The following is a 144,179-nucleotide window of genomic DNA, read 5'->3' as shown; positions in this document are numbered from 1 at the left end:
ACAGGAAAACCGAGGAAAAATAAGTCCTTCCATTTCTGGGTCACAAAATGGCGGCCAAGACGTCACTTCCGGCGCCATTCATGACATCACTTCCAGCCACTATGGATGACTTCATTTCTGGGTCCGTTTAGAATGATGTCACTTCCGGCTCCTGAATTTGACGTCATTTCCTGCCAACCACTTCCTGCTTTCATTACCATTCTGTATATAAACGCCATTTTGTTTCATGTACTTTGTCAATTGCTACCATTACAGTACATTTGATCATTTCAACCGTTTTTTTTTTTTGCTTTATTTTTGTCTGTTGGACAATAAGGGGTTTGGTCTTCAAAACTTTGTTTTTGTGGAGCTTCTTTTTTCTATTTATATATATATATATATATATATATATCTGTGTGTCTTATTCGTGGGTCTCTTATAAGCTACTGTGCGTACTCTGTGTGTTTTAGAAATGGACCTTTAGTCAGATATCCTGTCTCGCAACAGATCTTGGTAGTATTTGAAATAAAAATATATGCCTCAATGGCTTGACTTTTACTTCTGCTTCAGCTGGATTTCCATATTGATCCTGATAAAAATCTCTTAAAACTCCTTCATAACATACATCACTACTCAGGAGGATCTTCTTTTCCTCCCATTATCTCTCTCTGTCTTTCATGCGGAAATGAGCTTATTTCACAGCAAGTATGAGGTGGTGATTGGAAAATAGATATTAATCTATGTATATTTCAACATTTTACAAAAAAGAGTTTTTTTAAGTATTTCCTCAATTTAATCTCTTAAATTACCCAGAAATATAGTCATTTCCATAACTAGCTCAAGCCGTAGAATTCAACCTAAGCAATTTTTTTTCAACAAATACTTCAAAAATAGGTCAATTTGGTAGGAGCAATACTAACCTCACTACAGTCTCATTTCCTCCACTGCATATTGTTAAAGTAATACGGGCTAACAAAGGGGTGAGCTGCTGTTTAGCTTAACGGTATTCCCTCCCAGTTTGCTTAAATACTTCCTTTCACTTGCTACAGTATGTTTGTTAGCCATGTAAAGGATTCAAAAGGAAGGACGTTACAATCAAAGAGTGTTGAGGCTGCAGGTGGAGAGCCCTTTATATTTGGTGGAAAAAGGGCAAAAAACAAACAGGCATATGAGGGTGCAAAACATTTATAGTTTCCGTCTGGTTATCGAGAAAGCTCTGACTTTCTTCAGGGCTTGTTGAACAAAATGAACAAAGACTTCCGCTTTTTGGTGGTTTATATGGTATCAGGCTGGAAGGGATGGAGCTACTGGGAGAAATCAGAACTGGGTGACTGGTCCTCTCAGGAACAAACCTCAGAATTGTGGGTAAAAAAAGCAACAGTGCCCTCTCTTGGTCTGGGGTGGAAATGTTAGCGTCTTCATAGCCTTTAAAATGTCCCCTGTCTGTACGTACATGACAGCCATTACAAGTAAAGTGTATTTTCTCATATAATAATAAATTCAGTAGATTGGCAGTGCAGGTAATAGATAGATGCAAAGATAGATATGCAAGGCATTACATAATAATGACAGATAGATAGATCTGAAAGGTATTGTATGATAGATAGCCAGTCAGATTGGTTATTTGACCCCAAACCATATCCATAAGAAGACTACTGCTGCTGTAGAAGCAGGGCATGATGCTCTAGGAAGGAAGGAAAAGTAGCAGATGGTGACAGAGGGTCTTTTGCCAGGTCTAAATAGTTCAGACTTTGTCAAGTCTGGACCAGTTCTTCTCAAGTTCAAGTTCAAAAGTATTGCCATTTGTACATCCATCCATTATCCAACCTGCCACATCCTAACTACAGGGTCAGAGGGTCTGCTGGAGCCAATCCAAGCTAACACAGGGTGCAAGGCAGGAAACAAACCCCGGGCAGGGCGCCAGCCCACTGCAGCCATTTCTATTCTTATTTCTATGTCTCCTCAGAACATTGACAATAATACAATACAAGAAAGACAGACAGACATTCACAACAATTAGTCATAACTTAGCATGTAATACAAGCTCTTCAGTAATCCTGTTAGCCTTTTGAAGCTGGTGATTGCAGTGTTTGTCCTGAACAGAAGGCAGCCTAGTGCCCGTGATATTCTGTGATGCCTTCGCCACCCTGTGCTCTACTTTACAATCTTGAGCCGAGCACCAGGATGTTATACTGTGCATCTGTAGACGTCTGTGAGAATGAATAAGAAAATCCGAGCTTTCCTTGACAGTCCGAAGAGGAAGAGATGTTGGTAAGGCCAAAATATGTTGTGCAGCCCTTTAGTTCATTAGTAATGGTACTCTTGAAGAAAATGGCTCCGATTACTAAGAGTCAAAGTTTTTCTATAGGGAATGACATTCACATGTACTGATGGTAAATTTTAATGATTGCAAAAAGCTGAGTAAACATGTTCCTAAATAATTGTCACCAAACATAAGGGTATTTTGCATTAATTTAGGTATAATAAATTAAGCATATGTTTATGTGCATCTGAAGTATAAAAACTAATTAATTTTAAGTGCCTAATTACAACAACAATAAAAAACAGCTGCTAAATGTTATGCTCAATATATAGCAAATCAGCAAAACAGCACCATAATATTACAGATTAAGCCCTTCTTACAAAAAGCCTCCTTTCAACTAGACAGTCTTTCTACAATTAAAGCTGGATTACAGTACCTTTCACTTGAGGAAATCTTAAAGTAGTGATATAACTGGCCACAAAGACATGACTAGCAGGAACATGAAATACACCTCGATGGAAATGGTAATCACACATTGGGCAGCATGGATTGGTATAAATGGCTCGGCGATTCACCTGTAGAGGTCAAGGGCCACATGTACAGCATAGAAATCTTTCTAACTTTGTTCTATACAAAGCCTTTCATAGAGCAGCTTATTGCAAAGGAGATTATGAAGCGGACAATAAAATACAGCAAAAAAAAAGGAAAGGAAAAGACAAGAGGTGTAGCGGATTAAGTCTGATTATCAGCTGGTAGAAAACAACGCATTTGGCATTACGCACATTTATAGTCAGGGCCCTGTGATGGACTGGCACAAAGTCCAGCATTGTTTCCTCCCTTATGCTGGGATAGGCTCCGGTCCCCAAGAACTGGCTTTGGGTTAGGCAGATTAGGGACCAATGATGATGATGATGATGATGATGATGATGGTCTTTAAAGTCAGTCATGTTGCTAGAACGTAAGAAGTTTAGATAATTCATAGCTCAGTTGTTCCAGTATCTCATCAACGTGATTTTAAATGTCCAGCTCAACTGCATGACTGGTAGTTTGGTCCATATTCCCATGACCTTCTGTGTAAAGAAACACTTCCTGGATTCAGTCTTAATGGCACTTCACCTTAATTTCCACCATTGTCCTTGATTAGAAGGCTGCTTGTTTAACTGGAAGAATTCTGATGTCTCAGTTTTATTGATGCCTAGGAGGATTTTGAAGACCTGGAGTTGTTCTGCACACAGTCTTCTGTGTTTGTTACACACCAAACAGGATTCGAACCCTCAGCTGCTGACAGTAGGACATATACTGGAGTCAGGCAATGCGTTTAGCTGCAGTTCTCAGGAAGGATTTTTTTACTTACATTTAAATGGAAGTTTGGCGATTGGATCAAAAATTTACTATCAAGTCTGTCGAATTTAGCTGCCGATTGTGTGCTGCTCAAAGCATTAAGAGAGGCTGATTATACTTGGTGTCTGTCTCTGTGTGTCTCTGTGTGTGTCTGTGTGTGTGTGGAAATCAAGATTCGTTTTAAGGTAAAAAAAAATGTCAATTTTTGTCAGAAAATGATACAGTTGTATGTATTGTGAAGAGCTCCTAGATGAGTAAATTCTAGCAAAAATACAAAAATGTAGAAGAGTCAGTTTCTGGGATGAACCCCTGAACACTGAGACCGATATACAATGATTAATTAAAAAAAAATTGACAGATCTTCTTCAAATTAGTTGCACTGTGTTGATTTCCAAAAACTGCAACTTTCATCAGACAATTATGCAGGATTTTGAGTCGTGTAGAGCTTCTCAAAGACCATGAAAGATACAAACATTTAGAACAGGCAGTTTCGGAGATATCCCGCCATGACACTGAGACATTCGTACAATGATAACTTCGTAAGAAAATGGACGTTTCTTCTTCAGACAAGTTGCATTGTGTTTGTTTTGTCACATGCCCCAGGCCTGTGGAATTTGGTCCACGTTGGTCCAGTACGTATCCCCATATCCTGCAAGAACACTTTGAGCTTTGTCCAATAATAACTGCTTTAGAAATCATTTCATCTAACTTTTTGTTTTGCAGTCCACTCCACTTAGTCATTCAAAATGTGAAAAATGTACACACAGCCATGCACTCACAGAGTCTTAAAGACATTTATAAGTGAAGAGAGCTGACCGCTTGTTTGTCGTGCCAGACCACATCCCGGATGATATAGAGAAATGAATGAACACACAAACGCACAATAGATCTGTAAAGTTCGATGTGCTCATAGGCATTTAGTTATTTGCTGTGCCAATCTGCCTGCCTGAGCAGCTCATTTAGTTCATTTGACCCAATGTGTTTAGTTTCAAATTAAATATTTCTACAAATACACAGACTCCTGGTCCTGGAAGAAATGTGGTCCATGTACTTTTTGTGAAACACAGCACCCCAGGTCACTGTCCAGGGCTGCCACCTCTTTTGTGCCCAAATGGTGTGTATGATGCTTTTGCATTGAAAACAATGTGCTTCTCTGTCAGCAGTTGTCACGGTTCTTGTCCTGTCAGCCGTCACACACGGCCGCTCTGGTGTTGTTTTCCTGTCAGTCATGTTGCTTGCTGTGAGGTCCTGAAGCCCAGTTTTGCAGTGGAGAATAACCCAGATATCCAAGTCTTTTTTCTGTTTGGAGTTGTGTGACTTGTGTTTGGGTAGCCTGTGCAATGTGCTTACCTGTTGGCAGATGTCACCACAGTTCCTTATCTGTCAGCCATGCTGCTTGGCCACGCTGCTGCTCTCCCTTGAGTCATGTCATGTGGCCTTGCCACCAGATGCTGTACAAAAGACCCGGATCCCAATTACGCAGCAGAGGTAGTCCACAACACTAGCTCTTTGGTCAGGTATGGCTTTCTTTTCAACTTGGAGTGTGAGAGTTGTGTTTGTGGTGAAAGCGATCTGTCGCCATGTGCAGTTAGTTTCACTGTCAGCAGGTTGTTTTCCCGCCAGCAATGCTGCATGTTTTCGCTGGTGTCGTTTTCCTGTCAGCCATTTTATGTGGCCGGGCTGCTGCAGAGCCCAATTATGTGGGTGAGATAGCCTGCACCTCCTACTTGTGGGTCATGTTTTGAGCATCACGTCATAAGCTCTTGATTAAATTTCGAGATCAAGATTGCAGGGCCAGTGCTTTGTGAGGTTTTACTTGAGAGAAAGAGAGACAACGCTTACTATTTTATATATATATTGAAGTTCTGCATTTATTTGTGGGCATATAAATAAATGTACTTGATTATATATAATTGTCAGATTGATTAGATATTATTGTGCAGTTCTATCAGTTTGTTTTATAATGTAAAATCTTTCATTGAGTGACTGAGTGTAAGTGCTACAATCTCAGTCTCACAAGCGCATCAGCATATCACCCTTTGATTTTACAGTTTTTACAAAATACTCAGACATTGTTTGAAATGTGCCTGAACACTGCCTAGTCGATTTGAATGTGGTATCAAACAAAAAATCCACAACCCCTTTTTAGAAGTTGATTCCTGTAGGTCAGTGTCAGCCATCTTGTACGGTTTGCCTATATGTGGCAATTTGTGTTTGTCTCGGTTAAACTGTAATTTAATTACATTAAAACACCATTTAAATATTATTTATTTCCCAGAATTCTAAATAATAATGTAATGTGCTTACAATACACAAGCATCATATTTATAATACACAGGAACAGGTCTGTATTTCAGTTATTGTCACTATATAACTAGGTGTATAAAGCTTTGTATTAAATGTTGTCTGGCAGAGGTTACAGTTGCCTTGATGGTGCAGTGCTTGGTTCTGCTGAATTAAAATCTTAGCCCAGTGATTCTCTATGTGGAGTCGGCATGTCTTCCCTGTATCTCAGTGATTTTTTTCCTACCAACATGCAAGTTAGTTTGACTTTCCAATGAGTTGTGTCCTGTAATGGACAAGCTTCTTACTCAGGGTTGGCGCCTGCCCAGCAGATGTTGTTGCCGATTCAGCCTATGGCCAACTGTTTTGAAAGAAGTTCATCTCTCTATTCCTGATTGAACTAACTAGATTCAGAAAATGTGTGCAGGTCATCATTTCTATAAGAGTTATTACCTTAAAGATAATCTTCACTCACTATTACAATTGTATCGGGTGTATTTACTTTCCATGTAGAGGTCAAAGAACAACAATATATATTTTTTATCACTGTTTAAACAGTAACATTAATTAGTCTAATGTCCTCCAAGTCCTTGTCAGGTGAATGCCATTTTAAGCAGTACAATTTTATAGCTTTGAAATTAAAGCCACTTTTTCAGATTTATTTATGGCTATAAACAGCTATCGTTAAAAGCTTCAATAAGGCCATGTGGTCTATAAAAAGTCTCATATATCATTTATTTCCAAAGGCTTTGAATGAAAAGTTGAATGAGCTACAACCTAACAAAGTGTCGGGTAGTGATACTATATTACAGTGCTATATTTCTTTATTATTACTTTATTATTATAACAAATCAGCTAATTTGTGTTGTACGATGCTTACATAACAGAACATTATTAACACAAGTACAGATGCTTCCAACTGGTAGATTATAGTTACAGATATCGGCAGAAAGTACAAAACCTTGAAGGTAATTAGCTTGTGATGGAGGGAAGTATATAAGCAGGTATTGTCATGGGGGAAGTTTAAGATCTGGTCCTGGGGTCCTGGCCCCCACAGTAAATGCACTGATCTGGTCCTGGGGTCTTGGGCCCCACAGTAAATGAACTGATCTGGTCCTGGGGTCCTGGCCGCCACAGTAAATGCAGTGATCTGGTCCTGGGGTCCTGGCCCCCACAGTAAATGAACTGATCTGGTCCTGGGGTCTTGGCCCCCACAGTAAATGCACTGATCTGGTCCTGGGGTCCTGGCCCCCACCGTAAATGAACTGATCTGGTCCTGGGGTCCTGGCCCCCACAGTAAATGAACTGATCTGTCTCAAATGAAGTGTATTTTTTCCTCATTTTTTAATGCCACAGTTAATGTAGATATGTTAATAGTCAAATGATTGGGGACATGTTGACGCAGTTGTAGCTCTGCTGCCTTGTAATACGGGTTGTGCCCTGGGTACTCCTTGACATGTGGGTATCCCAGGGATTTTCTCTGATTTGCTTTTCACAGTCCAATGCCATGCAGGTCATATGAACTGCCAATGCTAAGTCATCCTGTGATGTGTGTGAGTTATCACCTTGCACCCTATCCAGTGTAAGAGTGTAATTTATTATGCCCACAGAGGGATGGATGCCAATAAATGTTGAAAATGGAAAGATGAATTTGAACTTGGTTAATTAATGAACAGTTTTGCCTTCTGCAATACCAGTAATTAATCCAACAGTTCAGCAAGGCTCCTACTTTCTTTATCTTACCTTTCTCTGTTGTTGAACGGGGGCTCCGGCTTTTAGACTTACATCAAGGTAACTGAGGTACACTCGCTTTAAGTAACAAACACAAGGACTACAGAAATATGATACCTGCATATACAGTATATGTTGACATGTAAGACAGGACACAGACAGACAGACAGACAGACAGACAAACATGACATAGACAAGCTGGCTGTTTACTTGGTATTTCGAATTCTAATTTATCTTGGCATAGATGAGAACTTTTACAATACCAAGTCTTTGAAGATGATCTCTGATGTTGTGACGAGTTTTTGCTTTATTGCTGCTCCGGGTTCAAGTGGGGGAGTTTCTTGACTTGGACGGCATTCTTTCTTTTGCTGCGTAATCCTTTGTTTGGGGTGAGCTTCCTCAGTTTGCTTTCTGCTGTGTTGTCTGCAACTTCATAAGGAAAAGCATTACTCTCTCTGGCCCAAGAGTTTAGATGCTGAAGTTCCCAAGTTCTTAAAGTCTGATCCTCACAGAGAAAGAGGCTGACAGTTCTCAGCTTCCAAAAGAGCGGGTGGCTCTTCAGCTTTCAGCAGCCTCTTGTTTGAACTTTGCTTGAGGCACCCTGCTTTGTGAAGATCTTTATAATTATTAAAGTGCAATAAAGAAGATCATCCAGTTTCTAAAGGAATATATCGATATAGCAGCACTTGTATGTAAAATCACATTATGTTCCAGTTATCTAAAAAAGTTGCAGCGTGTAGCATCAGTTGTGCTAGCCTGCTCTGTTCAAGAGGGAAGACTAGCTTGTAACGTCCCTGTTAAAATAACTGCTCTTCAGCATGGATTCATGTCTTATCATGCATTTGAAGTTAATTTTTATGGAGCTAGGGCACATGTTTTGAAGGAGAATAAATTATTGAAGGCAGATGTAGGACCATTATAAAGTGGATTTTACAAACATTGCTTACATTTCATTCATGATAGACATTTTTCAAATTTCTTTCTTTTCAGTACAGTCTCCCTGCTTCTTATTATTTTATACTTACGCCAGCCATTTACAAGCTTCTGAATTTCCTTCAGAAAAAGTGTGAAGCCAGTTAAATCGTGCATCATTCATCTCATCAGCACATTGCTGCATGTAATCCAGTAACAGAAATGTATTAACGAAGGGTCCGTTTAGTTTTCACTCAGCTATTAGCTCTAGATATGTTGAAACAGTGTGCCGTTTGGGGGCTTGTGTTGAGTTTGGAAGAAAAGGGATGTTATTTACGACAAAAGAGAGGAGACCATTCTGTCCATCAAGCCCATTTGATTAGCTAATAGCTAAGGTGTCCCGATATCTCATCCAGAATCTTCTGAAAGGTTGTCAAGTTTTCTGTTTCAACTGCATGTCTGAGTTGCCTGTTTGAGAGTCCCACAACTCTTTGTGTAAAGAAGTGCTTCCTGGCTTCACTTTTAAATGCACTTCCTCTTAATTTGTGTCTTCAAGTACGTGATTCACCCTTAAACTGAAAGAATGTTGCGGGATCAACTTTTTGGATTATGACCCCACAGAGTTTACTCTGCTCTAGACTACAGGCGACTAGGTTTCATTCTGTGAGTTTGTCTTTAAGTCCCATGATGCACCTGGTCGCTCTCCTCTGCACAGCTTCACGTGCTGTTATGTCGTTTCTGTACTGTGGTGGCCAGACCTGCACACAGTACTCGAGATGCAATCTTACCAGAGCATCCTATAGTTTGAGCATAACATCCCTCGATGTAAATTCAACAGTTTGTATGATATTTGTATGGTATGAAATGAAGTCACATTTTATTTGACTTTTTAATTGTTTCAGTTAATTGCTTAGTTGATGAAATATAACATTTACCCCAAATCGTTTTCAGAGGTTGTTTCCTGATAGAAAACACATTTTTATAAAACACAAGAAAGTGATTAAATTTGGCTGTCTTTGAGGTCAGTTTCATGAAGGTTCCTATATGGAAAAACAAATAATGGCTAGTGAAATATATTTAAAAAAAAGAAGAAAAAGAAGAAATAATGCAAAGGTAATGCACGGTTTGAAACACATTATACGAGTATAATAAATAAGTATCTAACATATGTATATACTTTTTTTGTGATTAATAAATAATATGACTAAGTTACTTTTAAAAGTAATACTCCCCAACGCTGCCTGCGCCCAAAGCTGCTGGGACTGAAAATGTATGGATGAGTGAAAGGCGCATGTCATGAAAGAAGACATTTCAGAATTGAAGAACTACAGACAGTGAAAGCAAGTGAGAAGGATCAACCATAATGAGAGACAGCCACAGAAGTGGCAGTTAAATGTGTCCAGAAACCATTATGGGCGTCAGTGTGACACCAAGACTTCCCAAAGAATTTGGATAAAAGTACGTGAAATGGGAATCTGTTCTCTTCTGGGGATTTACAGCAGTGAGTTGGTAGAATTTGAGTTAAATCTTGCATGATAATGTGCCTTTATTATTTAGTGATTTTGAACAAAAGAATTCTACTATAGAGCTTGAAAAGCTTGCGCTACTCATAATTTAATAATGGAAATGAAATCAGTATTTCCAGCACTTGTCTTATTAAATATGATTTCAACTTTACCAGTGTAATTACACAATGTGAGGAACAATTAAACATTTCCATCTTATGCACAAATTAGAGGAATAAGGTAAAAAAAAGGTTTTTTTTACTTGGTGTAGAGATGACAATATCATTCAAATAAATAAACATTTCATTTCAAATCAAATATTAACTAAAACTAATATGAGTGAGAACTAGGGCGGGCGTGTACTCTACAATATAGTGGCATTTTATTCAGAGTTGTTTCTTGTCTCGTGTCCGTTTCTTAACGGATAGACTCAGAATTTTAGCAAACCTGCACTGGAAATAAGCCAGTCCAGGAAATGAAAACTTTAAAACAAATAATTACTGCAAAATACGAGATTTGTTAGAAAATAAGCACAGAGATACGAAATCGATCTTTCCGTTTTGCCTTACAGAACTCACTTTAAAATGCACATTTCAAGTGTAAGCACAAGACTTGTATGAAATGTAATAGGAATTATCAAATGCCTGACAATATTAAAGTGAACAGTATTTTAACTATTAGTTCCATGTATCGTCCATCACCTTAATGGCCTTGGCCACTTGTCCATAGTTCATTGCAGGAAAACGTCTGACAAGTCGTTTCAACAATGTGCAGCGATTGAATTTCTTGTGAAGGACTACATGCCCAGCGCTGTCGTTCACACATGGGCTCCAGCAGTGAACAGGAAATTGAGTACAATATTAAAGTAGATTGGAAACATTACACTCAATATTTTACATGAGGACAAATCTTGTGTAGGTGTTTCTGATGAAAACACTTTGCTTGACATTGTGAAGTAGCAGAGATTAGTAAACAGAAACTGAGAGAGAGACAGAGAGAGAGGGAGGTTGGGAGCATCCGCCGATAGCGCGTCGCCATACCCACCACACGAAGAACTTCCTGGATCGGGACCCGAGTGCAGCACGTGACACTTCTGTGAACTGTGTGAGGTTTTTATGGTGGCCAGAGTGCCAATCCTGCCACCATACCCCAAGTTTTTTCTTCCGGTTGGAGGACCTCCTTGCAGGGGCTGGATGCAGATTAACGTCATACCCAGGACGAAGCAATTGCAGCTTAAGGAAAGGAATGGAAAAAACATGGAAATTAATGTTTCCATAAAGTTCACCGATGTAGCAGGAATGCTAATTCTATGACTTAATATAAATCAGCTTATAAATTTAAGGCAAAACAATAAACTCATTATCCTTAATATTACTAATATTGGGATCATTCTTTGATTTTTATGTGCGTATCTGAAGTGTTTATGACCAATTGTAAGTCAGTTCTAGGGCTTCCTGATCCAAAGACTTCAATAATGACGTTTATTTTTGTTTTAGGGGTTTTCTTAAAAGGTTTTGAACTTCAACTCCATTTTCCTTTCCACATGGGTGCCACCATTTTGTGGCATTAGCACTGGTGGTTGCCAGGGTGATGTTTCCCAGAATTCTCAGAGACAGCGTAGTGCATGACATCATCAAAGTAGCCACACAAGCAATTCCAACAGCACCCAAGACTGGATAAAAACGGAGTTTCCCAGTGATTGTTTCTGTAGTGTGTTTGCCGTTTTTCCAGCTGTTGGACTTGTGCTTTGGTTTGACAAAAGACAGGTTTGGATTCCCAGTTAAATAACTTTAGCACAGCTTTGTTTACGTCCCTTCTCGGGTTCCTTACACTAAAAATACTTTTCTACCTTATTGAGACAGTACAAATGCACAATTTAAAAGAATACAGGGATGTAGGTGCTTAATTAAACAGAAATACATTTCTTAACTCAAAAGTCCATCAATTCAAATTTAAAAAATCCAAAATTTCCAAAGCCAAAACCATAGAAATCCAAATCCTAAATAATCAGTAAAGATAAACTTACAAAAGTGTTGGCAGCGTAATAGGATCTGAAGAACGCCGCTGCTAAGAGCCAATGCCACGACAAAGAAGCTGTGACTGCGGCTGATTTAAGGAGACCCCGCATACTCACTGCTGTCCTCACAAGTGCAGGCCTCGAGTCAAGGAGCTTCATTTACAATTCCTCTGTCCAATTACCATTTAGCATAATGGATACAAGGCTGAATAACACTAAATAACTGACTAAAACAGAATTCTTTAGACATACAAATGAACAATAATTAACTGCAGTAAATGCAAGAGGTGAAAAGTGAAAACAACTAGAAACTATAAAAAGAAAACCAAGCAAGTAAAACTTAAAAAGTGATCTTCAGCTCAATACAAACTGGGTTCACCTAAATCTTGTTCGTGTTTAGTGCTTATTATCTATCCATTCATTTTTGAGCCTGCTTTAGCCAGTAAATGATAGACGGCGACAAGAACCTATCAAGGAGAAGTATCAGGTGCAAGACGGGAACCAACCCTGGGTGTCTGGTTATTTTAAATCCCAAATTAGTCAATTAGTCGAGAGGTCCTGAATTGTTTTACTGTTCAGAAGGAATAAGGGGGTGCCTCATTAAAAAGTGTATAACCATTGTTATTTTTTGTGTTTCCATTGCACTTGTCTTATTTTAACTGTACTATATTTATAAAATTGTATAACACATTGTAGTGAAAGTGGAAACGTATTTTATAAGAAGAAATTTCATTATATTAAACTATGCCCTGAGATGGACTGGTGCCACACGGCCCCATGATTTTGAAAATAAATGGATAGATAGATGAATCAAATTATTTGGAAAATGTTAAGTAGCACTCTGAATTCTTCCAGTTCCAGCGCGTCTTTCCCACCAATGCTCACTTCACTTATTGCTCATTGTTGCTGGCGGTCGACATGGGCAAGCAGTAGCAGTAATTTAGAATAAAATGTGACCCAGAGAACTCTTTTTTTTTTTCTTTTGCTTTGGTGCCCATGGCAGTTAATTAATCTGCTATACCCAGTACCAGCTCTCTTTTGTAAGCTCTGACATACAGTAATTAACGGTTAGGTTTGGTTTTGTTCTGACCTCCAGACATTCAAGGACTAGTTAGACGTCCTATGATGGTACTGAACAAAAGAAATAAATACAGTACAAGTACTTCTAATCCCCCTGATCAAAGACAACAGAAACATATAAGGCCCGCATATTTGTTAAGAGGAGGAAAAAAGCATTCAATTATTTGCTTCATTTTGCTTTTGTCAAGCAAATGTCCTGGAATCCTTGTGGCTGGTCATGGTCTGTCTCAGGCATAATCATTATCCTTCTACTTTAGATATGATCTGCTCAGCTCATATCTTTTTAGTCTCTGATCCTCCTTATCCCAGACAGCTTATCTGTCAACTAAATTGCCAAACTGATCTATTGTAATTACTTTAGTCTGTGCTAATTGAACTCAGTCCTCACATGAATCCGCTGTGTCTCACTTATCAAGGTGAAATCCCAGTTTAATCAAATATACCAATGGGAAACCCATAATAAATAAATAAATAAATAAAACAGATTTCCAGATGCCATTCAGTCAAACATACTGATTGGTCAAGTGAGACTGAATATATATATATATATATATACTGTATATGCCTGGAGACAGACAGACACGACACCAGATGTCCACAACACACACATTTTCTTTTCTTTTCCTGCACACACAGTGTACAAACCAGCACAATAAACTCAGTCCTTATCTTTTATGTCTTCCTTTTCTTCTGCCGCCTCCACTCCTCTCCTACAAGCTCCATCCTCTTCCACCCGACTCCGGCTCCCCGAGTAGAGTGAGGCGACCTCCATTATACTGCACCCAGAAGTGCTCCGGATGCTTCCTAATTACAGTAACTTCTGGTAGCACTTCTGGGTGTGGAGGAAGTGGCAGAGCTGCCCAGGTGCCCCCTGGCAGTGGCCACAGACCCCCACAGGGTTAAGCTTCCCAGCTCCGTATCCGTGGCCCTGCTGCTCTCCATGGGTGCTGCCCTCTTGCACCCCAGGGAAGATATTGCCCCTCTCCTGGTCCTTCCCTTCTCCAGGCATCCCTGTGGGGCAAGGTCCCTGGTCATCTGCCACAATATGTACTGTACATATATATATATATATATATATATATAGTAAAATATAATAGTATTAAAAGATATTATATTTTCATTATATTATATTTTAAAACATATTCTATAATAAACATTGTCACACACGTGCTTCTAGGAAGACATTGTATGGACCAAGCAAAGGTAATTCCATGCCAGGCCAGGGGGTGGCGGGGTGCACTAAACCTTCTACTGTTATCTCCACAGACCAGCCGTGGGTAAACCTGTCTGATTTAACACAGAAGACGATCACTTCCGGCACCTACTCTGACTAATGAAGAACATCACTTCCGGTTCCCCTACATCACTCCCTGCCCTATCCCTTAAAACCGCCATCGCCAGTTCTGTTTTGGACTCGGTATAGAGAACATCTCTGTATTCATCAAGAATCTTTTGCAGCGAGGAATAATATACAGGTGGCTGCCCCAAAGCTTTTTAAGTGTGTCGAGTCTATTCATTTTACAACATTTTGTTGCATAGATATGTTTTAAGGTATTTCTAAAATATACCTTCGACCATACCAGGCTAATGTATACTGTATTAATTAGCACATAACCAAATATAGGAATATCTTCATTTAAAAGGTCGTGGAAAAAATGACAAGTCATTATTAAATGTTTTATAAGTATTTCTGAAATATTAAGATAAAATTCATACAGAACACTATAAGTGAAAGAATGCTTGTGTATCTAAGGCATTAGACATAAACACACTTACTGTACTTTACCATTCAGGTACTTTTTGCATTTTTAAACAAGGCACACAAGGTACAAAAAAACAGAACTCTCCATATTTCCGCATTTTACAAATGAAGGGCGCACTCACACTAGGCATGTTTGTTCCGTACTGTGCCCGACGCGATTGTCGCCCCTCGCTACCCCCCACTGGCCTGTACTCACACTGTGCTTAACATTCTGGGCCCGGGCACACTTTCGTCATGACATTGTGACTTTGTGTAAAGCCAAAACAAGATCCAAACATGGAGTGATAGCATGCATTTCAAAATGAGTTTATTTATTTTGTGCTTTTTAGGAGTTGTGTAGGGCAGGATAACGCTCGACCCTCTTACAGATTTATTGAGTGTGCAGCGCATGCATTTTTATAGTGTCAAATAATGTTATGGGAGGAATTTGCAGCTTTTCTTGCCAACTACAATGCATGTTCATGTGTGAGATGAGAATAAAAACCTGTTTTAACTCAAATTGTACTGAAAGAAATGAGAATTGTCGCATCGTTGATGTCGTGTCTGTGTTCAGTGCCCAGGCACATTTAGAGATCACACTGTTCCTGAATTCTGTTGAATTGTGCCCAAGCCCAGACAGGGCACAGTACAGTTCACCCGACACGGAGCGATCACACTAGTCAAACAGGTTAGTCTTTGTGGGGTTACAAATGTGTTTGCACATGGAACAGATTGCTAGTGTGAGAACACCCTAAGCGAAAAAGGTTCCTAAAACAAATAAATCGAACTGTTTCGCACAAATGGTAGAAAGTTTCCCATCTTGCAAAGTGCCACAGTCACCAGGAATAAATAACCTAAAGTAGTGAAGTGGAGTGTAGGACTTTAGAGACATTCAAATTTTGACTTGATGTTATTTTTGGACAATCAAGGCGAATACACGTACTGTAGTATGAATGAACTAATTGCACTGAATAGTCTGTTCTCATCACAACTTTTTTAATGTGTAAGAAAAATATAACGACCGAAAAGAAATGCAAGCTCACTGTGAATGAGAAAACTCTTTATTTGTTCTAGTGTGTGTACTTTCGTATCATTTTTGTTTTAGCCTTCTGAGCAGCAGTCCTGTTTTGAGTGAGGCACAAATGAGCGTAGCACACAAACAAGTGAGCTGAAAGCTTGTCAGGATGTCCATGTGGAGCAATGCCAGTCCAGTACACCGTAAAAAGGGCCTTGATTCAAAGTTTAGGTCACAGCAGGACAAAGGCCACATTAAGTTTGTTTTGTATAGTGCCTCGAATGTCACCAGAAGCCATTGTTAGGCTGCAGGGTGGCATGCCAGCATTGCCAGACTCAATGGATTAAGTGGAAGTTATAACATCCGTTGAGTTCTTGACACAGTGTAAGGTTTTTGGTCTGAGAGAAAATAAGGCCAGTGTCACACCACACAACTTCAAGTCAGACATCATGTCACACTTAATGACAATACTTGCTGTACCTCATTGCCTTGAGGATGACCGACTAAATGATTAGGAATCACCGAGGATGTCAGATTATACAACCTCTTCATGGCTATCAAGCACAGATTCAAATATGTTATTGCTGCATCACAAGGCTGACACATTTTGTCAGACCACCAATCTTTTCTTCTTCTCCACACTGTTGTCGCATGACAGAAACAAGACGTTGAACAGACATTTGCGCTTGTCCCAAAGTTCCAAAATAGCCTCTCCTCTGTCTGAACAGTCCACAAGAACCATTTCCCTTCATTTCTTGACAATGTTCTTCGTCTTCTTGCAGATTTGATGAGGCTTTTGCACTGTATGCATTGTCCTTCTGGCTGAGATGGCTCCCAAACTCCCTCTCTCTCTTTCTCTGTCTTAAGAAACCCAGAGATGAACGACTGCATTGCAGTTGCAAAGGAAGACCCAGCTAAGTTCTAAGTCTTGAGAATTTTCCATTTTGGAGTTGCTTGACCAAACCTTTTGTATAGTACAGTTTCCTCTCTGCAGATATTTTATTGAAACATATTTAATGATGGCTACGCCACAGTCAGCTGGTGGAGTACCCCCTTATTATTTGAACTAACAGACAATTAAGAAAAGAGAAGAAATTAAAAATCCTGAATGCAGCTGGATAACAACCAATTAACGGTTACACATTTTAACAAAGGTCAGAACTGGAAGTAATGAGAAGTAATTATCTTTTAGTTAAGAAATAAAACCTACAGCGACTGTAGGAGCTGAGTTTGAAGATTCTCATAAAAACTTAAAATGGCCAAAATATCATGAAGATAAACTTTGCAATCATGTAAAACGTGCAATTCATTTTTCCCAAACAAAGGCATCCTTCCTATTGTTTACCTATTGAAAGGAAGGACAACATGCCCAAAAGCGGATCCAGCTGAATTATTTCAGTAAGGTAACTGAAAGACGGAAACTGAAGAAGAAGTGCATTTATAACTGACTGTGGGTGTCTTCTTTATCCAGCGCCCGAGCGAAAGGAAAACCAGTTTCAAGTAAACATATTTTTCATTGAAAGCTTAGACCCTTCAGTTTTCATTTGGCTAACTTTATTGAGTTTATATTGGACACATAGTCTGCATTTATTTTTCATTTTGTTTTATTGTCTGCTGTCTCTATTCAGTATTTCATGGAGATATTAGGGCCTAATAGCCATTTCACTGGACTGTAAAGCACAATGTCACTGATTCATTTGTTGTCTTTGACTTAAAAATATATAAGCAACTGTGAAATACCTTAGTGCTTATAAAGTGTCTTTAAATCTACAGAGAGTAAGGAAACTCAGGACAAAAAGTGGAACTACAATCTGTTGTTCATCCAAAATGGATAGCTAGGGGGTGCAAAAAATGTGGAATGAAGAGTGGGAATATTAATATGTTAATGTTAGTTACCCTGTCTACTTGCAGGCAGCACTTGCACAGTGCCGAGGAGGTAATACCTACAGTAAAGCGTCCAAGGAGTACTTTCTGCTCTGCTCACTTAGGGTCTAAGGTTAGGTGTCACTCAGAAGTACTTCCCAATTAGACTTGGGTACCACCAGAATTACTTCTAGCATAGATAGATGCACCAAAATAAGAAGAATAGTATGTGGGGCATGTGGTACATGTGTTGCTTAGCCATACCCAGGCATGATTCTACATATTTATCCAGTGTAGCTCCCTGTTCTCACTTTCTTTAATATTCTACAATGTGTATGTCAAGAATAGCCATTGATTTTTTAGTATAAAAATCAGTAGTGGTCTCCCCTAGACTTTCTCGTATACTCAGATATGGGGATGGATATTTAAGGAGTAAACCACAAGGCAATGATTATATTTTTATATTATGTACATTAAAGAGCCATCAACAACAAATCAAATCAAATCTCTCTATTATAATAAAAAAACATCTTGGGACGAGATGTGACTTTTTGAAGAGACTTTTTAGAATGAAGTCCCATGAGACGGTGACTTTTAACATGAGATTCTGTCAAGTCACGTCATACTTACAACCAACAAGACCACAGTCATCTAACCGCTCAGTCGAGTGAATCTTTTTGTCAGGTACACTTCCTGTGCCCTCAGCTCTTATAAATTTTATCAGGACAATAATTTTATATGTTTTAGGTGACACGTTAACGACTAAGTGAAGAAGAAAGAGCAGCGCGTCGAAAAAAGACCCTAAAGCGTTGGAGAGAAAAGAATGCAAAAAAGAACAATAATAATCATCTTAGTGCAAATTCTGAAAATAAGGAAAGTAATAATCAGCCCAGACCAAGTGAAACTGAAACGCTCATAGGTCCAATCGGGGTCAGAAATACAAGACAAAGTAGAACTTAATTTTAATAGGCGACAAGAAAGATAATGTAGTACATATTCCGTGAATGATGTTAGACACCAAAGGAGATCTTGCTATGCCATTCGTATTAAAACGGTAACCGTTTCCCGATAAAATAGCTTTTGTTATGACAATTACCAAATCACAGGGACAAACATTCGAAAAATTCGATTTATTTATAAGAGACAAAGAAATAATATTCACTCACGGCCAGTTATATGTTGCGTTGCCACGATGTAAGTCCAAACACGGAATCAAAATCCAATGGAATCTTGAAGAAAAGTTAATTCCAAATACTGTTTTTACTGAAGTTTTAAAGAAAACATGAAAATAATGAATTTGTACCAATTCCCATGAAAATAACAATCTCTTTAAATTGTATATCTGGTTAATTACACCTTGGGGTTGGCCAGCGAAACGAGCAGGAGGCAGATCCCTCTAGTCAATAACATATTGAAAAATTATTATAAAAGCAAAGATGAATAAAAGGTAAAGTACCACTTCTGGTTAATGGTAATAGCCCAACAGTCGATAGAAATCTGCATTTTGTATCTAATACTTACATGCAAAATTTGGTTGACCAAAAAGAAAGTGAACTCAAATTCTCATGTTTACATATATCACGCACACACACACGATTCTACAAATTGTATTTTCGCACTCAGGGAGGTTTAAAACATCGAGATTCATCAAAATCTCGAAACAGAATTTTTGGAGGATTCCAATACCTTCCCTATACTTCACATGTGAGAATGTCAGAGAGTTCTAAAACATTGAGATTCATCAAAACCCCAGCATCAAATTTTAGGACAAGTCCAATACTTTCCCTATACTTTGTACACAAGACAGTACTTAACACTGCCCTTGCGTAGTTGTTTGGGCTCAGGAAATTGCTCTTGAATATCCTTTGCAGATCACAGACATGGTCTCCTGTCACAATAAAGAAAAAGAAAAGCGAGTAAGCTTTCAAAAAGCACCACACAAAAGGTCTGGCTGGCCCTTAATTTCTGTTCTGAGTTTTGTAGCACCAACTTAAAAGGCAGACTTTCAGGCCTTCACGGACCCAAAATGGGGCTCAAGTTTTTAAAGAGTTTCAAAATGTCCATAAATCTCAAGAGCAGAGAAGGGAAACCCATAAAAGTCTCTGGTGTACACAGCAGCACTCACTCGGAGGGCCTGTTGAGAGTATCAGATCAAAACACCCTACATTTAAACACTAAAGAGTAGACATTTATTTTAAACATATTTCAACATGTTGGGCTTTGTGTGCACATGTTAGCCTTGCGGCTCTAGGAGACAACGTTTGATTCCCAGGCTCGGTCTCCTGTGTGGAGTTGCCACCAGTCTCGTTCAGCCTGTGTAGGTTTTATCTTGGTACGGCACACCATTTTTTTAAACCCTTTCAAAAGCATGTTAGACTGATGAAGTAAATTAAACGTCCTGGATGACAGCAGACTGCTGCCCCAATTCTGCTTTGTGCTCAGTGATGCCGCAAAAGGCTCCACAAGCCATGATATGCTAGAATATTATTTGAAATATGTTCTGAACTGAAAAATTCCACTTTTCTTCGTCTTTAATGTTAGTTGAGGTGGAAACAACCCAAAATCCAATATTTGCTACACATTTTTTTGCTCTTGGTAAGTATTTGTTCTCTTTCTTCATTTTCCGTCATTAATATGATGTTGTACCGCGTTCACCTTTATGAACGTAGTGAGAAGTCAAGTAAAATGACACCTTTTATAGGCAAACTGAAAAAGATTCCATCTCGCCTGAAGAAGAGGCCTGAGTTGCCTCGAAAGCTTGCATATTGTAATCATTTTAGTTAGCCAATAAAACGGGTCATTTTGCTTGGCTTTTCTCACTACATTCATTTTCCTTATATTTAGAATGTTAGAAAGATGGCCTTTAATTGTCCAGGAGAAAGAAACTGGTTGTTTAAATGGGCTTTACAGTATTATGCAAGGTTGGCTGATCCATTACTGGGAGGATAGAAACAATTTTCATGGGAATACAAAAGTGAGGAACTAGATGAGCAGCTTCTCTCTTGGTGCAACACATCTTTAAGAATTCTCATTTGGATTGCTTCTCCAAGAACAAGGGAGCAGTCTCTGACGGACATGGGAAGATGTTCCACCAGGACGTTGCTTCAATGGACAGACGTTATAGTGGAAAGTGGAGAGAGTCTGTCAGCAGACATCACTATGAAACAATTTCAGAGGATTAAGAGCAGAACAAAATGACCAAGTGGCTACTTTTTGTAAGTAATAGTTACATTTAAACAATTATATGTTTAAATAATTGAATTAAAAACATTAAGGTTTGGGTTTTTTTTTTTCAAAGATAGTATTTTTTTCATCTAGGAAAGGCAGATATTGTGGCATAGTGGTTAAGGCTTTGGATGCTATGCCACCCTGAGCAAGTCGCTTTACCTGCTTGTGTTCCAACTGGGAAGGGAAAAAAAGGAACAAGTCGCATCTCTCACAGGTTGTAAGTTGTCTTGGAAAAAGGCAGGAGCCAAACAATAATTTGCAAGAATAAACCTTTGTTGTTTGAAAACCTGGGTTCTGTGTCCAAATTTGGATTTGGCGCCATCAACTCAGCAAAGAACACCTCAAAGTTTTGATGTTTCTTTTGCAGATCAGTGTTATCAACTCAACTTTATCCTCTTGGCAGTTACTATGACCCGAGGCTTTCCCAGTAACACTTGGATGGGTTGCCAGTCCATCACAGGGCCCATTCACACACACACACTTTATTGAAGGGCAACTTGGAGCCCCCAATTCATTTAAAATGGAAGAGGAAAAAGACCACTTGAAAAAACACACACACGCACATGTAGGTCTACCTAATATGATTTAAGGCTGGCAAAACATTTTAGAAACCTTTTATGAAGCAAGTGCTTCATCTTTTGACAGGCAGGATTCCACACTTCACTTTCCATACTCCACCTGCTTCATCCATTCATGCCCCTAAATAACGAGGTGAAAGACTTGCAGTTGAATTGCCCTGAGTAGCAGTTTGTCATCTTTGAAGATATTGCTGTAGGAAGAGCTTGGGTTATTAAAATTTGTAACCTCAAGAAGAACAAATGGCATGCCATTTTGCTTTGCACAAATACTAGAATGGACAACATGGCAACTCTGAAGCCTTAAGCAACAGCAGAATGACGGGGACTAAGCAGACCTGGTCAATGCATCTCAGATTTGTGACAGTAAAAAAATAAATCTGCAAATATAATGCAAAAAGGCAAGGTTATTGAGGTTGATGGCTTAAAGTTAGAACTTGTCCACAAATGAAAACATGTCAAAATGCAGTGTGCTGTCAAAGAAACTCAGCACCCTAATGTGTGTGTCACTTCTCTATAAGCAATTAAAAGAAGGGACATGTGTCTGGATACTGAAGACATAGATGTGAGGAGACAGTGAGAACAAGCGGCTAAGGCGATGGCACAGAAAGTGCAGGCTGTAGACTCAATGGCCAGTGGTCACCTGGACTGAGCCACTTCTGTACTGCCTGCCTGTACTTTGCTGGGCCAGATGTGTTAAACACTTTAGGAAGGAAGTAAATCAAATAAAGATCAGTTACACTCCATAACCATCATAATGTGGGCAGCATTCTAGTGCACTAGTTGGCGCTGTGGCCTCACAGCTCCCGAATCGCCGTTTCAAGCCTGTGGGCTGAGTGCACTTTGCTGTATGGATTTATCTCCAGGTCTTTGAGTTTCCCTCCCACACTCACGGATATGCAAGTCAGCAACACCGACAGTATAAAACAGCAAACAGGGTGAGCAGACCTCAAAATAAACAAAAGCCAGACGAGTGTACAAATGTAAAAAGCGTTTCAGTGTTATTCCTAGGAATTACTTTAAATGTCTGACTAGGATAAGAATTTCACCTCCATCAGAGTAGGACTTGAGAAGTAGGTCTGGAGTGTCCAGCCATGAGCAGGCGTTCACGGTTGAGAATGAATGAATGACGTCACCATTTTACAGCACCACAAGCCACTTCACATCAACATCAAGAATAATAGCGTAATGAGCACTGAGACGGAAAGATTGAGACACACACACACTGAATGAGAGTAAAGCCCAGTAATGGCCATGTTTATTTAAGCAATGAATGAACCACAGCCGTACTTTTAGAAGAATCTTCTTATAGCTCTTATAGGAAACTCCTTGTAAACTAACAATTCCCAAAACTAGCCATGGCTGTCACTGATTCTGAAGCCATGTTCACTCTTCCAGCACTCCCGATCATATTCCAGATCTTTTGAGAAGCTCTGCTTACCTAATGCCCCAGGAGTCTGCATCTTCCTTCTTGAACCTTCCTGAGATTGTTCAGTGCAATGTGAATGTTCCAGGGGTTCGTGGACCGTAGACCACAGTGTATCTGTCTGATATTTTACTGTTATCACCCATCCAGCCCTGCCTATCTTCAGTGTGATATGCTGGCTGCTCCAATCAGTTTGCATCCCCGACCACCTGAATGTTGGTACTGCGATAGAGCTTGACGTTCACATACTTGGAGGGACAATCTTTACGTGAGTCTTGTCAATAACAGCAACTCCAGGAAAACTAGCAAACTGCATGAATGGAGCTTGCTTTAACATTACCTCATGTGGAGTCGTGGGGAGATGTATAAACCTGCATATCATCTCACATATTGTAACTGCATTCAGGGTTTGGTGCAAAATTTGAGAATAGTTGATTGTGATGTGTTTAAATCGTCACTATTGCAAAGCTGCAATGTAACGTAACCAAGACTTTCATTTTGACTGAGAGTGCATGACTTTTTCACTAAAGCGCGGAGCAAACACGTGATGCAGAGGATTTGTTACGAATTTGTGTCCTCTTCTGTCAAATCGATATCTTTTTAGGAGCTAATCATTGCCCAGTGTTTACAAAACATTCAGCCTTTTCATGGACATGTGTGTTAATTTCTGCCTGAGCACCATCTCCTGGCAGTTAGAACAGGCTCATGAGTTCTCCTAAATCCTGGTGAAATTTGGAGTAGTTTCCTAAATTAGGAAAATTGATAAACTGCTTTTACTGCTACTCCTAAGAGTAGAGCCAAATTTGCTTCACTCCAAGATTTTCTTCAGTCACATAAGAGCGTTGTCCTACTTTGAGACACTTTAAAATACGGGTACAGGACTTCACTAGGTTTGAGATTCAGAAACAGGTCGTGCCTCGCAGCCTAGGCCCAAACTCAAATGGCAGGCTTTCAGGCCTTCACAGAACACCAAAATGGAGCTCAGACTATTGGAGTTCAGTCATTTTAACATGCCTTCCAAACAAAATAGAACTCCATGTATTTCAATAATCAATTAAATAAACAGAAGGAAGGCCAAAACAGACAGAGCAAAGAAAAAGAAAGCAGAAAATACTTAAAAAGTGTTTGTTTAAATATGCGATTGAAATAACAAGTCCAGTCCATAATCCATAAGCAATATCACAAAGGCACAGAAAATAAATAACCTAAACAAAAAATTGCAGAAACAAGTTCACTAGTTCACAAAACTCAACAACTCTCTGATCGACTTCATCTCTAAACCAGAATAAATAGGCTTAGGGTGGTCCTTCAGCAGTGAGGTCATGGAAAACGTATATAATATGAGTATAAGGGATATAACTGAGAAAAATATGGTATAAACACAATCCATAAACACTAAACAACATTTAAACAAAACAGAAATAAATAAACAATACAAAAACACAGAATATTTCAAAACAACAGAAATTACCAGAAAAGGAAAATATAAGTATGAGGCCTGAGTGAAGCCCAGCAGGTAGACAGCCTGGTGACTGTGACCTGTGAGGGACCTGCCAGCGCTGGTTTCTGCCTTGCACCCGATGCCACTGGTATGTACACCCATGACCCTGGATTATATAAGACAGTTCAATGATGGATGGCTTCATAAATCGACCCATTTTATTCTGTTCAAGTCACAATGAGTCACAATGTATCAGTACCTTCCAGCTGCCACAGGCAAAATAAAACCTGTTAGATCCCCTGAAGCTTTCTACTGCTACGGTACATTGTGCATTGCGTTTCCTTCATCTTTCTTTCTATACAGAAATTTTGAAAAAAAAAATGAAAATGTATGGTTAAGAGATCACATCTACAGCTCAAAAACGAACACATTCACAATCCTGCGCCATTCTCTAGGCCTTTCCCCTACCTTCAACCCCCATTATGCTGATCCTTAAGTGTCAAATTAAAATGCCACTGTTGTATAACTTGCAATACCTGAGCTGAATTTAATGAGCGCTACAGCAGGCAGCAATCTTAAGAAAAGGAATTGTGCATGCTCCACAAGCTTTATCTGCTCGTTGGGCAGAAGAGATTATCTTCAGTGAGCAATGGGTGACCCTAATGAAGAAAGAAAGGTCCATGAAGGCTTTGTTTAACTTTGTCCCGGCCATCTATCCTGAGGGAGAGTGGTTGCTGTTAGGAAAAAAATGTATAAATCTCTAGGTAGCCGCATGGTCCTTTAATTTCTGCTAAAGGGAAGACTGATGCACGGTAGTAGATGTTATAGGCTGCCCAGCATGTGAATTGCCTGAACCCCTTTGTCATTCAGCAGTATGGGACTGAAGGGATTGACGGACAAAGATAGATAACTTAGGCTCTGGGCAATCTTAGATAAACCATAAAAGGCCAGGATTATCAAATTACTTTCTGCCATGTGAAACATGCATAGTTCTCTAAACAGAAGCGTTTTTACAGAGACTAAGGCATACTGTATGTCTAAATATGAAAACCACAGAGACTGAACTAAGAACAGGTACAGCTGATGCCACTTGTTAGAAATTAAGTCCTGGAAAGGATCTTATACAAGAGAAATAAGTCAGTCAGTCAGTCAGTCATTCTCCAACCCGCTATATCCTGAAACACAGGCTCACGGGGGTCTGCTGGAGCCAATCCCAGCCAGCACAGGGCGCAAGGCAGGAACAAATCCCAGGCAGGGCATCAGCCCGCCGCAAAAGAAATATGTATAATAAAAATGCAACAAAATGCTTAGAAGAGCAAATAGAGTCAGAAAGATTTGCCTACAGATGAAATCTGAGATTCAAAAAAAAAGTCCCAGCACAAAATCCACAAGTAAAATACCAGAACTGAAAACCCAGAACCAGAAAATGGCAAAAACAAAAGAATATTTACAGACGTCCAACAAACAAGTCTCAATGATGAAGTGGCTGGGATCGCTCAGTGTAGCTTCCAGATGAAGGTGGAGGGCGGAGCCAGCAGCAGTGATATCAGGGTGACCCCGCCTCCTTGGGGCTCCACCCATAAAGCACACAGAATGGAATCACATTTAAAAGACACAGTATATAAAGCAACATGACAGAAAGATAGAAAAATAATTATTTAAAATTAAGAAAAACATAAAATACACAAGAATTGAGACTGTTAACAATAAAGTATACAATAATAAGCACTGTCACTGATCCTGTCAGTGCCATATTGTTAGTCTAATTTTATATTTCTGCATCCACCAACATTCTTTGTCTCACTTACATTAATTGGCCTTTCCCAGCCTATCCCAGCTGTCCTGAGCACAAGGCTGGAAACAACCTGGGACAGGGTGCAGGCTCATCACAGGCATATGGACGCCCACTGCACCATCACAGTGTGCCAGTTTAGAGTCACCTAACCTTTGTCTCTTTAGAAAAGTGAAATCTTCATCCCATTTTCAGTAAATGTCTCTGTTTAATCAAATAGCTTCATAAAAAGGAAAGAATGGGAAATTCAAGGAAAAGCCCAACATAGGCAGATGATGTCTGCTTCCTCCACTGTGGCAATTGATAAAAACGGTTCCTCAGAAGTGACCTGCTAGTGAAATAGTAATTGCATTATTTTGACTATTTTCTGTCAGCTTTATGTGACTCAAGATTAACCATCTTGAGAAGCAGCAATTACATTATTGTCACTCTTTAATGTTATAACAGATTTATGTTACTTAATTTCTTCAGATTAAGCCTTATGAGAGAAGCAGTAGAATTGTTAACACCCTTTTTTTAGAGATGTCCTGTTAATGGATAATGGCGTGTGCCAAACTGGAAGAATTTTGCGATATTATAAATGACTGTCACTTCATCCATTCATCCATCATTGAAACCACTTAATCCAGTTCAGAGATGCAGAGACTGCAGGACAGGCACCAAACGTGGACGCTGTGCCAGTCTTTCACAGGGCACACCTACACGTGCACACTCTTGCAGGACTAGTTTAGAGTCGGCAGTTATCCTAATGTGCACTTCTTTGGCATATTCTGCACAAATTACACTCACCTGACTGAGGTACAGAAAGTATTCGTATTTCAGACGATTAAGGTTCTGTACAACAAATAAAAAAGGATGAGGCCTCAAATGCTTCTGTAAAGTATAACAAACTAAAACAGTTAATACCTTAAGGACTGCAAAACAGAGAGAGGACTTCTTATAACTAAACTATTCTCGCCATCTACAGATGCCAGTAGTGGAAGAATCTGTTGTAATTACAGCATTCTAGTCACTAAGGTATACACTGTGCGATTTCGGCAGAGCTTTAGACCAAGTTACAGTCACCACGTGAAGTGAGGGAGCCAACAGAAGACCAGCTAAGTCAGGGCCTCAAACTCCAACCAGCTGCTTAATGAGGTGCCAGTTCTTGTCGTTAACTAAACTCGTTCTTTAAATCCATGGCTTGTCGCTGCTCTCACTGTGCAATAGCAGACATTTCCGAAATTGTTGAATTTCTCTTTCTAACAGCACTGGACATAAACAGATTGGCATAACTGAGACCTTCATCTTTCTTTATTTTCTGATATTGTATGATGGACACCAGTTGTTTTGGCTGATTTTGTATCTCATTATTGTTTGGCTGTTATAATAAAGGAAAAAGAAACAAGTAAGGCATCTGAGTCTTCAAGAACAAGTCAATTAAAATGAGTTCAAAAGAAGTTAATTAGCAGCAAAAACAGGTCACTCATTAAGAAAAGGGTTAGAATGAAAATCTGCGACCATGGTGGTCCTCCAGGACCGGAGTTGGCGACCCCTGAACTAGAAATGCCAAATCAAGTAATATAAGTCAAGTCAAGTTGGGGAGCATGCACCAGTACAGTGTGTTGCCGCACCCACTACTGGATGAATCAACTCGGGATCCTGGTTGGCAACCCCCCAGGCAGACACGCGGTCCAGTCCCACCCTCCGGAAATGCTGTAGCAAGGTGTTATGTGGGTGACCCCTTGGCCTGGTTCAGCAACTCGGGTCCCCAACAATGAGGATCTTACAAGCTGATCACCCTCAGGTGATGGTGCCACATGGCCGTAGTGCCGTAACTGACGCTCCCTCACAATGCAGGTCACGTTCCTCATTCGGGACTCCATGAGCAACACAAATTCAAACCAATGGTACCCAAGGATTTTCCGGAGACACACAGTACCAAAGGAGTCCAGTCTTCATCTCAGGTCACTGGATAGCGTCCATGTCTCACAACCATCTAGCAAGACATGAAGCACCAGGACTCTAAAGACTTGAACCTTCGTCCTTTTGCATAGACATTGGGAGCACCACACAGCCCTTTAAGGTGACCTCATGACCGCCCATGCTCTGCCAGTCCATCTACTGACTTCATAGGAAGAGTCGTCACAGACATGAATGTCACTGCCAAGTTAAGTAAACCTCTCGATTATTAAAGATATCAATTAGCAGCCTGGTTTGCAATAGTTAATCACTTTTTTTACAAATAATCAACTTGGAGATTAATCACTTCATGAGCCTATATCTTCCAGTTCAGGCTCACGGAGCACCAGAGCTTATCCCAGTAGCTCTGAATACAAGACAGGAAGCAACACTTGGGTGACATTCTCAAATACACTTAAACTCACCAATAATCCAGCCTGTTCCCATCTTTGGGATGAAATTACGTTACCAGAGAAAAACCTGCACACACACCAAGAGAATGTGTAGACTCCACACAGATGGATCCCAGGCCCGGACTTGAAACGAAGACAGTTGAGTTTTGATGTAGCTTTTTCCTTCTGCTGTTAGTTACATTTTGGTCAAAAAGCCTGAAAACTATAGAGTTATACTGCTGAAACATTTGTAGTTGTTTCTTGGCAAATGAATGCTTATTTCTAATGCATGGTTTGTTTCCATTGTTTAAGTGACACATTCGGCCTCTTCATGTTTATTTTATTTCTGCCCTTTGCGGCGATTATCATGAAACCTTTGCTTAATTGATAGCTGGTGCGTTTTATGAAAATGGCGTTGAAGGAAACTGCATTGACTACAAAAAGCATTCACCTGCTTCCCTTACACCATTTCACCTTTTACTGGATTATACTAACAAATTGGCATTTGTTTACTTGCCTAATATATGAAGTTTTCACTGAAATATCTGCAATAGCTCAAGAAGGACTGCATTTAAGAAATCATTTTCAAGGCTTTTCTTACAGGAAATTACAAGGCAACAGCCAAGCTTACCTGGAATCAGACTCAGGACAACAAAGTAACCCGCAGACCTTCAGCAGGTTGAGAGTGAATGTGCTTGTTACGTGTGGGAATTAGTTTTATTCTTCAGTGAGTTATAAAATCTGCCTCAATGCTTTTCTTATGGGATAATGTGCATCTTTAATGCAAAGGTGGATTGTGATAATGTGCAACTTGAATGCATGCATACTGTAGATGTAAGGTGAACATTTATCACATGGTTTTAGTATATTTTGTTATATATATATATATATATATAGCACCTGCCAAATAATACAAAGAGTACATGACACGTGTTCCGCCCTAATGGGGCTCATCCATGATCTGCTTGGGCGTGGAGGATGTCTACTGACTGGCCGACCAACCACAAGTGTTACCAGTTAGGGGACCACCCAGACAATCAGACTGCAATCAGTCCTATGGAAATAACACTCCAATCTACACCCTGTCAGGTAAGCCAACCAGCTGCCATGGCACCACGTCGGAGGCTTTGCTTCTGTGCTGATGTCCAAGGTTCAATCCCATCAAGGGGAAGCAAAAGTGTGTACACCAGATGAGCCCCAATTAGGGTGAAACATCTTGTGCACCCTTTATATTATTTGGCAGGTACTACTGTAGATTCCTGAATATAAGCCGAGAATTTTGTCCTAGATTTTTGGCTTGGAGTTTGGGGGTCGGCTTATACAACGAGTATCGTTTCAGATTCAAGATTTCCAGCGCAATACCGGTTTTGCCGATGAATATGGAAGTAATTAATGATGAAACCACAGCGCCATCTTTCTGATGAAGAAGTAACTTTGCATGCCGGTACCTTAAATTAAATAAAGAATTTATTCAAAAAAGTGTTTTAGTTGTTTCATAAAATTTATAATAAATTATTGGGAAGGTTAAAATAAAAATTTTTTTGTTTTGATTTACGACCAGCATCTTGCGTTATGACCCGAATGCGGTCACGTGAATCCGCTTGCGCGATTGTAAACAAACAACCGAGAGCGTTAGTAAGCGTCAGTCAGTCGGAGCCCAGATACATGCGTTTGTGGATGTCATTTCGGTCATTGCAGTGATTTACCTATATATATAATTCACTAAGACCATGCAAGCATGACACATAATTGCTAAGGAAGGAAGAGAAGGTAAAGAAAGCGATCACAATCGAAACGAAGATGGAAATTGTGTGGAAATATGAGAGTGCTGTTCGTGTGATCGATCTCGCTAATATGTACACAGCATGTCGAAATCCACCATCTCGACAATTTTACAAAGAAAAGATTTGCATAAGGAGGCTCCTTCTAAACAATAACCACCTTCCGTTTCATTCTCCTCCTCCTCCTTTCCTGCAGCCCAAAGATATCAAATTAAACGGTGAATACAGTATGAAATTGTTGTTTCTAGAATAGAATAGAATGCCTTTTATTGTCACTATACACATGTACAATGAGATTAAAAGCAGCTCCTTCAGTGCAGACATATACAGTATGTAGAACACAACAAGTAAATAAACAAATAAACAAATGGTGCGAAAAGATGCAAAGAAGTTGCAAAAAAAAAGTTCTGTATAGGGCTTGTATGGTTGTTTTTTTAGCCTTAGCATAACGGCGGATCTGCTTTGTTTCCCTCCTCCATCTGCGTCATCTCCTAGACTCGACAACAATCCACAGAGAGCCCGCTGGTCTCGGTATGTTGTCTGGGATGTTGTGCGTGTGATGAAAAACACTCAAAACAGATGTCTGGCTCTGGACACCGATGTCTATAAGGTTCTGACGGGTGTAGCGGATGTTCACCGAACTGATCGTGCACAAACAAGGAAAAAAAAAAGTACAAAAACAACAAAAAAGTGCACTGAAAAGGAGAGCCCTGAGCCACTGCGACCATGCGTGCCGCCATGCTCCTGGCTTAATCTAGCCTACTTCTGCTAGGCTAGGCACTTTTTATAACTTTTTGGTTAGTACATTAGAAAAATTATTGGTATTTTGGTAAATAATGCACATTATACAACCCTTCTTTATTATGAAAAGGTTAAGTAAGTGTTGCAGTGGGAGGTTCGGAACGCATTATGGGTTAGCCTTCGCAAACAAATTAAGTTCTTAAGTCAAGGGTCCACTGTACTGCGTATTTAAGTTAATCAAATTTATAACGAGTCTCCGGAAATCCACCCTTCAGTGTACCGTATTTGCATATATAGTTTCAACACAAAGGTTTCATTTTATCAAACTTCTCCGTAATCACTTCCTGGTTTCCATCAAAAATGCCGGCAGTCTCAAATTCTTAGCGATAAACATGATAAATATACCTGAAGAGACACTTTTAAGGAAATTTAGAAAATTTTGCTTGGAGAAGGGGGTCGGCTTAAATACCGGTCATCGGCAAATACATGTAATTTAGTAGGTAGAGGAGGGGGTCGGCTAATATACCGAGTCGGCTTATATTCCGGCATCTACGGTATATATCATGTCTATGATCTGCTCCTTGCACCTGAGAGGGTGTGGTGGAAGTCTGCTGAATGGCCGACCAACCACAAGTGCTACCTGGTAGGTAACTACCCAAATATCAGATTGTGATCAGACCTATGCATATATATATATATATATATATATATATATATATAATGTCATAGTAGACAGGGGTTGGCTGGCATGGATAGTTCCTTACCTGGCAGGGCCACCTTGGTAATGAATGGACTGAAGGAGATGTCCTCCCAGAGCAAGGTGCTCCCCCAGAATGACAGGTGTCAGAAGCTGTCTGGTGGGTCTCCTACACACACTTCCAGGGCTACATGGGAATTGGAGCTCTACTGGGCAGGACTTGTGGGAGCCACGGGGGGAGAACTGTGGGAAGGAGGTTTCCTGATTTTAGGGAGGTTTTGTCTGACTCAGAAGGGCTGCAAGATACATTTTGGTAGCACCAGAAGTTCTCATTGGTCTGGTTTAAAGGATGCCACTCCTTCTCATTCAGTGATTCAGAGTCAGGTGGAAGAGGATGAAGCTCACCGAGGAGGGATGGAAGAGTGGGAAGAGACAGAGAGAAGGAAGAAGAATTATGCTTGTAATTGCGCTTGTGCAACCTTTGTAGAAGCCAGTGAGAGGTATTTGTGAATAATAAAATCTTTATTTGAACCCGGGACTTGTGTTTGTGAGGTTGTGTGTGGGGTTTGGGGTACTGCAATGTATATACTGTATACACCAAGACCCTTCATCTCCCACACCACTCAGAGTATGCATCACCGTTTCTAGTCCAGTTTTCCAGTTTCAGAGTTAGCAAATATTGATTGATCATTAGGAGGCAGCTGAGTAAGGAGAACATAATTGGTAGAGAAGCGAATGAGAAGTGTTTAACCTCAGGGGTCTTGACAGTGGGGATTTAGAGGAGAGATCTGGTAAATGTGAACCATATTGACAGCAATCCCTAATGTCATAGACTTGAGTGTCCACAGAGATGGCAAGGCAAGCATCCTTTAAGATGGGCGTCTTCCCCCACTGCTCTGCTTTCTCGTATGCCAAAGACCTGGAGGTTAATATGCACAGGGTACATAAGTAAGCTTGGCTGTGAATATTGTGAGTGAATATTGTAAAGGCCTGGCATCCCGTTTACTGTTTGGTTCTTGCTTGGGAAATGTCCATCTCCTTGTAAGTGGGTAATAGATTCAGAGTACCAGAGGGAAAACACACTGGCGTGACAAGTCAGCGTCAATGTCAACACAGTCCTGGTAATTGTTAAGTTAGCATATTTGTTTGTTGCAATTTATGAGTTCTCCTTGTGTTTGTGTGAGATGTATAAAAGTGCAGACTGTAACACTCTACTATTAACGTGGCCATTCAATATGAATTATAGACATAAACCCATCTTCTGAGACCGTCTTTCATTGAACTGACTGTAATGATAGAGGACGGATCAATAGACACTGGGACTGACAGCGATTAAATCTACAGGTCTTTTTCACCATTCATTTGTCAAAGGAATGGCTAGTGGCCACTGTGCCCAGGCCAAAGAGGCAAAGATGAGGAGGAGGAGGACATATCTACAGAAGTTAGGAAATTCAAAGCCAGTGAACGACAGTATGAAAAAAATGCCATGGTAATTAGTAGCACATTTCAGACAAACACTTCTTTTGAATTCTTTTTGAGCTTTCAAACTGTTGAACACATCAAGAATAAAAGGAATCAGGTCAAACCAACATTCGTGTGCAAATCAAATAAAATTAATACAACTGGCACTGGCAATGGGTTGTTTTCTCATCCAGGGTGAATTTCTGTCTACTGCCTATTGCTTCTCCTAGATATTATCAACTAAAATGTATTAAAAATAAAAGGCTTGCGTAGATAAATTTAAAAGGCACCTCAAATTCTATTTTTTGAAAAACATAAAGAATAAGCAGGATTTCTGTGGGGATCAGAAAGCTTTTCATAAGCTGCCAATGGTGAGATTTTCAATTGAGCCATTCATCGTGAATAACGGAGTTAAAGAGATCAATAAATGTACAAGTTAGTTACCTTTCAGAATGCCAAGGTTAACAAATTCAGTTTGACCGTAGGCCTCATTGTCATAATGACTAATGCCACTTATGGTATTTGGCCTTTATGTCTCCTGTAATCTATTTATTAATCCTGTTTTTGCATTTTTGGGTTTTATGGAGTCAGAGCCTACCCAGCAGCACTGGGAGCAAGACAGGAACCAACCTGAGACGGCATGAGGACCGCCAGCATTGAGTTGCTGCGTGTCTTTGGGTTGGTAGCAGGAGCGTGTCACAACAGAAAGTGACTGGGCTGGCATCAAACCCAGGTCCTGGAGCTGTGAGGGGGCAGCACTGTCTACTGTGCCACTGGGATGGTTTCCTGCAGCTTTTTATGTAGTTCTTCTCTCCTACTTTTAGTTGAAACTGCACCACTTAGCACATCTGTTACTGAAGTAGCGGTCCTTGAGAGACACAAACTGCAGTTGCCTCAAAGATACTCCATTATCCAGGGAAACAAAATATATTAAGAAGCCTTATATTTTATTGAAGCTTCTTTTAACTGGTGCACTTTGTTTGTGTTTTTTTATTCCACTACGCCATGAAATATAATTTAACAAGCATACTTACAATCACTGAAGTCATAGTTACTACTCCAGCTTGAAGCTTCGCTGTTTTCAGCAAATATTACCCTTCTATTATATATATATATATTTTTTTTTATATCATTTTTCATGCCATCCTGCTAAAAACCTGAAGGTAGAGCCAAATAATTAATCAGTTCTGAGCAGGTACAAGATAAGCAGGAACCTCCTGTGTTTCTCTAGCAGCACCGTAGAAAAAGATACGCATCATGAGGAAACACAGTAACACAATGTCGCATACACTCTTCATCAATTACTGCAAATATGGCAGTGGCCATCATTTAAAGCAAACTGAGGTCCAGTCGGCTAACAAAGCAGTCTCACTCGTAAAGAGATTTACCACAGAATAAAGAGCCACTGTTACAGGTCACTAACATCTTCAGTAAAAGGCTGTGCCGTGATGAAAACATAAGAATCAATAAAGAACATTGTTACCAAGAATGACTGATGAAGCCATTCATTCATTTTCATACATTAGAGGGGTTTTATTGCTTTTACTTACACCTGAATAGGAGGCCTTCGCACGCAAGGGAACGTCAGAACTGAGCACATGCAGGACAAAAGCAACCACTAGGCAGTGGACCCTGAAGCGCTGCCAGTGCTGCCATGCCAACCCCACAGATCTCCCAGGTGGTGGCATGTTTTTCCATTCACTGTCCCTTTGTGCAGTGATATGTAAGTTGTAGTAAATTCCAGCCATCTCTCCCTTAATATGCCAGAAAGAGCTTCGGGTATTTATAGATGACACCTCTGCTACTCAGGGTGAGCTGAGGTTTCAACTGACGCTACAGAGAGGAAGGGAAACGGCAAGAAAATTCTGTGCAGTACTCCCACCTGAGCCTCCGCGAGAAAAGAGCGTGATTTGAAGTGGAGCATATAACATCTGTCTGTCTGTCTGTCTGTCTGTCTGTCTGTCTGTCTATCTATCTATCTATCTATCTATCTATCTATCTATCTATCTATCTATCTATCTATCTATCTATCTATCTCAACCTTTTTTTCTTTGGTGGCACACTTTTTGTTACCAAGAACACCCCAAGGCATATCACTATCTTAGTAACCACAAACACATTATAACTCATACTCGTGTTCAACTGTCATCATAGTGGGGCAAATGATGAGGCAGGGCAAAATGCAAATGCTCATGGTGCCAACCAGGCAAATGCCATTTAATTACAACCAAACATAAAGAAGAAACCACGAAAAAGGATGCACTTGTACAGTATATGTTCTTTGTGATGGACAATTCCCTTTAGCTATCGTTTGACAGTATGCTCTAGTCTCGGCGGTCAGCTCCAAAATGAGACCCCACCTTCCAGGTGTGTCTTCCTTTTCTACTGGGTGGACCGGAAGAGGCAGGACCTCCTTTGCTGACAAGGGACAGTTTTTTGAGACTGTCAAGGAAAAAGGAGATAAGACCATTAGCAACAGCGCAGCCTCTCATCCTGGGGTGGTACTGCTTACTTTAGGTGAGCCTAGAAGGTAATCCTCTGGTGTGCACAGATGACACCATCTATTATTTAATGTCTTCTATCTATCCTTCCAGCTAGTAACACCCCACTAACGTTCAGAGAACACCAGCAACCCCTAAGATGTCATGGGTGTCTACCTCTTTATATAAAACAGTAGGCTGGACAAAGGAGATTTTATAAGGCATTTGGAATTACTCTTACCCTCTGGTGGCCTTAGATGTACATTCTGGGTGGGTATTAAATGCTACTTTAATATTAGAAAGCTATTGAATTTCAAGCTAGGAAGTAGAAAGGAAACATTTTTGAAATGAACAAGATGGGAGGGAGTGTGGTGATCTGAAAACAATACGCACCGAGGTCAGATCAGTATGGACCGATTGTGCAACCAAGCTTAATGATACAGACTTTGATACTTCACACCACCTCACAGCTAGGATTTGTTCACTGACTGATGTTTATTTTCCTCTTTATCGTTATTTTTAGTGTTTTGGATTTTGTTATTTTTATTAATATTGCTATGTTCATTCATTATTTACTATGTACATATTATGTATTCAAGCTGTTTCAACATATTCCTTACTTTCTGTGGATGGGGTTATTTCAGGCTGGGTTGTAAGTCCCACAGACATTCATTGATTATTGTGTTGTAAACCTCTTTTCTTATAAATACTATTTGGATTTCTTGCTTAGATTTTGCTTCTGTTTTTGTATTCTGATTTTTTGGTTCCAGACTGGACTTTTTAAGAAAACTCATTTGTTTGTCTTCTTATATCTTTTCTTTGTTTTTCATTCATTTTTTATTATTATTGGATAAATTATTTATTAAGATTCTTTGTTTGCCTGCATATATCAAGCCAGAGGTTTATGGTCATCCATCTCACTTGAAGAGCATTTTCGAGCATTTTGATTGTCCAAAGTATTTTTTAAATTTTGAAGTCTTTCTCCGATTTTGGGCCTGTGCAGGCCAAAGCCTGCCTGTAAGGGTAAGGTCCTAGGCTGTTGGGTCTGAAAGATCAAGTGTAGTTTATGGAGGCCTTTTTGGAGGGCTTTCATCCCTTTTTGCCATTTTGTGTTTGAGCATCCCTTCCTACTTGTTTATTAAGAAAAGCTTCATTTTGATAGCCGTAAGTGCTTTCTGCAGATTTTACATTTACTCATTTGGCTGACACCAATATCCATGGCGACTTACCATATTTGAGATACGATTGGTTATACAGTATATCTTTTGCTTTCCCAGTTGGAGGACAGGCAGGTGAAGTGACTTGGTCTTGGTCAAGTATGGTGTCATCAGCAGGACATTAGGGCTTGAAGTCCAAAGCCTAAACCACTATGGCACTTCCCCAAGAGGTACTTTGTTATAGTGTACAGTATATTATAAAGCATTACATCAAGCTCCCTTCCACTCCTAATTTTATTAGCTCCATTTTAGTGACAGTAAAACTATATTTATAGATATCAATAAAGTTTTCGTTTCATGCAGTTTTTCCTGTTCTTTCTTTGTTCCTTATATGACTTGTACAACATTTAGTTTCTATTTTCTTTATTTTTATTAGGATGCATTCTTAGAAAATATTTACACTGCGTTTAGACGACCTGGGCATGACGTTAATCTGCATCCAGCCCTGCAAGTAGGCCCTCCAACCTGCAGGGAAAAACCTGGGAGTTGGTGGCAGAATTGGCACTCCAGCCACCATAAACTACAACTAGTGTGGTGCTGAGGTGTCACCCACTCAATGGCTGCACTCGGGTCCTAATCTAATGTGGTGGGTGAGGCCATGTGATGTACCCGCGTGTGCTCCTAAACAAATGAAGTGTTTAGGGCTTGTGATGCTGCCATCTTGTGGGTCAAATTTGTAACTGTAAAATATATTAATCATATTTTTAGTTAGGTCCTTTAGTTTTATGTCAAATTTAGAAAAAAATAAAATAGAAAACCTGTTGATTAAATGTAGTAGATCAAGTACAAGCAAAAAATATGCCATCATATTCTTGTCTTATATATAAGCCTTATATAACAATATGCCATTGTTTTACTTACCAGTAATTTTAGTGAGATTCCTCATATTAAATACTGTTCAGCTGTTTTTAACTTACAAAACTAATATTAGGTAAAATAACATTTAATTTATCCATTTGTCAACTTTTGAACCTGATGGAACCTTTTCTCATTTTCTTCTATATTAAATAACAGCCGCCAGACAGAAACCTGCCCTGGTTAGCATGCTATGTTGTGTGAGGACAGCTTTCATCGCACACATCACATTTACTATCAATTCCAGATTAAGCTGTGGGGCCTCGGACTTGGGGTTCAATGGCTGTGTGAGATGACATGTGTGGCCCAAAAACATAAGGATGATCAAAAACCTCTGAATGACATCACCGAGTGACTCCTCATCAGCACTGCTGAGACTAAATACCAGAGAGATTATCAGAAAGTTGAGTGCTTTCTCTTAGCACTTTGTATGTGCTGCTCTTCTAATATGGCGCTCGGTGATACAGATTTGACTAGAGAGATGTGAGACGAATAAAATATTCATTCTCAGTCCAGGTACTGAAGGCAGAAGGAAAGCCAAGTCCAAAGAAGATTACATTTTTATTTGTTCAGGTCAAGGCTTGCGCTCCATCCAATTCAGAGTTCAAAGAGGAATTAGTGCCTTCTTGTTAACTTTGAACGGCTTCAGCACCGCATTGTTACCCGAGTGAATCGTCTCCATCTGTACAAAGCAGGGGGACGAGGGTCGTCTGCAGCACTAGGCTCCGTATTTATTATTGCATTTCTGACTTTCTTGTGCCATCTGCTGGTCCATTCCTTAATTGCCTAAAACAAGCTTGTATAAAAAGAGAACAAAACAAGGTTTACATCAAATTATGTATTCATTCTTTTGTGCATTCCTCCATTCACTTCTTTTTGGGCAGGATAATTCCAATACAGGGTGGTTGGCCAAATATAATAAAAAAAACTTTTCTATAACGGCAGTAAGTCGTGTTTTACTTCTGTTATATTAGTTAATGGACAAGCTGAACTATAACAATTGGTGATACATTATTATATTTAGTAATATGAGAATACAAAAAAATAAAATAAGAAGTAATATAAGAATACTATGAAATTAAACATCAGAGTCTGAGAAAAGGTCCAATAACCTCATTATAAATATAATGCAACTAGTATGATTATAACATCCTAGATGACATGATTGCCTTTACCAATATTATTAATTTTATTTGCTCTGCTCTCTGTCACCCAGCGCACACACACATGCAGAAGGAGTCAGCCGGGCCTGCCGACATGCGTTTTGTTAAGAGTGTCGAGTTCTGGGTCTGCTGTTCCTTACCACCGAGTCCCCAAATCCAGTTAGAAAGATTTGTGCTCACACCACACTGACTTTTGGCGTAGGACGTGTGCGCTGTGACTGCTTGATCGGTCCATAAAAAGGATCAAGGCAGATACGAGAACCAAGTTGTGGACAATTAAAAGATGAAGGAAGGGTCACAAGACTAAGAGTCGGAGGTTAGAAAACTGTTCATTGGAATGCAACAAATCTTGAAGTGGTTGAAGAACTCATGGGTCGTATACCAAAACTACTCTTTTGAATTTATTAGCCCAAGAACTTAATTTCTATTGCTAGGATTGTCCTTTATTATAAACAAGTTTGGAGTTCTAGCGTGCAGTTTAAATAAGGTGGCTGCCGTGATGTCACTGCCACATTATACACAGTCTACATGCCTAGCAGCACGCGGTGACATGGCTGTTCTGGTCAAGCCAGGGCTTCTCCTCAGGCTCATAGTTTAAGTGCTTCTGCTCTTTTCCCTTTTTGTTATTTCTATAATAGCGTTATGTATTTTTACTGTTTGGCTAGTCGTGTATTTTAAGGCATTTTTATTTTGTTTCTTTAGTTTCTCTGTGTGGAAATACCTTCTGTCATGCTCCTTATCTTTGTGGGCGGAGACACCCATCCATCATAGTTTAAGGACCACGCCCAGCTGTATAAAGGCTGCTGGGAATTGAAGTCCAGGGTGGTTCAGTTTGAATGCAGTCCTCTAATTGGTGGCGAGTGTGTCTTTGTGATTTCAATGTTTCTGCTCTAGAACTTTGATATTCTTACAGATTGTGTTTTTCATTTTGTTTGTCTTGGATTGCCTTTTAGGTAAGTTTGTTTTTGAACTTTCTGTTGCGTTTTACCTTTTCATTCAATAAGTCCTCCTTTATAAAGTTCTCTTGTGGCCTTGCTGTATACAAGCCAGTGATCTTCTCCTTTGTGGGGCATTTTGAGTGTGTTTTGGGTCAATACAGAATATGTTTCTGAGTAGTATAGGTCAAAGTCAGCCATTTACACCTTGAAGCCTGGCTGCCTTTGGATGCACCACCACTGGGCAGGCTGGTGGATTCTGGTTTGAAGGCCTCACACCACCTTGGCAACCTCTGAGGTTAAACAAGAATAATAGCAACCATGATGTCGCTAATTACATAATATGTTTAAAAAAGGCAGTATCCAGCCTGGAGATCTGAGGGCTACTTCTGATGATGTAAGATTTTGGTCTTGTTGTCCTCACTTAATTGTGATCGTGAATTGAAGCCATTCTCACATGGAGAATTGTCTCCTCCAAATAGGACATTTTTTGCAGGTGATGGAAGAGAGAGGTTTCCTAACAGCTGACGATGGGGAGTGGCAGCCAAAGTGGTAGATTTCAAGCTATTATGGGATATATTTCACAATGGAGGGTAGAACTGATTGTGACACTGGATATGTGCATTAGTGTGCCCTATAACTGACTGGCATCACAGCCAGAGTTTATTCTTGCCTGGCACCCAAGTAGTGTTAAGATCGTGTTGTGAACTTATAAACTCACAGCTAAAGTTTTTGAGAGAACGCAGGCCAGGAAATGGAATTTGTAAAATGAACAAATCACAGAGCAGTCTTTAAACAGGCAAGGGTGGGCAAAACTAAACAAACTTTGAGTTATTCAACTTAACTATCACTAGTAACGAGTGACTAAATGTACAGGGTGGTCCAGATCTAATTATGCAGATCCAGATCGTCTGGATGACTTTGATTTACGCGGAGACAATTCCAGTTCGGCGCCAAGACGATTCTTCACGTCTTCAGTTCGCACACTTCTCGATGGTCCGGGATTTTTCGGGTGATTTTCTATGTAATAAACTTAATAAGTTATAGCATAATGAAAATTGCATAATTAGATCTGGACCACCCTATACTTCACCTCAATGTTTGGGAAATTCAAACCCAACGAAATGCATTGAAGTCAATGGGGAAGAAGAAACCAAACTAGTTTTGAGTAGATTATAATGGTGCAGTGTTCTTTTAAGTGACCCTAAAGGCTAGTGAAGTGTCTTTCAACTATGCTGGGCCATTTATTATGGTCAAAGGCTGTGAGGCAGAAGTGTTAACCACTGTGCCACCATGCTTCCCTGAGGTACAATTAATAGAATTAAATAGCTGAACAGTAAAATTTCATGCAGACAGGAAGCCTGAATTCATTAAGGCTCGCCCAGAACAGATCCAATAGCAGGTACTCGGCTCTCTCAACCCAACAAGTACAGTTTTGTTCATCCACTACTACCAAATGCACAATATGCACATGAATTCTTGGCTCGTTCCTGTTTGCATCAGTTGAACAGCACTCTGGGTAATCCTGCTAAAGGGAGAGGCTCACAAGATGAAAACAGAACAATGACTCTTTCTTAATAAAAACAAAACAAAGAGAGTTACAAACAGGCCCCGTGTAAGCCCATACGCAACGACATGACCTTTATGACACATTTCCAGTTTTCCTTCCACATACGTGTTCTGTGTTTATTTGCAAGTTTTTACACTACTTTTTAGCCCGATCACTGTCCCATTAAATATTGGCTGCTACAGCTGTGTGATGTCGCACTGGCCTCATAAAGCATCATGGGGCACTGGAATAAAAAAGAGTTTGTCTAAGCCATATGGAGAATTTCCAGGAAAATGTTTGACGAACAAGGTCATCGGTGAACACGGCGTATTCACTGTGGAAAACACTTTAGCAAATTTCACCAATCAACACAAATATCCCTAAAAATGACTTTGTAGATTTCTATTTTTTTTATATAACTTATCCAACGTTTGGATGACAAGAACCATGCAATGCCTTCTTAAATCTGTTTTTCGATGATGGCGTCATGTGGAAGCAGCTTGAGCTCGAAAGACACGCATTGCCTGAACAAACTATCACAGGGCTAACTAACCCTGGGCACATTGGACGCTGCTGTCGAAAACAGAACGGTGGGAAAACAACGGCGTTCAGAAAAATCCCTCCCAGGAGTCGCCTATTGGAGCACTTTTAGCAACAGGCTTATTCCACCACAGTGTGCTAGGAAGCGCCTCTGGGACCTTTTCTGCCTGCTGCAGTTCAATGTATTTTTTTTTTAATCCATCGATTGATTGTATTGTGGGTGGCACGGTGGCGCAGTGGGTAGCGCTGCTGCCTCGCAGTTAGGAGACCTGGGTTTGCTTCCCTGTGTGGAGTCTGCATGTTCTCCCCGTGTCTGCGTGGGTTTCCTCCCACAGTCCAAAGACATGCAGGTCAGGTGGATTGGCGATCCTAACTTGTCCCTGGTGTGTGTGTGTGCCCTGCGGGGGGCTGGTGCCCTGTGTTGGCTGGTATTGGCTCCAGCAGACCCCCGTGACCCTGTAGTTAGGATATAGCGGGTTGGATAATGGATTGATGGAGGGATGATTGTCTTGTGAGTCTGTGCCTTTGTTTTTTGTGCTCCTGCTGCTGTATGCAGCCAAAGTTCTCCTTGGGATTACTAAAGTCTACCTAATTGTAGCTAATCTAATAAACCACATAACCGCCATCATCGTAGGAACCAATTCAACATATGTAGCACCATGGTGACATTACCATTAGAATACAAAAGCATATTAAAAATGTAGAAGTGTTAAAAACTAATTCTGGGCTTGAACAAACAACATTTCATAAACGACCCTACGTTAGACTAAGTGGGTTCAGATAATGAATGAATGTAGCACAAACAAAAGACCAGTGAGACATGACATACAGTACATTGAAATGTACTGGCTAAGAGCGGGCCATCTTTATGGAGTACGAAGAAAAGAGAAAGGTCTCACTCTGTGAAAAGCAGCGTTTTGAAGTAGATGGGTAGCCAAGGCATATGTGGCATCTCAGGAACCTAGCAGAAGCGTTTTGTATCACCTGCAGTCAGCTAATGGCACAAGAGAGAAGACGTGCATGCTGGTCACATTTCTGCACGCTCCGTCCGCTGCACATTGAGCCGTACACTAACATGGCACTCACAGTATACCTACATAGCTTAGTACCGTTACTAGCCTGAAATATACGGTTCACCGGATATAGTTTGGGGAGACGAAGTTCTAGAATATATAACTTGAATCTATAATAGTAAATGATGCAGTCACCCATGATGTGCTGGTTTCCTCTGGGCAGCATGAATACAACAAGGCCCACAAGAGGTCTCCATCTTCCATGAATTAAAAGAACAAAACAGAAATGCCTCGGTGTGGAAGGGCGGGCGCACTGGCACTCTAATCCTCTTAGAGCCTGGTGATTCCAAAACAAGTAGCTTATTGTTCGCCTTTCACTTGCTTGTCTGCTTACATTATTGGAAGGCCAGTCATATCATACTCTCTGCCAAGATATTTCAGGATTCTGAATTTGGCTGCTGCTGACATACTGAATATTAACAAAACAGAATTAATTGGATAGGTTTATAGGGTCACTATTGTCATGCGTACAGAGTAGAGTGAAGTGTTTTCTTGCAAATCAACACACAATACGCGTAGGTTGCCACTTACTAGCTCTGTGATTAATGACTGTCTTCCTTAACTGACAAATCTTAGACTACAATTGTCATTACCGATGCCAGTCTAACCCAAGAAGACATCCACACATCTATATAAAGTACAACTTAAAACACATATACTGTTTAGAACACAAATACTGTATTACGTTTATACCTAAATAAGACAAAACTCAGTCCAATTCAATTCATTTAGAAACCAGTAATGGAGCTGTTTTGGAGGAAGTTTAACACTTCTAAATTATAATTAAACAATGCCTGTAGTACATCTACACCTTATAATAATAAAAGAACATCCACCTTAATAAACGGGTAAGTGGCTCTGTGCCACCTGCTGTCATTCTAAAAGATGGCACATCACAAACATTAACACTGCTTTTACAAATCCCATACCAAATGGCATATAACACAGACATCTGCTACAAATGTTTGTGCTGCCCCATCTGTTGGAATGACAAATGCAATGCATTTTATTATTACAAAATATATTCCACTAGATAGCACACTGAACATGTTAATGCTGAAGTCTACGTTGATTACTTAGACTTCAACTTGTCTTAGATGAGTAGCAAAACTAGTATTTATAATCATCATCATCATCATCAAAATACTTTGTAATTTTAAAGAGACAGAATACTGTACATGTTGATGCTGTTATCTTTTATAAATCCAAACATGCTTCTGCCCTGTGTTTCCTCCTCTCCGTTGTTATCTGGCCACAGTTCAGTAACTTAATTAATGGACTGATATTCTCAGGCTCCATTTACATTACGTTAATCAGCTTTGAACGACTTTGTTTTCCTGTCTGTTTAAACAAATCGGTCTCTGCACATGTAGACATTACAAAATTATTACTTTGTTGAGCTTGTAACTGAATTTACTTGTGAACCGGCACTCAGTGAAAAAGCATATTCTGAACACGAATATACAGACAAACTGAATGTCACACACAATCACGTTCTCAGACTCACTTAATACAATTTGGCAGCACTCAAAGTAAGGCAGGGCGCCAGTCCACCACACAGCCCACCACACAGTCCACCACACAGCCCACCACACAGCCCACTCTGAGACATGGAAAGAAAACCAGTGTGAGCACCCGGAGAAAAAAACTACAGATACAGTAAACTCAAGGTAATAAAATGTTCAAATGAGTAAAATTCACTTAATGATGTTCTTTAGGTCTCTTTTTGTAAGAAATCCATCAATCATCTTAATAAACGTCTCACCCATTATTTTGACTTTGTACATTTTAACAGAATCAAATTCATACAAACACTTGAGCAAGCAGTTGTTGGAGTGGGCTTCTCCTCATAGTGCAAACAGCACAGTTTTAGTGCGGTCAATTTGCTAAAATAATTCTAAAATTGTTCATTTATATTCTGCAAAGCACTAACATCTCTCATTATCAAGACAAGCTCCAGCAGTTGTAAAGAAAAATATGAAAGTCAATGAAAAGGAGATTTTGTCAGGAAATGTACCATTACAAAGACTGCAAACTGTAACTCTACTGTTAGTTTTACAGCTTGAATTCCAATTCTTAGCCACACAGAGCCAGAAGCTATCCTGACAACGATCTGAAGTCAGGACTCCATTTTGTAATAAGCACACATCACAAAAAGAGTGCAGTGGATCAAATGAAGGGAATAAAAGGGAAATGAGAAAGCAATTGTGTGCCCTCCAGTAACGGGGTGTATTAGAAAAGGACCATAAGAATGTCACAGATAAAATATGCATTAAAAACTATATAACAATTTAAATCTAAATAAAGGCAACAGAAAATAATAATTATGACTGTCTGAAAAAAGAAACCCTTTTAATCCAAACAAGTGCACGTGAGTCCTTCATTATGCATTTAATGTTATGCAGCGCGGGCAATTCACAACTGTCTGCAGGTGTTTATTATTATTATTATTATTATTATTATTATTATTATTATTATTATTAATGTAAGAGTCAATCTTAGAAAGTTAATGCTTTAAGTTAAATTCATATAGTGTTTGCTTGATTCCTATAGTACTTTGTCGGGCAACCGGTGCGCCGCGGAATTTTCTAGGGGCGCCGCGAAATCTTTTGTAAAATATTTTAAATTGCTAGTGTTTTTGAACTTTTGGTTGATTAAAAAGATAATGTTTAAAAATATATATTTTATGTTGGAAAAAAAACAGATAACGGAACACTTACGGAAATGAAGTTTAAGAAACGCGAGATCGAGACGTCAAATGATCGACAAGGAAATGTCTTTCGAAAATTGATCTAATATGTGCTGAAAAACAATCTCAACGTTTACATTAATTAAATGTAAGATTTATCCTTTGATTCCTTTATTAATAAAATGTCTTTCAAACTAGTAAAATTAACTGTTTTTATTGGCGATTGTCCGTAGATTGTGTCGTCACGACTTTATTTATGGGCAGTCCCTCAGCTGCGCCGCGAAAGAATATTTTTGGACTTAGTGCGCCGCAACACGAAAAAAGTTGCCTTTCACTGCTCAAGTACATTAGTTTCTTATACAGTAGCTACCTAGAATATGGTGTAGCCTTTCACCCCCTGGTGGCAGTGTGGCAGGTTGCTGGTTTGAATCCCATAAATGCCAAAAGAGACTCTGCTCTAGGGCGGCACGGTGGCGCAGTGGTAGCGCTGCTGCCTCGCAGTTAGGAGCCCGGGTTCGCTTCCCGGGTCCTCCCTGCGTGGAGTTTGCATGTTCTCCCTGTGTCTGCGTGGGTTTCCTCCCACAGTCCAAAGATGGATTGGCGATTCTAAATTGGCCCTTGTGTGTGCTTGGTTTGTGTGCGTCCTGTGGTGGGTTGGCACCCTGCCCAGGATTGGTCCCTGCCTTGTGCCCCGTGTTGGCTGGGATTGGCTCCAGCAGACCCCGTGACCCTGTGTTCGGATTCAGCGGGTTGGAAAATGAATGGATGGATGGACTCTGCTCTGGTGGGCCCTTGGGTAAGGCTCTTAACCTGCAATTGCTGAGTGCTTTGAGTAGTGAGAAAAGGGTTATATAAATGCAAAGAATTATTATTAGTTACTTTGTATTAAGTTAACATGAGATTGAACTTTCTTAGCTGTATCTGTAATACAGCATGTTAATGAAGTCAGTTTGCGTGTTAATGAAGTCAGTTTGTTATTGGCTTATACTTAACATGGACTGAAAGACCCATTTACAGTTTGTAAAAGGGACAGGCATACAGTTTTCTGACCGTTTAGAAATGGCTCAATTGTATGAGCAAACTTAAATAATGAACGAAACAAGACAGATAAGCTTTAAACAGAACTCTTTGTTTCTTTGCTATATTAATGTTTTCTGTTTTACTTTGAATTTTTACTAAAGCTTTAGTCAGTGGAATCATTTCAACATGTCACACTATTGCCACAATCACATGAAGCAAACTAAAGTTGCAGAACTTTGGTAATTTTGGGTAAACGCAGCTACAAATAATAATACATTTTATTCATTTATATAGCACCTTTCCCATTTTATTCATTTATATAGCACCTTTCCCATTTTATTCATTTATATAGCACCTTTCCCCTGCTCAAGGCACTTAATTAAAACATACATATTTTTGGTGCCATCATTTATTTCCTCTTATAAAATGTGTAGACGTAAGAAAATAACGCTTATTAACATACAGTGCCTATAAAACGTATTCACTGATTGGAGGTTTTCACTTTTTATTGTTACACAACATTGAATCCCGTCAGATAGAATTTGGCCTTTCTGATCCTGATCAGCAGGAAGACTCTTTATGTCAAAGTGAAGAGAGATCTGCTCGCCGTCTTTAGTATGACACACCTACGTCATCGGTGGTGCAGCCAGTTTGTTTCTGAAGTTACATGAAGATCATGTGTCTGTAAGGTCAGGGGGGTTTCAGCTGATTGTAGTCCAGAAGCCCCTTATCTCGAAGGTCCAACTTGTGGTGAGTCAGCATAGTGGCCTGACCTACACAATGAAGACAAAAGAACACACCAAACAACTCAGGGAGACGTTGATTGAAAAGCATATGCCCGGGGATGGAGATAAAGAAATCTCCAAGTCACTGAATATCTCTTGGAGTCCAGTTCAATCATTAAGAAATGGAAAGAGTGTGGCACAGCTGTAAGTCTGGAGACCGCAGGCTGCCCTGACCAACTGATTAAGACTAGTGAGGAAGACCACCAGGAGACCCCTGATAACTCTGAAGGAGCTACAAACTACAGTGGATGAGGTTGGACAGACTGGGCAGAAAACAACTATTGCCCGAGTGCTTCACCAGTCACAGCTTTATGGGACAGTGGCAAAGAGAAAGTCACTTTTAAAAAATGCAGGGAGAGTTTTCCAGAAGGCACACGAGAGACTCAAGTCATTCGGAAGAAGGGTCTATGGTGCGATAAAACCAAAAGTGGGGTTAATGGGACTTTCTCAAAAACATGCCATCCTCATTGTGAAGCATGGTGGCGGCAGCATAATGCTGTGGGGAGGCTTCTTTGCAGCAGGTCCTGAAAAGACTTGTGAGGGTCGAATGAATACAGCAAAATAAATCCAGCAGGAAAACTTGACACGGTCTCAGACAAGTGCACCATGGCAGAAGACTTGTTTTCCAGCAAGACAACTCCAGACCTGCACAGGAGTGGCTTAAAAACAAGACTGATATTCAGTGGGGTGGACAAGTCAAGCGTCCAGATCTCAACCCAACTGAACATTTATGGCTGGAGTTGAAAAAGGCTAAAAGGCTGCTCTCTTCCAATCCCTACACAACCTGACAGAGCTTGAACCGTTTTGCAAAGAAGAATGGCAGAAAATGGCCGAGTCCAAAATGCAAAGCTGACAGAGGCCTGTGCACACAGAATCAAAGCTGTCATGGCTTCCAAAGGCGCATCTACTAAATACTGACATGAAGGCAGCAAATGTTCATGGGATCAGTTATTTTATGTTTTATACTCGCAATTAATGTGGACCACTTTACAGAAATCTATTTTCACTTTGACCTTTTCTGTTGACCCGTGTCACAAAAAATCAAATTAAAAACGGTAACGTACGTCAAGATATGCAAAGCTGACAGAGACTTCTGCACACAGACTGACGACTGTCATGGCTGCCAAAGGTGCATCTAATAAATTTGCCTTAAAGGGGGTGAATGTTTATGGGATCAGTTATTTTGTGTTTTACATCTTTGCACTTTGACATTAATTATGATGAAATTATTTCCACTGCGACTCAATGTTGCAGAACAATAAAATCTGAAAACTTCCAGTATTGGCCCTGTAACCTAATTTTACTACCTCACATCTCCAGCGTCATGGGTTCAAATCCATTCCCAACATCTCAGAAACATTGAAGTCCGTTTAACCGATACAAAATGAATCCATATGCCTGGATGTGGGCACAAACATGAGTCTGCCCAGTAATGGACTGGCACCCGGTTTTCATCCCTGCCCAGTACCCGATGCAGCTAATTAATGGCTCAGGTTTGATAATGGAGGGAGAGATGTGTTGTTACCATTCTGAAGTCTGATCTTCCGCACCGAGTTTCTGAAGTTGCGCGTATGTTTCAAGCAAGAGACATTAATTCAATTTAAACACTAATATTAACAATGACAAAAATAACTGCTGCCTTCAGACGGAGGACTGCATTATTATCATGTTCCTCACTGACACTCTGGCTGCATAAAGTAAAGCTTTATAATCCTAAAGGATTCTCGATGAGATTTGTTTCAATACATTTTAAATAAATTATTTTACACATGTGAAAGATGCATATACTGTATATATTTGCACATAGAAAGGAACAGTTTGTAGCAAGTACAGTCAGTGAATTACTGTGGACATTTTTATTTCAATATTTGAAACTCTGAGCCATTGCAATTATTGGTAGTTCATTATCCAATGGGTTCGCATATGGACGCGTTTTATACAGCTGTTACTGTTCTGGAGCTCAAAATGAAGTTTAAATCATTTCTTCTTATACTGTATACTGTAGGCTCAGAGTACAACTTTCATATATGAAGGCACTCGTACTTGATGAAGTGAACAGTGATACACAGATCTATGAACTTTCACTCAACTGATCTTTGGGGAAGAATTAAAAATCAAGTGATTACAAATCATGCTATTTACAGTGGGTACGCAAAGTATTCAGACCCCCTTCAGTTTGTCACTCTGTTATATTGCAGCCATTTGCTAAAATCATTTCAATTAATTTTTTTCCTCATTAATGTACACACAGCATCCCATATTGAGAGACAAAAGAAATAATTTTTGAAAGTGTTGCACATTTATTAAAAAAGAAAAACTGAAATCGGGCGGCACGGTGGCACAGTGGTAGCGCTGCTGCCTCGCAGTTAGGAGACCCGGGTTTGCTTCCCGGGTCCTCCCTGCGTGGAGTTTGCATGTTCTCCCCGTGTCTGCGTGGGTTTCCTCCCACAATCCAAAGACATGCAGGTTAGGCGGATTGGTGATTCTAAATTGGCCCTGGTGTGTGCTTGGCTTGTGTGCGTCCTGCGGTGGGTTGGCACCCTGCCCAGGATTGGTTCCTGCCTTGTGCCCTGTGTTGGCTGGGATTGGCTCCAGCAGACCCCCCATGACCCTGTATTCGGATTCAGCGGGTTAGAAAATGGATGGATGGATGGAAAAACTGAAATCTCACCTGGTCCTAAGTATTCAGACCCTTTGCTGTGACACTCTCGTGATATATTTAACTCGGTGCTTTCCAGTTCTTCTGATCGTCCTTGAGCTCACCTTCATTTGAGTCCAGCTGTGTTTGATTCTACTGACTGGACTGATTAGGAAAGCCACACACCTGTCTGTCTATATAAGACCTCACAGCTCACAATGCATGTCAGAGCAAATGAGAATCAGGAGGTCAAAGGAACTGCCTGAAGAGCTCCGAGACAGAATTGTGGCAAGGCACAGATCTGGCCAAGGTTACAAAAAACTTTCTGCTGCACTTAAGGTTCCCAAGAGCACAGTGGCCTTCATAATCCTTAAATGGAAGACATTTGGGACGACCAGAACCCTTCCTAGAGCTGGCCGTCCGGCCAAGCTGAGTTACTGGGGGACAAGAGCCTTGGTGAGAGAGGTAAAGAAGAACCCAAAGATCACTTTGGCTGAGCTCCAGAGATGCAGTCAGGAGAAAGTTGTAGAAAGTCAACCATCACTGCAGCCCTCCACCAGTCAGGGCTTTATGGTAGAGTGACCTGTCGGAAGCCTCTCCTCAGTGCAGGACACATGACAGCCCGCAAGGAGTTTGCTAAAAGACACCTGAAGGACTCTGAGATGGTGAGAAATAGGATTCTCTGGTCTGATTAGACCAAGATAGAACTTTTTGGCCTTAATTCTAAGCGGTACGTGTGGAGACAACCAGGCACTGCTCATCACTTGTCCAATACAGTCCCCACAGTGAAGCATGGCGGTGGCAGCATCATGCTGTGGGGGTGTTTATCAGCTGCAGGAACAGGACGACTGGTTGCTAGCGAGGGAAAGATGAATGCGGCCAAGTACAGGGATATCCTGGACAAAATCCTTCTCCAGAGTGCTAAGGACCTCAGACTGGGACCTTCCAACAAGACAATGACCCTAAGCACACAGCTAAAATAACAAAGGAGTGGCTTCACAACAACTCTGTGACTCTTCTTGAATGGCCCAGCCAGAGCCCTGACTTAAACCCAATTGAGCATCTCTGGAGAGACCTCAAAATGGCTGTCCACCAACGTTTACCATCAAACCTGACAGAACTGGAGAGGATCTGTAAGGAGGAATGGCAAAGGATCCCCAAATCCAGGTGTGAAAAACTTGTTGCATCTTTCCCAAGAAGACTCCTGGCTGTATGAGCTCAAAAGGGTGCTTCTACTAAATACTGAGGGTTCAAAGGGTCTGAATACTTAGGACCAGGTGATATTTCAGTTTTTCTTTTTTAATAAATCTGCAACAATTTCAAAAATTCTTTTTTTTGTCTGTCAATATGGGGTGCTGTGTGTACATTTATGAGGGAAAAAATTAATTTAAATGATTTTAGCAAATGGCTGCAATATGACAAAGAGTGAAAAATTGAAGGGGGTCTAAATACGTTCCGTACCCACTGTATATAACCATCCTTCCACTTTCCAACCAGATACTATATGACTAGCTGAGGTATTACACAGAGATGTCATTTAAGTGTGTACAAAAACAAGGAAAATGGCAGACGTCTGTTACTTACAGTGCATACCAAGATAACAGATCTTGCAGTTGAAAGCATTGTCTTTATGAACAATGGGGATGATTTCTGACTGCATGTATTTTTCATCCTACCGAGAGGAGCTCTTTTATTATATCCCAAAATACAGCATCCAAACTGACTGCCTAACTATTTACTGTATTGTTAGGTTGACTACAGTTGGCATTGAATTGTAAATCTGTACTGCTTCAAATGCCTCATGTTTCATTCAGCAAACAATTCCAGTCAAATCGACTCTCTCAGGCTATGGTGTCACTCGATTACAAGATCCAACCTTCCTCATATTTTGGGAAGTGTACCATGCAAAGGTTGAAAAATGTAATGAAGTTCAGTAACTGTATATAGAAACTACTTCATTTGATGGTATTGTTGAAATCACAGGAAAAATAGCTTTTGAATTGAATTTTTGAAAATGTTTTTCGACTACTGTGTACTAAACATAAACCTTTTAACACAGCATTACAGAGAGTATTATGGGTCACAAAGTCCATATGCATGACTTGTTGTGAGCCTCAATGTATACATATGAGCTTTTGTACTACTGTAGCTCCAAGTAATCGACAGACTCAGCTTTAATTTTTGCAGTGCGCCATGCAATGCACACATCACCACTATAAGCCGTTTGGTATGGGATTTGTAAAAGCAGTGTTAATGTTTATGATGTAGCATCTTTTGGATTGACAGAGACACACAGACAGACCCTTATCTTTATATTAGGGTGGATGGAGAATGTCATTTTCAATATGTATGCTAATCATGTGGTAGCGCTGCTGCCTCGCAGTTAGGAGACCCTTAAGGGTTTGCTTCCCGGGTCTGCCCTGCGTGGAGTTTGCATGTTCTCCCCGTCTCTGCATGGGTTTCCTCCCACAGTCCAAAGATGCTTTGGCGATTCTAAATTGTCCCTCGTGTGTGTGTGCCCTGCGGTGGGCTGGCACCCTGCCCGGGGTTTGTTTCCTGCCTTACACCCTGTGTTGGCTGGGATTGGCTCCAGCAGGCCCACCGTGCCCCTGTAGTTCGGATGAAGCGGGTTGGATAATGGATGCTTATCATAATTATTCATTCTCCACCCAAAAATCCTACAATTGTCCAAATTTAGATTCATTTGTAGAAAACAGTTCAAAACTAACGGAACTGTTCTGTACTTGCGATGTGTCAGAAAAGATTATTAACATCATGTCAGGCTTTGGGAGTTACAATGGTATTACTATCCTAGCAATTAATTATTATCGTGGTTTTATTTCCTTTCCACTGAAATGCATCTGGTGTTGTGGTGGGAGTGGAGTGCATGCATTACTGGGAATGTTAAACGGCTGTTTTCCGAAATGACTTAATGAAATTCAGGTTCAAGAATCAAACACGCATGCGCTCACAAGTCGGTTATACAGAACAATATTTTACCTAACGACACCCCAACTTTCTTTCATAAGGTATAAAAATTCTTCAGATGTCATGGTACAATCTTTGTAATAGTACAAAAAAAAAGTACAGGATTCAACACTAAAGTGAAATTAAACAATATTTTATAAATGTCTCAGTTTACGTACAGCCAATAAAGATGACAAACTGGAAATAATATACACTTAAATTGCTGTTCATCAAACAGACAGCCTGTGTGTGTGTGTGTGAGGTTATAAAATTACAGTGTTGCACAATTTAAAGAAACCTACAAAAATAGAAATCAAAGACAACAAGTTTAGAATACCCTGTACTTCCACACCATATTACCAACCACCGTCAGGACGCCCTCTTAGACTGTAGTGAAACGGTCTCAGTTTGCTAGGAAGATAACAACTTGTAGAGTAATAATGTTTAAAAACAGAGATGTTTTGTGTTTCATAGTAATGAATGTTTCACTGCCTGGATGGATTAAAGTCAAACCCCAGGAATTCAAAAGTATTAAAATAAAAAAGCTGGTGAAACAAACATATATTATTACAATTCTAATCACATTTCATCATCATTAAGAATTATAAACGTTCAAACAATATTGAGTTATGATCTAGCTTACTAAAAATAAACCTGCATTTAATAGACAGTGCAGTAAACCTCTAGGTTTAATAGAATAAAAGTAGTGAAGAGTGTTCCTCATAATAGTGGTCAAAGGCAGCGCTATGGCAATCGGAGTATCAACCTTACAATATATTTGTAATAAGGCTTTGTGGGAAAACAACATTTGTTTAAACTTTCTTTTATATAAATCCATCTATGCACATATTCAATGAAAATTCTACAGGATTATTCCTCTTATGCAATTATTTCTTCTGCTCATCATTATCAACGTCTAGAAGGGCAGAGCGAATTCCCAGTTTCTTTAGTTCTTCAACAAGGTCGCCATTCTGATGCATTTGAAGCAAGATATCACAGCCGCCAACAAACTCGCCATTGAAATATACCTGTGGAATGGTTGGCCAGTTTGAAAAGTTCTTGACACCTTTAACAAAATTGGAAGAAAAAGAAAATTAAGCAGCAATGAATACATTTCAATGGTTTCCTAGAAGTATAACTTATCACAGTGTAATATGGATATAACCTTTGTGATTTATTTAAACACTTTTTGTATCCCAAAAATGGGAAGGCCCCAAGATATTTAAACATTAATAATTTATTAAGAAGCATAATCTATTGAAAAAAAATAGTTCAAACAATCCAGCGTGTTTAATATGGAGCGAAAGGCAAACACAAATTTGCTGGGTCTTTAATACGGTGAGCAAGTAGAAAGCCGAGACAGACTTCAATGTTAGTAAGCTAATCTAACATGTACAACTGAAAGAATGATGAGGTTTGAATAAACAACTGCAAAATGTGACAGAATAGATCTTCTCATGTACAAAATTCAATCTTTATATTCTTGCTAATTTGTTTTTCTTTCCTTGTCCGGCACTTTGAGTTACAGTGCTTATATTAACGTGTCCTAAATTAACAAATGCTATTGGCTTTTACAGTACGAAGACACAGCCACAGCCTTCTTTTCTTTACTTTGTACAAAGTGCTCTTCTGTTGAAGTTTCAACAGGCAAAGACCCTCATTTACATAATGTCAGGGGGTCAAAGGCAGTTGTGTTTTATATTAGCCAGAATGCACAGAGGGGACTGGGTGGTCTCGTGGCCTTTGACCCCCTGCAGATTTTATAATTTTCTCTCCAGCCGTCTGGAGTTTTTTTTTGTTTTTTCTGTCCTCCCTGACCATCAGACCTTACTCTATGTTAATTAGTGTTGTCTTATTCTAATTCTTACTTTGTCTTTTATTTCAAGTTCTTCATCATGTAAAGCACTTTGAGCTCCATTATTTGCATGAAAATGTGCGACAGAAATAAATGTTGTTGTTGTTGTTGTGTAGTCTGACATCCCCAGTCTGTGACTCGCACCCAACAAAATCAAATAGGTGAGCTGCTCCTCTGTTTGTGAGGTCTGCAAACCCCGAGTGCCATCCTTGAACTCTATTTACTGTACTTCTTGATGGCCACTCATTGGTTGTCAGGTCTCGTGTACGCAGAGCCCACCCCTACGACTAAAAACAAAGTCAAACCGGAGTCGCGGTGTATTTCAGACTAGATGACTGACCATGACAGGAGTGCTCTGCCAACTGTCTTCAGCTCACTAAGATTAGGTCAATGAAATCTAGGACTGAAAATCGCTAGAAAGTCTCACGTGACAAACCTTTAGCATTTCAATTATATTTAGACCTGGCTTGAAATTTGTGACATTCTATCAAGAATATATTTGCACATTATGGATCATAGTCCTTGTACAACATTTATTTTCAGTTTGGCTGTGGTAGTTGACCTCATAATGAGCTCAGGGAATCCTGACACCTTGTAGAATTTCTGATTGTCTCATAGTCTACACTAATCTACGCGAACACTCTTTTTAATGCGCTTTGGCCTTCTAGCCTTACTAAAACATCATTTTCAACCACTGCAAGTGGCCTTTAAAGTGTATACATTTGTAAAATGCTGCCATGTAGCTGCATTGATTACAATAATGGAAGCTTTCAAAAAGCTGATATGCAAGTGTTGTGTGATTTAGGCATGAACTTCAGTTTTGAGGTGCTAACCACCTTTGTGATCCAAGGGTTACTGTTGGAATTGTCCTTACTTCTCGGCATCAGCTGACCTGTAGTACTTCATTTATTTTGGCAGGACTCATATTCTATATTTTCCATGGTGTTGGCTACCTTTTACTCATTTGTAACCTTTAAAAGCAGTTTGCTCGGACAAAGAAATACAGTTTGTTCTTTTCTTCAGGTGCTCCGTTTTCCTCATGGTTTCAGCAAATCAATCTCTCTCTGGAAAATAAAATGTTCTTGCCTGACAAACTGTGTAAACCCAATAGGAAGGACTTGTGTGTGTTTTTGCATTTCAGTGTGAATAACAAACATTTTTAGAAAACAGCAGTGTGTGACAGGAAGCTGCCCAGACCTTCACGCTTCAAACCTTATTGTTCTCATCACTTGGTGCTATAATTGATATGGACTTTTTACTGTATATTTATTGACAGTTTTGCTTTTTGCCAATTTGACAAGACAGTCTGCTTTTAGTGAATTCCTTATGATTCAATATCTTCTCCAATCCATTGTAACAATCCATTACATTACCAGCGATGTACTTGTTTTGTTACCCATCCTGGTCAAATGGGTTCTAACAATTTTAATCTGAAGGCATCTGAGAAAAAAATTATACACAAAGTCTCAGACTCTGTAGTTACTTTAGCTTTTATTTCACTTTTTGCTGTCACATTTATAAAGTCGCTGTAGTCCGTTTATTGGCACCTCTGCTCAGGATAAGCATGTTTGGAAAATGGACGGCTGGATGGTCCCTCCTGAATGTTCATTTTAGTGTGGACAGATCTAATCAATAAATTAATATTTTATGTAGCACACTTCAAAGAGAACCTAACATAGGAAGCCAGTTTCATTGCTTTCATTTTTTAAAAACATCTTCCTTTTAATTTTACAAGGAAACCAACAAATAAGCAGCATTCCAGTGATGCAAGACAATTCCAAATTAAAGTATATGATAGCAGATTACAGTGGAAAGACAGAGACATCGTGATCCTTTTTACGCTGTAGGACAGTCTGACATTATCCACTCTTTTTGCTATGGCTAGAATACAAGTCCTGCTAGACATGCTTAATGCCAGCTAAAAAGTCTCAGTTTGCCCGACGGTGCCCCTCTGCAGAATACAGACTCTGATAAGATAAGATGATTGATCACAGACCGATGAGCATATCAGGGTACCTGCGCACAAATGATCAACCTTAAAAAGCGGGGCTTATTAGCCAAGAAGCTAATAGCAAAATCTCTATTCCGTTATTTAAAAACCCTCGTAAGACCCTAACTCATTACTTCATCCATCAAGCTCGCTGCTTGACCTGGCCGTAACATCAGTTGTACATTAGAGACTCAAGTGCTTCTGGGTGGCCAAAACAAAGGTAGAGCAATCCCTTCTACTCAAAAAGGAAAACCAGTGCTGGACTGGTAAAAAAAAATAAAATGTAATATCGTCCATAACAAGAGTTGGACCAGGGGTGCCATTTGTCCAAAACCTTGCTCAGAGAGCAAGTTCTCGAGCAATGGAAGACTATATACAAAAGGGCAGATTCACCTTGCTAATAATGACAGAAGCTAACTGATCACCAGCTGACCCAGCAGATTTAACTGTGCTAGCAACCCAGGACACGGTGCATGTTGTGTGTGTGTGTGTGTGAAAACCTCAAAGAGAAACTTCAGCACCACCGACAACCAGAAAGTACGACCAAAGGTGAAGGAGAAGACACGTTCCTGAACATAGAAAGATAACAGAGCTGAAGATTCTTCTACATGTCTGGAGACGGTCAAACAGGAAAGGTACAAAGTGTTGCTTACCTCGGACCATACAAACAGCTACGCTGATCCCAAGAGCTATTCATTGTGATTTAGTAGAGAGGGCAAAGCCAACTAATTCACCATGGCATTGGCGTCACTGTAACTGAAAGGTAATACGCTTGTGAAGGTGAAGTTCTGGCTTTTAGGAGTTTCTCATCCTAAATCCAGTAAGAAACTGCAGGGTAGCATCTCTCACACGGACGCACAGAGGAATCCAATTCTGTTACCTCCGCCTGCGACTCCACTGCTCGATTTATAATTAGACTTCGTCTATTTACTGTCGAAAGCACACAAAATACAAGAAACAAAGCATTTCATCACTGCCAACCTGAAACACCAGGCTATTGTTTAGCACTCTTACCTATTAAACGTTTCACCTTAAAGGCTGTAGCAATGTTGTTGTGGCTTACAAACACTGACATTAACCTTAAAATAAGACTGAACTTACAAATTGAAAAAAGAAGCTATATTTTAATCAAAAGGTCTAGATGAAAAAAAAAGTTCAACCAAATCAGTATATGTGAAATTATAAATTTGAACACACGATATTAAAATGTACATTTAGTCTGAGTTGGTACATTCGACGCGGCCTGCAGTAACCCAGTAATTGCTACGGACTCCGACTCCACAGCCGTAGGTGCAAACACCGTTCAGTATTGTGAAGTTGAGCACATAATTAAATCCAATACAGACTTTAGTCTGATCACTTATGTACAAAAACAAGCATTTCTTGTTAAAACCTTACTTTTTTTGATTAGCTTGTTTAAAATGTCGCTAATATGCCAAAAGTGGAGTATAACCAAGATAAAAATGTATAAAAATTAATCAAGCACTAATATTTTCATTGTGGTTTCCACATTAAACTGGAGATTCTCTTCATTTTATGAAATGTGTAAAACACAGCAGCAAAAAGTGACAAACTAGAAGAAGTGCTAAACAAAAGTTTAAAAAATGAATGAACACTCCCATCAACTTCATGGCAACATATTGCTGAAAGAAGAGAATAAAAGGACTTTCAAAACTAACACATGCTCAGATGTAACGGTATCAGCTAACATGCCCGCAACTGTTATCTCTTGTGGCAGACGTCGTTCACATTCTTGGAACTGCTCTTCCCAGCTTGGCAAATGCTACATATAAAGAGAAGGAAACACAAATTCTACTCATTAGAAAGTGCTAAACTCTGCTTCAAGGGCACGTGAATGATTTAAACGCACTGCCCTACGTTTCTGGGCTGACCTGGTGGTGCAGCGGCACTTTCTACCTCACAGCTCCAAGGTCTCGATTTGGAGTCTCACACGGCCGACTCTCTGCGTGGCATTTGAATGTTCACCTCATGTATGTACGTGTGGGATTGTCGCTGGTCACTTTGCCAGCTATATCTTCCACATCCAAAAAGACATGCTTGTCAGGTTAACTGGGAATTCTAAACTGGCCTTTACTGACTAGGAATATGTGCAAGTGGGACCCCCAATGTTCTGTTCCTGTTTTGTGCCAAAAGCTGCTGGGATAACTGGATTAATCTGGTTCAAGGACATTATGCATTTTTAATAGCAGCATAAATCAAGTTTTATATTGTCATAAAGTTTAGTAGAGTAATTAGTGTTTGTTTTAATCTTGCACAGTAAAACGCTGCAGCCAAATGTATATTATTTTAATAAGAGAAAGTGAATGTCTGACTCTATTCAATTTACATTTTAGATGAAGCAACAACAGAATACATTTACTAAAATAATAACAACAGCCACCACTGACGTTTTTTTGGTACACAAGTTTCTTTCCCAGTCAAAAAAAGAACGTGTACACAAGTGTTTCCTGGGAGGAACTTGTGTCTGATCCACTGCTGGGAAGAGAAGAGAAGAGTGCAGCTCCCTAGAGGTTTGTAGTTGAAATACGAGAGTACAGTACAAAAATGTGACTAGGATAAATAATAATGATGACGGAAAGGTCATCTTAATTTTTGCTCAAATATCATGTGTATATATAAGATACGCACAGTGGAAAATGCAGGCTTTGACTTCGACAACATTTTTTAAAAATGCAAAAGCTACCATTTCATAAAAGAAACAGAGAGCTCCATAGATACTGCACTCTCCAAATGGCTTACCATCTCGACCAGAATATACCATTTGATGCTGGGTTTTATTCATTTAATATTTGCTTTAGTAAGACCACTGGGAAAGCAATGCATATGGATCAACTCAAAATTTTGAAACACTTAACACTTCCTTCCAAAAATCAGAGTAAGAATTGAGGATGTGCCATTAAGAGCGCGCAGTGGCTCAAGTTGAGAGCCTAACAAGTCTATTGACGTTTGAACAACAAACTCAACCCGTCAAGGCTTCTGCCGTTTAAAAAGAACGAACTCTGGAAAACGTCACATACTATGAAGATGTTAAATGTCAAAGTCACTACATTAAAATATGGAGCTATACGCATTTTGAATTCTGTTACTAGTAGGGATGCTACTAAATCCGGAACGGAGTATGCGAAAGGCGCTATATAAATAAAACTAAGTATTATTACTATTGTTATTATGTGATGTACTGTTAAATCCAATTATTTTTCTTTGTACTAACCTTAAATGTGTGTACGTATGATATCATTAATTGCCAGTTGTTTTGTCTTTACTTGTTTTCCTGTGGAACAACGGCTAATAATGTGTAGCTTCCTTCTACAAACAAATTCCAAAAATAATAAAAGCCTACTTAACTCAACTTAAATCTTACGTATTGATTACTGCTTTATGAACAGAACACTAACTTTCGGGATGCAAGCTAGTTTTCACTCGTTGCTTTATCACTTTTTAAGTTAATTAAGTAGTGTATTTTAGCTTCTGAATTAAACTATGAAATATTTACACTAAATTATTGATTTCATTCCAATTCTCCCAATAACCCTGGTTTAATTTAAAGTATGCATTTCTGTAACGTGTCTTATGTCTTAAACCATAACGATCACTATACCAGAACTGCGCGATGCAAAGCCCTACAAAAGAAGAAAATAACGGACAAACACTTTAAAAGCCCCGATGTTCACAGTCGGCACGACACTCACCTTGTCTTAAATCCTGGTCATCCAGAACATTAAACGATGTGTATTTATCAACGCCATGCATTCGGAGGATCTGCACTACGGCGTTACTAAAACCGCACATCGGCTGGGCTGGGGTCCCCTTCATAAACACCACCACCTTGTCCTTCTTGACCAGCTCTGCTAAGTCGGAGCTTTTCGGTGTCTCACTAAGAAATCGGGTCACAACTGAAGACGAGTGACCATCAAGCAAACACCGCTGCCTGCACAGAATGCTCCCCGGACGCATTACACGAGTTGATAATCGTATCAAGCTGTTCATTTTCAAAACTCTAAACAAGTACAATATACAGCAGAGACGTTAGCGTAAAGTTTCGCTTGTCAGAAACTCTAACTTAAATTTGAACTCTATAGGACAGTGTACAACCTATTCCACACAGATGAAGCACGCCATTGGTGCTCCGTGATTAAGTGACCGCCTTTCTTATGTTGATTTGCTGTTAGCGTGTCAATCAAATAACAAACCATCGAGTGCAAATCAAAAGGTTTAGATGACCAAAAAAGCTGTACTTTACAACTGAGCTGTAACTTTTAAAGCATCTTAGTTAAAGTGAATATGACAGTACAAAGTATAAGGTAAAATATTTAATGGATAATAACCAAATCACAGATAAATTATTCCGATTACGTTATTTCCGTTTCCGGTAAAATTTTAAACTAGCTGTTTAGGTTGCGGCGTGCTGTTGTTGCTGTAGGCAATCAGGCAATCAGTGAAGGCTGCAGCAGTGTTTGAAAGATAGGGTGTACTGACCGGCTTCGGCTTCGGCTTCGGCTTCATTTATGTTGGATGGAAGGCGGTTTGGCAGTTTGGAGAATTGATGGCAGAAAGTGTAATCGAATGGTATGAGCTGTCCAGAGAATGGTGAAAGGCAGGTTTCCGGAAAAACTATAAATACACCCGAATTGATTCGGGAGCCGGTGTGTCGTCCAGTCGTAAAGTAGGTGGCCTTTACCTTTAAAAAAAGGAACGAATAATACAATATTTTGCTCTATCTGAAGCAAATGCAGCTAAATTTTTAAGAGATCGGACACTTTTGGTGCATTTAAAAGCTAGACAGCAATGTGAGATGGCTTTTCGGTTAAAACCTACTGCATGACAGGCAAAACAGTACTACCGGAGAAATGTTGGTAATGCGGACTAATTACGAGAATGCCTCTAGATGTTATCCATTAACCAAGTTTAAAATAATTTTGTGAATCATATACAGTATTTGTGAACGATAAACGTTTAAAAGGATTTTGTGATGAAGTGAGAGAGAGCACGTACCTACCATCCATCCATCCATCCATCCCACTCGCGGGGCCGCAGGAGCCGATTGCACACACGTTTAGACTGGCGTAAAGAAGTTATCGGATAGGCTTCATTTGAATCACAGGAGCTCTGCGTGTATGTGCCATTTCCACTGTGATGTTTGATGGTCAGGCGTTTGGATATATAGCAGCTGTGTGGAAGGTTTAAAGATGCGAGCTGATGTGCTGGAGTTTATAAATACAAACGCGGCGAAGATGGCTTTAGGACAAAATGGGCTTTAATATACAGGATGCCCTGTAGAAAAGAAAGCTGTAAATGCACAACATGGTACAAATTTGGGCATTAGATGCACAGGCTGTTCAGGAAGTGCTAAAAGCTGTAGCGATGGGGCAGAGTAACATTGTTAATATCGAAAAGGTGGAGTAGGGGATTGTACATATCCAGAGCTGGTGCAGTATCTAAAAAATGTTAGGAGTTGTAAAGAAACCGTCTTGTTGATAGATGGACGCCCTTGTAACGGGCACAATATATCCTACATAGTGGTGGTCTATGATATAATTGTCATTACAATGTATGTAAGAGCTTGCTACATTTTTGAAACAGTTATTTAAAAGAAATGGTTTCAGTGTGAAGTACATTTCCTGCATCTTTGCTCCACAGTCAAGCTCAGTAGGTGTAGGATGTGCACCTTATGCCAGCTAACATTAAATAAGAGATCAAGAAGATGCTCTGCTTTTCAGTTCGATAAGGTAAGTGTAGTCTGTGCTTGATTGTATGTATACATTCTCCATTTGTCTTTAACTGTACGTTTTCACGATTGCCTGCAGGCCTGTGTCATCTGCCCCAGGTTGCAGTCATGCCTGGGGTGTATCAGGGCAGGCGCATAGAGATGAGAGGAAGCTAAGGCAAGGCTGCATCAGTCATTGCAGGCCATGTGCGATGTTCCTCTAACAGCATCTCTCCTGTTTCCACGGCGATGGCAGATTGGTCACTGTTCTGTCATCTATCAGCAAACAGGTAGAGCAAAATCCAGTGCAGCTAAGATATTCTTTGGAGGTCTGAAGTTCATTTCTCCAAACACTTAAAGCTGCTACACATACGCCCTTTTACTAATCACGGTTAAGTATGTAAAAGTTGCTCACATTCAATATTGAAGTAGTTGTGATGCTGTAAATGAATTCTGGGTAGATAGCAGCACAAATTACTAACTATATATTTGGTTGTTTTCTTTCAAATTTTCTCTTGCTTTAGAGTTCTAAATTAGTATGAAAAAACCTAAAAGGCTGCTGTTTCCTTGTGAGGGGTTATATCATGAACTTTGTCTTCTTTGTTTTCAGGGCAGCTGATGGGCTCTTGTAAGGAGATATTTTATTGAATACCACATCAACTTGTTATTCACCTGCCATTATCTTACAGAAACAAATTCTTGAGGCTATGGATTTGATTTACTTTGTCTACACCAGAGTCGGCATACAGAATGAATGAGTACAGTCACATTTTTGGAGAAGCACAATTGAATACGTGTTTTACATACTCTTAAAGACATTTTCATTTAAAGATTTATTCTTACTGTTTGTAAATTGTAAAATGTTGATAACCTGTGCATAAACTACTTTTCAAAACACTTTAAAATTTACTTTTCTTTAATTGTGCCATCCAAAAAAGCAGTTTTTATTTAGAACTTGTGAAATAGAGTTTCAAAATGTTAAATGAGAAACATATTATCCTAATTGCTGTGTACCTCTTGAAACATTAATTTGCATTGATTTGTGGAATTTCTTTCCTTTTTAGTTTTTTGAGCTGATTAGTTATGTTGTGACAAAGTAATGTTTATAAAGTCCTTTATAATCGAGTTACATTATTTTTGGCTGTAGCAATTCCTGACATAGAAAGAATAGCACACTTAGTAAAGAGAAATGGCAATCTATCATTGACTGACTTTCATTTCAAAATGAATCTGTAAAAGTGAATGAACTTTGCAAGTTTAAGTGCATTGATTAAAAAACATCAAGTTCTATAATGAAACTGGTTCCCCTGTGGATTGCTACAAGAGAGGCAGGTCAAGAGCTCCCTCTGCTACATACGATAAGTTTAGTAGAGTGTCCAGACTTAGACATCAACAATTTACTGCGCCTACGATTAAATCCCAAATAAATTACAGAGTCACAGAGTTTTAAGCAACAATTATATTTCAACCTGGTGGACTTCAGTCAATGCTATGCTTTGGTCTCATAATTCAGAATGGCCGAGTTTTGGTTGTGTAAGAGTTATTGGGCAAAAAGGAAGGTAATGGGGCGCTACAGCAGGTGACTTGGTCTTCTCCATTCACCTGTGCTAAACCCAGTGGAAATTTATATAAAAACTTTATATGGCACCCTGCGTGGGGTTTGTTTCGTGCCTTGCACCCAGTGTTGGCTGAGATTGGCTCCAGCAGACCCCTGTGACTCTGTAGTTGGGATATAGCGGGTTGGATGATGGATGGAAATTCACTGTTTAACATTGTTTAAATGGTTACTAGGCCTGGGTAACAAATATAGATTTTTCTGATAGTTATTTTTTCGTTTAAACAATTCAATATCAATTTTTAGTTTCAAGATCGATCTTGTGAATCTCGATCCTGCTTAAATACTGTATGTAGGTTTTCGCTTGTCTTCATTTTTGGCATCCAATCCAGTAGATGTTACTAACACACCTGTTAAGGTGTTTTGTGTCCCCTTTAACCGAAATCTGCATCTTTGACACTTAAATCAGAGGTGTGGACTTACTGGGAATTCAAATGGTGTGTCAGTTAAGAACAGCTGGATAAAAGCAAAGCCGTATGTAAGATGTGCAACTCGAGGCCTTCATTATTGTTGTAAAACAACAAATTTGAGAAATCATTTATCCCAAAGTCACCAATACACGTAATCTCAGTCAACATCCAAACAAGTTGAGCCTAAACGATCTACACTGGAGGCGGCTAGTAGCTCCAAACGTCATGCCCAAAAAAGAACAATGTGCAGCAGTTTTTATGTGTAAAGTTAAGAGACCCTACACCATTGTTAAAAACAAAGGCTTAAAACAAGTGATACAGGTTTTTGAACTTCGGTATGCTATACCAACCAGAATGGAATTTAGCTGAGTGATTTTACCTGGGCTATATGAAGGTCTTACACAAAGCATTGTGACATCTCTCCGGCTAGTGGAGACAGTAACCCTAACTTGCAACAGCTTAACATCCAGGACAGCAGATTCCTACGTGACAATCGCACATTAACAACGACTAGGCACCTATGCAGGGTGTGTTGCAGACTCTGCAGTGCTGTGAAAAAAGGTTTTATTTTTATTTTTTATTTATTTATTTAAAGCACAATGATATTATATTCCACATCTTCCAAGTAAGCAATTCTTCTTAAATGTCACTCCATGCTTATGCCTATTTTATGAAGTCACTATGTAGACACCCTTCAAATAAAGTGTTACTGAAATTTGTCACATACTTGTTAATGTTCTCTATGCATGCTTAAATAAATTCTAAAAAAAGCCCAGCACCTCAAAGATATCAGTGCACACTAATTTAATGAAGATAAAATCGATTTCAAATCGAATTGAGTCATTGTGAATCAGAATCAAATTGAATTGGGCCACCCAGCCCTAATGGTTACTGTTCTTTCCACATCCTTAATAGAAAGCATTATTTGAACAATGTGCAAGGCACCATGCTCTTGGGATTGATCGTATTCTCAAACCTGCTTAATCCAGTTCAGAGTTGCAGGATTCTGAAGCCCCTTTTAGTTGAATTGGCTTTAGACAGAGCCCCTATATATCGTCACACTTGTGCACACACCCACAAGGCTAATTTGGAGTTGGCAATAAATGTAACAGTCTTTGGGGATATATGGAGGAAAATTGGAGTTCCTGGGGAAATCTCTGTGTTGACCTGTGGAGAACATACTGTGAACACAGGACGCTGGATCTGTGGTGCAGCCGTGCTAATGACTCGGCCACTCTATAAATGGTGTGAAATCTGAGGTTGCCTTCTTCTGACTACCATACACCCTAATGTAACTGCTTCTTCTTTTGCATATGTATCGACTGTTTCTAGCGGAATAAACCATAAAAGAGAATTGGGGTGAATTTCTTTGGGTAATTATTGATAGTAGGACCGTATTTCATACTATGTCTACCTCTTTCAGTTATCTTCCATAGGGCAGGTCTTTCAGTCGCCAGTTTCTTTTGTTATTCTTTTAATTTCTTTTGCTCTACCATTTTTCAGATAATATGTATATCAGCTCTTGTCTTTGCCTTCCTCTTCATTTCTTTCCCTGCATTTTACTCTTCAAAACTGTTTCCAACAATCTTTTATCTCATTACATGTCACATCCATTTTTGTAGCCACCTTCTCACTGTTTTTTCCAACATGCTCCTTTTTTACCAGTCCCTTCCAGCACTTTTTCATTGCATAATTTATAGATCCAAATAATCTTTTCCACACATGAGTTCAAATACTTCCAATCTATTTAAATTCCTTTTCCTTATTGACCATATCTCTCTGTGCTCCATACAATGCGACACTCCCAATTACCGTTTTTATTACTCTTTTCTTTAGTGTTCTATCCATTGTTTTTTAACGCAGTCCATTTCACATTGAAGGCTGTTTTCCCATTGTTAAACATATTTTAATTTCGTTTTCAATTCTTCTGTCCCCTGAGAACATACTTCTCTAAATAACTAAAGTTGTCTGCTTCTTCGAATATATGTTCTCCAATTTGTATTACTACAGGTTTCATCGTTCTTTACATTGATCTTCATTCCATACTTCTTACATGTATAATCTCACAAGTTCATTAGTTTCTTGTTTGCTGTTATTCATTCATTGTCTGCATATCTTACTGACGTAATCCACCTTCCTCGTACTTGCACTCTCAATTTGTTTGTCGGAGCTTCTGTAACTGTACTCTTGTCATAGATATTACACAGGATTGATGAGCGGGAGCATCCTTGTCTATTACCTTTTCCTTTTTTTTATATGCCTCAGAAAGTCCATATATGGTTTTTACTTTTCTGACAGGTACATTTATAGATTCCAAATACGTCTTATGTCCTGCTAATCTACTCCTGTGTCACCCAGTATACCTAGCACTTTGCCCAGTTTACACACAGCTATACCTGTCGTTCCATCTGGAGGACAACAGGGTATCAGCTAGAGTTTCTGCATGTCTTGCTGATACCTCAGCTTCGATGAAGGACCACCATCTACAGCAAAAACTGAGCTGCTTGTGATCCTGACCAACCAGTCTCCTCATCTCTGTACAGCTTGGCTCACTGTTGCTAACACCTGCCACGTCAAGGTGGTATTTGACGAGCAGCTATTTTTTTCTGACCACATTTCTCATTCTTGCAGGTTCACGCTGTACAACATCTGCAAGATTAGACCTTATCTAACAGAATATGCAGCACAGCCTCTGGCTCAGGCTTTGGTCTTGTCACATCTGGACTACTGCAACTTGCTTCTGGCAGGAGCACCCACATTTGCCCTATCAAGCCCCTGTAGATGATCCAGATTCAGGTGGCCTGATTATATTTAACCAGCTGAGACGGGCACATGTCATTTCTCTCTCTTCAGGCTGCTGCTGCATTGGCTCGCTGTAATGGCACGTGTTAAGTTCAAATTTCTTACACTTGCCTACAGAGTAGTCAGTGGGTCAGCGCCTGTGTATATGGAGACACTGGTGAAGTACTATACTCCATTTCACCAACATCTGGTGATGCCATCTCCACATGGCAATGAAGTCTCAATCCAGATTCTTTTCCTATTTAGTTCCTAGTTGGTGGAATGGACTGCTGACTCCCTCAATGTATTTAAGAAGCGATTGAAGACCCATGTGATCTGTGAATATCTGTTGAATTGAGTGTCAATATAATAGAAACCATAGCACAGAGAGAAGTGTGCGCATTGCAACAGGTAAACACGTCGTAAGTGTAGGAAGGACGGTCCTTGGGTGTGTGTGAACTGTTAACATTTGAATCTGATGGTTGCATATAGCGCAGAACTGATCTCTCTGTACTATTCTGTCATCTGCATGTCCTGGAATACAAAAGAAACCATGCACCAAAATGTGGAGACTGGGCGAGATTGGAAAAATAAAATACAGTCACTGATTACAAGCGCAAGAGGGCGTGCAAATGAATATGAATAATGTTGCATCAGTGCCACAATGTTTTCTGAAATGTACTATACAGGTCATAAAATGAATTATTCCAAATATGTAAACCTTTGTCCCTGCTTTATTGTCAGTGCGGCTTTGACATCATGGACCATAAGGTTTACACTAATTCAGCATGAGCGGGAACACTCAATAAAACTGAATAGAAAAACATCAAGTGTCAATGAGATAGGAAGAAGGGAGATTCACCAGCGTTTGTGTGTTAGCTTTTATCCATCCAGATCAGAGAATTTCCAGTTCCATTGTCTCAAAACACCACTCACCTCTACAGTTATTCCCAGTTTCAGATAAAAACTAACAGCGTCAGATCCCGTTGGGGGGACGGTAGTGTGTATCGTGATCGTGACTGAGAGAATAAAAGTGAAAAACGCAAACTTTTACAAGTCCTATAAATGTACGCCGGCTGTTACAGACGCAAATCAAATGTATGTGTTTATTGCGTAATATTAACAATAAGATCAGCTCACTACTCAAAACGGTAAATATACGAGGCAGTCAGGATCAAACCTGTAGCGCCACAGAAGCCCTTTTGTGAAAGTGTTTATTTGATCTTTGGACTTCAGCCTTCACACATTATACACGTCATGTCTACATTTTGTCATTTGTTACTAAAACCTGAAAAACGTTTCTGTTTTAACAATGTGTTTACAGTAGAAACGGAACACATATGAAATGCATGTGTTCCAAATAACGATCTGTTATTCCCAATCTAAAACTCCAGCACTTCACTCCCAGATAATCAATCAAGGCATGAGCTGGGAAAACTCTGTGCACGTTCTGCGGCGGTGGGGTGGATGGAATAGCAGGCTGCTTGCTGCTTGTCTTTATCTGCACATTTACAGGACAAAAGACACTTACAGAGACGTGCGAACGGATTTAAGGTGAGCCGGGTTTATTCGTAGGCTTTGGTAATTCTAATGTTAAGGCAGAGCACCACCTGAGAAGACACTCGGCACCAGCTGATGTCTATGAATCACAGATTTCAAGCAGTCATTGCATGCATAGGATATGCAACAAAGAGCTAAATATGACTGCTTTAATGGACCTGCCATTGCTGTGTCTCATACTATATGGCACCTTGAAACGGGGGACCATGTAGAAAGTGTTGTCATTTCTATACGGTGTGACCGAAAGGTATACACAGACCATTAAAAGAGAGACATTTTAATACACATTGTTTGTATTTTTTAAAACTGTGGAGCAGCGTGGCAAATAAAAAAAACGAGTCTTTGTCCCAAACATTACGGAGGGCACTTTATAAATACAATCAAAACTGAGTCTTAAACTCTTATCAATCACATTTGAGGTCATTTTCTTAATGAACTGTCGTTATCGGTGCCGGCATCTTCTAATAAAAGAGAACAGCAGCTCGAATCAAGTCCAGAAAAGCAGGAAGAGTTGTTTTCTTTTCGCGCTCTCGTGGCGCAACGACGGGAAACTGCGGTTAGAGCCGCCGTGCGCGTGACCGACAGCCTGTCGCACATACAACTCCGTCGGCGCGCGCTCCCGTGTGTTCGTCTTCATCGGTTACTCCGAGTATCTCCTGCTCTAGTCTCGAGAATGAATGTAGACGGTATGATGTCAGGAATGTAGTAGGCTGTTTCCCGACGTAAGGGGCAGGCCCTCTAGTTCAGAATCTACTGCTGCTCGTGGGTAGACGCAGTTGTTATTGATTGTGGCGGAGGGCCTGGCACCAAGTGTCAGGCGGACATGTCGTTGTTGCGCGCCCAAGCGGTAAGTGCCACCGAACGTTCCGTTCTTCCCTGTTCACCGTACGTTGCCGGCATTTCTATTCGGTGTGCACTATTCTAATAACTTGCCATCAACTTTACGCGCAGTGCAGTGAATCGTGTAGTTTATGTTGTCTATAAATACGGATGGTTATCAAGGGCTAATCTTGAGCGAGTCTTTGGGAGTGTGTAAAGATACGGAGTTTGGATATTTGTGGGTTAACAAACAAAAAAGTGCAGAGCTGTCAGTTCTTAGTTGTGTGCGACTTCACGTGGATTTTGTTTTGCACCCGGCTGATCCATTCATTCTGTAGCTTTATTTGGCAGCAAACCTAAACGAAGCGATTTTGTATTTGACATCTGCTGTCAGACGCATTACTATTTATAGTAGCCTCTGAAATGAGATTAGATACAAAGTCAAAGTTGGGGGTAGGAAACATTTGAGGCTTTAAAGCGAAAATAAAACAATGATTGAAGTTTACACGTCAAAGCATGCACATGGCTAGGTACTGATAAAAGTATCGGTAGACGAGTTTCAAACTGAGATCTGAGTGCCCTGCCCGGACAATCCTTTACTTTGATATTGAGCCTGCCAGATGTTTTGTGTTTGCTTTATGTGACACTTACTCAAATTCATTTTGGGCGTGGCATGTCGTTTTTATTTAAAGTAACCTTTTCAGAATTTATACTTCCTAAAATATTTAACACAATAGAAACTATAATTCCAACCATATAAAAAAGTAAGCGCAAATGAACTGAAGATGATGCGGTCAGGTCACTTATACTTTAGTACATGCCACGCCCGGATACTTTGGGTTAGTCTTTGGGTACAGTATGAAATGAGGTATTAAAAATAAAATTAGTTGGTTCGGGAACGTTTGATTTAAATAAGCTTTGAAAATAATAGGTTTCTCTCCCAAGTTATTTATTTATTTATTCTTTATGTGAGAGTTGAAACAAATATGGGTGGGGCTGGCACTAATGGTTTAAAAGGGGACCTGACCGGCCGTTTAAAATTTGAAACATACGCCAGTTTTCAAAACTGTTATATCCTCAACTGCAACACATCCCAAAAGCTTTGTGTTAAAGGCAGGAAGCAACCATGGGCAGGATGCCAGTCCATCTTAGGGCACACTTGGAGACACACTCATACCGGGCCAGTACGACTCCAGTTGACCTAAAGATGCATATATTTGGGACGTGGGAGGGAAAAACATGCAGACTTATGAAAAATGTGCAAAATCATAGCTTGGAAGTTTGGACTTAATGAAGAATACTTCACAAAAATGAACTGAATTGAATCCATTATGAAAGACAGTGCCTGAATGCAAATGCAGTTCCACTCTCTTTGGTGCTGTAAGGTAGCAGTACTAACAAAAACCCGACAAGGACATCACAATTTTAAACAGTCTAGTGTTGTCTTAATTTAAACTATCCATCTATCTATTATCCAACCCGCTATATCCTAACTACAGGGTCACGGGGGTCTGCTGGAGGCAATACCAACCAACACAGGGCACAAGGCAGGAAAAAAACCCCAGGCAAGGCGCCAGTGCACCTAACCTGCATGTCTTTGGACTGTGGGAGGAAACCCACGCAGACACGGGGAGAACATGCAAACCCGGGTCTCCTAACTGCGAGGCGGCAGCACTACCCGCTGCGCCACCATGCCACCTAATTTGGGAGAACATGCAAACTCCACGCAGGGAGGACCTGGGAAGCAAACCCGGGTCTCCTAACTGCAAGGCGGCAGCACCACCCGCTGCACCACCATATTTAAACCAAATTTTATTAAAATTACCAGGAAGGGGTAGTCAATTTAAAACAATAAGGTATTCATAACAGATTTATTTGAGTTACTTTTTATTTATAAAATCACCTTCTATTGAAATCACTTTTAAAAAATATTTTATACATCGTATTATAAGGAATGAGTTATATCAAGCGTTCTTACCCACATTACTTTTAAGGTCACATTACAGTATGTAAAACACAATCCAGTCAAAAATGCAATGAATATAATAACATTTACAAGAAAGAGTTGAGATGCTTGGGGCCAGAGTCAGACCTGACGTCCTCATATAAACTGACATTAACAAGTAATTAATTTACATTCGACTGCAGTCTGATGGGAAACAAACGTGACACTGTCAATACAAAACTAGGAGAAGGGTATGCCCCTGGCAGGTACGTTTTAGACATTATACAGTATATTTCTTTATGTTAGGATAAATGTTTTATATTTTAAGGAAAATGCAACCAGGCTGTAAATCTTCCTTGCCAACTAACTATGCAAAAAGTATTATTGAGCACCTTGACATTTGTTTAAAAGTCTTGTTTAGTAATGTAAGATATTTTCATTTATTAAGGGGTTGGCCTCACCTGTCATGTTCTCTAGAGAATCTGTTCAAACTAGTCTGGGACTGAAACGAGGTGTGTTTTTTTGTTGTTTTTTTTTTTTGTTTTTCAAGTTTCCACATAATTTGAATGCCTTGGTGCCTGACAGTCCTTTGCCGTTTCATTTTCACTCATCTGGACGTTTTGGCACATGTTCAGATATGCACTTCCTTGAATTTAATTTGTAGATGTCGACAAACTTCCCCTAACCAAAAAAAACCTTGCTTACATTTTTACATTGCAGAATAAATATACAATTAAAAAATGTAAGTTTATCTAAAAAAAACAAAACACAGTAAATTGACATCTATCAGAAATACCAAGAGGCTTGGGACCATCACACTGTTTATTGTATTAAATTTGCAAGATATTTGCATCTGTGAAGCACAGAATATCTGTGACTTACAAAGTGTTGGGTATTGTAATCACACTGAAAAATGGCATCAGAAACCTACAGTGTAAACCTTTGTAATAAATTGCTTCCTAAGTTGAAGACCACGAGCAAATGAAATTCACATGACATGACATTATCTATGGTTACTTTTGAGTGCACACATGTTATAGTGTATGGGTATTTCTGTACATCTACCCCTGTGTTCACCTTTGGCAGTTATAACAGACTCTTTGGCATATGGATAGCATGTCTTTTGTGTCACTATACAGTATGTTACAAGTACACTGGATATATTGTGTATACAGTTCTTTACTTATAACTTTCATAGTATGCTCTTTGTTGCAGTACAAGCTAGCGAATCTCTATATATCTGACTGTAATCCTTGACCGCGTCGTACACATCTGTTTAGGAGTATCAGATTTAGAATCGAGCTGCAGAGCTCATCAGCAAATTAACTTTATGCGTGTCAAGTCATATTTTCAATGTTTCTAATAATATCTATGGCTTGTGGAACCATTTCATTATATACATTTGGTTGTGCTTTGTTATTTACAAAGTCAACGCTCGCAGTTCAGATAAAAGTTGCATACTCTACACACAGAGTTTAGAGTTCCACCTGATTGATCTACAGTACGTTACTTTTAAGCAGTAAGGGATGAACAGTTATGTAAAGAAGATCAGGTATCTTGTGGTCTTGTTCAGACCTCGGGTAGAAGTGATCATGAACGTGACTAACAAATCAGTGTGGTGGCAGCAGTTTTTTGGATGTGCCACCCATCCGTTGTAGTGAAGATGAAAGTAAGTCCTCAGACAAATGTTTTGATTTCTGTTGTACATCCCCATTCATTCTCACTTAAGGTCTTAGACTGTGGGTGGTGACCCAAAAATGAGATCATCTGTACAACGAGATACCTGGGAAGGGTTGCTAGATTTAGTCTCTGTGACGGGGTAAGGCACTCCGCAATATGATGTGCAGTCAGGATGCCCTCACTACTGTCCTGCAAGGATAAAAAGCTCGGCCCAGTGGGAGATGACTCAGGACATGCTGGAGAGATTATATTGGTTGCCCGGTCTGGGAGAATCAGAAGAGTATGCAGAGACCCATGATAAGCTTCCCTTAAAAGGCTCAGTCAAAACCCTTTATGAACTTACACATTTCTAGCATTAAAAACTCCATTTTTGCTGTTTAATAACTGATAGAATCTTGGCAATCCCGACAGAGTATCAACCACACAGTTTGAGAGATTTCTTCGCCATTAATGCTGTTTACTGATAATGTTCACTTCAAGGAGAATTGTAATTCCACTTAATATTCCACTTTATTGTAAGTTATACATTATTCTTTTTTATTTGTTATCTTACATGCACATGACCAATAGAATTGTATTATTATCTGCTTTATTCTTTACGAATCACATGCAAACTCTTAGAGTTTGCAATATCTGAGCAGAGCTCTTGGAACACATTATGCAAGAAAGTATATTTCTCTACAGAACAATGCTTGTAAGTACCGTTTAATCAAGGATTTAGTGGTAATAATTATGATGGCAGTTTACATATTTAGGAACTTACAGTGGTCCTAGAAAAATAAATTGGATAAATGTCTAAGTACTACAGTATTTTCAAATGAACATCTACTGTACATATAGTACAGTATTTCAGACTAGACCCATTTTTTACTATATCATTTACTAATGATGTTATTTCTATCATCATTTAAACAGAAAATATAGATCATTGCTTTCATCCCATTATTTGATCCTACATATAGACATGACTGAATAGGGTCAGTTCTTAGACACAGGCAAACATGCAAACCTCATATATTTTATATGCTATTTGAAAATGTCTTCCAGGGTAATGGTTCTGCTAAATGTGTATATGTGTATATATATATATATATATATATATATATATATATAACATATTGTTTTTTGTTAATGACGTTTTTATGAATTAATAAGGTCACGAAAATAATAAAAGACATCAGTGAGGTGCAGTGTGTTTTAAGTAAAGGAGCACTCACCCCAGGCAGCCCAGTTTTCCACCCCAGCAATCAGTGGAAAAAAACAAGTTTAGCTCTGAAGGAGGTTAGGAGGAGAGGAAGAAAAAAATCCAAGATCAAGTTACGTAGACAACTAATCACGACTCCTCCCAATAAGCCTACAGACATTGTTTGCTGAAGACAGTCAGTTTATAATACCGTTATAATATAACATTTAAAAAATTTAATTTCCAAAAAATCAAATATAATTTTGTGAAGGATTTCCTGCAAGACGTTAGGGACAGTGTAGCTGGAGTCGTACCCAAAGTACAGTAGCATATGTTTGAAAGATGAGAGAGAGGTAGGAAAAATTTGAAGGAAGAAAGAAATTTTATAGGAAAGTTTAGTAGAAATAAATTTTGAAACTATTCACTATAAAGAATATGTTCAACAGAGTACCTAGCACTAGCACCTCTGGAAAGATCAACTAAGCCAGAGGGAATCATCGGTAACACTCATAGCAAAATACCTGCAGGAGGTTAGATGCTAAACATATTAACAAAGAAAGCCACTCGAGTAATGAACTTGCGTCCAAATGCTGGCAACCGTCAAAACTCCCTATGCAAATTATGTTAATGAACTTTTACATTTTAATGATCAGTCATATAAATATTGTCTTCTTTATACAGTACAACTGATAATTTGAAATGGACGGATTTAAATCCTCTGTTAAGTCAGCCATTACTATGAGCAGCCTTGGTAGCAATTATGTCTGGGAGTAACTCTGGGTTTGTCCCATCTGTGCAGTGTTTTTATTGAAGTGGTTTAATTTTGCTTTATCTCGTTGGACATTCCTGCATTGCTTCTAAGGTTTTTGTCTCATCAGTGGACAACAGTCTTTCAGATGCATACACTTTTTTGTTTGATAAGGCTCTACAAAATGATTTACTTTGCTCAACCATCCATCCTTTTGAACCTGTTTTTATTAATTACAGGGTTGCAGGGAGAAGTAGTGACCTCAAGGCAAGAACCCATCATAGATCAGAAACCAGTCAACCATTCTGCACGTTCAGGCATACATCAATCATTCACTATCTGAACTTTTTTCTGTTGAAGAAATGCATTTTGAGAGGTTTTTAAATTCTACTTAGTATATATTCAAGAAGGAGTCTTTCCTTCCATTACTTGTTCTTCCCACAATCCTTCATTTTCTGATGAATGAGCAATCTGATTATAAGCAGCTAATCCATCAGGGCTGGCAGTGGAATAATACAATAAGATTAACGGTAGCACATGCAGTTTTCCCACCGGCTCCATACTAACACAGAACACACCACACACATGAAGTAAATAACAAGAAAAAAATTATAATCAGTATAATTACTGTAAATGTAAAGAGAAAAAAATAAATACATAGAATAACACAAACCCTCCTATTTTCACTGATACAACAACGAATTGACCTTATTGAGATAACTAATAAATGTATTCCAGTCCAAAATATGTACAGAATTATAGATTGTCAGCCCATAGAATAGAAAATCCTGATGGAGGATCACAGGAATCGTGGGGTAGAGGGGTCCTTTCATCAGATTGGCTGGCCCAGCGCTGTTTCAGCTGTGGAATGGCCAAACGGTGGAGGCAGCTTGATGGCTGAGCTCTCCAGGACTCTAAACAAATCCAAATCCTATTATGTGATATAATTTACTGTTAAATTCTGCTACGTACTTTTACATTTTTGTTTTTATACTATATTGAGAATTTGTTCTGCTCTGTGTATTGTATTGTATTGTATTGACCCCCTTCTTTTTGGCTCCCACTGCACGCCCAACCTACCTAGAAAGGGGTCTCTCTTTAAAGTGCCTTTCCTGAGTTTTTCTAGTCTTCTTAGAGAGTCAAGGCTGGGGGGCTGTCAAGAGGCAGGGCCTGTTAAAGCCCATTGCGGCATTTCTTGTGTGATTTTGGGCTATACAAAAATAAATTGTATTGTGTTGTATAAAATAGCAGAGGAATCAAAGAAGGTAAAAGTCAGTATTTTGCAGATCTGTTGTTGCACTTTACATTCACGATCAACCATTTCATAATTTAGAATGGTTAGCTTGTTATCTTTATTAGTAAAACTTGCAGCTAGACCCCTTCATAACATAGTTTGGTTTTGATCCCTTAAGTATACTTTGAGCTGTTTTTCTAAACACTTTTCTGGTACCCTAAAAGTTTTATTTTGCATCTGCTTCTGTGCCATTCACTCTTAAATCTGAGATCCCTGACTTGTTTAATGCATTCTATGATTGCAGTGGAGTTTGGTACAATTGCTCATTAAATGATCTATCTTGGGTATACTTGTTCTGAGGCAGGAGCCACCCTGTGCCTGTTACTCATCCACATCCTCACTTACTCATAACGAGCCAATAAAGGGTCACGAAATGAAATCGCCTACAGTACATGTCTTTGGGATGTGGCAGGGAAACTAGAATATCCAGTCCAAACTCCCAACTGCAGATAGATGTAAGAAGTACAAACCAGCATACATTTTAATCAAATGGCTATCTCTATCTCTAGTCTACAATGATGGCTAAATGAGCTGCTGGAAATGTTCATTCCAAAGTAAAATTGATTTGGTTAGCATTTCCACATTGCCCAGCCAATTTTCAATGATTGCTAATGGTGAATAAATTCAGCACACGCACATGGCCAGGTAAAAATGGTAGTTCACAATGCTCATATTATCCTTTACCACCCTACTCTAAAGCCCCTCCCATAAAGTCCCCCCAAACCAATGAACCCTCATTTCCATTTGTTGTTACATTGGCGCACACCTCCCTCGTCCCCAAACACACTACATAAGAAATGCAAGCCCTGATTCAAAGCACAATGCTTTATTGTAAGGTCTTGCTATTTTCATCCCATGAAGTAAGATTCCTAGAAAATGGCTCCTGCTTAAAAGACGTTAAAATAGAAAGTGCACGACTGTGGCGCGGTTGCCCTGACTTTACATCTCCCAAGTTAAAGTCCTTGGTCGGATTTCTAAAACAGCCCAGCTTGTAGTGACAGAACACGTTTGGATGTGTAATGAACAGGTCTGGCTAGATATTGTAGAATGCTATATCAGTAGTTTGAGATTGGATTACTTTGTAATTGTCACAAAAGTGTTTACTAAAGATTTACTTGTATATTTTGAGTTCTAAGCTACAGCATATTTTCATGCTTAAAATCTGTCTGATTTAAATACATTTATAACTTTTCATTTTAATTATATATCATCAAGTTCACCAACCAAATAGGAATATATTTTTCATGTCAGAATATTCTGGAGACACCGTATTTTAGCTCTAGTATGCTGTATCTGTGTAGTATTCTAAAGCATTGTGAAAAAAATAAAAATTGCCAACCACTAATTGAAACCATTTCAGAAACTGCTGTAGTGTGGAAGTTTCTGGCAGTAAGTGCGGAAAAAAGAGTAACTGGCAGCGATGAGTCACACACAGGAAAATGCAAGTGTGTCCCAAAAGTTTTGAACTTAAAAATACTTACGGATGCTGCCAGCTTATAACTGTTTAATAAGGAATGTTTCCTTGGCAAACACCATCAACTGCTTAATAAAAAATGTTTGCTTTGGAAACACTGTCTAATATGCCAGGGGTACTCTTGTTCATAAAAAAATATTGGAAAATATATTGATGCCCAAATGCATTGAAGTTATTTTCTGCTTACTCTAGTAATAATCAGTGACAGACTAAAAGTTTTTAGTTTAAATGTTTAGTACTTTTTTTTACATTTGTACTTGTAGAATTTCAATGAAGGATCCGGTTATTTGCATTACTGGTACACACAGTCACATTTTTAGGAAATCTGAATAGTAATAGTAGTGTCCTATAGTGAATGCTGCAGGTGCAATAAAAATGACTAAAATGGCTCAAAGAAACTCCATATTCTAATCCTAGCTATCACAAAAAAGCAGAGTGGTTAACAATAGATTAATAAAAAGTGATAATATAAACAGAAAAGGGAGGTAAAATACTGGCTGTACCACTAGGTCTGGCTATCACACCCGATTTCTCAATCTACAATCTGGGATGGCTACAGTCTCCCAAGAGTAATCCTTTCTCACCTCAGATTGTATTTGCTCATAATCTGATAACCCTTTCCTTAGCTTTCCCTCTGACTTAAAAAATAATGGCCAGGACCAGCTTGCTGAATGCCAGTTCAAAGATACAGCGTCTCTGACTCTCTTTAAAACTCCACAGTGCCCAATAGGAGTCCCTAGTGCTCTTGTATCCCTACGTCCACTTTTTAATTTAAAGTGGTAGCACTGCTGCCTTGCGTCCCGGATCCTCCCTGCGTGGAGTGCACTTTGAGTAGTGAGAAAAGTGCTCTATAAATGTAAAGAATTATTATTAAGATTATCCGCACCTTTAATAATCATAATAAGCCACAATCCGTGCGTAGTGGGAAACAGGTTAATGCAGTTTTCATGCGCGACTTCCCTTTTGCCACTAGTTGGTTTACAGGAGCAATGTTGGGTTCCTGCCAGTCTATTCTGACCTCTAATAATGACATCATTGGCAAATTCCATCGACTCCAATTGGTTGCTGTCTACCCATTGTATCAATCTACCCGTTTTGAACTATTTTGACCTGGACAGGGGTTCCCTGTTTTTTAGGGTGATTTCTTTTCTATATAGAGACCTACTTTGCCTTTATTCTCATCCTGGGTTATTCAGCTTGTTTATTTTTTCTGTTAATAGTAAATAATTCAGTGAATATTTGTGTTTGCTTTGCTTAATCAAATACGTTATCCTTTATATTTTACAGTTATAGTTTATTATATTCAGTCAAATTAATTTTCTCTATGAACGACCGGACTGCAGCAAATTTCATGCCACAAGTTGCCTGTATTTATTTTTCTAATTGAAATATTTTTCCTTTTTAAAAAGAATTTTTGTTTATCAAAGCTGTAATTTCATAATCCTGTTGAGAGGGTGGGAGGTGCTTGTAGGCCTTTAATTGAGAACATTCATAGTTCTGGTGCTGATTAAAAGGTCACGTGCCACATGCTACATTTTCAGAATAATAAGAGCACTTTTTTGTTTTTGTTCAGATCAGAGCACACGTTTGTTCGTTCACAAAATGCTGCTCAAGTAAAGGTTGCATAGGGTATTCAACATTTTTCTAGCCATTATTTTAGAAATGTTTCAGGTTGCTGCACGTACACCAAATGCAGCATTCTATAAATTCAAGGCTAGGGATCTGCACTTGTAATCGGAAGGTTGTCCGTTCGAATCCCGTAAATGCCAATCGGGACTCTGCTCTGTTGGGCCCTTGAGAAGGCCCTTAACCTGCAATTGCTGAGCACTTTGAGTAGTGAGAAAAGCGCTGTATAAATGCAATGAATTATTACAATGAATTAATGTAATGTAACCTTTGAAACTACTGGAATACATTGCATTACGAACACAGTAATTATATATGGAAATTATCTATGAAATGTAGGTGTATGCATTTTTTAAATATCTATTAAGCATTGCAGCCTTATTTACACTCCGTACTCGTTATAAAAAGGGATAGCAATATGAAATGTTAATTAACCTGACTGAACCTAATGTAAAAAAGGATAAAAAAAAAAAGTGTTGAAACTGTCTATATTAAATCATTTGAAAAGGATATTCACCATGAAAGTTATCAAGTATTTTAAGTAGTAGGCATGGTGTGGTGCTAGGGGTCATTTGTTTCTGACTTGTGAATTGAAATATGCAAAGTCTTAGTCATCACTTAAACCATTTATCCATACATTACCATATCTGCTCATCTCAATTCTGGATGACAGGGAATCCTCTTAACCCTTTTTCATAATAAATATCACCATTTTTTGGTAAACACTGAATGTGTTTTGTGACTGTAATATGGGAATAATGAAGTTAATGAGAGGCTGCCTCGCTAATGCTTTCTTTTTTAACTTTTAATATGCTGTGATTAAAAATCGGGCAGCAGACAGAAAAAGGTTTGGGGACGGCCACCCCGTATACTGAAAAATCAGCAAAGGAAAGGAAACGCATCTTATAAATATGGTGGGTTGGAGGAAGAGGTGGAGTCAGGACAGTCGGAGCAGGAACTGATGTGGCAGGAAGGGGAATCTGGGTAGCAGAAATGATGTCATCAGGGTTGGCCAGAAGTGATGTCAACATATGGTGGGATCAATGCTGATGTTGTTAAGAGTCAGGGTCTTTGGTCAGGGCTACAGAGAAGTAAGATGAGAGAGGATCAGGTAAGAGTGCCAACCCCCAGTCTGGCTGACAAATAACACTATTTGAGCCTGTAAACTGTCCCCCATGGGCACGTGTGTGACTATGCAAATGACCTTCTTTCCTTTGCGGTTATGAATGTTAAACATCCATCTACCTGTCCTGTTGGCTCTATTCAATAAGGGCGCGCACAAAAAAACGAGCTTCAGAAGGGCGACCTCAATTGGGCGCGGTGAATAAAGGCCCGCGTAAATAAAGGCGAGCTTCAAAAGGGCAACCTCAATTGGGCGCGGTGAATAAAGGCATTCGTAGATAATTTAGTTCAAATGGCTCTGGAATATGTGAATAGCAACAAAGGTGCAGGTCTACTCGTAGTCGAAGGCTACACATTCAGAAAGGAGAAAACTATCAACGGGAAACACATCTGGAAATGCACTGAATATAGGATTGGAAAATGTTCGTCTCGCTGTCATACCAAAAATGGATTATTCGTCAAGAGACCATCTACGTACAACCATGTTCCAGATGTGGCGAAGATCGAAACAAGGAAAGCAATAGTGGACATCAAACAACAAGCAACTTCTTCTACTGACGGACCGCAGGAACTCGTGGCTACAGCAACCCAAGGTCTGTCATCAGCGGTCGTTGGACACTTCGGAGCGAATTAAATCAGTTGTCCTTGATTATGCTAATAGACTGCATCTCGAATATCTACGTGGCATTGCACATAATCTACAGCTTCAAGTGTAACACAACAATGAGTAAGAGCAGAAAACAACGAAATATAGGGAGCTTTAGAAATACTTTGACTTTCGCGGTTTCGCTCTATCGCGGATTTTATATAAAAGCATAACTAAATATATAACGCAGATTTTTCTCTGCTTCACGGGTTCTGCGGACAATGTGTCTTTTTACTTCCTGTCCATGCTTCCTCAGTTGGTTTGCCCAGTTGATTTCATACAAGGGACGCTATTGGCGGATGACTGAGAAGCTAACCAATCAGAGCACGCAGTTAAGTTCCTGCTTGCTGAATGCAGTGTTAAGCAGGAAGTCTCGTCTCGCTCATTCAGCATCAACGTGTTTCGCTGTGTAAAGAGTTGTGCTCTTTTGTGTTTATCTTTGTGCATAGTCAAGCCCTTCATTATGGCTCCAAAACGATCTGCTACTGCTTCAGGGGCCGTGCCCAAGTGCCAAAGGAAGATGTTAACGATTGCCGAAAAGGTAAACGTTTTGGATTTGTTGAAGGCTACGATTCTTTTTATTTAAAAAGTAGGAAAGGAATATAAGATCTACGGCCGCAGTGTCCTTTTAACCAGGGTGCAAAACAAGTTGTAAGTGGATGTAATAAGGCAGTAGTCCAGATGGAATCTGCTTTAGGGATTTGGATTGAAGAAGAACAACGGTAGTGCTACACAATCGCCTGAAGTGGCTCCTTTAAGGGCTGTAACGCTCTCCTTTGTTGTGCAGTAAGATTAAACTCATCATTATCGGACAAGTCATCGTGTCATTGTTGGTGAGTAACCATAATTAATTTTCTACTTACAGTACTTAGTACATGTACGTACGTTTAGTGTCACTGTACACACATTTACTGTATACTATTTTTGTTGCATTGTACGTATTTATTGCTGGTGGCATGTCTATCGTAATGTCTGTAACATATGTGATATCGGAGACACTCAATATCTTTAAAATAATATTTAGGTTTTACTGTATATAAACAGTGTGTTTATATACATAATTTCAATGAATCTTACCTAATATCTAAGAGAATACAAAGGGATTATGCTGTATAACTGTGCGGGGAATATTTATAAACAGTGTGGGAGAGTTTATAAGGGCTTAAAATATATAAAAATAACCATAGAAACATATGGTTTCTACTTCGCGGATTTTCACCTATCGCGGGGGGGTCTGGAACGCAACCCCCGTGATCGAGGAGGGATTACTGTAGTTTGTTAGAAGTTCATGCATTAATTAATTGGATGTTTTAATATTCTTGCTTTCGCCTTTTTATACATTCAATCATTGCCTTTATCTAATACATTTTCTGTAATAATTTTGTTGCGTTTGCCTTTATTCGCTGCTCCCAATTGAGGCCGCCCTTTTGAAGCTTGCCTTTATTTACGTGCCCTTATTGAAAGATACCGTCCTGTTCATATTAGATCAGTTTAGATAGAGAAATTTTGTTAATCCTAACGGAGAATATATGCACAATGCATACAGAAGTACAACCATAAAATACAAGGATACAGACTCGCAGGACTTACAATCAATAAATCAATCAATAATGTATATTGTGCAGGAATTGTAAAATTAACTTAAAGAGTATCAGCATTTAGTTTGGGGCATGGGGAGAAAGCATTGAATTACTTGATAGCAGTGGGCCGAAAAGATCCCCAAAACGGCTTCACAGCACACTGTGGCGGAATGAGCCTGTGGATAAAGTCCTCCAAGACACTGTCTCCTTTATCAAGTTCAAGTTTTTATTTTTCATTCCACCCATATATAAAATACAGTGGGATAATTCTGAGTTACTCAAACCAGAAAATGTGCAAAAAGGGAATGAAAACTAAACCCAAAAAATAAAGTCCAACCAATACTTATGTAAAATAGTCAATTAAATTCTATGGCTAAAAATTAATAATTATGTGTATAAAACAGGCTTGTTATGTGCATGTTACAGAGAGTTTAGCAGTCGTATTGCTTGTGGAAATAAGCTACATGTATTGCACATTATATCAACTCTGCCATGAACCCATCCACCCTATCAACTCCACAATTATGAAATGATACATTTTATATTAATAATGCTTCCTTCTCTGTTTCAAATAAAATTCAAGTCCTGATAAATATTCAGCCAAAGAGGAAGAAGCAAAGGCCGTATTCCTTGCAAAACAGCAACCTTTGAAAATGACCACATGACATGCCAGTGCTCTCCTTCCCGGCTTGAAGTGAGTCTTCTGTTTACTTTTTGGGATAAATGGATTACTCCGACATCCATTAGACAGACAGGCGAGAGGCTGGGCCTCATCTGGCCAGAGCCGATTATGTTCTTTACAATGGAGTACTCCTCCCATTACTCACCACACCCAGAAGGTACGTTTTTACTTCAAAGCAAAGTCTCAACTGATCCTAATACAACATTTATGAGAGTATCACTCAGGTACTTTTGGCTGGTGTATTTACCTGACTAGAATATTTAACATTTGCTTTTTGGAGCTCATCAAACTGCATCAGATTTAAAAAGTTTTGCAAATAAGACTGGCAGCTACAAAGGCAATTCATTATAGTGAATAGTTATTTGAACTAATTACGTTTTATACAGAAACAGAGAATAATGCAGGATGTGCATGAGATTATCATTCTTATGTTGGTATCAGATTTCTTCAAACCGTCTGTCTCTTTTGTAAAGCTCACAAAGCCCTATTAATGGCTATATCTTGATTTCTTAATTTGATATAGTAGTTTCCGTAGTCAACAGCAGGTGTGTTCTGCCAATTAGCAACAAATCTTCTCAGAGCAGCTCAAATATTTTCTTCTGGACAGAACCTGCCTACTTCATCAATGTCAACAGAATATGTCCTACCAGAAATACCTTTATACTAGGCGGCATACACATACAAACAAGTCCAGTTTTAATTAGAATAATTGCAGTGTTGCAAAGAATTACATTTAGAAACTTCCAAAAGGAACATTATTATTATTATAGATAATATTATCTATTTTCTGATCCCTTTATTTGACAGTAGGGGCAATAAGCCTGATCCAGATCTTTCTCACCATACTGAGTAAGTGAAATGTTTGAAATCAGGACAAAATTCAAACACAACTATTACAGCCATAGTATTTCAGACTAAAATGTGCCATCTGCCTCCAAATTGAGCAATGCTTTAAATGTATGAAGTTATGTGAGTTGGGTAAGAGGTCACTTCTGCATGTTTATTGCTGCAAATGAGAACATTTTCTGCAAGTTTCAGCGTGTGGTATGGTAGCACAACTGTATAGGAGACAAAGCAATCTCAGGTAACACTGTATTTCATTCTCAAGCCCACTTAATTCTGTTCATACTCGCAGGGTGCCGGAATGAACCTGGGCACAAGTGACATGGTGTTAATTTAAAATTGACAATATAGATGCAGATGCAGGTAGAATATGAAAACTCCACACAAAATCAATCAATCAATCAATCAACATTTATTTATATAGCACATATTCATACAAAAAAATGTAGCTCAAAGTGCTTTACAAAATGACTGGGAAAAGAAGACACAATAAAAAATAAACATAAGTCAACATTAATTAACATAGAATAAGTAAGGTCCGATGGCCAGGGTGGACAGAAAAACAAAAAAAAAACTCCAAAAGCTGGAGAAAAAAAAATAAAATCTGTAGGGGTTCCAGACCACGAGACCACCTGACCAGTCCCCTCTGAGCAATCTACCTAACATAAGTCAAACAGTCCTCTTTGTATTTAGGGTTTTCATAGAAGGACTTGAAACAACCAGACGTGTGATTTAAACCAGCGACACTGTTTCTTTGAGGCATCAGATCTAACCAGTGTGCAGCCATACTGCCCTGTTGTTCAGATGGTTGTGACATGTGTTCAAAAGCATCTTAGGATCACAGTTTTCTTTAATTTAATTATCTGTCTGAAATAAGCTATGATAAATCCTATGCCATAGAGGATTTCATCAACCCTTGGCAATTTTTTGTTTCTCCCTATTAGTTTGACACTTGGTACCTCAACATGACTGCTCAGATCACTAGGTTCAAAAACTATTTCTACTTTTATGGGGTAAGTGTCATAAACTGCTGATGTACCCAGAATGACAGAGAACTTGGAATGCTGATTGCATTGCACATTGTCCATTGTTTTATGTATTTGTAATTTTTATCACTTTTCTTTAATGTATGTTTCATAGTAAATCATTTAATTGAAATTTACTATTGTGTATTTGGCAAATAAGCCTTGAATATTACAGTAAGCCCAATCTATTTGTAAAACTAATGGAGTAAACGAAGGAATTGAAGACCGCTTTTTCCAGAGTAGAGCATTTGGAGATACTATTGTAATGGTTCCTCCATTGTGGCCTGGGAAATCCTAACATACTAATAAGCAAAGTAGATTCAGCAAAATAAAAATGACTTATAAATATGTGAGAGATGTTTTTTTCTATTTGTGTTTTTTAGTTTATTCTGGAAGATATGGTAATGGTGGATATATTTCCCAGTCATTTCTATTGAGTCGAACACATTTTACAACTATTTATGTTTTTGCTGGATTAACGAGAAGGTGGTGAGGCCAAGCGATTCAGCAGATTAGATGCTCTAATGGCATCAATATGTATAATTTGTTAGAATGTGTCTTTAGTAAGCTTCACGGTGACCTTGACCAAGAAAGTTTCCTGTTTGGCAAAACAATAACCAAGCAAGATAAATGATGTCTTTTTCTGTTTTGTTACCCTTTTTACATGCAAGTGACAACAGAACATGAAGGAGCTCCACTGATAACACAGCTAACTGTACCTCCTCTGGGAGTTAATGAAAGAAATGTTGCTAGATTGCATTTGTTGGACCACTAGCCACAACTCTATGTCTTAAAAGTGCCAGTTGGTGTCTCTTAATAGATTATACATTACTGCCCGGAGGGAAAAGAAGCAGATAGATTGGTTAGACTTGCCCTTCTTGTAGCTTTAACGTCTTTCTTAACCACACCTTTATTTTGTATGTCTACGATATTTCATTCACTGGATAAAAGGTGATGACATATTTCATGCTTAATGTGTGTAAGGAAGGGGAAATCTGTCTTCTACTTCTTTTTGTCTTTTTTATTTTGTTTGCATGCAAATTGATTTCCTTTCTTTTTTTTTTTTTTTTATTGGTACTAGCACAAATTGCTACGTACTGCTAATCATTATAGCAAATACACGTTTACATGATTTTCTAAACAGGTGGTTGAAAATGCAACCATTGGTATTGAAGTGGTGATTTATTGTCACACAAACTTCATGTCACATTTGTAAACTTATGTAAACAGGGAAACTCAGCAGTCCTTGACCTGAGAGAGGATTTATAGACACCTTTCTATGTGAATAGCATGACTGTGCTTGGATATTCCCAATTGGCTTTGCATGTATTTTGTTTTTTTTTTTGGTTTTCTTTTTTATCTTTCCTGCTCCTATGAGCTCTTAGAACTGTGCCCTTCAAACTAACAGATTAGTTAAGTCTCTCCAGGCTGTTAGAGTTGTATTAAGAAATTTGATCCATTAAATAGTACATTTAGGGAAGACATAGAATGTTGAAGTTTTTTACCTTATGGTCATTTTATTTAAATCTGTCTTCAGATATCTGTTATTGTAATGCTTTATTCTTTTGGAATAATGCATAATAAATATGGTGTCTAACTTGCTAATGAATGGGCAAAATTGCACTTAACTGTGACAGAGAAAATTGAGTCTGTTCACAAGATGTGCTGATGCTGCATTCCTGTGTTGCTGAGTATGCAGTAAATACCGGTAAGAGTTTCCGAACTGGAAATTCTACACAAACACCGAATGAGTTCAGAACTACAAGTCAAACAATTGGGAGAAAGCAAAGCTACCTGAATTCTCAGAGTTATGATGTAACGCTGACCTTTCAGCTTAGTCAGTTGTATGAAATAAAAAATATAACCTAGTCAGTCAGAAATGCCATTTGTAGCAAAGCAATGCACATTTAAAATGTTTAGTTTACTCTTTGTGTTGTAAATAAAAGAGAAGAACACAGAAAAAGGTCTGTGGTATCCACCCCGTATACTTGAAGATTTTGCTGGAAAAAGAGAGCAAAAAATCATCAATTGGTCATTAGAGAGTTGAGTCTAAAACAGAAGTGAGTCATGGCTAACAAAATGGAGTTTGTAAAGGCGGTGGAACTGGAAACGACAAAATCAGGCCCAGAAGTGGAAGTGATGTGTATAGGCACAGGCGGAGTTTACCTCAGGTGGTCTGCAGGAGAAAGAGAGAAAGGGTTAGTGCACACTGCCACCTCCTGGTCCGATGTGGGATTACCATCATTTGAACCATTTAGCTGCCTTCCATGCACACGTGTGTGACAATGTCAAGGAAACATGCATGTTATCTTTAATTGCTGGTTTTTTGTTTTTTTTTTGCAGACCAAGTAAGAAATCTACATTGACTTAGCGTTTCTCAGGATAGTCTGACCTGAAACCCTCGTTTATGCACTGAACTGGAAATGAGAAATGTCACAACTGGGAGCTCCGAATGGTCTGATAGCATGTAAACACAGCACAACTACATGTTTTCCTTAAGGTATGTGGTAACACTGATAGAAATATCAGATCAAAAATGTCATTCTAATTCTAATTTCAAGAAAACAACTAAAAATGAGCAGGTTTGTCCCCAATTGTTCATGAAATTAATATAAGTTTTCACTCACCATAAGGTTCCAAAATTTGACATAATAAACACTAAATCAGATACATGGATACTCATTCTTATTGAAATGTATTATATTTTTTAACTTTAATAGAAATGGTACTTTAAGTAAAGTTAAAAGTACAGTATTTTTAATGCCTTTTTAACCAAAGATTTAAAACATATAACCACTTATTCCAATGAAAAGATGTGGCTCAATAAACAGTTTTAATAAAAATGTCATTCTTATTCCAACAAAAATTATGATTAAATAAAAATAATTATAACGTTTGTCAGTTTTATAATTAATTGGTGTGTGATTTAATATTGACGAAGTAATGCCTTGGTTCTTATTCTTTGTTGACCAAAATTGAACAAATAAAATCTATTTAGCAGAACATTATGCTTAACACAAGAAGTTAACATCCACATGGTAAAATAATGAAAATCTCTTAGAATCTACATCTATTCAGGAAATAATGACCAACATTATCATAACACAGTACACATAAAGCTTTATAGATATTAAAATTTTCTCATTGATAAGAAGTATACTCTTGCAACCAAAAATATTTGTATTCATTGAAATATTGCCTTGCATATATCTGAAAAGTAAATCAAAAGTATTGGTTTATAGAGTCATTATTGTAACATGTAGGAGGTACAGTGAAATTCTTAAAAGCATTTAATCCAGAACATGTAACACTGCAAGAAAACACATAGCACTTTATAAATGTAACTACCAATGTAAATCTTGCAAAAAATTGATCTCTTCAAAGTAACTTTTAAAAATTGTACCATTATACTGTATAAGTCAAAATAGTAATATATAAACAGTTTTGAAAATCATTTACAGAGCCATATTTTAAACTTTCATGAGCTCTTTGCAGTTCTTTTCATAGCTAGTTGGCATTCGTGTCATGAATCCCAGTTTATATCTTTCTAGAATGTTTGTATTTTTATCCCTTAAGTTTTGACATGTCATTACTTATGGTTTTAATTTTTTTTTTTTTACATTGAGATGCTGTCACCATTTTGGAATTACTGTTTTGTTTACAGGAGATACCATTTTGTGTAGTTGGTTGTGGTCACAGCTATCTTGTTTAGTGTTGTTTGGTGATAACTGGTGTGGCAGTAGGGGGCAGTAGTGCACCCTTGAACCCTCAGGTACGACTCCTGACACCAGGTAATAGTACAGGACCTTTTATTATTTTCTTCAGTGCACCAAGCACCTTCCACACTCTTCATAAACCACAAATAAACACACTCTAATCAACACACAATAACCTCTCCTCCTCGCCCAGACACTTTGCTCCTCTCCCACCCAGCACAGCTCAGTGTCTGGACTGAGGCAGCGTCCTTTTATAGCCCCTGACCCGGAGGTGTTCCTGTCCCAGGAGTCCACAGTTCCCTACTCCTTCCGGGTCAGGGCAATCAGTCCATTACTTCAACCCGGGAGCACGCCATACCTTCCTGTCACATGACCGTGACGTACACCCGGGTCATAAGGCACAACGGAGCCCATAAGTCCCCCACAGCGACTCCTGGTGGCGCCCAAGGTATCCAGCAGGGCTGTGTATAAACACCACAGAGTCCATAAGGCCCTGCTGGACCTCGGAGCACGATCCCGCTGTCTGGAGAGCTCCTCCTGTCGGCCTGGGGGTGCGGACCGGCCTCGGAAGCCGGCAGTCTTCCACAGTTCCCCCTTAGTGACGACTTCTGGGCGGAGCGTCCGCCCCGAAAGGGACGTCCTCCTCCAGGAGGACGCATCATCCGGGCCCTGAATGCGTTGTCCCTGTCCTCGAGCGAACCTTGGAGGGACGGTGTACTTCCTGTCCCCCCGGGGACAATAGCGCCTCTCGTGGCCCGGTTGCCGGCAATTATAGCACCGACGAAGCCCTCCTGGTTGCTTCCCTCTGCGGGACCAAAAACACCTCGGGAACTCCGTCAGCGTCAACTCCGCCCCTTCACCTGCCAGGGAGGGCATTACGGCCGCTTGGCTGCCCTCAAGCCTTCTCTTCATTATGTCGGGAGACCCACCTTTCCTTTTGGGGATCTCCCGCTTGATTTGGGGCTTGCGCTCAGCCTGAGGCTCTCTATGGAAAGGAGAGAGCCTCTTTGCTGTCTGCATTCCCGTGGTCCTACGCTTATTAGGTTCCGCGTCATTAGTACCGACTCGCCCCGATGTACAGCACCAACCAGCTGCACCGGCACGAGCGGCGCTTCCCCCGGCACTCCTATCACCGGCGTTAACCCGCACTTAAGACCGGTCGGGTCCTCGGGAGCCGTACTGCTCCGGAAAGCCACGCCACGCGCATGCCCCGGGCCGTTTGCTCCCGTCGCCGACCATTCGGTCATCATGCCCCAGTCCCTTGTCGGGCACACAGTGCTTTGACACGCGCTACTCATACTCAGCGGTGCCCGATCGCACTGTGTCCCCTTACACTCTACGACACGGGAGGGACTCACCTGTACTCCCGCATCGATCATCTCCGGAGGTTCCCGGCCCAGCCGCTGCACGTAGTCCTGTAGGCGCTTTAACGGGCTGCAGCCGCCGCTCCCAAGTCCTCCACACGTTCCTTCAGCTGTTGTAAGTCCTGTAAGAAACGGTGCAGGGGCTCGAGGTATTTCTCGAGACCCCGTAAGTCCAAACAGTTATTTACTACGGCCGGCTGCATTTTCGCTTCCGCGTTGAGCTTACCTTCCGGCCGGGAACCAATGAGCACGTCGCCTCCAGGCACGTGTTCCGCTGGGTCGCGCAAAGGCTCCTGGGAGTTGGAGTCCTCAGAGGGACGGCTGGCTACTACAAGCCGGCTGCGATCTGCCTTCTCCTTTACCGCGGCAGACTCGTCAGCCACAACCCGTCCCTCTTTGTCGGCGGCTTTTCCTTTCGGCGGCGCTTCGCCCGCCTTCCCCTCCCCTTCGAGGAGGCTCGGACCCGTTAGGGGACGACCGCCTCGTCGGCGGACTCCGGGTTTCCTCCACCGTCCCGACACCCCCCGCGGGTGACCAGTCTGTTGTCCCCAACCGCGGCTGTCTCTAGCCGCCTTTCACCGCGACTTGCCTTCTGGGAGCCGCGGCCATTTTGCCAAGCACGAGGTAGTCAGTTGCGGCACCGCTGCAAGTTTCTCGGTGGGCGCCTGCAAAACATGATAAAAGACGGACGCCGGGCGGTTTACCTGCAGCCGCCTCCGCAATGGAATGCGGCACCCCGGACCGTCTAGGGAGTATGATGCGCCGGCAGTTGTCCGTGTCCCGGTCTTTCGCGGCCGGGCTTGTTTGGCCCGTATCAGCGCTCTGTCTTCCTCGCCCCGGTCAGGTAGGTCCAGGACTCCTCGTTGCCCGTCAGGCCCTGCAGCCAGCTGGGACTGACCTTCTTTTTCCGGTCTTTTCCCCATTACTCCGGATCGGACCAACGCTCACAGTTGTAGGTTCCTCTGTAGCGGGTGGTGTTTGCACCTCCGTAAAAAGATGTGGAACCCACCGAGGGTTGTCTGCCCACACAAAATTTATTTTAGCGCAGGTCCCCTGCCAACAGACGGCCAGAGAATCCTGCCGACTGCGCCAGTGTGGCAGTAGGGGCAGTAGTGCACCCTTGAACCCTCAGGTACGACTCCTGACACCAGGTAATAGTACAGGACCTTTTATTATTTTCTTCAGTGCACCAAGCACCTTCCACACTCTTCATAAACCACAAATAAACACACTCTAATCAACACACAATAACCTCTCCTCCTCGCCCAGACACTTTGCTCCTCTCCCACCCAGCACAGCTCAGTGTCTGGACTGAGGCAGCGTCCTTTTATAGCCCCTGACCCGGAGGTGTTCCTGTCCCAGGAGTCCACAGTTCCCTACTCCTTCCGGGTCAGGGCAATCAGTCCATTACTTCAACCCGGAGCACGCCATACCTTCCTGTCACATGACCGTGACGTACCCCCGGGTCATAAGGCACAACGGAGCCCATAAGTCCCCCCACAGCGACTCCTGGTGGCGCCAAGGTATCCAGCAGGGCTGTGTATAAACACCACAGAGTCCATAAGGCCCTGCTGGACCTCGGAGCACGATCCCGCTGTCTGGAGAGCTCCTCCTGTCGGCCTGGGGGTGCGGACCGGCCTCGGAAGCCGGCAGTCTTCCACACTGGTCATTAAACACATTGATCCATCTTTATTTTGGATACATTTTCCCTGTATAAGATGGTGGCACCCAGCATATGGTCTCCTAATTTTGACCTACAACAAACAAATCCCACTTTATTAACTTGCTCCTACCTATAATGGAAAAAATGAAGTTATAAATAGGACTTTTGGCTCATTCATTTTGACTTTGCTTCTGGTTTGCACATTGGCTTTGATGTTTTGTTTTGTATGACTCTGGTTTCAAGACACTTGCCTGCTTTTTAACTACATTTCTGCATTTCTCTTTAACACTTTAATCTACAATATCTTCTGGTTTTTCCTGTGTATGATAACACAAAAAGGTAAGCAGAACTGAACAACTACATAATAATACAAAATGTTTTCTTCCTTTTGGCCTACACATTTGATTTTATCAATTTATAATTATTGTTTATTTTTTTCATGCAGCTTTTGTTTTTTGGTCAGTTAATTGATGGATTTACCTCTCTGAGTTGCTGTCCTCATACATTTATTAGTACTATATATTTTTTGATTTGTGGTGTGAGATGTATATATGAGGATTTACTTCAGTGTTGTATATATATATATATATATATATATATATTGCAGCCCTTAGTAAGTTAGTAAGAAGGGTTAGAAAAAAATCACTGCTGAAGAATTGTCATCTTGCACTGAAAAAATGAAACATTTACAATAATTTCAAACAAAAGATTATCTGCAGAGCCAGAAATAATGCAAATGTATGTATCTAATCGAGAGATAAAGTTCTTACAAAAAGTGTCTTTTTGGAGTAGAAAGCATAAAACCTCCAGTGAGAGATACATGACAAAAACAAAGGAAAATAAACATTCAGGAAATGCACATATAATCTAAAAGAAAAGCAGAAGTATAAGAACAGAAGAAATTTGACAAACGAGAGGTGACCATTTAGTCCATCAAGCTTTTTCATTTGCTAATAGCTAAGCTTTCCCAATTTCTATTTTAGATTCTTCTTAAAGGTTGTCAAGTTATTTGCTTCAACCACATGTCTTGATAGTTTTTTTCCAGATTCCTACATAATAAAGTGGTTTTTGGCTTCCGTTTAAAATGCACTTCCCCTTAATTTTGACTAGTGTCCATGAGTATGTGATTCACCATTTAGTGGAAAGAATTCTGCTAAATCTACTTTGTCAGTGCCTTTGAGATGTTTGAAAACCTAGATTAGGTCTTCATTGCTTGAGACTAAGCAGGTTTAGTTCTCTGATTCTGTCAGGGTACATCATGTACTTAAGTCATGGGATGTAATTGGTTGCTCTCCTCTGTGCAGCTTCGAGTGCTGGTATGTCTTTCTTCTAGCATGGTGACCAGAATTGCACAAAATACTCCAGATTGGGTCTCACCAGTGCATTATGTAGTCGGAGAATAACGTCTCTTGATTTATATTCAGCAGCTTTTACATTGTAACCTAACACTTTATTTTCCTTTTAATCGCTTTTGCACATTGCTTAGATGAAGTACTTTTTGGAAGTTGATTCTTTTAGTACAGTCTCTCTGCTTTTGTATATGTAATTGATGTTCATTTTGTCCAAGTGTAGCACTTTGCACTTTTCCATTTTAAACTGCATTTACCAAGTGTTTACTCAGTTCTGAAGCTTATCCTAGTCTTTCTGAATTGTTTTTGCTGTTTCCTTAAAGTCGGCTATTGCTCCAATTTTAGTACTATCAGCAAATTTTAGAAGTTTGTTAACTATACTGAAATTTATGTCATTAATGTAAATCAGAAAAAGGTTACGGACCAAACTCATGACCCCACTCCACATAAAGCCTTCTACTCTCATCTGTACTCTTTGTCTCCTGCCAGTTCACCAACTTGAGAACCAATTTTGTAGTTTAGCTGTGATGCCTACAGCTTTTAGTTTTACAATTAATCTTTGGAATAGAACTGAGTAACAGGATTTTTGTAAAGCCTAAGTAAATTAGCTTGTATGCTTTGCTTTTGTCAACTATTTCAGCCTGTTCAGAAAATGTAAAAGAATGGTTCGACACAATCTACCTCTCATAAATCCATGCTGGCTGTCATTTAGTGTGTTATTTTCATATGGGCACTTATAGGTGCATATACAGTAGGTCTTGAGTTTATAACTGAGGGGGAAGTGATTGAGCAATTGATAATAATTGGGTCACAATTGGGAATAATGACAGAGGAATAAAGAATGGTGTACATCAATCTGTGGTGTTGTTTATATAATAACAGAGGATCAGCCATTGTTAAGGGAGCTCATAATGTAATCATGTTACAGCTTGGAGGATGGCTTCATTAGACTTGGGAAGTTTTTTTTTTTTACAAAGGACTTCAAGCTCTTATAGATTAACTGAAGACTAATGGTTTATTATACAGTATATACAGTATTATACACACATATGCACACTCAAAGGCACCTTGCAAAAGTAGAACTGGACAATATACCCTTTTGCACACAGAGCAGCCTGATTTATTCAAGGCATAAATTCAGCAAGATTCAAGAAATGTTTCTTATGGATTGTCATCCATGCTAACATATAGCTGGTACAGATTTTTGGCCAAACATTCATGCTTTAAACTCATGTTCTACTTCATCCCAGACATGACCTATTAGGATGAGATCTGGGGACTGTACAAGCCATTGGAAAATAGAGTGATTGGAAAAAACAAATAAATATATTAATGGAACCAGTTTGAAGTGATGTATTCTCTTGTTTTATGGCATACCATCCTGCTGGAAGAACCCATTAGAAAAAGGATACACTGTGGCTGCAAATATATGTTCATGGTCATCAACAGTGCCTAGGCACATTGTGCCATTCAAAAGGTGCAGAAATGGTAATAAGAGGCCAATAAAACATTCCCCACACCATTTACACTACCACCTCTAGCCTCTAATGTTGACACAAGGTTGGATGTATCCTTAGATATTCACTGTTGGAGACAAATTCTGATCCTACCATCTGCACAACACAGCAGAAATCAATAGTCTATGACAGTGTGGGTCGGCTCCTGTTTTGGAAGCCTCTTAAACCCAACACCATTGATAACGTAACCAGATAAGCTGGCCAACCAGGACACAACATGAAGCAAGGGGTAGGTGCATAAAGTGCAAAAGTGCTTTTATTAAAAACAAGTCAAAACAGTGTTCAGTGCAAGAGTGCAGTGCAAATCTGTAATAAATAATCCATGAAAAAGAACAGTGTCTATGTGGAGGTTTAAATCAGTGAAATAATCCATTAAAACAAGGTTAAATCATGGCAGGAAACTATCCTTCAAAACTTGAGCTCTGGTGCACTTCTTAATGTTGATGTTTGCTTAGCTTAACTGTACCAGGTCTTTGCAGCCAAGGAGGCGCCTAATCTGCAGTACAGCCAAAATTTCATGCTGATCCTAAGCTCAGGCCCATGTAGCCCTTTCTGCCTCACCGCAGGGTACCACACCAAGCCTCCGACTCCCACTGCCAGGCTTGTGTTCCTATTGGTCAAAATTTAACATCTTATTAAAGAAAGAAACATCCTCTAACAGGACAAATCAGTTATCAAGCAGGAGAAAAGCTGTTCATTGTGTCTTTTAATCACTCCTCTGCAAAATGCCTTAGAGGGAGCATTCATCAAAAACAGTCCGTTACAGCCTGGTCAGAAAGATCAGAGAAACAAAGAATAGAGGTTAATTTTATTAAGTGTTGAATTTACATACAGTGTCAATCAATGCATACATTGGTTTACCCCCAAATGATTTATATAAAATAAAAGTCTGTTATATTCTGCTTCTTCTTATACCTTTTGAGACGAGCTAACATCCTTGAAATTTCTATGCATATAACAACTGTCCATTCTCATTTATAGGACATCTGCCGATTTCTTAGTCATCTCTTAGGCATCCTTCGGTACATTTTGTATATTACATCAACCTTCTTCTGGTACATTATTTACTTGACCATCTCAGTATTTTTCAGTGTACATTTTGTTGTTCACTTGACTTTTATCTTGTTTCCTGGTGTGCCTGAACAGGTTTCTGACATTTATTAAGCCTTTATGCTATTTCTTTAAGGTGAATACTATGTTACCCTAAAATTATTCTTCCACACATGGCACCACCTGCAGGATACCTTTCTGAGCCTCTGAATCCCCTGCAGCTATGCTGCCTCTCTTCGGTGAGTCACTCCATCTGAGCAGTGTGCATTGGTCATGTCATCTTCTAGGTCTCTCTAGGTTTTTTACAAAAACTACAAGGGTGAACAACATACTGCTCCGCACACAGCCAAACTACCAATGTGTCTGTAAGTAGAGAAAGCAGCCTAGATGTAAGCAACTACAATATTATAATAGTTAAATAGCAAGAGGTCATTGACATCAACAGCAGTTATACTGTATATGATAAGTGTTGCTTTTTATACTGACCATATAATGTCCTTCTTGTGAGAAAGTTCTGGCTGTTTTGTTTGTGTGCTCTACACCCAAACAGCACACTGCAATATATAAGTCTCACTAAAATACACTTCCTTTCTACTTCACTTACTACATGAATAATATGTCACTATTCTTCCCAATACTTGTGTTATTAAAGATGTCAGTACAGGAAGCCTTATTTTTACAGATACTCTGTATACATGTTTTCATCATACATATGACCGCAGTCCTCAGGTCAGAATGTGGGCCTGCAAAGAAGAGTTCCATAACCCGTTTTACCTCGGTCTGTCAGAGGTTCTTTGTTATTTGTAATACTTTATTTGATATAGTTGTCCAAATTTGATATGGAGGTTGGGAGGATGGCCTGGGGTTTAGGTGATAAAAATATTTTTGTAATTTCCCAAATAGTTTTCATTCTTTTTATTCTAAAATTGGCTAAACATTAAAATGGTTTTTAATAGCATCCCTATTAGACAATGTGTGTTACATCCTTTTTTGATTTGTACCTAACACCATAACACTTTTTATAGATTATAATTTAAATATTTTTTTTACTGAATTCATAAGTACTAAACAAAAAAAAAAGACGAGTAATGATGTCATCAAGTGTATTTTGTAGAATGTAACTGCCAGCATTTAATGTTTTGTTTTAGATTTTTTGTCAAAATATTTTATTCTTCAAAAGTATAATAGTTTATACATTTAGTTTATCAAATGTTTTTTGTTCTCATTTTAAAATTTCTTATTTGTAGATGTCTATAGTGCTATGATATAATTGTACCACACTGTTTAACTTCAATGTAAATGTGTGTTTGGTAGCCAAAGAAACAGCTTGTTCTCAAATAGCTTAGCAGCACAGGGACTCGTGCTCCTTGGTTTGAATCCTGCGCCTTGTCGTTGTCTGTTTGGAGTTTGCATGTTTGACTTTTAATGGGTCTGGGTTTTTTTTTTCCCTTTCTCCTTTTCCTCCCACCCCCCAAAAGACCAATATATTAGGTTAATTGGCAATTCTAAGTTGGCCTAGTGTTGCTATGGGTGTTTGTTTAACTGCCCTGTGTTTCTGCCTTACATCTGATCCTGCTATGATTGACTCCGAATCAGATTATCTGAGTCTGAGAAAGTTCTGTTCTGTTTATTTCTAGGTAATTGACGCTTTATCCTCCATGAGATGATGATGCATATGAAGGGCACGGAGTAAACACAAACTTCATTTACTCAGCAAAACAGTAAGTGTTTAAACTTTATTGCTACTTGTTATATATATTACAATTTTACATGTGAACCATTCTCAGAACAAAAATGCTGCATACTATAAATGCATGTTAGAGAATTTTGTATCACTTTCCATGAAAATAACTTGAGATTTTTGTATGTGACATAGTATGGCTTTTATAGTGTATGCATTATTATAAGATTATTCTAGCATCTCATATCATAGTGCATTCACTCCTTTATTTGTTCTGTATTTTTAAAATAATGAATAATAAAGGTAGCTTTAAAAAGAAAAAACTTAAAATCAAAAACGTTATTTTTGCATCCTTTATTGCAATCCTAAAGAGACATTAGTGAAGCTGCTACCTTTATACGTCACTTAATTAACTGAATGAAACCTTCCTTATGTGCAGTTTAAGTTTCACTTCAGTTCAGGTTAAACCTCTGGAAAGCCCCACAGATGAACAAAAACAACATTCAGTCAAGAGGAGGAAATATCAAAATTTACTAAGAACTGAATATAGTCCAAAGCACACGGAATTCCATTGTACAGAAATTGTGAAAATAAAATCTGTAGAACTGGGCATCCTGTAAAACTTAGCATAGTTGGGTTAATCTTCATCAAGGGAACTGTTACAGATTTCCAGAGCAACAAAGCACTCAGTTATCAACAAATCTAATCTATGGGAGAGTGGTAAACTATGGTATTATATAAAAATTATTATATCCAGTCTTTACTATACAAGCAAAGTGGTGGCACAAACATGGCCTTGACAAGGCATAGTAAGTCACGGCCTGCAAGACAAAATGGACTGAGCAAAGCACACTAAACTACTAAAACAAAGCCTATTGCTGTCTAAAAGAAATCTGGAAATGGAAAGGAAAATAATTTTACAGCAGGACATTGACTATAAATATACAGCCAAAGCTGTAAGGTTGTTATACTGATGATGTAAATAAAACTGTGCAAAAATTTAAGCCATCAACCTTATAAAACCTATAGCTGTAATTTTGTGAATGTATTAAATATTGATAGTGTAAAGGTAAATGTTTAAGCAGTCTTATGTTTCCTGTGTATAATTATTACGTTATGCACTAATAAATTTCTTTTTGTGTAGATTCATTCAAGTTTATATCATAATACAGTACGATGAATTGTGGAGGTCCTAGTATAGATTATACTTGTTCTAATCACTATATTATTAGCATGTGGTGTAAATTCCTTAAGTGTTTACACTAAATAAGCCAACATAGTGACTAAAGTTGCGCTTAGACAGTGTTGTGTACATTCCAAGTAAAAAAATGTCTAGAATGACTAGAAATGCTGGTGGGTTTTTTGTTACTCGACATGCCTGGGCAAAATGTCTAATTTATATCATCCCTCCAGAGAATGACCTTACATTTCCCCTAAGGTCCTATAGGGACCTACAATTATGTTGAATGCTATACAAAAGGACATGCTTTACACCTTCCGAAGTTCTTATATGCGCTATGACAGGGGTAGGCAATGTCGGTCCTGGAGAGACACAGTGGCTGCAGGTTTTCGTTCCAACCCAACTGCTTAATTAGAAACCAATCCTTACCAGTCTCGCACCTCATTTAATGTTATGGCTTGTTAGTCTGCAATGTTAGGTTCTTATATCATAGATTTTTTCCTTTCCAAGGATATCCTCGTAATGATTTGAAGTCTAAAACAGAACATTTTCAGTCTGTCAAATTGTTCTGTTAAGTGTTTTATTAAACCAAATAGTGCATGATGAATCCACACAGGTGTGAATGGAAACAAGTTAGACAGAGAACTGCTGGCTCCTTTGTCATTTGCATCTTATTGCTTATAAGGAGCCATTAAAAACAGCAAATGCAGCTGTTTAAGACTGAAATAAGCAATTAAGTGCGGGGAACCTTAACAAGCAAGACCACTAAAATGAAGCATCAAAAAGTCACTTCAGCAATAAGTACTTCGTCAGCAATAGTTGACCTCTCATTAAGAAACAAGGTTGGTACGAAAACCTATAGCCACTGCAAACCTCTAGGACCGACATTGCCCAGCCCTGCGCTGTGACGTTGCATCCTCCATTCACATGCGGTTACCAGGCAGCAAGGAAGACTGTGACAATAGATTCAAGTTTTAATTGCTTATTGTGTCCAGTACATTTTAAGTACTTCTTATATTTGCCATCTTAAAGAGCTAAGTGAAAATGTATATACACAAAATCTAGAAATAAAAATCCACCCTTTCAGAATCTTTTTATTGTTTTCAGGCCATTGGGAGACAAAACTATCCTTGCAATACCAGATATAAAGGGTTAACCTTAAGTTAGTGATCTATCATAAGGTAATCTCACACCTACACCGATACTCACTCAAATTAGAACACTTTAGAGTTGTAAGTTAAACTCACATGCATATATGGTAGTACACCAGGGAACCCAGAGAAATTCTGTAAGTAAATGGGAACAATGTGCAAACTCCAAGCAGGCCAACTAGAAATTGTACCTGGGACTGTGAGCCAGGAGTGCTACTGAGTCACCACAGTCACGTGTTAATATATAAAATAAGTTTGTATGTTCATATAATCAGGCTTACATTAATGTGCCTGACATTCGTGTTTTGTAAACATTACCTAATTATCCTGATTCAGTTACTGTCATGTTGTTCTAAATAATTAATTTTCTTCCATTGCTGTAAAATACATCCTGCCAGACCATTGTTATTCTGAAAAAGTAACTTTCCTTTTCCCTGCTTTAAAATTTTTCATACATGTAAAAATATTACAAAAGGATTAATAGTATGTTGAACCACAATGACCAAGGCATGAAGAGTATTAAACATGAGATGATATGACAGGAATCATATTATTACATGTTACATATCATGTAGCTATGGTCATTCTCTGTTAATATTGAGTTTATGTATGTTACAAATGTCATGTGTGTAGTTTTTCATTAAAAGTAATTTTACCTTGAAAATATATTTGGTGTGGGCGGCACGGTGGTGCAGTGGTAGCGCTACTGCCTCGCAGTTAGGAGACCCGGGTTCGCTTCCCGGGTCCTCCATGCGTGGAGTTTGCATGTTCTCCCCGTGTCTGCGTGGGTTTCCTCCGGGCGCTCCGGTTTCCTCCCACAATCCAAAGACATGCAGGTTAGGTGGATTGGCGGTTATAAATTGGCCCTAGTCTGTGCTTGGTGTGTGGGTGTGTTTGTGTGTGTCCTGTGGTGGGTTGGCACCCTGCCCAGGATTGGTTCCTGCCTTGTGCCCTGTGTTGGCTGGGATTGGCTCCAGCAGACCCCCGTGACCCTGTATTCGGAATCAGCGGGTTAGAATATGGATGGATATATTTGGTGTTAGTGTTTACTGTATGTCAGGGGTTTTTTATCTACTCCATATTTTTTAGTACATGTATATAGAGGCAGGAATTTTTGTTTATTTAGGAATAGGTAACGCTCTCCTAAAAACTCCAATTGGAGTGTCATGTGAATGGTATTACATTCTTCAAATTCTCTAAAGGATTATACTTGCTTTGTATACATGTACAGACAAATATTTTCATATATGAACATCTGGGACCAAAAAGATCAGTTATAGTGTATTTGAAGAAGAAGTATGGTTTTCAAAATATGTGTCATGTCAGCCAGTTTAATTGAAATTGCCTAACTCTTTGGCTTATATTTATCACATACAATGTGAACTGCTATATATATACATCTTCAGACAGCTTTACATTTCATTTTATGACTTTTTAAAGTATTTTTTTAGGTAGAAATATATTAATTTATGTCTTCTTGCCTTAAGCTTAAAGTCAGAAGCCATGACACAGCATGTGGAAGAGGAGTTTGGACAAAGCCTGGAAAATGCAAAAGCCTGGATGCAAGCCGTCCAAGAGAGGTTGAGAGTTAATGACAATACACGTGGTCCAAAAGAACAGCTAGAAGCTAGGCTAAGACAAACAAAGGTAACACATTAACCGAAAGAATTCTGTTAGGTTATTCAATTTAGTATTTTATCTGTGTTGCTTCTTTTTTGTATTGCAGTCAGTGTATACTGTATTTTAGTCAGATGCATTTTATTATTGTAAGTCAAGTAAAATACATCATGACATAACTAATGATGAAACCTGATATTTCCTTTTTTGCATGAAATATTTTTTGTTATTTTGTGTCATCTCATCCTCTGGGTTATGTATCACATGAAAATATGAATTAGCTTAATTGACCACACAGCAATGGAAAAGAAGCAGCAATGTTAGAAAAGCAGGAACTGGCCTTTTGTTTGGGTATAAGAAGGGATGTATCGATAACTGTTTTTTTTCTCAGGGTTACATCTACCAGTTCCTGTACTATCAGTATTTTTTAACTATGATTTAAATGAGCACAGACTACTTAAATATATATATATATATTTTTTTTTTTAATGTTTTAACCTTTTGCGAATTACCTTAAGAAACAAATTACCTGAACGTCACATATACTATTTTGGAGTGTTTCAAATTAAACTATAGCTTGGTACTGTGTATATATATATAAACAGAACTTTGTACTGCACTTTATATTGCAATTACATTTCAAAGAAGTTTAGTCTGTACATGTGTATGAAATGAAGAAGAGCACTTGTAAGAAAATCTAAACAAAGTACACAGCAGCCTTAAGGATTTCAGCTTGTAATTATTATTGTTCAAAATAAGCCTATTATTAATAGCAAAGCATGTTGTACTCCCCTCCACTGGAATGAGATTAAAAGTGATGGGAGCAGATTTCATATCTTTATTACAAGAAGTTCACAGGTGGCGCAGCTCTGCTGCATCATAGTAAGGAGATCATGGTTTCGTGTCCCGGGTCCTCCCTGTGAGAAAAGTGCCATATAAATGTAATGAATAAAAATAATAATATGAATGCAATAGGGCTGCTCTGTCTTTTATTCAGATTGTGTTTAAAAATAGTTTTCATGTTCATAAACTCAGTAGAAAACCTTGCATACAAAAATTAAGCTCTCAGTTTTTCTACTAAGTGTGTCATTGATTTGTTTGCAGCTCTCTACTAGATTTCAACATATGCAGACATTGTTTTTTCAAGCCAAAATCCAAATTAACAGCACAGCAGTTGCAGTGGTTACAAAGTGGAATTATTATTGTGTACTTCTAGCATACTAGGTTCATCAACTGCAAAGTGCCTCATACTTATAATAATTAAAACAATCTGAAATATTAGCTGACAATGTAGTTCGTAGTTATCATTACCAAGTAAAATTTAAGACCACACAAACTTCAGTGGAGAGAAAAGCTTATATTTTTACACATAAAGTTCAGTAGCAGACTAAATGCTTTTGAACTAATTTGATGTTAGTATTGTCTGCATGGAAACAGCATATATGAAGAAGCAAATTTAAAAAACTAAAATAACTATTAATGTGTTATCTCTAAATAGCAAAGCAAGACACCAATGAACAAGCTAAAGTAAAATTTCTTGGGCTTATGCCACACACCATGCTGAAAAAGAGAAACTAGTCTTTTTGGAAAAAATAGTCCATTAAAAGGCAAACATCAGAACTTATTCACACCAAGCTACTTTAAAGACACAAATTAAAGTAATGCATACGTCATTGGGAGGTGAAACCAGCACAGACATATAGAGAAAGTGTGCCTCTTCAGCACAATACAGTAGTAACAAGGCCATGATTCAGACCTAAGCCCCTAGGACAGTGTATCAGCAGCACTAACCACTGTGCCACCATGCTGTTCATTAAAACATAAGTCTATTAATAATTAGGGAAATGCTAACGTCAAATGCTGTATATAGCATAGTTCTGTTTAAGTAATTATTAATGTTTCTTGTTGCCTAAGGTAACAGTCAATCTTTTTTAAACATTTGTAGGAAATCTATGAGTCTGAAACTGAGGGAATGATGAAGATGGAGATTGTGTACAAGGCAGGAAAAGAACTCCAGGAGAACGGCAATGAAGACAAACGGCATGAGACCATCTGCAAGCTGAAGAACATCAAAGAGCATTGGGAAGAAACAAGAACATACATAATTCACTGTCACAGGTGTGAGAAACTGCGTATGTAAAGTGGTACTACTACTCCTGTTTATATTGCTTAAAATGGAATGACATGAATTTGTATGATATTTATTCTTTATTAACTAAGGCATATCCTTGTAGATAAAGTTAAATAAAGATCATGCTGGTATTATAGAATAAATCCTACTAACCTCTATTTTCCTCTGGGCCTTGCAGTCGCATTGAGTGGGTGTGGCTTCACTGGAATGAGTATTTGAAAGCCTATGAAGAATTTAGCTTATGGCTAGCAAAGATGAATCTGGAGTTGGAGCCCAACCTGCAGCTCCAATTGGGCTTAAAAGAGAAATGCTGGCAGCTGGACCACCATCACGTTTTGCTGAAGGTTATCCATAATCACAATGATGTTCGTAACAGGCTGCTAGATGAAGCAGCTTGTCTCCACAGTATTACTGAAGACGCCAGTATGAACGATGAAGTGCAGAAGAAACTTGAGGCCAGTTATGAAGATATTAGGAGTAAAGCTCAGGTCTGGATCTCCCTGTTTATTCACAAAACTGTCATAAAGTTAAAAGAGATGCTTAGTTGCTTAGTTTTTTGTCAGAACTTTAAAGTCTTACATTTTTGTCCTTGATAGATATCACTGTAAAATAGGGTTAATCCTCGGCACCAAATGAGATCCACAATTTCTTATGTGTCAGTTCACATGATATTTTGATGTTTTGTTTTTTTTTTCCTGTCAGTCAATCAGTATGCAGCAACTTGTATGGCTTTTCACAGAGAGTACTTAAGCAAATTTAAAGAGCCAATAAATCAGATTATTTTTAAAACTCAGTTGTGCTAAATAATAAATACTGAATTTTGTTTCAGGAAAGAGTATTATTACTTCAAAAAATTGTAGAAGAACACAAAAGTTACCAGCAGAGAGTTGAAAAGTTCCAAAACTGGATATTGTCAAAAGCCGATGAAATGAACAAGTTCTTTGAAATGAAAGGCAGAATGGATGAGAAATTAATGAAACTGCAGGTATTGGAATGCACAGCAGAAACTGCTGATTAGGCCAAATGTAAGCAGTATCATGGCTCATGTAGTGTTTCATCTGATCTTTATTCTTTGCTGTATTTTAATTTTCAAAGCATGTACTTGGGAGTATCAACAATGAAGAGAAGACACTGCAGGATATTGAAAGAGTGGCGGCTGCCGTAAGAGAATACCTCTCCATTGGGAGCGGAGAGGATCAGCAAACGACTGGAGGAGTTGAGAATTTCCTGGGAAGAACTGCGACGCCTCTGCAAGATAGAGAAAGGAAGACTTGAGGCTGTCCTGCAGTCTGAATCAGAAAATACAAAAAAAGTTTCTAAGCTGAAGCTAGACATCGCAGCATTCAGAAAAAGAGTCCAGAAGTTAAACGATGGTTTAGAGGTTTCTGATCAGGAAAGAACACAAGAAGAAATGATCGTTTTGTTACAAAAAATACTGGTAGGTTTGCACTGATTTTTGTTTTTTATCCTATTGTAATTAATCAGAATGTCAATCTTCTTTTATAAAGTCAGACCATTACATGGCAGTTTACCAAGTGAACAAGTGTGTAATGCAAAGTAGTAGGTTAAAATGCAAGGTCATGTAACAGTATGAGCCGGTGGTATTGCAGAATCAGAATCTTTTTTTCTTGCTTATACTGTAGATGTGACAAAAGGGAACACTTAGCAAGCACCTTTCTTCTGATATCCTTTGTGATGTTAGACTAAGGTTCCATTTTAAGGCAATTTCACTTTTAACTATTTTTGTTTTCCTCAAAAATGCATTCATACATTTCACAAATCCTTTGAACTTGTTTGTCAAAGTAATGATTTGGGTGGTAAAGGTTTTCCTGGCATCATCAGCTTCAAGTGAGGAGTTATTCATGGATTACAGAAAATTCTAGATAGACACTGAGAAAATATAAAAATTCTGCACAGACATCAGGCATCAGATCCAGTTTCACAGCACCATTCACCTTGCCACATGTAAAATTAGAAATCACTGTTTGCAATGTGATCCTATCAGCAATGGTTTCTGCTATGCCTGTGATGTTACTGAGTGAAACGTTCTCGGTGTACATTTTTAGTTCCCGTAGAGAAGCAGGCAGGGTTTAATATGGATGAATAAATGGATAAAATATCAAGGACTTTTGATGAATTCAAGTGCTGGACTTCAAAATCTGAAGTGAGCAGTGTCTTTGTGTGCATGACAGGCAGTATGATCATAAATACAGGATTTCCTTCAGGAAAAGCTAATTCAAATATCTCTTCATTTTACTATTTTACTACTAGTGGGAATATACAGTAGATATGATATTGTATCTGACCCCTGATTTTTCACATGTTAAGTTATGTTACATAATGGAGTATGTGAGCAAGGTAGGTAATACAGTACAGTGAACAGTAAGAGTAAAATGTTTTATGCTTATATATGAGCTCTCCTTTTTGTTCATGTTTGAGTGATATGTAGTTAACTGAACTTGCAGAATTGAAAATCAAAGCTGTTAACAATTTAGAAACCCTGCATTATTTTCTAAAATCAGACAAGTAACCACAATATTTTGTAAACATAGATATCATTTTATGCTAAACCTGTTGAACATACACAAGTCATCACTCCAGTTATGTAGGGGGAAAACTGCCATATTCTGAGATGGTCAAGCGTGTAGCATTTGACACTGTATTTTCTACTGCATTTGACTGTCATATTAATGCTTTTGTATCTCTTTAAATGATTTTATATCAACTTGTTTTTTCCAGCAAATAAGGGGTAATATTGCAGATGAAGAATCTACTGCTGAAAGGCTTAAGGCTCAGCTGAAGGAAGTTTTCCAGTTTTCCCAGGATGTGCAGGTCCAATCTGACGTTCTAGCAGCAGTAAAAGAATATCAGAGGTTATTTACATTTCAATTAACATTTCACATATGTGAACATTTATTTATGAATTAGTTTATCTAGAGGTTCACTTCTCAGTGTGATCTTAATAAATAACAAGAACTGTTGAACTTTTACACAATGCTAGAGTGATTAAACAGAATAAGATAATATGTGTGGGATTAAAAACTTTTTTATTTAGAAATATAAATTGCAGTATGTGATTAAACTATTTTTATGATTACTATTCATTTCAGGACAGTGTATTCAATGTTATTTTTATAAAGACACTTGCAACTGATAGAGCTCGCTGTTAAAGTCAGAATATAGAATCAATGTTTCAAAGTGACCTTTGCAGTTAAAATAATGATATTGTAAATAAGCAATAAAAAACATAATTAGTAATATTTTCTAAAAATAAATCTTGCATAATCCTTTCATAATAATGTGTAACTCTTCATATTTCCTTTAATTACATTTTTTTTTATACATTTTCAAATGACTAGTTGATTCTTCTTGACAAATAAAGTAAGAATGACTCATTAATTGATTGAATGGTTCAGTTAAATCTAATGTTTAACTTTCTGAATTCAAAAAATGATTATGGTGTGCATTCTTATAATTCTGTTTCCTTTTCTTCTGTTCACTTTACTGACTTGTTGTGGCGGTTTGTGTTCATGCAGTGTGAAGCGCAGGGCATTTACACTCTATGCAGAAATGGAGACAAGTCTGTGGTGGCTTTTCCAGGTCCCACTTCGTGATTTTTTACACTGGAAATCTGCAGTACTGACAACACTGTCTGTCCCTGAAGATCAGACATCATTCATTGAACATCTAAATAAAGTTAAGGTACCAAGCAATATTCTTGTTTTGTTTTTTTTTTTAATTTTCATGAATTAGATAGAATAAACTGAATGAGTGTTAGTATCGTACATAATTGGTACAGTATCCTATAAAAAGCTTCCTGCCATAGTTTGCCAATATTTTACAAGGTGGTAGAGCTTGAGTAGTTCTATTTATTGACATGTTCAGAGTGTTGCAGGAAATTTATGTGTATCAAGCAGGATATGTATATTTTCAAGGTCAGAATTCAGACAATTATGTTTCAGTAATGAATATTTGGTGCATTTAATGAATATATGGATGTGCATTTGTGTATATTAAAAGATTGCATGGTGAAATATCACTTGATACTGTACACATCTTTATTGCTATTTTATGTGTTATTGCAGTTGGGGGGTGTGCTGTGTTTTGTGCTGATTTGATTCCTCACAGTTGAAGACTTCTGAGTTCAAATCTAGGCCCAGACCTGTCTGTGTGCTTTTTATGCTTACTTCCCGTGTTTATGTGTGTATTCATCAGGGCACTTCTATTTCCTCATACTTCCCAAATTTGTTCTTGTTTCTCTATATTAATCTTGTATGAGTTATTACGGGTGTCTGTATGTCTATGTGCATGCGTGTACCCTGTAGTGGACTGGCACCTTGTTCAGGGTTGATTCCAATCTCATGGACAGTGATGCCAGGACAGACTGTGGCTTTGGAAGTGGATGAATGGGTTATAAAATGGATGATTTGTACTATCAAATTCTACCTGTTCTAAATAATAATTTTGCAATGTATTATTCTGTTCTCTAGCAAATTAATGTTTTAAAGGCGTATACAGTAATCCCTCCTCGATCGCGGGTTGCGTTCCAGACCCCCCCGCGATAGGTGAAAATCCGCGAAGTAGAAACCATATGTTTCTATGGTTTTTTTTATATATTTTAAGCCCTTATAAACTCTCCCACACTGTTTATAAATATTCCCCGCAGAGTTATACAGCATAATCCCTTTGTATTCTCTTAGATATTAGGTAAGATTCATTGAAATTATGTATATAAACACACTGTTTATATACATCCATCCATCCATCCATTTTCTAACCCGCTGAATCAGTAAAACCTAAATATTATTTTAAAGATATTGAGTGTCTCCGATAGCACATATGTTACAGCCATTACGATAGACATGCCACCAGCAATAAATACGTACAATACAAGAAAAATAGTATACAGTAAATGTGTGTACAGTGACACTAAACGCACGTACATGTACTAAGCACTGTAAGTAGAAAATTAATTATGGTTACTCACCAACAATGACACGATGACTTGTCCGATAACAATGAGTTTTATTTTACTGCACAACAAAGGAGAGAATTACAGCCCTTAAAGAAGCCACTTCAGGCGATTGTGTAGCACTGCCGTTGTTCTTCTTCAATGCAAATCCCTAAAGCAGATTCCATCCGGACTACTGCCTTATTACATCCACTTACAACTCGTTTTGCACCCTGGTTAACAGGACACTGCGGCCGTAGATCTTATATTCCTTTCCTACTTTTTAAATAAAAAGAATTGTAGCCTTCAACAAATCCAAAACGTTTACCTTTTCTGCAATCATTAACATCTTCCTTTGGCACTTGGGCACGGCCCCTGAAGCAGTAGCAGATCGTTTTGGAGCCATAATGAAGGGCTTGACTATGCACAAAGATAAACACAAAAGAGCACAACTCTTTACACAGCGAAACACGTTGATGCTGAATGAGCGAGACGAGACTTCCTGGTTAACACTGCATTCAGCAGGCAGGAACTTAACTGCGTGCTCTGATTGGTTAGCTTCTCAGTCATCCGCCAATAGCGTACCTTGTATGAAATCAACTGGGCAAACCAACTGAGGAAGCATGTACAAGGAAGTAAAAAGACACAATGTCCGCAGAACCTGCGAAGCAGCGAAGAATCCGCGTTATATATTTAGTTATGCTTTCATAAAAAATCCGCGATAGAGCGAAACCGCGAAAGTCAAAGCGCGATATAGCGAGGGATTACTATAGTGCAAGTCTGTCTCAGCATGGCTAAATTATTGCTGTTGTAAATGAAAGTGTGTAAGGATGGTATGGTGTATCAGGTAATATGGTCAATACTAGATTAAAAAAAGAAATGACTGTAGCGGTAATAAATCATTGTCAGAAAGTAATGTAGAGAAAACTAAACTGTGTTCTCTGTAATTGTTTACAATAGCAGTCTGTTAAACCTGATGCTAATCACTTTGACACATGTTCTGTTCTGTAGTTTTTGGTGCAACAGAGCTGTCATCTTAAGGACAGGCTTGGGTTCCTTTCTGAGAAACAGGATTTGCTCCGCAGCATCTTTGATAAGAATGACGTTGAAAGCCTGAGGTTACACACTGACAGGACCTTAAGAGAGAGGGAAGAACTTCATGCTCGCCTCCTCCAGTGCAAAGACCATCTGGAGGTAAACATATTTCTAGATGGAAAAAATGTTATCAGATTTAGTTATTTTTTAGTTTTGTTTTATCATATTTTCTGTAATGCTTCTCTGTGTGTCTCTGTTTCCATGTTAATAGTTTACTCTTTTATAGTTTTTAGAACTTTACATTTTGTTCCTTTGTTTTTAATGTTGTTTGCTGACATGTAAAATGTTTGCTCTTTCTACTCAGATCTGATTGCATTCTGCACAGTATTTTGAATTATGTTTTATGTCAAACTAATGGATATCCTCTTATTTTGTTACTTTAAACCTGTGTTTTGCTCAGCATAGATATGAATTATCTGCAGCTTAATTGTGCCTGTGATTGTATACCATTTTGCGAAGGTTTGTCTGATTATAAGCAAGCAACAGAAAGTTTTGCTATGTTTCAGAAAATGTGAAAATTATATTTTTCCCTTTTGCAATGCACTAGACTTCAGCATCAAAATCACAGGATTTCAAATTAATGTTCAAATCAATCCAGAAGAGCTTGTCTACTTTCAAGGACCGAATTGCATCTGAAGGGAATCTGCAACCAGATATACTGAGCAAAAAGGCTCAGAAAGAGCGGCTTCAGGTAATTTTATTTTTAAATTGTCAGGTGTTTAATGTGTACTTCGGAATCAAACATTAATTTGTGTTGGTTTTATTATTAATAATAATAATAATTCTTTACATTTATATAGTTCATTTCTCACTACTCAAAGCACACACCACAAAGGGAGGACTCAGTGCGGGAACCCGTGATCTCCTTACTGCGAGGCAGCAGCGCTGCCACTGTGCCACCTGTGTGGAGTTTTGATTTATGAGTAATAATTAAAGAGTCTATGTACCAACCTCAGAAAGAAAAAAAATTACACTGCAGAGAACAGACTAAAATTTGAATGATTTAATGGCCTTAATTTAGTGTTTATCTGTTTTCAAACCTTTTTTAAACCCAAAGCCAAGCATACCCTAGCACAGTAGTTATTGGTTTCAGGGACCCTGAAAAAACTCTGCTGCTTATTTACTGTATTCACATTTTTGCTAATTATCCCTTGTTGCAGTTAAGGACTACTACTCACTAGTAAAGAAAGACAAATGCATATTTTGCATATACAGTAATTGTAACTGTACTGTATTTGTTAATTTGTTCAGTGTTTTAGGCTTGTTAAGGTTATTGCACTATATAATTAGAACTGTAATTGTTTGTTAGTGGCAGGGTGGCACAGTGATTAGCACTGCTGCATTACATATCCTGGACCCTGGATTCAAAATCTAGCCCTGTTGCTTTCTGTGTGTGGTTTGCACATTCCACCTATGTGAGTTTCTCTCTGAGTATTCTCTTTGTACTCTTCCTTGCATTTTAGGTTAATTAGAGGTATAAATTTCATCCAGCCTGTCATCCAACTGCAGTCCAAGGTATTTATAGGTCTTGACCCACTCCACATCAGCCCCTTCAATGGATACAGGTCTCAGTGGTGGTCTAGACCTATGGTAGTCCACTACCTTCTCATTGGTTTTGGAAACGTTCAAGAGAAGTTGGCTTGACTGACACCATCCCACAAAGTTATTTACCAGACCTCTGTAATAATATAGATTATAGTTTTAATATGGATTTTTTTTATTCTTCCTTAACAATCAACCTGCTAGATTTTCTTTTTACAGTGGTAATTCAAATACTCAAGTCAATTGCTAAGCTCATGCTTGGCTGACAAATATGACATAAATGTACATAAGAATTAGCAACAAACAAACAAACAAATTAGACCAGATTGTCTGTTGTTAACATGCAATGGCTATGGTTAATTTGGTGACTGAGGCAGTGTGTTAACCAAAATGTATTGTATGTTTTCGGTTAAAGCATCATTGGAAACATTATTGCTTTTCTAAGTAAATTATGGTTGGCTCATTTAATGGTTACAGTAATTTAGATGTACAAAAATAAAAACAGAAATTCTTCTTTTACTAGGTGATCTACAAAGACTTAATAGACTTTGAGCCAAATATTCTCAAGATGGAAAGTTTTGTATCAGAATATCCATCCTACAAATGTCAGTTTGCTCAACTTTTAGCCGAATGGAAGACTCTCAATAATATCCTACAGGTAAAACTTTTGTTTTTCTGATTTTGCTGTCACACTGTTTAATAAAAAGTAAACCATAACAGATATAGTTCACTAATTTGTTTGATTAATTGATCTTTTGGAGTCCCAAATGCTCTTCAGATCATTGGAGTTGGTACTGAAGAACGATGCTTTATAGAAGGGTGTCTGATTTGATGTTGCTTGGATTGAAAGGATTTACATGCTAGATATAATATCACTAGCTGTTCAAACATACGGTATAATGCTTAACAACAATTTACTGTCTTAATCCAGTATGTATACATTTTCTAATAACAAATAAAAGAACAAAATATTTACATGAAAGTTATTATAATGGATGTAATTAGAAGACAGTTATGTGTTTAAGAAGCTGTGCTTTAAATAGAATAGTGGGACATAATGTCTGTCTACTTAAATTAAAATATTTAGAGTATGTCGACTATTAATGGATCTGGTTCCAAATATCACCACAGAATATAAGGACCTTAGCCACTACAGTTTTTAAGCTAGCTGTTTTTCTAAGTCATGAGATGCTATAAATGTTAGGTGCTTAGACAAGGTACTCGGCATTATTGGTGCCTCATGACATAAAGTAAGATTGCTGGGAGTTCATTTTGCAGTAGACTTCTCTTTGTAAATACCCACTGAATAAAAGTAGTATCAAATTTTTTGACACCTCCTTTTGCAGAAGTCTCTACAGGAATGTGAGAAATCAGTCAATGACCATGAACATTTCCGTGAGAGGTTGTTGAGCCTTCAGCAGTGGATGATGATAATACAGCAGAAACTAGAGCCCTATAAAAGTGTAAATGGTGACAGGAGTGCTGAAAATCGTGAGGCTGAATTAGAGGTCAGTTGTTTATTGATTGTCTTCTTCATATCATGTTTAAGTTAGATGTAATGGAACGCTCACTGTAGACCAGTGCTTCAACTCTTGCTATAAAATAGATTTGAATTAAACAATGCTTTTCAATGTCTTTTCCCTTTCACTTCATGTGAGTCATGTGACTCTCTCTTTAATTCATGTTTTATTTAAAAATGTGAGCTTGTTGCATCATTTTTTAAAAAGAAATAAGAAATCTAGTGAAATTTGAATTTCTAGCAAGTGCCATTTTAAATTGCTTTTTTAGAGTATTAAAATATATATCTAAAAAAAACCAAAAATAATGAGTTAAATAATACACAAATGTTTGATTTTAGGGTACATTTTAATTAATCTCTGTATCCCACTGACCATTTCACATAAAGTTAACAACACTTTGCAAATGCTTCTTTACACTGCTTTATGTTAATTGATGTTTCTTTGATATTTCTTAGGCTTAATAACATTTCCCTTGGGATGTACTAATTTTGCATTAGGATTTTGAATTATCTCAATAAATCTCACTTTTTTGGATTCTATTGTCTTAATGCAATGATTACCAGGGTGCATAGTCAAAATGTCACACTACGGGTCATTGACGCAAGTGCCTTCCAGTTGCCCAAGACTGTAGACACCCTGAGAGGATTTTTTGCAAGTGCTTTAATTAGAATTCCCGGTTACAAACTTCAGTTTAGATTTTTGACTTTGACTTTTTTGGTTTGTTTTGACTAACATGTACAACTCAAAGATGACGGAATTTCCGGTTATGTTGATTTCCAGCTGGAAGAGGTGGGTCCACGTGGGTGGATACCTACTACACGTAGTACAGAGTCATTCAAGTTGTGCAAGTTATTACACAAAGTAAAACCCATAAAGATTATGGAAGACTCTGCAAATTCTCCACAGACTGTGACATGTCCAAAATCAGTACCACTTATTCTGGAACTGTGGGGCATCAGTAGAAATCACTACACAACTGTATTGCCCAATTTGAACACAGAAGCGTGCACTTTCTGGTTTCTTGCAACTTTCTGGTGTGTTTCAACACATCATAATAGCATATACAGTACTTACATTAGCAGATATTCACCTACAGAATCTTTGGTTATCTCATGGCCTTTTTAATACCTTTCCAGATACAGTGGTAACTCTGGTCATGACCATAATTCATTCCAAAACTCTGGACACAACCCTATTTGGTTGCGACCCAAACGTAATTTTCCCCATAAGATTGTATGTAAATACAATTAATCTGTTCCAGACTGTATGAACTGTATGTAAATATATTTTTTAAGCACAAAAATAGTTAATTATACCATAGAATGCACAGTGTAATAGTAAACTAAATGTAAAAACATTGAATAACACTGAGAAAACCTTGAACAACAGAGAAAACTAACATTGTAAGAGTTCGCGCTAGACCCTTACAAACCACTCGCTGTAAACACTTTTTTATGAGTTTTAAGCACAGGGGAAAAAAAATTAAAAGCCACTTCTCTTGCAAAACTTTTCAAACCATCCTCTACTGGCTTTAAATTCCTCACCTTCGCCACTCGAAGAAGAATTTTATTTCAGCAAATCGCCATGTATCTTACTGGCTTTCTCACATATGATCGGCTTGCTTACGCTATCCCCTGCAATTTGCTTCTCGTTCAACCACACTAGCAACAGTTTTTACACCTCTTCCAGCACTTGAAGCCTCTGCTTGGTTAACACTGTAACTCCCTTTGCAACATCAGCTGCTTTGTTAGGCCCTGTATATTCAAACAAAAAAACATGGGAAACGGAGAATGGGAAATCATTGGTGCGTACAAACACGTATAGGGAAACTGGCCACCAGTGTATTTGTTCGCCACCAGAACGCATGGTCGTGAACAGATGCAAAATTTTGGCAAACATTTTGATCATAGTGTTTGTAAATGTTTGTGACCAGAGGTTCAACAGTATCTGCATAAATTAACGTTATCATCAGTCCAACACACTTATCAATTCATGTTGTATAAAAAGCAAGTAGTACTCAAAATAAAATAAAGTCAAAGTACAATGAGTGTTTCAAAATTGTGGGTAGAATAGTAAAACAATTGCAGATTTGTAACTTGAATAATGACACCAGCAGCTGTCAGTGAAACACCATGGCTTCATCAAGGCAGTCTTTTGTGACTACAGGTTCCACATGCAGAGCACAATCCAACTTTTCAAAAGACATTTTTACACTTGGTTCTGATAGCCTTTTGAAAAAACATTATGCAAAGCAAACACAGTAGTGCTGATGGAAACAACACCAAAGACAGGAAACATTAAATATAATCTTTACGTACAGAGTAGAGCTGATTACTCCTTTGCTAAGATAGTGCTAGGATATTGTGAAATGTCATTGACCCCCGAAAAGGCTCTGGAAAGAACCCTGACATTAATCTTTTATGTATTTTAAATTTCATCTTAGGAGTGGAGTCAGTAAAGACTTTGTTGGCACAGAGGTTGTTACTGTGTTGGATTATAGCCAGTTATTTTTACTTAGTTATAGTGCCCACTGCCCAGGCAGACTAGCTTCTCAGCCTATTGAATCTTAATAGAACAGAAAACATATTTTGTTATGTTGTATAGTTTTTATGTTTGTTTACTTATTTTTGTGATTTTAAGTGTAAGAGACATTACTGCTAAATTAATTAGGATTCTGACATTTAAATTTGTGCAATTGCCAATACAGTGTGTTTAGTGTTTTGTCTTTATTCTATACAGAAAATGCTGTCTGAATTTCCTGAAAAGGAGATGTACCTTCATGAGACTGATGTGCTGGGACTATCGGTGCTGGAAAATACATCTACTGAAGGACAAGTACACATACAAAGAGACCTGAAGGAACTGAAACAATCATGGGCTTCTCTACAAGCATTGATCTTGCATATCAATAGGCAGGTTTTTTTTTTTTTTTATCACAATAAATTGTTGTGAAGATTTGTATAAGTATTTTTTTTTTTGACTAGGACAGAAATGTCAGCTTTAAATATGAGGGTTGATCAAAGTATTGCAAGTCAGATCTGTTAAGGGAAACAGTAATACAACTAAGCAGCTTTTATTTTTTGTCATAAATCTCATGAATATTAGTACACTTGTCACAATGTTCATAAAGCTCTTTTGTGCCACTCTAATAAAACATTTTGTCCTAATTGCACAACCAGTCTATACAGTAGTTTCTGTAGTTAACTTACCATTTTTATTATTGGTAGAGAATATTCCACACAGGTAGCTATTCATTGTAGGGGAAAAAAGGGCAATCAAAAGGGCCTAGTCTTTAGAGTTAGGTAGGGAAGGTTTGGGATCTCTTCAAGTGCATGGATTTGTAGAGCAGCTTTTGTAATCCTTACAGTTTGACATTATCATAAAACAGAACTGGAATGGTCAACAGTTTTCTTTGCCATTTTTGCAAATGTTAAAACAGACGAGTATAAAGTTGATCCAGTTATATATTCCTTTAAGGCATGTAATCAGCATGAACTAAATCATCAGCATCTTAAGTTGGTTAAGATGCTTTTGCTGGCATGAGCTTGGACTTTAAATTTCTTTCATTGTGAATACCTGTTGATAATTACGAACTTATTCTTACTTTTCTCCTACTCTGAGTGTGTTTGTTCGCTTTTATCTTTGGAATATTGGATGTGGTGATGCTTCATTTCAGAAATTAGACCTTGCTTATGTTTAAATGTTCATGAAGAACTGATTCACCTGTCACATAACCAATTCTTATAGTGCCTATCTTACACAGTGTCACTCTTTGTTTCTGCACTGTGGTTCACTCAATGTGGCCATCACTTCCTTCTGTCATCAGTGTCAAAGCTCACTCAGTATTTGGTCATTCTTGAGAGATGCAGCGCTATTACAGACCTTTGCACCTTAGCTCTTCACAGAAGCTTATAAAGAGGTCAGGTTTAGGGGAGAATGAACCTCCAAAGTTAGTGTTATATTGTGCTAGAACTGAATACTTGATTTTACAGTTTTTGGAATTCATATTCACTTCTGAAACGAGAAACATGCACTAGAAAGAACAGATGCTAAAAACTTGTTACATATTTAAAGACCTAATCATTGGCAGTATTAGAGAATGCCTTTTTCAAGGTTCAGACCCAAAACTTCTTGATCACTCCTTTATATACTGCATATATTTATGTAAAGATTTGCTTTACCCAAAACATTTTTTGTGGCTTTGTATAATTTCTTCTAGCGTACATGGACTTACCAGAGACTCGAGCTTTCCCTACACACAATCAAGATTTATAAATAATAGTCACTGTGATCACAGCCTTTTCAATGTGTACTTTTAGGAGTGATATTGCCATGTCAGTGGTTGATTGTGTAAGATGATTTCCCGTAGCTAAATGCACAAGAAGTGGGAATTGAATATTGATTAAAGGAATTTGTACTGATTCATCATACTGTAAAACTACAGGCAGCTCCCATTATACTAACAAGCTACAGCACTCAACATAGTGTCTAGTTACGTTAAAGCAAAGCTCACAAAAGTAAATGCATACATTCAGGTGAACTTAGTGAATAGTGTTGGAATGAATCAAGTTGTTCAGATGCCAAAAGTAATGTTCTTCTTTTAAAGTGGCAGCTGTAAAAATGTTTTCTTCTCAGTGTTCCACCATTAAAAATAGTTAACAACACATAAAGGACCTACTGTGATGCCACATTTATGAAATAATGTAGTACGCTGTTTCTTTAATACTTACTCTTATAAAATAAATCAATACCGTGTTAGCCATAGATTGATACAGGAGAAAGTAGGGTGAAATGACACCTTTTATTGGCTAACTAAATACATTACAAATTGCACCTTGCCTGATGAGGGGGCCTTAGCTGCCTCGAAATCCTACCTTTCTCCAAAATAAATCAAAGCATTTACTGATGTCTTCATGGCAGTCAGTCTTCTGAAAGTACCCTAATATATGAACTATGGGAAGTGAGTGCTAGGAGTCTTCCCAGTGTGCATAGTATACTGTATAAATCACAGATAAAAGATTTTTATAGTCTTTTGTGAATCATTTGGACAACTCCAAATCTGTCTTAAAAAAAAAAACAAAAAAAACAGTTTTTCTGACATATTTCTAGGAGTTAGATGGTGTACACTTGAATTTTTTTTTGTTTTTTTTTTTGGAGGATACTTGTGTTCTTACTTCCTTTTGCATTCTAGCAGGAGCCTGTTTTTATTTTTATTTTCTAGTGACATTTGGGGAACTCTTTGAAAATTATTAAAGGTCTGCATGACACATTTAGAAAGATACTGGTAACTATACTTTAACAAAATTAAAATTGTCTTTGTAACTCTAGCTTGTGCTTTATAATTATTATCTTACAGCTTAATTACCAAACTCAGAGTTGAAGAAAAAATTCGGAATAAAGGAAAAGTAGACCTACCACATCTACCGCAGCAAAGCCTGCAGATCCCCAGGCAAGTCAGTGATGTTGCTTCCCTGGGCAGTGATTTCAAAAACAATTGGAGCAATGAAGATATTTGCAGTGAACAAATTTCACTTGAAGGAATGCCAGGAGTAGAGACTGGAGTCAGCAGTTCGACGAGTAATACCTCAAATGGAGTTAGAGACCAAACTGTGCCAGATGTAGTTGATGGGCCCTTTTTGGATAAACAGGTAGTTGTTCGTTGAAATCTAATGAATGTCTAATGTTTGCTTGTATGATTCTTATTTGTATTCACCTTTCATAAAATATTTTACAGATAATTGTATACAGTCAGTATACAAGATATCATAAGGGTTACCTTTATACTGTTACACTTCATTCGGCCGCAAGTCATTTTTCTACTAAAGCTATAATTATTTTTCAGCGCTACTTTTTTATTTAAGAGGAGGTTTTTAAAGAATATCTTTTGTGGCATAAACTTAACTGAAAATGCTGTTGCATATTCTGTTAGAAATTAGTGTCAACTAAATCCCACACCTAACATTTACTTTTATTGACAAGCAGGCTGTCCTTTTTTCCAATTTTCTTTATTATTACAAAACAAGTTTCATGTTACATCACAAGTAGCAGATGAGTGATATTTGAAAATGCTGCCCTGTTTATTCAGTGCAGATGTCCTAATACTGAACCACCTGTTGGATAATAATAATAATAATATATTTTATTTATACAAGGCGTCTTTCTGAGAACTCAAGGACACCGAACAAACAATAAATAAATAATAAGAACTCCAAGCTATCATGCTAACATGTTGCTAGTGTAAAGATCAGATCAAAGACTACACACACAGTTTAATGCAAAGGTTGTAGAAATGTTTGCAGTAAATTTGCTCTTTGATTTGTATTCCAATTTCAACAGATAACCTAGAATATTGACCTCTGTGTGTGTTACTTTGTAATGTGTTTTATTTACTTTTGCAATTTTCTTTTATTCATTTAATTAATTCACCCTGAATTTAATTCATTTAAAACCCTGAACTGGATTTAGTGAACTTTAAGAATGTTGTGTTTGTTTCCCATGTGTTCACTTGGCTTTTGTGTGTATTTCTGTTATTTTTTATTAGAACTTCACATCATTTTTCATAATTCTAGTCTCCTTGGCAATTTTCAGGTAGGGAAACACACCAGGGGAGGGGGTGTGTTGGCATCTAATTTCTGCAAAATATGTATAACAATTATTGCACTTCTATTAACAAAATTAACCATAATTTACCTTTTTAAAAAATTAAACACACTCTATTTGTTTTATTTTTTAAAATGACAGTCTGAATGTGCCATATCTTATTAGGCTTAATACAAGATTATAATAAGCTTGAAAGTATTAATTGAGGATAAAAGCAATAGGTACAGGGTCAGTTTAATGTAGCTTATTTTGATTGTTCCTACAATCTTCTTTCACTATGTGGTCCAACTAAACATTCAGTAATGCTTTATTTTTGTGTCTTAGTTTGATTTTTTTTAAGTATTTTATTGTGATAAATATATTAAAAGTATTTGTTATTTATTTTATTGTGATTATTGTTCATTATTACCAACAACATTTATTAGTTCTAATGAAAAAAGAAATAATTTCAATTTTTATGTATAGGCTGAATATCACAATCAGATTCTTGGCATTTTTACATTTTTGTTATTCTAATTAATCCTATATGAGCAGTATTTGATCACTATTTAAATGTGTTTCTTTTTTGATTGACAGAGACGCTTGCCAAGAATGAGCAATTCTGAGAATTATTTAAAGCTTAGAGAGCAGTTTGAACAATGGTTGAATGAAAGGATGCATAAATTAAACAAGATATTAATGCGAACTAATCTTCTGACTGATAGAGAGTTGAAAAGCAAACAGCAGGTTATTAAGGTAGGCTTTCATTTTAATGTTGTAAGTTTTTTTGCATGATTGTGTGAAATATACAACTGCCTTTTACTATATGTAAAATACTTGTGTACAAACAAGTTTGATAGATGTAGTCATTTTAATCTGTTGCACTAATAGAAGAATCATGTCTTTCTTGGTAGTTCAGTAGCCTGTAAGCCTGGTTAAGTTAAATTAGGATACATGTTTAGGTGAAGGCAAGAAAGAAACACAACTACACAAGGAGATTTGTTTGACTCCAGAGGATATGTTGAAACAAAGTTTAGCCTGAACAGTGACTTCTCAATTTAGGTTTGGGCCTGTTGCTGTTCTTGTCCTGAAGTCACAGAAGTATTGTAATTCAAATAATAACAGATACAAAATGTTAATCATGCTTGTTGACAGTTCAGAACTGTTTTGCCTTGAACTCAAGATACCCACATCATTTCTGACACATGGCCTTGTATTTTAAACTTATTTACTTTCAAAATGTTTTTGTCAGGCAGAGCACAGAAAACTACTCAGAGGCGGAAGCAATTTTATGACTACTGAAGATTACTTTTTTTTCCTTAAGCCTAGGCAAGTTAAACTGTTATGTTGGATTTATTTAAGTTATAATCTACATTGCTCAAGATGAAACCACTTAAAGATGATTTAGTTACAGTATATTGTGCTATTCCCTATTCTACCGAATATTGCTGCAGTAATAAATTATTTATTTTGATTAAAATAGAGAAGGAGCCCACACTTTCATTTGTAAGATTATTTAACCCCAGGGATAAAATACAGAAAAGGCAGCATTAGAAATACAAATTCTTACAGTTACTGTTTAAAAAGAAAAAGTGAAGAGTAATGTATTTCAGAAGCAAAACCAGCACATTGAAAATGTCATCAATGTTTGCTGTTAAGTGACACCATATCTGTTGTGGAAAACAGCCCGGACACGGACAGGTAGACATCGTAGGTTTCAACCCACACACGTTTATTTACAATAATATTTACAAAGGTGCACACACAACCCAGTGCCGTAGCGCCAATCACTCTCAGTCCAGGCCCTCAACACAATGCCTTTCTCTTCTCCTGACCTCCACCACTCCTCTCCTCTCCTCTGAGCTCCGTCCTCTTCCACCCGACTCCAGCCAACGAAATGGAGGGAGGCGGACCCTTTTATCCCTACTCGGACGTGCTCCAGGTGCCTCCCGATAATCTTCCACCGGCTCTCCCAAGTGTGGGAGAAGTACTGGCTGCGCACTTGGAAGCACTCCGGGTGTCCCTGGTCTTCTTCCCCTCAGCACTTCCGGGTGTGGTGGAAGTGCTCAGGGCCAGGGCTCCTTAGGCATTAGGGCGCCCCCTGGCGGTGACCACAGGCGCCTATAGGGTTGAGCTTCTATGCTCTATTCCCATGGTCCCCAAAGCCACCAGGGCGGTCACCCCCTCGTGGTCTGGAGGAAGCACAATCCCTCCTCCAGTCCTTCCGGGCATCCCGGCTGGGTGCCACCCCCAGCCGCTTGCCACACTATATAATGCAATATTGTCAAATATTCTTAATCCATTTTGGTCACAAGGAAAGAAGCAACCCTGTACAGGGCACTTCTCCATCTCAAATTCAACTCACACACAACCCACACGGGGCAGATTTAGAACCAAACAAGCACATCTCTGGTGATGTGGAAGGAAAACTGGGGTACCCGAAGAAGAGCTTAAAAGACACAGGGAGAACATGAGTAATCCACAGTAGGATTCAAACCCAGGAAACTGGACTTATTATTAATTATTTTTGTTTTACGTTTGGGAAGCTCAAACGTCTGACACTTTTATATGTAACTTTCTTTATAATTAATAATTCTGTATGTGTTTTATGAGATATTTTAAAAGGTTTCTTTTAACCAGACATGTAGAATTGTGAGAAACAGTTATTATCTTTATATTTGAATGACAACGGATTTGGTTGGATACATTAAGAAATACTAAATCCAAAGTATTCGAAACTTCACTACCACTGTGGTACCACCTCTTCTCACTCTGGCTGTAATTGTACAGAAACTGCAATCAGAAGTTCCTGAGGGACAGAATCTCTTCCAGTCTCTATTAAATGCTAAAGGACCAGAGATTGGTGAAGATGCACATTTCGAGGGTTTGCGATACAAGTGGATGCTTTATAAATCAAAACTTAAAAATCCAGCTAATCTTGAATCTGCTACACTAACCCAAGTAAGTTGTCCTCATTTGCACTTTCCTCTTTGTTACGTAATCTCTTACTTACTTTACAAACACAATGATATTTACTATTGTTTTTTATTATTATTATTTTTTATGACTTCCTAGATAATACAGATTTTAACTTCCAAGATTGGGTTATGTGCATAGTGTGCTTGTGTTCTTTTATCCTGATTTCAATCTTAATTTGGAATTGTGTTGTAAAATTGCACCTGATTTTGCTTTTGTGCGGATCCTTTGAAATACCATTAAAATTTGGCTACAGTCAATTATCAGTTCCCTGATGTTTAACCCTGAAAAGCTGCATTCCTTTGGCAGTGGTTATCAAACTCAGTTAAAAAGATAGCAAGACACAAATTCTAGAATCTGTGTTCATGATAAAAAAAAAAAACAAGTACGTCTATCTAAATAAACATTGAGTTTAATTACAAAAAGAAGAAAACACTAAATATGAAATTTTTTGGAAGCTGACTTTGCAGTTGTATCTGTCTCCAAGTCTGAGTTTGAGAGACCTTGGTGCAAATTACCCAAGATTTCCCCAAAAGGAAAATTATTGCTGATAATATGACAAAAAAGAGCAGTCCATTGTGCAGAACCTGAAACAAATAAAAATGTACATCAAAAAGAGTACAGAGTAAAACAAATATGGCTCAGCTGTGTTCTGAATGAGAGCAAAAGAATTTTTAAAAATGCCTATGTTAAATGGATGGGACGAAACCAACAGTTACAGAGCATCATTTTTGTGAATGTTTATCTCGAGTCTTGGCATATCTGTATTCTTCCCTTAAACTAGAATTTACAATAGTGGTAAAGTTAATATCTACCACAAGGGGTTGCACTTTCACTTAACATAGGCATATTTTATGTAACTAATTTTGAATAATGTTACTCATCATCTCTTAAAATTGCATATCATTCTTAAAACACCATTGCAAACATGCAAAAAACGCATATGCAAAACTAGGCAAAAACACTTTGGATGGGCGTTTTGCTTTTATTTAGAAAAAAATCTGCCAATATGGTAAGCACAATTTACATGACAAGGTTTCTTAAAGTAAGCTAAATAATTATGAATACAAATTTTTTGTTAAGTCAATAATTCTTTCAATAATGAAAAGAAGATTAAATGAGATAATTTTCACTTGCTTAGATTTCATATTTTTCAGTGTAATTTTTATTGTCTTTACTTTTGACTTCATTTACAGGTGGAGAATCGCATTGACACAGGAAAGGTAACTTTTTATCTGGATTTTTTACACCTTTATTGTACAAAAGGTTTTTTAAGTACAGATCCCTTTCACCCAAGCTTAGTTTATTCCTATTCCTATTTATAGAAAAAAATGAAAAATAATAGTATAAAATAGAGATGCACACATTTAAAATGTATTTGAATATGTACACACATGAAAATAACATTATTTCAAATAAACTCCAGATTTAGTATTTATATTGTTTTTTTAAATTTTAATGTGATTTTTTGGGTGCTTCAGTATGCCCATGGAGAAATGCGAGTAAAGCATACTCTCTTCCAGAATGCTGTATATCCTGTATGCAGTAACTTGTTTAGTACTCTGTATCTGGATTTACTTGGGTTGACAAGATGTCACGTACCCTCACTATTGCTTTCTACTAAAGATGATGTCTTCCTTTTTTAGTATTTTTGGTAAGGTTTAAGAATGGAACACCTTTCCCTCACCTCCCTCTTGTTGAAACAAAGAAAAATATGATACCTCTGGTGATTTTGTTATTTTCTATTTTTAATATATAAAGATGAAAAAAGTGGATGATATGATTTAACTCTGTGTGTGTGTGTGTTAGTAGGAGAGTCCTTCCTCAGATTAGCTCTTCAGTCGATTCTTATTAACTTTCATGCCTGATAGTATAACAAATCGTTTTGCTATGCTTGGGACACTTCTAAAATGCATATTTGAATAATATAGTCAGCTAGAGTAGATGCAAAACAAATAATTTCCATCAGTGAGATAGAAGAGAGTACAATTTAAGCCTTCCGCCTGTTTATTCAAATTTAGGGATTATACTATAGGTCTGAATGTTGCTTGCTGCCTTGTGCCCATTAATATCATAATGAACTATATCATTAGAATATTTTTTCAACAGAATTGTAAAACTCATTTTAAAAATATGCCTATTGTGAACCCCACAAACTATTTAATCTGTGATATGGCTATTTGTACATGATTTACATTTACAAATCACAATCATCCTTTAAGTGTGCATACGTGAATGCACCATGTACATAACATGGTTGCCACCTTGAAACAACCATTCATGGTGCATGCTAATCAATCTCATATGTATGCGACCGTGATACTATAGACCTTCACTAGCTTCATTTTGTATCAAGCAGTATGAGAGAGAAGGTCTTGTCTACAAATTAGAGGCATGTGAATAACCTTAGGTGGTCTAAGTGGGATTGTCACCAACAAGTGCAAATGTAGTAAATACCAACATGTTATTGCTGCTGTGAATGAAGTGTACTGCATCAGCTGCACAGTACCGGAAATAAAAAAATAAAATAAAGTCCAATCTTGGGCAATGAAGCCGATCCCTGACCATTGACAGAGTGTGTGTGCACTGGAAAGAGGAAAATACAGTACATATCTACTCTCTCTAATTTTGATCTGCAAATGGTATCTGTAATTGGGGATGCCTTATTATGAAGCATTATGCCACAGCAGTCCTGACGTTGGTCTGTTTCATCTGGGTATCAGAGATAGCTTATACGTTAAAGGAACGAAAGTACTTATGGTTAACAAAAGCTGTGTAATTTTTGCTTGGTGCCCTTATTGCAATATGTAATATTACCTTTGAAAAACCAAGCATTGGTGCAAGTTGTGTTTTTATGTAGACCTTTAAACCCACACCATTGAGAAACTGAATGTAGTGCCTTGTCTATCATTGTATGGCTTCCAGCACAGCAGGCATAATGGAGCTGAAGCCTGGTTGAGATATTCTTGACCAGTTTGCCAGTTCCTTCTCAAAGTAGCCTGTTGCTAATACTGTACCTGCATTTGAACATGTATAACCTGATTTCAGAGAGTCTGTGTTTCTAATGCTGGGGTAAAATCAGCACATAGAGAATGTCTCTTGAACCCCTATATAAGCTCATAATTCAGTCATCGTCATGGGCAAAAAATGTCCCTAAAAGCTTGTTCTCTTCATTTATGACCATTTGCATACTCTCCAAAAAGCACCAGATAGGTCATGTTGTGTCAAACCAATAGGCTATGAGTAGACTGTAGAGCATGCGATATATAAGGTTCATTACTTGTACCAGTTCAAGCGATTAATGCCAATTCGACATATCTATCCATCCATCCATTTTCCAACCCGCTGAATCCGAACACAGGGTCACGGGGTCTGCTGGAGCCAATCCCAGCCAACACAGGGCACAAGGCAGGAACCAATCCTGGGCAGGGTGCCAACCCAAAGCAGTCCACATATCTAGATTTCATTAAAACATTTATGTGTGTCTTGCTTTTTACTATTTCTATGGGATACATTTTTGCGTTATAATCTTTTCTTCTTAATGGAATTAACTTTATAAAACCACCAGCAAAACAATGCTATTTCTAATTAAACTGCAAAAATTTCAATTATAGAATAAAGAATGTTTCTAGTTAGCCATCAGGTAAAAGGCCTTTGCCTAGACGTTAATGCATAGAGCTTTCTGTTATTGTTCTGTAGTTGGCGAAAGTTACAGCCACAGCAAAACTCAAAGTCATTAAGTAAAAGGCAGTTTTCCTAATCTCCAAATCGGATTATCTGGGTTTTAAAAAAGATTGTGAAGTACAAAAAATGTAATTAAAAATTATATTTATTACTTAATGCACTGTATTAATTTCAACCTGCCAGATCTGGATGGGGCAAGTGATTTCAAAGTGCGTGACTATTATGGACACATTCAGTGATCAGAAAGCACTTATTAAAAGTGTCATCTCTTAATCTGCAATATTATATCAGGAGTACAGCTTACCTTGCAGAAGATTCTTTCTCAGGATTTTATAATGGTTCCCTGGCCAGTAGTAACCACCACTGAGACCCATACTTCACTTGCTCCAACTCCACTTGCTCTACACCCTACCTTCAAAAAATGTTGTATGTAAAGTAAAAATAAGTAGAAATATTGTGCAGTAAAAAATCATATTCTTACTAACAAGGTGTTAGATTGTACTTTTTTCTATGGTAATTCAAATTCAGTGCAAAATCTTTAGGATATAGGAAGAAACTGAGTTAAAATTTGTGTGAAATTATAAATTATTCCTGAATCACTGTACATTATTTCTGATGGTTTGACACTTTGAGTGTAGTGCAGATAAAGCAGGTAAATTATGAATTGAAATGCTTTAGAGTATAGGATGGCAAAGTTCAGTTGTTGGCTAAATTGACTTACATTAGTTTGAAAATATTTTTCAGAAGCGCTCTGGATTCTGCCCCTTCCTGTATCGTGTCTGCTGTGCAGCGTTGCCTTTGCAGCTCTTGCTCCTCTCCCTCTTGCTCCTGGCATTCCTGCTACCACTAGTTGATGAAGGATCAAGTTGTTCGCTGGCTAACAACTTTGCCCGTTCCTTCAACCTGATGCTGAGATATGATGGTCCTCCTCCTACCTAACTCCTGACAGCCACAATGTGTATGTTTGGGTAGCCTGTGGTCACTGACATTCCACACCCTTTCACATTTCAAAAGGTAGTGGGATTTCTGATTTCAGCTGTTGTAATCCATCTCACATGTTCTCTTAAGACTGATTGCTGGAAAGATCACAAGATTAATCTTCAAGACCATCTAAAATTTACTTGCCTCAACCTCCTGTATATAAAGACTATATTGACAGTTCACACCAGTGTGTAACTGCTGGATAATAAGAAGAAATTGGGGCCTGAGATCTCTGACCGTTTTATGTCTCTGTCACCCTCTCTTTCCTTCCCCTAGACGTTAATACTGTATAATTATGTGCGGTTTTAAAGGAATGTGTGATAATAGGCTATATGCACACTCTCTTATGGATTCCACATCAGCCAGCTGCTGTACTTCTGGCACTGCTATCAAAACAGAGTAGCTATGGCGTTTTTCACCAGATCACTTCAAGATGTGCCCAAACTTATGGTCAACAAAGCAAGTCGTATTTTTCAAACATTGTGCCAAACGTCAGGTGCTAAAAAGGAGAAGGGCGTCATACTATATGTTTCATGCTACATCCAGCAATATTAAGGTAAGATCTGGACATATTACAAATTTGTATCTGCTGTGAACTGACATGGGACAAATATTTGATTACATTAGCCTTCTTTAAAAAGCAGAATTTCAAGAATTAGTCCTTAAACTTTTTCAGGGGCAGGTGAATATTTATGTAAGCTTAATACTGCAATGGCACTGGACAAGTTATATCAGCCAGGGATGAGGCATTACACTTTCAATAGCAGGAGCGCCTATAAAAATGGCAACTCTGCACAGTCGCACGCTCTTTTTCCAACTAGTGCAGCCAAAGGGAATCAGTCCTTTTAAAGATGGTGAGCCACCTCAAAATGCCGTATAAAAAGCAGAGAATCCATCCATTGTGGCACTCGGCATAACATGAGTCTGCTGGACATCTTAACCTTGTTAAAAAGTGATTTGTGTCTGTCTGAGCCAGCAAAATGGTGAATGCCAGACTGCTTCTTCATTGTACGGGTCTCAATTTGTTTCCTCGGTTGGAGGATCTCCTCTCTGAGAGACATGTTTACATCAAGCTCTAGGTCAATGGCTGCTGGCTCCAGAGCCAAAGTGTAGTCATGGTCCTTGAGGATTTTATCATCCTCCTCCTCCTATCTGTACTCTGAAACTTAAGCTGCTTTTTCACAGACATTCTCACCACTAAACAAAAATCACAACAGCAATATGGACAGTGGGAGTGACTGAGCTGAAGTACATCACCACTACTGTGTGCATATAGCCTATTGTCAGTGAATACAGTAGATTTTTGATGAATCCTTGTAAAGTGTTTTGTTTCCAGATTTTCTTTGATTCAACTGATAAGAAAGAAGAGAAAGCCCTATATCCCCATAGATAATTCCCTTGTTTAGGTTACAGTCATTCCCTTTACACTTCCAGTCTTTTGGCCTATTTTATTCCAAAATTGCTAGAATATGAACTATACCACGAGCGCTAGATTTTCTAAACTGTGCATTACTTTTCCATACACCCTAAACCCACAACAATTAATTGTCAAGACTCCTACAGAGTTAATGAAGGTGATCACATTACAAAGCAAAATGTAAGGAATGGTCTTTTTTCCTTTTTTGGCTATTTGACTCCGAGTGCTGCACAATGCATTTTGATGTGATGGGTCCAGCATATAAGACATGTTTTAAGCGTCTTATAAGCCTATAACTTTTTCTTTGAATTTTTCACAGCAAATCAGCCTTTGTTGCGGTTATTATTTGTCCTGTTGTACTTTTTGCATGTTTCAGTGTAAACGCCTCTTTCCGTGCACTAAATGCATCATACCATATGTTGTGTTGATTGCACAATCAGTAGGCTCTTAAACAACAAGCATTAACCTTTTCAGATGTATCATAAAACAAGGAATCAGTTAATAATATTACTGAGTGTTTCCAGAAGTTAATTTACAGTATCCATATAAAGATTCATTGCTTGTTACATTATTGTTGACTGAGGACACACTGGTCATTAATCAAGTGGGCATTTTCAACTTTTGCTAAATCCACCTTTTTAAAATAAATAATCATCTGATTCCCATTAAGTACAATTGCACTGATATATAACAAAAAAGATAACTGTAAAGGTCTAGGAGTATTCCATCCCTAGTAAGCTGTACAGTACAACATGGGAAGGAAACCACTTGTCTGCATCATTCATTTGTGGAATAAATCTTTGTTAAATTATCATGCTCGACAAAAGCTTAAAGCAATAATAACCTTATGTTGTGTTTCATTTAAGTCAAAAATAATCATTATGATGGACTAAAGCTAAAATTAGCATAATATTAAAAAAAACCATGACCGAATTGTTTAGGTTCTATCAGACTATTTTTTGGTTAAGTCCTATATATAATATAAATTGTTTCGTCCTTCTCAGTCATACTATGCAAAAATGCTAAATGTAATATTGTATTTAACTTTGCTGTGGTATGAATTTGTATTATGTAAAGATGAAATATAATGAAGAAACAGTTATAAAATATTTACATGGTTAAATGAAAATAGTAACAGTTCATATAATCTCAAAAAAATGCACGTAAATGCAACTATGAAAAATGATCCGCACAAGTTAGTTTGAGGAAACTTGCTTATTTTTATACTTGTATTGCTTCAGGAGATATGCTAACATATATATTTGTAATTGCTTAAATGATGTTATGAAGAACATATAATAAAGTTATATTTTTTTTATAGAAAAGATAGGAGCATTTTCAAGTATTCATACTGTTTTGTGAAATCAGGCTTTTGCTATGAATATCATTAGTGGTGTCATTTTATTTGGACTAAAGATGTTGGAAGTTGGGTCATTGTGCACAACTCATAGTTTGTGTTTCTGTTTTCACTATGTGTATCAATTTATACAAAATACCAAAGCTTTTTCTTTTGTTTCTATAAATGATTTTTTTTTTAGTTTTGTATGTTTAGAAAGTCCAAGAATGATCAGTAAATATTTTTTCTCATGATAAATGTTGAATTTTATAGAAATGGGTTAATAAAGAAATCTGTAAAAAAAAAAAAAAAAGAAGAAGTAAAGTTTTGAAGACGAAAAATTACTATATGGCCCTTCACTTGTGTAAGTTAATAATGTAGAAAGAGAGATACTGTAGAAATCTTTACCATATATACAGTATATACTCAGTACTGTACAAGGGGCAGCATAAACTCATCCCAACACTCCTTATAGTTCACAAAGTTGGCAGCTACTCCATACTTTTTTCTTTTGTTCATATATTTTGGAGAGTTACTCCTTGTCCCAGTGCTCATGTTTCTTCCATAGTCTTTCATCGACTAATGCCCTTTTGCTGACATGCCTATACCTCATGTGGCTGGCCCAGCTGAATATGTCAGCACCTTTGTCAGAGGGCTCTTCATAAATGGCATTTGAACAGATTATTATTCACCTCTGTCAAATATAAAAAGAAAAAATAGTTTTTTTTCCACATTGATGAATAAAAATAAATATACTAATGCAGTGTCTCCGCTTTTGAAGCTTCATCATATGCATATAAACAATCAAGCATTCTTAACCTTCAGTCTTACTCTCACATAGAAATAGATATGGATGATTAAATAATTCAACTATTCAAGGGTTTTATCCATTCAGTACAGTGTCTGTTATGACAAAACTGACTGCATTATCTGAAAGTTTTTTGTTCTGGGGTATTGTACTTTATAACTTAAGTGCTTCAGGAGATGGGACTACTGAGTCAATAAAGAAGGAATTTGGTTTCTAATATAATTGTATGTAATAAAATGAATAATACTTTTAGAACAATTTAGAACCAGCATGAGAAATACAACTAACATCTACAACATTTGAATTGGCGTTTGTAAAATTTTGCTGAAAGTAATTTAAGGCCTCTAAATTATATTGAGAGTATTGATGTTCCCTCCCATAATGACTTGTTCACAATTGCTCACTCATTGTATTGTTTTACCTTACATACTGTAAGAGAAAATATTGCTTTCCTAAATATTTGGTGAATCTGCTTTAAGTCTTTTGTAGGTTTGGTCTCTAGCAGTAAATCCTGAGCATGTTTGGTGGCATAGATACTGATTATACATTAAGCTATACTGGTTTGACTTGGTGCATTGAGACAAGAAAATGATCGCAATGCTAATAATGTGTGCTTGAAATAATCATTTCTAAGTTACTTATGCAATTTGCCATTGCAGCTGATTCTGTGGTCCATACACTGATTGTGTTTGTACAATAATAGCATGTTATTTGTTTAACATGTGACGTTTTCTGAACCAATAGCTAAATATATTAATCAAATGTGGTAAAGTCGATTGACAGAAGAATATTAGGCAGCTATAATTCCAGGTAAACGAATCACCAGCCATATTTTCTTGTAAAGCATGTTACTGGTATTTTATTTCTTCTCTCTATACATTAATCATGTTAAAATGACTTTGTGTCATGATTTTTTTTTTTGCTGTAAATTGCAGTATAACTTTGTCAACCTGTTAATATCCAGGAGTGATTATTGTATTTAACGTCAAATGAGTTATATTACATTAGAAAAAACTTATGAAATGTTGCACTGCCAGAAAGGAGACTTGAATAGTGTTGTATAAATAACTCAGTGTTCTTTTAACCTATTTACTGTATTTCTTTCATTTTGCAAACATTATGCCAGTTAAGAAGGTTTTAGCAAAAGGTCTGCATTTCAGATGTATTTGCTCTGTTTTAATACAAGAACGATCAGGTATTGTCAGGTTAAGAGCTAACCAGATCTTTACTGTTTTAGAAGGTTTCCTTGGCAAATGTAACTCCTCTTTTGCTGAAATTACACTATTGTGATTTATTGTGATTTATGTTTATGTTTTTCTTATTTAAATTAACGTTTCCTCCTCTTTTACAAATGTACTTGTTTTGATATAATGTAACATAACTCTCATTATTATTATTATTATTTGCGGTCTGCCTACTGATTTTCTGAATATGTTTTAGACATAATACAATGTTTCACTGTGTATTTCAATGCTTTATTTTATTAATCCTTTATAAAATGCAAGTGCTTGTAAAATATACAAAATATGGAACTGTTTATATGTTGTCAATAATCCATTAAAGTTTTAGACATTAATACACTTAGAGCATACAATCATGTTAGCCTCTGCTAAATAATATTCATACATGGATGATTGAAAGGAGTCACAGATTATTAAATTGCTCATTTTAGAACCTTTTATTTATGGAGGCCATATTACTAACTACTAATAAAAGAGTAAGTGTTGTTTGTGGTTGTGCCACACATTCATAACATACAATATGTAATATTAGACTCAAATAAACATGTATTTGTAAGTTTATTCTCCAGACTTCTGTACAGAGAACAAAGAAAAATTTCCCAAAAGCAAGGAAAATGCAGAAGCACCTTTGATTATGATATTACAGCTACTTACCTTTCTCAAAACTCCATGGTTACATGTGACGCATATTTCAAAGTAATGAACCTCCAGTTTTATTCTGTGGCCTCACCGCTCCATATTCATAAGGTTTACAGGTGAGACAGGTTTTACGTTATTCTTGATATTAGCTCATGACAATCTGTGGCACCCATTGCTGCATAGAATGTATTGCTGGCAGTGCATACAACCAAATAAATTCAAATTGCATGTTTAATATTCCCTGTGGTGTGTCCATGCAAAAGGTATGTCCATTATCCAAATGGTGTAGCATACAATATGTTATATTTTGGAAATATTTAATTTGTATTATTTTAAACAAATTCTGTTATATGGTATGTTAAGTGTCTTAGAGTATATTAAATGTCTGCTTGTGTTGTTTGCTTATTTCTTGTTGACAATATTAGTTTTTTAAGCAAAGCTTTGGTTTGTAGTTCAATTCTCTTGACAACAAAATAATAAACTATACTGACAAAAATAAACCTGAGACTTCTCTGGAGAAGAATACTGTAGTGACTAAAATCTGTTCTAAATGATCAGCAACTCCATCTGTCAGATACATATTGTGTTATAAATGAGCAAGGAGGCATAGCTCTACACATCAGAAGAACAGTAGGAGATAACTAAAATGATCTTGGATGTGTGTATATAATTAAAATGTATTTGTATTATTATTATTATTAGAACATAAGTGAAGACATTAGCAAAACATGAAATGGATCTAAAGACAAATTAAAGCTCCCAGATGCAGTGCTTTCACCTGCGAGTTTTCAAACTGTTCTAGTTGCCTGTCGGTGCCTTTTCTGAACACAGTTAAGGTCTGAATTATTAGTCCCCTGTCCAAAATTGAACAAAACCATCCATTTTTCTAAGGAAAATGATTAGTATTTAAAGTGTTCCAAAAGAACAAATAGATCATTTCCAATGAAAATATTTTACTGATGCACTTAATTGAAACAAGGAAAACTCCAAAATAGTAGCATTGCTAAACTGATTAGTCCTCTGACAGTTAATATTCAATAGTGCGTCCCTCTGACTCACAACTGATAGCATCCTCTTACTGTAGTTTCTCACATGGTTTGCACAAGTCTCCTGAGGGATCTTAGACTATTCCTCTATGGCAAGTTGCTCCAGCCCATACAAATTAGAAGGTTTTTGAGCTTGTGCCTTAACCTTGTGCCTTTGCCAACGATTTTCAATAGGATCTGGTCTTTGAGGTGGCCACTCCAAGACTTTGATTTTGGTGTTCCTCAAAAAATTCTGGACCAACTGTGATATGTGCTTTGGGTCATTACTTTGATGAAAGTCCCATCGTCAACCCCAAGCCAGACTGGCAGTAGATTGTCATTATATTCATTAAAATGTCAATGTAATCCTTGTTCTTTATGCCATGTCCCTGAATAAGGTGTCCTGTACCTGAAGTAGCCAAACAGTCCCACAGCATTATGCTCCCACCACCATTTGTAACTGTGGGAAAAGTGTTTTTAGCGTTGAAGGCCTCTCCCTTCCTTCACCAAACCAAAGCAGTACTCACAACAGAAGAGGCCAGTTCAGTGACAAAGGCCTTTGCAGTGATTCAGGGCTTCTTGTTGGCATCTCTGGTTATTTTCCTCTCCAAAGTCTTTGAAGTCTTGCACTTGCAACCACGTCCAGGTTTGTTTCTGACAAAATGGGTCACTTTGTATTTTGCAGCTGTTCTGGACGGTGAAATGCATGGACCCGGCCGGATACCCACCCCCTTAAGATGAGCATCAACTCTCTGTTCTCTGAGTCTGTAGTCATTTCTGTGGTTCTTGGCATGATCAAATGACTTTGTAAGCGTGATGCCTCTCATTCTTCCATTGAAGTCCCACCTGCCCTGCTCATTTCAGTCCATTTATTAGAGTGTGAAGCTAATTGAGTGAGCCAGTCAAGTCATATGGGGTTCAGATGTGGTTGGACACCAGAAAATGTAACTTTACTACAATGCTTCCTGACATATTCACGAGCCTAATAATTTTGACCACCTCATTTTTCAATAAAGTTAGCAATATAGAAGTCTTTTATTTATTTATTTTTTTTAATAAAAATGTACCAGTTAGAGGCTTTTACATTGATGCATGGTTTAGTTTGTAAAGTTTGAAAGATGATGTTAAAATTGGACATAAATGTTGGAAAACTTCATAGGGAGCTAATAATTATGACCTTACGTGTATTTGCTGGCCTTTTCTTTTTCTAGTTAAAGATTGAAAGAAATGTGTAATTGAGACTGAGAATGTGAATGCAATAGTCTGTTGAAGCCCCCTTTGTAACATCCTCATATCAAATAGACCTTCACTGTGGAGCTGTTCGTTAGTTCATTTAATTTAGTTCAAATGCACTTTGTCTGCAGTGGCAAGGAAAAGTAAAGTAATCGGATTGTGACAGAATTACTGTTAAAGTGCACTCTCTAAAGAATAGCAACATTTCTCAACAGTTTCTTCTTGTAAATTGATGTTTATATTCCCTTTGGCTTACTAGGATTTTTTGCACTTTGGAAATATGGCAGTCATTTTTTTATTCAGATTTCCTAGTCGCTGCACTGAACTACGTAATTGAGAGAATGCTAAATTAGCAAATAAGTTGGCTGACAGCAGGAAGAATAAGTAACATTTTGAGTTGTACTGCAGTTTGAAGTGTTTTGTTCAAATACGCAGGCTATGCTTAATGAACACTACTTTGCCTAATATTAGCTGTTATCTTCTTATGTAAAGGAATGTCAGAAGGAACCTGGTCACAAGAGAAGCACAAGCCATGTGTATAATGCAACGTGGGTTAGAAGGAGATAAAATAACACATACTTGAAACTGGAAAACAATTCTACTTGTGGTTGTTTGATGGCCTTGGAGTGCTAAGTTACGCCATTACCAAAAGGAATGTTGGACAGGAATCCTCCAGGGAAGTGGGAGACAGTCGGATAATCGGTAGAATTCCTGTAGTCCAGTAGGTGGCAGTGTAGGTATGTTAACTGGGAAAGGAGGAGTCCTGCTGCCCAAAACAGGTTTGACATGCCCACTGTGCCCTGAGTCAGAAACTGATTCTGTTATAATTCTTGAGAGTCTCAATGCATGGAAGCCCAATTAGTTCCAAAAAATACCCACTAGAGGGGGAAAAAACATCAAAAAACCCTGGCTAGTAACACAGAGGGCCATGTAGAATCTTTATCAAATAAAACAATGTATTCTTAACAGTAATGCCCTGGAATAGCTTGACGCTCCGTGGAGTGCAAAAAGGAGTTGCCAGCACAGCCAATCCAGGGGGGGACCAAGTCCCAATACAAGTAATTCAATGGCATATCCAAAGAATAGAGAAAAAAGGTCAAAAAGGACAAAAATACTCAGGATGAAACACCAACTCCCTAGGACTGTGGGTTGCCCTGCCTTTATAGGGCTGAGGGCAGCCCCATGCAGTAATAGACAGGTGGCGGCTCTGCTTCTTGGGGTACCACTCACAAAAAACTCAGGGAACATAACACAAGCATAAGGAATACACCAAATGATAATTAACATAAATCGGAGGCTCAACAATGAACAAAAAGGACATAAAACTAGAATTTGAACCCTAACTGAAATAGAACAGACTCTGATGGTTAACCAGAGCTGGCCTGATTGGCAGGTGCTACCTACATTTTAAGTAACCCTCTAAACTGTTCTGTAAAGCTAAAACTTGCATGAATGACGTCATCTTACAGTTCCAGCTATGTAAGTACCTGCAGTTGTGGAACCTACACTGTACAACAAATACTTGAGGATGGATGACGGCCAAACCAGGGTTTATAGTAACATTAGGTTAGGTTATTAGGTGTGTTTTCTTATAATGTTTACTCTCCAAGTTTCTATAAAATGACATACATAGATAGATAGATAGATAGAGACTAAACATGCTTGCCCAAACTACTTCCTGGAGATTTACTTTAAGGTGAAAAACACTTTTATTACTTATTTGGTTTATGGGAGGTTCAAAAGGTCTGCCATTGAGGAACTCTAAATTTTGGGTGATAAATGTATCGATGGCCATGAAACCAAGGTCATTTTGGAATAAGCTATAATTTGAAGAGTATGTCAACACATGAGATACTACTTCGGTTTCTTATACTGTATGTTGGGGTGGACTTGTCTGTAGCCTCTTTTTACATCATTGTCAGACATTGTCGTTGTCACAAATGATGTACTTCTCAAAAGTCATTGTCTGGAGACTGCAGTTCTCTGTTTCCTTTTGCTGTTAAGGTCACAGCACAAATATCTAAAGCTCACTGTAAAGCTCTTATTATGCTTAAAGCTCCCAGTTAGTTACTCACGTGACAGTTTCTAAGAGCGAGCCCAATGTTAGTTCATCCGAGGCTAATGAAGACAAAGGCCAGCAAGTCCTGCGTCTTTAAGGAATCGCGCTGTATACATGTGCCGTATACCGTGTACAAATGAAATGCTCTTTGCTACTAACAGCTGTGTGTTTGCTCACTCCAGTTTACCGTATATGTTACACTCGGATCTGGATGTCTTGCAAGCTGCCATCTTTGTAATGCCCACACAGTGTGCTGGTGACCCGGAGCTGGCATCACTAATGGCAGTTTAACATAGTGTAATTGCTGGTTCTTTTCAGGGATGGGTTTTTGCTTATAAGCATCAGTAAATTAGAAGGGATCTGCTTTTATTCAAACATATAGGCTTAATTAATTGCTGTCTTAAAAACAAGACAAAAGAATAGCCCAAAGTGCATGTAAGCGAGCTCCAATGTGTATGTATTGTAATACAAATGAACTGCCAACCATGATGAATTACAGCATAGAAGAAATTATAGAATATGGTCTCACGATTGGAAAGAAGATCTAAAGAGAACTAAATACTCTTTTATGTTAAATAAGCTGTCATTTTTTTTAAACCATCTTGAAATAATTGTCCTTTGTTCTCCTCAGATTTTGCTTCTGCTGTTATGATCTGCATTTGTGTGCTCTATTAAAAAAAATCAAACCTGGGATGAATTTTGAATATTGGGGGAGTGCATGTACTGTAAATTCATTGGAACCCTTTGGATGTGAAACGTGTCAGACACCCTCTTAATTTATGATCTGTACTCTAATAGAATTTGGTAATAAGTACTCAAATCCAGGAAAACTCAAGAATGAGGCAAAAATGTGGAATTGTAAAGCAATGATTTTTAATAACTAAAGAAAAATGAAGTGCATAGAGAAGTTCCTTTGATGATGCGTATGAGTAATGATATCATTAAACAGGGAACTTGTGTCACACGGCCATAGTACAGTCGGCAGTTCAGCTCCCAGTCTGCCTGCCTGCCATGTATGCTTTCACAGGGATGTCTGCTCAGTTCTCTTAAGTACGCCTTTTCTACCCAACTTCAGACTTATTACAGAAGTCAGGGTGGCTCAGAGTGCCACGTATCATTGCTGTCTTTCAGAACATGAACAGACGTGTAATCAAGTGGCTGTAAATTAAACCAAAGCCTCAAACGGACATAATTCAGGCCATCACAGCAATGTTCAAACTTTCTCTTTAAGTAAGATTCACTTCTGACCGATGCCATGTTGATGGCCTGTGGAAATGCTGGGTTGCTGTGTTTCCTCTCAGAGCAGCCGAAATAAATGTGAGAATTTAGCCCTTATGGCTACCAGTGTGTTGTAAGGTTGTTTAAAATGGCCCGGCGTTGAATGACATGCTTGACACGTGTTGTATAGTATATACAGTATGCTGACCTACTTATCCAATTCAAGCTCGCTTATCTGCCGATGCACCAGAACTCCTTCTCATCCCAGACATACTCCATTAAACTGAGGGTTAGTAATTGGAAAGGCTGTTGTATCTTGTTGAATTCACTCCCATGTTCCTAGGACCATTACAAGACTTCTTAACTTTGTCATTAAACATCATTCTCCTGAAATAATACATAAGAGCACAGTGGACCGAGTGGTCCAGAGTCAAATCACGTACTCGCTCAGTGTCTGGGTTCCCCCATGTTTGTGTTAGGTCAATTGGTGCTTCCAAAATGGCCCCACGAGGGGATGTGTGAGTGGTCCTGTGATGGCCATGCTGCCCCGTCTGGGCTTGGTTCCTGCCTTGCTCCCTAAGTTCTTAGGATGGGCTCTGATCTCATAGGATTATTAAGTGGATCTGAGCAGGTCATATAAAAGCCATTCACAGGTAAGATACGCCGCTGCCTGAAGCGGTGATGCACCTGATCAACAGCAATATTCAGATACTCTACAGAGGCCCTTAAATGTTACTTGGGGAACCCAAAAAAAACATCCAATATCAAAGCGCACTGCTGTAGCTCCGAGGTTGGTCACGGGCATCAAAAACAAAACATTCAGCTGTAGAAGACCCTCGTAATGCCTTAAAAAAAAAAAAGGCAATTTCTGAGGATCTGAAGACTACCTTACGTCTACAATAGTGGAGAACGTAAGAGACTCTGAGGAATATAAAATCCGTACAATACAATACAATACAATTTATTTTTTGATAGCCCAAAATCACACAAGAAGTGCCACAATTGGCTTTAACAGACCCTGCCTCTTGACAGCCCCCCAGCCTTGACTCTAAGAAGACAAGGAAAAACTCCCAAAAAAACACAGTAGGGAAAAAAAGGAAAGAAACCTCAGGAAAGGCAGCTCAAGGTGAAGGTAGGTTGGGTGTGCAGTGGGTGTCAAAAAGAAAAAGGGGGTCAATACAATACACAGAACAAAAGAAATCCACAATACAGTATAAAAATAAAAAGTTTAGAAGTATGTTGCAGAATTTAGTAGTAGATGATATCCCATAATATGATTTGGATTTGTTTAGAGTCCTGGAGACCTCGACCATCAAGCTGCCTTCCACGGCTGAAACAGCGCTGGGCCAGCCAATCCATCCATCCATCCATCTATTATCCAGCCCGCTATATCCTAACTACAGGGTCACGGGGTTCTGCTGGAGCCAATCCCAGCCAACAAGGGGCGCAAGGCAGGAAACAAACCCCAGGCAGGTCACCAGCCCAAAATCTGATATGTTAAATATTCCCGTATTCAGCCGGAGGTAGCGCGGTGATCACTGTTCCCACAGGAGCCCTGTTATGCCTTCTCGGAGGAGCAGCTCATCTGAACCCTAAGAATCTGGACTGAAATAAAAGAAAGGTGGAAAGGTTTCAGATCTGTCTTGAATTCATACAGTATAGTGAGGAATGTTCAATCGCTGTTGAACAAGTTGAACGAACTGTCACATGTCTTGTTGAGTTAGGTACTGTGGCATTGTGGGTACTGTATAAACGTCTTGTTTCAGAATCGACTTAAATGCTGATTTGATAAGACAATGGGAAAAGCATAAAAGGGACAGGACATCTATGAATGAGTGATGTTTAAAAAGCTAGTAGTGTACGTTACAAATACAACTACAATGTGTTATCCCAGCATTGACATGCTGGCTGAATTCATCCACGCTACCTTGTTGGCAGGTAAGTTACATCATCCTGGTTAACATTTATTAACTAAGTAAGAGAAATGATTCACTTTGTTACCAACACTCTAATGATGAACCATTCTGACCCTACTGTGGTGATCACTTTAACCGGCGAAACTTTGGAGGAAATAAATATAAACCTGCGGCACAACTGGCCAGATCTAAACATCTTATTGTCTGTTATCAGACGGCAACGGCTCTCTTATTATCTAAGCCAGAATTTCTTAGGTGTGTCTGGGGAGTTGTGGTTTGTTGGTATAGTTGGTTTGTTATAATATTTATATTTTTCTTGAACTCGGGTGTGTTTGAGAAGCCTGGTCCTCGATATCCAAAAGAACTGAGGTTTCAAATGCTTCTTGAATGGCACTGTGGCTATTGTGGAGGGTTTGTTTTCTAATTATTGGGAATATTCATGCTAATGCCTTGCTTGACTTTTCATAAAAAAGTAAAAACAATGACCACAAGAATTCTTCAGCCGGAGTAGCAGAGGAGACGCCAATACAGCCAAACAGAAGTACTCTGAACGCACACTCTATGCAAGTGCGTGTGCTCATCAGTCCATCGGTTCCTAATGAAACTTTATACAGATGAAGGCACCTTCTTTGATCTGCAGAATCAATCTGCCTTGAAGTGTGGCTTCACGCCCAAAGGCCGCTGACGTAATTCACACTCTGAACTGAGACCATTGAACCTAGAGGTACGCGGACCACTTTCAGACATATTTGATTAGACAAATTCAATACAAGTGGAATACCTGGGGATTAAACAGTTCAGACCTCATCACATAAAAGCATTGCTTGCAGACAGGACAACAAGCAGGTGTTTCAAATATCTGACAGGCTTCAAACAAGAACCGAAAACTGGCACCTTTCTGCAAACATCATTGCTTCCATTAGATGCTCCAAAATAGTAGGATCCTGCTCACTCTGCTCTACCTACAGTAAGTTAGTTTGATGTGTGTGTCTGTGTGCTGTGGAATATGGCCGGCCAGTCATCCCGACCAATAACCCCAGACCACCAGGTGGAGCCCTCCCTGCACCATGGAGGTGCCCCGAATGCCAGCAGGGAATTATGGACAATGGAGTTTTCATCCACAGCCCTGCTCGATACTACAGGGACCAACAGAGGACGTTGCAGGGAGGCCCAGAGACTCTTACGTGCCCTATAAACCGGAAGTACGTCTTAGTCGCAGCGACTGGAGGAATGACGTAAAAGAAGAGTTTTCATCTGACCCGGAAGTGCTAGGAAGTCACATGGACTCAGGGTTCAGAAGCACTTCCGGGTCACGTACTATGAAAGGACTGTGGGAGATCCCAGTCGTTGAGCTGAGCTGGGAGGAAGGGTGGCAACGCGTCTGGGAGTGGAGGATTGTGTATTGTTTAGTATCGGAGTATCATATGAGGGTACTTTGTGTGCTGTATTGTACAAATAAAGTCAATTATTGGACTTTTATCTGGTGTGTCTGGTGACTGATCTGAGGGTTACAGGGGACGACAGCGCCCCCTATCTGTCACAGTGCGCATGTGTGTATGATGTGTAGTGAACCCAGTCAGGACTGCGGCTGCAGGCAGGGGAGTAAAGTGCAGGGATAGCTGTCCTTCAATGACCAAATGATTGCATGAAGTACCACCTCAAAGGTGGTAGGGTTCCTCATTCTGATCGGTGCCCGCAGGGTGATGCTGTGCCCTGTACATGCGCCCCTGCTCTCCACTGGAAAAGTGTGTTTCCCTAGATCTTTAATAGAGGACAGGAGCTCTGGGACTGCCAGATGGGGCTCTAAGCTTCTGGCCACGGGGCTTCTATGCTGCCGATTTGACAACAGAAGTACTTCCGAGGTTTTTTCATGGAAGTTCTAAATGGCCAAGTCTTGAAACCATCCTCCAGCCAGTCATACTTGGAGTGTGGAGTTGGGAGGAGAACAGAAGCACTCAACTGGCATTGGCAACTCCAGGTTTTCTCGCCTAGGCACAGTGGGTAGCTAGTGTGGTACATGAAGGCCAAGAAAAGAAATCATACTAACAAAATACAGAATATGTGCTAAAAACATAATCCATAATGCAGCATACTGTATTAGTAGGACGTATAAAAGATGTTCATGCCTCATTGTTCATCTCTGTGGTAGCTAAGTGTACCTTGCTGTCCATATTGTGCACAGTGAAGACAATGAAGACTAGCAGCAGTCGCCGGGAGATGTTTTTTGCTCCACGATCATCCCTATGGCTCATTCAGTTATCTGAGTTGGCAGTCAACACAACTTGCATGTGTTTGGAGGGGAAGGCTGGAGTATTCAGACAATGCCCAGGATCTCTGAGCGCTACCCACTGTGCTGCCACTTTCTTAATTAGGCATGTTGGGTACAAATACAGTAATCCCTCCTCGATAACGGGGGTTGCATTTCAGACCCCATCCCGCCCGCGATAGGTGAAAATCTGCGAAGTAGAAACCGTATGTTTGTATGGTTATTTTTATATATTTTAAGCCCTTAGAAACTCTCCCAGACTGCCCAGTTATACAGCATAAACCCTTTGTATTCTCTTAGATATTAGGTAAGATTATGTACGTAAACACACTGTTTATATACAGTAAAACCTAAATATTATTTTAAAGATATTGAGCGTCTCCGATATCACATATGTTACAGCCATTACGATAGACAGGCCACCAGCAATAAATACGTACAATGCAAGAAAAATAGTATACAGTAAATGTGTGTACAGTGACACCAAACGTACGTACATGTACTAAGTACTGTAAGTAGAAAATGAATTATGATTACTCACCAACAATGACACGACGACTTGTCTGATAACGATGAGTTTAATTTTACTGCACAACAAAGGAGCGTCACAGCTCTTCTAAAGGAGCCTCTTCAGGCGACTGTGTAGCACCGCCATTGTTCTTCTTCAATCTAAATCCCTGAAACAGATTCCATCCAGACTACTGCCTTATCACGTCATCTCAATCAATCGTTAACATCTTCTGTTGGCGCTTGGGCACGGCCTCTGAAGCAGTAGCAGGAGCAGATCATTTTAGAGCCACAATGAAGGGCTTAACTACACACAAAGATAAACACAAAAGAGCACAAAAGTGAACTCTTTACACAGCGAAACACGTTGATGCTGAACGAGCGAGACGAGACTTCCTGGTTAACACCGCATTCAGCACACAGGAACTTAACTTCGTGCTCTGATTGGTTAGCTTCTCAGTCATCCGCCAATAGCGTCCCTTGTATGAAATCAACTGGGCAAACCAACTGAGGAAGCATGTAGAGGAAGTAAAAAGACCCATTGTCCACAGAACCCGTGAAGCAGCGAAAAATCTGCGTTTATATATTTAGTTATGCTTACATATAAAATCTGCGATAGAGTGAAGCCGCGAAAGTCGAAGCGCGATATAGCGAGGGATTACTGTACAGTTAGTAAAGATCCAGAGCGAGAGAGCTGGGTGCACTGTAAGCATGGTGGCCATGAGTTTGTTCTCTATATCACAGCTTCATGGCACTCATATTGTTCTCCCCCTCACAGCTTGATAAGAACCAGGTAATTGCTTTTGACACATAATTAACGTTTAGTAAAAATTGCTTATTCCTGAAATGTCTTATTTGGCAAACCCTTCCTCCAAAAGAGAATGCTGACGCTGACAAAATTTCTATCAAGAAATGAGTTTCAAGTTTCAATTGCAGGTTCCATCGGTTCCATCAGCCTCATGTATTGGGTGAGCAGGATGCGCAGCTCTTATGGGGGAAATCTGAACGCCAACTCCTGCGTATTTTTATGTGGTTCTGATGTGATAAC

The 144,179-nt window shown here is 38.6% G+C and overlaps 2 protein-coding genes, 1 long non-coding RNA gene and 1 other non-coding gene across 5 annotated transcripts; 3 read left to right on the top strand and 1 right to left on the bottom strand.

Annotated features, from left to right (window-relative positions):
• Positions 1–53,249: 53,249 nt before the first annotated feature.
• Positions 53,250–61,090, bottom strand: glrx5 (glutaredoxin 5 homolog (S. cerevisiae)). Its single transcript, XM_039770866.1, has 2 exons — positions 60,672–61,090; positions 53,250–54,182 (listed from the first exon to the last, which is right to left on the bottom strand). Exons 1-2 carry the CDS (start codon positions 60,967–60,969, stop codon positions 54,004–54,006), a joined length of 477 nt encoding a protein of 158 aa, XP_039626800.1. The 5' UTR covers positions 60,970–61,090; the 3' UTR covers positions 53,250–54,003.
• Positions 61,091–61,357: 267 nt separating this feature from the next.
• LOC120540264 lies at positions 61,358–63,886 on the top strand. 2 transcript variants are annotated; one of them, XR_005635786.1, is made up of 3 exons: positions 61,358–61,645; positions 62,620–62,708; positions 63,297–63,886. It is a non-coding gene; the product is annotated as an uncharacterized LOC120540264 (long non-coding RNA). The 2 variants fall into 2 exon arrangements; XR_005635785.1 differs by having other exon boundaries at positions 61,359–62,708.
• On the top strand, positions 62,786–63,057 carry LOC120541817. The gene has a single exon (XR_005636091.1).
• A 5,837-nt stretch (positions 63,887–69,723) lies between the features above and the next one.
• Positions 69,724–133,407, top strand: syne3 (spectrin repeat containing, nuclear envelope family member 3). The gene is given in 21 exon segments (XM_039773382.1): positions 69,724–69,899; positions 88,063–88,219; positions 98,016–98,099; positions 101,878–102,037; positions 103,953–104,125; positions 104,317–104,626; positions 104,968–105,123; positions 105,234–105,301; positions 105,303–105,576; positions 106,878–107,011; positions 107,675–107,840; positions 110,101–110,283; positions 110,732–110,875; positions 112,250–112,384; positions 113,073–113,234; positions 115,986–116,158; positions 118,603–118,894; positions 120,423–120,581; positions 122,616–122,786; positions 123,998–124,024; positions 127,230–133,407. Coding segments are annotated over 18 exon segments (3,066 nt in total). The 5' UTR covers positions 69,724–69,899; positions 88,063–88,219; positions 98,016–98,099; positions 101,878–101,893; the 3' UTR covers positions 127,425–133,407.
• The last annotated feature ends 10,772 nt before the right edge of the window (positions 133,408–144,179 follow it).

The sequence above is a fragment of the Polypterus senegalus genome, chromosome 12, assembly GCF_016835505.1.
Source record: "Polypterus senegalus isolate Bchr_013 chromosome 12, ASM1683550v1, whole genome shotgun sequence".
Lineage (NCBI taxonomy): Eukaryota > Metazoa > Chordata > Cladistia > Polypteriformes > Polypteridae > Polypterus > Polypterus senegalus.
Note: the sequence above shows the minus strand (reverse complement) of the source record. Positions and strands in the feature narration are given on the sequence as shown.

Coding starts and splice junctions, on each gene's coding strand:
- glrx5 (XM_039770866.1), bottom strand. CDS start 60,969: ATGAACAGCTTGATACGATTATCAACTCGTGTAATGCGTCCGGGGAGC. Junction 54,183..60,671: donor TGACCAGGATTTAAGACAAG/GTGAGTGTCGTG, acceptor ATTTTGTTAAAG/GTGTCAAGAACTTTTCAAAC.